Here is a 144,179-nt window from a genome sequence, read left to right on the forward strand (position 1 = left end):
CCCGGCAGGCTCCTCTGTCCATGGGGATTCTCCAGGCAAAAATACTGGAGTGGGTTGCCATGCCCTCTTCCAGGGGATCTTCTTGACCCAGGGATCAAACCTGCATCTTTTAAGTCTCCTGTACTGAGAGGCAAGTTCTTTACCACTAGTGCCACCTAGGAAGCCCCAAATGCCTCCTCATTTACACCAACACTACAGCAATCATTGAGCCCTGCAAGTTCCAGCACTGGAATATCTATGATGGTTGTTTCCTTCTTACCATTTGTTTTGCTTCCTCAATTAAGCTGTCTCATATACATAACAAAATGATTTACTAATTGTCAAATGGCTTTCCTCACTGTCAGATTCAGTTATTTCTTGAGCAGTCTTAACCCCAGTTTTGAGACTTTAGGTTAGAAAGAGCTGAAAGCTTCCTAATCTTTACTGAGAATGTAATAGATTTCTCAAACTGTAGCTTAAATTCCTCTAGGATCTCCTTTCTAGTTTTTCTGTGACTATCTCTAATTAGGTGTCAGTTATGCATGTGTTTAGTTTGGCGTATGTGTGTACTAAATCATCTCAGGAGTGTCTGACTCTGTGCAACCCCACGGACGACAGCCTGCCAGTCTCCTCTGTCCATGGGATTCTCCAGGAATGAATATTGGAGTGGGTTGTCATTTCCTTCTCCCTTAAGTTTGGAGAAAGCACCAGTCTGCACATCTATGTAAAGTGCATTCCTTATATGTACACTACACTTCATTAAATGGTTAAAGAGTGACCATGGAAAGGATGAAAGGGGATATGTTAATTAAGGCATTTCTACCTTCCTGTATTACTCAGAAAGACACTAAAACTATGGTTTATATTTAGCTCTAATTAAGACACTCATGCTTTTTATATATTGATATTTTATATTTACTCCTTAAAGAAAAAGAAGAAAATTATAAGTTCCAAGTTAGTAAAAATTAAAAGAATCAAACAATATTCAAAGAAATAAAAGCCTAGTGAGGAAAACTAAATAGAAAATGTCATATATAAATCAAAGCTACTAATGACAACAGCAATAAAAAACTATTATAAGATGTGTGAGTTCTTTTAAAAGAAATATTGATCAATACTCAAAGGGTATAAACAATGCAGTAATTCTTAAAGTATATGGAAGACCTGAGTAAACATGAAAAGATTTAAATTCATAGAGAGGAAGTTTAGATTTTATAAAAATATAAATTTTAACCCATTCATCAGTAAATTCAGTTTATTGGAACTAGATAAACTACCTTGGGAAATCGTCAGTATCTATTTAAGCTGGACATATGTATAATGTATGGCTTAGTGATTCCATTCTGAAGTGTGTATGTGTTTGTATGTGTGTGTGTGTAGACTCATGTACATACAGACATATATTTATTAGAGGAAGTCATCAAGAGGATATGATGGCTAGTTGACTGGCAAGCTGGATCTGGTCACCTGGAGTCTCCATACCCTCCCCTGTCCTTGGGATATACATTCTGCCCACTCTGTCCCACAGTGGAAGCCATTTCAAGAATGAAGCCTCAAGAAAGGATGTATTGTTGAGATCATCTGGATGGTATATGACTGAACCTCACTAACACCTCTTTGTAAACTTTTAAATGATTCCTGCTGGCCGATGCAGAGATATACTCCTCTTGCAGTTGCCCAAGACAAGACTCTTCTATTACCCTGCTTATCAAACCTGCCACCTACCAGTATGGAGCGGTCTGACTCTTTCTTCAGTCCCTCCTTGCTCTCTGAGTTTGGGAGCCAGTTTGCAAACAGACGCATGCATACTGATATATGTATGTACACATATGTATACTTTTGCCTCTACATGTAAATCCCACTCCTAAGTATATACTTATATACATGTGAAACAGAAATGTGTGCATATGCAAGCTAACAATACAAGTATACACTTAACAGTATTATACATAACTATATTATTAATAATAGAAATATAAATGTCTATACAAAATTAAATGAATAAAGAATATATCAATATAAATAAAAGTATATCAGTTGAAATAAAAAAATTTATGACTACATGGAAATGTATGGAAAGATTTGCAAATTACAATATTGACCAAATGTGATAGCTACAAATAGTAAATACCAAATCATTTTATATATTGTCATGAAATAGAAAAAAAAGTAATCTCTTGTGTTAAATGTCAAGATGGTGGTTAATTTTGAGAGCAAGTAGATAGTGGAAGGAGTCATGGAGGGATACTTCCATGGTGTTTATGTTTTACTTTTTCATTTGAATGGTTGCCACATGTTGTGATTATTTTGTATAAGTCATTGAGGAGCACACTAATTCTCTCTTAAAAGTTTCAGTTAAAACATTATGAAAAGAAAAGATGATCAATCCCAGCAGAAATGTGAAAAATATGAATCAAAATAATTGGCAAAAATTAAGAACTTTGATGACATGTTTCTGGTCAGGATACTAGGGAATGTATGCATGCTCAGCCATGTCCAACTCTTTGTGACCCTATGGGCTGTAGCCCGCCAGCCTCCTCTGTCCATGGGATTCTCCAGGCAAGAATACTGGAGTGGGTTGCCGTGGAGTGGGTTGCCACTAAGTGCTGAGTCCTCCAGGAGATCTCCTTACCCAGGGTTCGAACCCACATCTCCTGCATTTCAGGCAGATTCTTCACCACTTGAGCCATCAGGGGAGCCCATTCTAAGGAATAAATAATCACAAAACACTCTTATGTGGTATAACCACTCTGAAGAGCAAAGAGGGAGGAAAAGGCATTTGCAGTTTTCATATATGTCCAGACAATTGTACAGGAATATTAATGGCAGCAATGTTTAGAATAAGAAAAAAACAGAAACTCATTCAAGTATCTTTCAGTGAGAAGACAAATAAATTTGGAATATTTTCTTTTTCCATATAAAGAAATTGTATACAGAATTTAAACCTAATGAAATTAATATATATACACCAACACAAAAAAATCTCAAGTAGGAGAAGGCAGTGGCACCCCACTCCAGTACTCTTGCCTGGGGAATGCCATGGACGGAGGAGCCTAGTCGGCTCCAGTTCATGGGGTTGCTAAGAGTCAGACACGACTGAGTGACTTCACTCTCACACATTGGAGAAGGAAGTGGCAACCCACTCCAGTGTTCTTGCCTGGAGAATCCCAGGGACATGGGAGCCTGGTGGGCTGCCGTCTATGGTGTCACACAGAGTTGGACATGACTGAAGTGACTTAGTAGCAGCAGCAGGTCATGTTGATTAAAAAATAGCTTGCATCATATTTATAGTAAGTTAATATTTAACAACATATTAAAGACCCAGATATCTTAGGATCCAAATCTCTTTCAATCTGTGGGCACAGAAAATGCTTACACATTAGAAAATAAGGGAATGACTAAGTGCTGAGTCCCAAGGCTGATCTAACTCTAAAAGAAAATTATGTGTGAGATAACTTAGTTAAGAAATATTTCATTAAAGAAGAAGGAACTAGACTTCTTTGGAATTAGATTTAGCCATGAAAAGGGAGAAATAAGGAATAGGGATGAACAAAGGTAAAGGAAAAATATCTCTTAACTTGATCATCTTTAATTCACAGCTATTTCTCCTTCCTTCTTCCCATTTGTGACTTTCTCCTCCCCAGATTCACCTCCTTCCTGTCCTAGCTCTTCCACTGAATGACTGGTATGTACATTTTAAACTTCTTTATGTCTCAGTGCAAAATGGAGTCTGCTTCATAAAGCTCATGCAAAGGGTAGATGATGTGATAAATGTCAAGTACTTAGAACAATGGAAAGAGCTCAATAAACTTGTAGTTACTTTATTAGTAGTAAATGAGACCATAAGAATTGCCCCTCTGTGATAACACTTCTTTCTTAAACTTTGGAGCTTACCTTCATTTTTGCTGTAGTGAGTGAATTCAAGGAAATTTCCTCGAAGTTGTTCATGGAGCCCGTAAACTTCGGCCATAAAGCTGGAAATAATTGCTGTGCCTGCTTCAGATCGGCAAAAACTACTGTTTGATGAAGTATCTGCTCATGTCTTTCTGTCATGTTTACAAGATATTTTCACCCTTTTTAGTTGTATACCTCCTAAGAATGTTGTATTTGCACTTTAAACACATTAAATAAATCAAAATATTTAATGAAAACATTTAAACTTTCCAGCATACTTATCAGCACCTCTCTATATCTGTAATTTTAACCTCTAAATAAAAAAATTAAAAATGACTTTAGTTTACTCAAGTTATTTAATTGTTTGTTGGGTAGTACCTTGTGAATTATAGTTTGCCTTAGCTAATAGGACAGTAAAAACATCATTAGTGTAGAAATCTTGATTACCCAGAGGTTACCTAGGCTATCTGTATTTACTGAATTTTTCTGGTCAGTTCACTTCAGTCGCTCAGTCTTGTCTGACTACTTGCGACCCCAGGAACTTCAGCATGCCAGGCTTTTCTATCCATTACCACCTCCCAGAACTTGCTCAAACTCATGTCCATCGAGTTGGTGATGCCATCCAACCATCTCATCCTCTGTTGTCCCATTTTTCTCCTGCCTTCTATCTTTCCCAGCGTCGAGGTCTTTTCCAATGAGTCACTTCTTTGCGGCAGGTAACCAAAGTATTGAAGCTTCAGCTTCCAGTGAATATTCAGGACTAATTTCCTTTAGGATTGACTGGTTTAATATCCTTGCAGTCCAAGGGACTCAAGCGTCTTCTTCAACACCACAGTTCAAAGGCATCAATTCTTCGGTGCTCAGCTTTCTTTATTATACTTTAAAAATTTAGAAAACGTTTGACTCTCATACCAACTTTGCCAGAAAAGTTCACATTTCACATTGACTGAATCATTTATAGATAATGAACTTAAAACACAGTGAAGTGAGACAACTTACACAGACTCATAAGACCTGAGAGGTGTGAAATTCTAGCTCTTTCTGCCTCAGTCACTACCTAACAGGATAGTGTGAAACAGCACAGTTATAACTGCATACATAAGTGAACACATGAATTGTAAATGAACAGCAATAACAATTTGGTTAGTTCTAACTAAATCTGGAAGGACCTAACAGATCTGCTAAAAACAGCGCCACCATGTTAAATGACTCTCCAGTGTTCATACAATTATTTTAATAATAGAGATAAAGTAAGTTTAAAGTCGTCCAATCCCCATTGCCCACCATTGCGCCATAGCCAGTGGCTGGTTTGCACAGTCATTGTGGGGAATGTGTGCAGTCACTTAAAGAGTTGAAGGTAAAATTAGTTCTGCTCTATATTGATTTCCATTTTGTAGAAACTTAGGAGTTAGGGTCATGGATGACTTATTCCCACACAAATGGTATTTTTTAGCCATAACTTAAAAAATAAACAAGCTGTTGTCTCTCCCAGAGGAAAATCCTCCATTCTAAGATTTCTCTTTTGGCTATCACATTGGTTCTTGAACTACTGTTCACATTAGACATGTCTGCAGCACAAGAAAATTTAATATGTGAATTTAAAATTTGTTTATACTATTTATGATAGTTTATACTATTTATGATAGCTTATAAGATACACATGTTCTACAGCACACATTACAGCTTTATTCTAGCTTGAATACAAATTTGCTTATATAATTTAAAATATAGAACAACATGAAAACTCTTCTTAACATCTGATTTAAAACAATCTTGTTTCAGACAATGTTTTTCTCTGGATATATGCCCAAGAGTGGAATTGAAGGATTATATGGTAGCTCTATTTTTATCTTATTAATGAACATCCATACTGTCTTCATAGTAGCTGTACCAATTTACTTTCACACCAACAGTGTGGGAAGGTTCCCTTCTCCCCACACCCTCTTCAGCATTTGTTGTTCATGAATTTTTTGATGATAGTCATTTTGACTGGTGTGAGGTGATATCATTGTAGTTTTGATTTTCATTTCTCTATTAATTAGTGATTTTGGATACCTTTTCATGAAAGGATGCATGCACCCCAATGTTCATTGCAAAGCTGTTTGCAATAGCCAAGATATAAATGTCCATCAAGAAAGGAATGGATAAAGAAGATGTGGTACTTAAATACAATAGAATATTACATAGCCATTAAAAGACCTTCTAGAACTAACACCAAAAAAGATGTCCTTTTCATTCTAGGGGGCTGGAATGCAAAAGTAGGAAGTCAAGAGATACTTGGAGTAACAGGCAAATTTGGCCTTGGAGTACAAAGTGAAGCAGAGCAAAGGCTAACAGAGTTTTGCCAAGAGAACGCACTGGTAATAGCATACACCCTCTTCCAACAACACGAGAAGACTCTACACACGGACAGCACCAGATGGTCAATACTGAAATCAGTTTGATTACATTCTTTGCAGCCAAAGATGGAGAAGCTCTATACAGTCAGCAAAAACAAGACTGGGAGCAGACGGTAGCTCAGATCATGAACTCCTTATTGCCAAATTCAGACTTAAATTGAAGAAAGTAGGGAAAAACACTAGATCATTCAAGTATGACCTAAATCAAATCCCTTATGATTATACAGTGCAAGTGACAAATAGGTTCAAGGGATTAGATCTGATAGAGTCCCTGAAGTCTATGGACAGAGGTTCATGACATTGTACAGGAGGCAGTGATCAAGACCATCCCAAAGAAAAAGAAATGCAAAAAGGCAAAATGGTTTATCTGATGAGGCCTTACAAATAGCTGAGAAAAGAAGAGAAGCTAAAGGCAAAGGAGAAAGGGAAAATTTCCAGAGAATAGCAAGGAGAGATAAGAAAGCCTTCCTCAGTGATCAGTGCAAAGAAATAGAGGAAAACAATAGAATGAGAAAAACTAGAGATCTCTTCAAGAAAATTAGAGATACCAAGGGAATATTCCATGCAGAAATGGGCACAATAAAGGACAGAAATGGACCAAACAGAAGCAGAAGATATTAAGAAGAGGTGGCAAGAATACACAGAAGAATTATACAGAAAAAATCTTCATGACCCAGATGAAGTCTGGGTCACAATGGTGATCACCCACCTAGAGCCAGACATCATGGAATGTGAAGTCAAGTGGGCCTTAGGAAGCATCAGTACGAACAAAGCTAGCGGAGGTGATAGAATTCCAGTTGAGCTATTTCAAATCCTAAAAGATGATGCTGTGAAAGTGCTGAGCTCAATATGCCAGCAAATTTGGAAAACTGAGCAGTGGCCACAGGACTGGAAAAGGTCAGTTTTCATTCCAATCCCAAAGAAAGGCAATGCCAAAGAATGTTCAAACTGCCGCACTATTGCACTAATCTCACACGCTAGCAAAGTAAAGCTCAAAATTCTCAAAGTGAGGTTTCAAAAGTACACAAACAGAGAACTTCCAGATCTTCAAGCTGGATTCAGAGGACAGAGGAACCAGAGGTCAAATTGCCAACATCCATTGGATCATTGAAAAAGCAAGAGAGTTCCAGAAAAAATCTACTGCTTTATTGCCGGGGTCCAGCCCCGGTGGATCCAGGGTAATTTGAAGCAGGGACGGAGTTAGCATCCTAGGAATTAATTGCTTAATTAAAGATATGGAGGGAGATTAGAAATAAATAGTGTAGTAGGAAAATACTAGTGGAGAAAAAGATGCTGAATAACTTGGTTTACGTGGAATACCAATAAAACCTCAAGACGAGATTTGCACCACCTACGTAGGCCACTGGTGCCCGCTTGAATAGCGGAGGGTGCCCCGCCTTGGGCTCCCTCTCGCGTGGGTCTTAGAAGCCAGGGCAAAGTTAGCAGGCTTGGCAAGCATCCACGCTCCAGATGGGAATTCGGCCAGAAGGGGAAAGAAAGAATGACACGGGGGAATCAGTCTTTCCAGAAACTGATCCGATTTCTTTATTTTCAGGTTTGCTTATATACCTTTGTTACACATAGAGACAAATGGAAATTTTAAAGTCAAATGGGGGTCAGCAGTCCTGACCTTTATCCAAATCAAGTGCTTCATATAAATGTATACAAAAAGGTCTTAGGGGTTTTACATCATCTTCTGGCCAGGGGGCCTGCTAACATTCTATGATCCTTTCTTTCTGATAACAGTCAGTCAACCGGAAACTTATTTTCCAGAGGTGATTTTTCTTAAACCAGGGACCACCCTCCAAAGGTACCAGATAAAGTTGCATTCCTTATAGGGTGAGGGTGTAGTGGGTTACAATTAAGAAAGGAATTTACTTAGCCTAATGTTAACATGCTTAATCTTAAAGGTTAATACTTATTTCTCCTATATGCTAGTTATATATTCATTAACATATATAAGGGCAGGGGATTTAGCAGCAAACATTGGCCCAATAAATGAAAAACGCTTCACCAATATAATTCCTAGTCAACCCACTATACTAATAATTTCTAACTTCCTAAAAAAATCTGTCTTTAGAAAGTTTAAAACATCTCGTGCCTCTCACAGGTGGGAGGCTGTAAACAATCACATGTGGCTGGACGAACCTGTTCAGGCAGGCTAGATAACCTTCAAAGGAGTTTGTAAGTTGAAGCACTCTTGTCACGCCCAGGAATTTTTATTAACTGGAGCTGTAGGTTAACTCCTTCTCCGAGAGAGGTGGTGGGGGACAGCCCCCTGTAAAGTCAGAGGTGTAGGTGAGAGTATGAAGCAGCAAAGTAGGCAGACTCTGGTTTTGGGGGTAGATGCTCAGGAACAGGGGGTTTCCTGAGGCTCGATCCTGCCTTTGTGTATGCCAGAGCCTCCTTCCTTATGACCTTTGCCATGGGCGGAGTTCCTCATGCTGGCTCCCGGCACTTTATTGACTATGCTAAAGCCTTTGACTGTGTGGATACAGTAAACTGTGGAAAATTCTTTAAGAGATGGGAACAACAGATCACCTGACCTGCTTCCTGAGAAATCTGTATGCAAGTCAGGAAACAACAGTTGGAACTGGACATGGAACAATGCCTGGTTCCAAATTGGGAAAGGAGCGTATCCAAGCTGTATATTGTCACCCTGCTTATTTAACTTATAGGCAGAGTACATCATGCAAAATGCCAGGCTGGATGAAGCACAAGCTGGAATCAAGATTGCTAGGAGAAATATCAATAACCTCAGATATGCGGATAATACCACCCTTAAGGCAGAACATGAAGAAAAACTAAAGATCCTCATGATGAAAGTGAAAGAAGAGAGTGAAAAATCTGGCTTAAAACTCAACATTCAGAAAACTAAGATCATGGCATCTTGTCCCATCGCTTCATGGCAAATAGATGGGGAAATAATGGAAACAGAGGCTGACTTTCTTGGGCTCCAAAATCACTGCAGATGGTGACTGCAGCCATGAAATTCAAAGATGCCTGCTCCTTGGAAAAAAGCTATAACTAACCTAGAGAGCATATTAAAAAGCAGAGACATTACTTTGCCAACAAAGGTCCACCTAGTCAAAGCTATAGTTTATCCAGTACTCATGTATGGATGTGAGAGTTGTACTGTAAGGAACTATAAAGAAAGCTAAGTGCTGAAGAATTGATGCTTTTGAACTGTGGTGTTGGAGAAGACTCTTGAGAGTCCCTTGGACTGCAAGGAGATCAAATCAGTCAATCCTAAAGGAAAATAGTCCTGAATATTCATTGGAAGGACTGATACTGAAGCTGAGAATCCAATACTTTGGCCACTGATGTGAAGAACTAACTCTTTTGAAAAGACCCTGATGCTGGGAAAGGTTGATGGCAAGAATAGAAGGGGACAACAGAGGATGAGATGGCTGGATGGCATCACTGGCTCTATGGACATGAGTAGTTTGAGCAAGTTTCTGGAGTTGGTGAAGGACAGGGAATCCTGGTGTCCTGCAGTCCATGGGGTCACACAGAGTCGTATATGACTGAGCAACTAAAGTGAACTGAACTGACTGAACTAGCCATTAAAAACTGAAAATTCCATTTCTATCAACATGAATGGACCTAGAGATTATCATACTCAGTGAAGTCAGAGAAAAAGAAATATCATATGATATTGTTTATAAGCAGAATCTATAAAGCAATGACACAAATGAACTTATTTACAAAACAGAAACAGACTCATGGATTTAGAGAAAGAATTTATGGTTATGGTATGTCGGGGAGGGATAGTTAGGATGTTTGTGATTGATATGTACACATTGCTATATTCAATATGGATAATCAACAAGGATATACTTTATAGCACATGGAACTGTGCTCAATATTACGCATGCATGAGTGCTCACTCTTGTCTGACTGTTTGCAACCCCATGACTGTAGCCAGCCAGGCTCCTCTGTCCTTGGGATTTTCCCAGCAAGAATATTGGAATGGGTTGCCATTTCCTTCTCAAGGGGATGTTCCAGACACAAGGATTGAACCCATGTCTCCTGTGTCTTCTGTATTGGGTGAGTAGATTCTTTATCACTGAGCCACCTGGGAAGCCTGCTCAACATTGTGTAACAGCCTGAATGGGAACAGAATTTGAAAAAGAATAGATACACACGTTTGTATAACTGAATCACTGTATGTACACCTGAAATTATCACAACATTGTTACTCAATTACACTTCAATATAAAATAAAAAGTTAAAAAATAGATATTTAAATAAAACAATCTCAGTACATTTCTCTTTGATTTACTGGCTGCCTTCTATTTGCCAATCACTGCTGAAGGAAATAGAGGAAGTCTGCCCAAATAAGTATCTGTATGCATGCTAAGTCACTTCAGTCATGTCCAACACTTTGTGACCCTATGGACTGCAGCCTGCCATGCTCCCCTGTCCATGAGATTCTCCAGACAGGAATACTGGGGTGGGATGCCATACTCTTCTTCAGGGGATCTTACTGACCCAGGGATCAAACCCACATATCCTTTGGCTCCTGAACTGCAGGCAGATTCTTTGCCAGTGGGCCACCAGGGAACCCCAACAAAGTACCTTCCCCCTCATATAAATTATATCCTATGGGACAAAATTGCACAGTAAATACACAAATATTTTTGATAAAGCAGAGTGATAAGGAGTTCTATAAAAGACCTCAACTGAAAAAAAGGTAAGTCTCATAAACTGTAAAGTAGTAAGCAAGGGTGAGACAGCTATGTGAATTATAGCAGCAAGAGTATTGCAGGCAGGAGAAAAAGAGGCTCTGAGTTGGGAGTGAAATTATTGTGTTTGGTGAACAGGGAAAAAAGGGATAATATGGTCAAGGACAGAGTGAGTAAAAGATAACATTAGAAAAATGGTTGGGATCTGATTATACAGGCTTTTTTGATAATTGCATCTGATTTTAATATTATTTATTTAATTCCTAATTTTTATTTAAATTATTTTATTCCATTTAATATTAACTGCTAAGCAGATTGGAAGGATTTATTGTTTTGGTGTGGGATATGGAGGTCATTCAAAAGACGAGACTGCCCAAGGAAGGGGAGCAGGTTGCAAATCCAGGGTAAATTAGATTGTATGAAGTTTACAGCACATATCATCAGATGGCGTTTGATACTGGTGAATTTCAAGGTAAACAGTGACCTATAGATTCAAACACTTTTACTTAACAGTATGAAATGGGCATTTTATTCTGTTATGTTGTATAATAGATGTTCAAATCCTGCCATAGGGACTGGGGTATGGCCCAGTGGTACAGAATCCATGTGCAATGCAGGAGATGCAGGTTTGGTCCCTGGGTCAGGAAGATCCCCTGGAAGAGGAAATGGCAACCCACTCTAGTGTTCTTACCTGGAGAATTCCATGGACAGAGGAGCCTGAAGGGCTACAGTCCATAGGGTTGTACAGTCAGAAGGACTGAAGCGGCTTAGCACACACGTACACATAGAGATGTGGTAAGCCAAGCCTAAGTAGTGCATGTTGTTTGTTTTCAATATCTAAGTACAATGATATCTTATTTCTTTAATCTATGCTTAAGATAGATCAATTAAAGCACAGAGGTTAAAGCGTCTGCCTGCAATGCAGGAGACCTGGGTTCGATTCCTGGGTCGGGAAGATCCCCTGGAGACGGAAATGGCAACCCACTCCAGTATTCTTGCCTGGAGTATCCCAAAGATGGAGAAACCTGGTGGGCTACAGTCCAGGGGGTTTGCAAAGAGTCAGATACAACTGAGCAACTTCACTTCCTATCCTATACCTTAGGATGGGCTTCCAAGGTGGTGCTAGTGGTAAAGAACCTGCCTGGCCAACACTGGAGACATAAGAGACCCAGGTTCAATCCTTGGGTTTGGGGGATCCCTTGGAGGAGGGCATGGCAACCTACTCTATTATTCTTGCCTGGAGAATTCCATGGACTGAAGAGCCTGATGGGCTATAACCCATAGGGTTGCAAAGAGTCGGACATGACTGAAGCGACTTAACATGCACACAGGCACATATTTTAGGACTGTTATAGGCACAACTTTTTGATATGGGATGTGATAAGAGCCAAGGTTTACATATATAAAAAAAAATGTGGTCTTTGGACAAAAATAATCATCATTGTTCTCTGACCTGGCCATTTCATGTCTGCTTTTCAAAACACGTCTTTGGATCCTGTCCAGGACATGCTTGACTCTGTCACAGTAACTCTACCCCCTAATATACCACAGCAATATACAAAAAGGAGAACATGTATAAATTACTCAGTGCCAGCTGACTGAGATCACTCCTGACATAGCAATCTGTGACTTTCTGGCCGGCTGTGAAGGAGAAGGGAGGTTTCAAAGTGATACCCACAGAAACAGTAATCTGATCTATGTAATGTTTCTTTGCCTATGAAATAACATACAACTTTCTTTCACTGCCATAAAGACAAAAGAAAAAAATGCAGATCAATAGTGTATGTTAAATCATTCATTGAGAAAATCCTTTGAGTCCTTCTTTGTTTCAGAAACTGAGGTAGATACTGATTTTACAGTGTTGAAACAGAGACGAGTTGTTTGTATTTATATCTATTAACAGAAAATACATTAATGATTATAGATGTAAAAAGGTACAAATGTTATTTGAAAATCAATCAGTTCCTATGTGTTCTTCATTCCCTTTAGCATTCTCCCCAGCATGTTTCACCATGCTTCTATCCCATCATTTTTAGACTCTTACACTGTTTTAGACAACTTGACAAGGCAAAGTCAGTGAGAAGTAAAAGCACGTCTGTTCAATGTCTAATGAATGTCTAGTGACAATAGCAGCTGCTTCTATTACTACAGCTGTTCTTAAGGATTTTTTAAATTACATGCCAAACCTGATTAGAAACCTAATACTAGGGACTGGGATTGATTTCTGTCATGACTTCAACCCTGAAGAAGTTGGCTGTTTAAATGGAGAATTTGTTGTTGTTGTTCAGTCACCCAGTTGTGTGACCCCATGGACTGCAGCACTCCAGGCTTCTCTGTCCTTCACTGTTTCCCACAGTTTGCTCAAACTCTGTCCGTTGAGTCGGTGATGCCATCCAACCATCTTATCCTCTGTCACCCCCTTCTCCTCCTGCCTTCAATCTTTCCCAGCTTCAGGGTCTTCTCCAATGAGTGGGCTTTTCATAAGAGGTGGCCAGGGTATTGGAGCTTCAGCTTCGGCATCAGTCCTTCCAATGAATATGCAGGATTTATTTCCTTTAGGATTGACTGGTTTGATCTCCTTGCAGTCTAAGGGACTCTCAAAAGTCTTCTCCAGCACCACAGCTAAAAAGCATAAATTCTTTGGTGCTCAGCTTTCTTTATGGTCCAACTCTCACATCCATATGTGACTACTGGAAAAACCAGAGCTTTGATTAGATGGACTTCTGTCGGCAAAGTGATGTCTCTGCTTTTTTTTTAAATTAATTAATTTATTTTAATTGGAGGCTAATTACTTTACAATATTGTAGTGGTTTTTGCCATACATTGACATGAATCAGCCATGGGTGTACATGTGTTTCCCATCCTGAACCCCCCTCCCACCTCCCTCCCCATCCCATCCCTCAGGGTCATCCCAGTGCACCATCCCTGAGTACCCTGTCTCATGCATCGAACCTGGACTGGTGATCTATTTCACATATGGTAATACACATGTTTCAATGCTATTCTCTCAAATCATCCCACCCTTGCCTTCTCCCACAGAGTCTAAAAGTCTATTCTTTACATCTGTGTCTCTTGCTGTCTCGCATATAGGGTCATTGTTACCATCTTTCTAAATTCCATATATATTCGTTAATGTACTATATTGGTGGTTGTCTCTCTGACTTACTTCACTCTGCATAATAGGCTCCAGTTTCACCCACCTCATTAGAACTGATTCAAATGCATTCTTTTTAATAGCTGAGTAATATTCCATTGTGTATATGTACCACAGCTTTCTTATCCATTCGTCTGCTGATGGACATCTAGTTTACTTCCATGTCTTGGCTATTGTAAACAGTGCTGTGATGAACACTGGGGTACATGTGTCTCTTTCAATTCTGGTTTCCTTAGGGTGTATGCCCAGCAATGGGATTGCTTGGTCATATGGCAGTTCTATTTCCAGTTTTTCAAGGAAGCTCCACACTGTTCTCCATAGTGGTTATACTAGTTTGCATTCCTACTAACAGTTTTAATATGCTGTCTAGATTCATCATAGATTTTCTTCCAAGGAGCAAGCATCTTTGAATTTCATAGCTGTAGTCACCATCCATCCACAGTAGTTTTGGAGCCCAAGGAAAGAAAGTCCATCACTGTTCCATTGTTTCTCCATCTATTTGCCATGAAGTGATGGGACCTGATGTCATGATCTTTGTTTTTTGAATGTGGAGTTTTAAGCCAACTTTTTCACTCTCCTCTTTCAGCTTCATCAAGAGGGTCTTTAGTTCCTCTTCACTTCCTGCCATTAGGGTGGTGTCCTCTGGATATCTAAGATTATTGATATTTTCCCCGGCAACATTGATTCCAGCTTGAGCTTCATCCAGGCTGGCATTCACATTATGATATTCTGCATATAAATTAAATAAGTCTTACCATACTCTTTTCCCAATTTTGAACCAGTCCATTGTTCCATGTCTGGTTTTAACTGTTGCTTCTTCACCTGCATACAGATTTATCAGGAGGCAGGTAAGGTGGTCTGGTACTCCCATGTCTTTAAAATTTTTCCACAGTTTGTTGTGATCCACACAGTGATAAGATTTATTAAAAGATGTTAACAGATGGTGCTTTAGAAATCTACCCCTGGTACATTTTAAGCAGGGCTACAATTTGGTGCATTATTTTATCAAGCAGAGAAACTGGTCCTATGGTTTCAGTAATGCAGTGTGTACAATAATAGGGTCATTTCTTTGTCCCACATTGTGCTGGGGAGCCTCTGCCATCTTTTCCTTATCCCAAGCCCCCAACTTCCATGCCTGAATGAGTGCTAATGAGCCATTCAAGTTGCTCCCAAACTGCTGAGTTTTCCGCTGTTCCTTTATGTGCCTCTTTATTTTGGCACTTAGGATTTCACTTTCTTTCACTTGAGCTTAGATTTATATTTGGTTATATTCTATCAACATTTTGAAATATTTTTAATAGTGGGAGCTGGGAAGTAGAGAAGATCTTAAAGGACTGTCTGCCCTAGTTTATCCTGCCTTACTCAAAACTTATCCATGTGAAATTCTGAGTTATGGACTTTCACATGTAAAACTAACCATCATGTCAGATTTACAGCTGTTTGAAAGGAGCAAATAATTGCTCAGTGTGAAGATTCTTAGCATATTATTAATTTTTCATGTAAAAATGAGTGAATGCTAATAATTGCTATAATTTACTACCATCACATCAGATTAATTCCTGTCTTCCAGTAAGACTCTGAGGAAGTTGGAGTTGATAAGTATCAGAGTTTCATCAGAGACAACAAAATTCTACTACATAGGAAAACTGAGTGGGGTTTAGGATAATCCAAATAAAATGTATACATTCCTGAGGGAAGCATACTTAATAAGGTAGGTTGTTTTAGACAGAAAGTTGGCAGGATTTTGTTTATCTGAATCTTTATCTCAAAATGATATAGTTATCACCTAATTAGTATGTTTCTCCTTAGCAAGTGATGAATTTCTCCACACTGATCATTCACTCAAAAAAGGCTTTCCTAATGACAACTATTGTTTAGAAACTAGGTATTCACACAATTAATAGTGAGGCTATTGTGGTACAAAACTAGACAAGGCAACTATTCTCTTCATTGTTGTTGTTCAGTCACCCACTCATGTCTGACTCTTCACTAGGGATTTAAAAACAAGTAGAGAAAACTTATAAATTCTTGTACAATTTGAAAGAAAGAATAATAACTTTAGAGTAGAGAATATCAGAGGAAACTTGCATAAATGATGGTCACATAGGCAACACTGAGGAGGTAAAATTTTACCTGAGACCTGAAGCCCAAGAAGGAGGGGGGGAAGAGTTGATGTCAAGTAGGCAGTTGGATACAAGCCTCCTGGACTCAGTGGAAGTTGGGTAGGATGTATACGTTTGTGTCTGTGTAAATATGGGTAGTGGAGATTTTAGGTATGGATGAGATGGCTCAGAAAGCAGGAGTATAGACCAAGAAGGTACAATGGTCCAGGGCAGAGTTTTCAAAGTCTGCTGCATTTAAAAGCCAAGAAGATGAGCCAGAGAACTGCTGCTGCTTCTGCTGCTGCTGCTGCTGCTGCGTCGCTTCAGTCGTGTCCGACTCTGTGCGACCCCACAGAAGGCAGCCCACCAGGCTCCGCCATCCCTGGGATTTTCCAGGCAGGAATACTGGAGTGGGTTGCCATTTCCTTCTCCAATGAGCCAGAGAACTAAGAGGACCAGAAGAGTGAGTCCTAGGAACCTTAGATTTAGGATTTGAAATTTTTCTTTCAAAAGTAACATATTGGAAGCTGAGTGTAGATTAACCTGAGAGTTAAAATCCCTTGGGGGCACAATCTAAGGGGAGCCTCACACTTTCAAGGTTTTGCTTCCAGGAACTGTCCCTGCATCTTCCCAAGTCCTACAAGTTATAAGACTTCTTAGAAGAATTAGAACCTCTTAGATGTCTTGGAAGAATTAGGACTTCTTTGCAGAGAGTATATATTTGCTTATCCATGACCTTTGTTCGTTTCTCTTAAATTCATGTTTTCATTTTCATTCCACTTGCTGCAGTATGAGATCTGGTCTTGATTATCAATTGTTTAGTGTAGTGCCACAGTGCCTGACTTCTCTTTCTCCTGATCTCTTCCCTCTTTTCAGTCACCTTCACAGCTCTGCTGGCTTCTGCTGTCTAAGTCACAAAACTGTGTTATATAATTTCTCAATCAGAAACTACCAGCCGTTCCTCAGCAACTACAAGATCGTCTAAATATGACTCATTACAACCTGCCTCTAATCCACCCTCCTAGTTCATAATTCCTTACCTTTAGTCCCCTTAACAGTTTTCCCCATTCACACCTAAGTATAAGTTACTAACATTCAAGCTTAAGGACCTCAATTATTTTATTCTCTCAACTTGACCATCCAGAACAGAGTAAATTAATTTCTAGAAGACAGTCACTTGCAGAGCAAGTTTATTATAAATCCATTTTCATATAAAGTGCTCCTCCTCAATCACCAAATTTAATTGTCCAGGAACTGCTACTGTGCCATCTTAATAGCCTGAGGGAGATTCTCCATGAGTTTTAATTTATGCAGTCTACATTTATTTTAACGTTTATGAACTAAACTTTATAGGTTTAAAATCGAATTTCTATTGCATGAGCGTTCCTTAGTACTTATGTTCATTTGTTCACTGACTCTCTCAAAAAATGTCTAACTCCCTTTGTATTTTACATATTATATCACAGAAAATAGGTTTTATCCCTTTAAAAGCCTAATAATTTTAATAGTTAAATATGAATTAAAATAATTATTTGCTGGAAACTTATGGTGTGGAAAGTACTACTCTAATTACTTTTCATGAGTAAACTCATCTAATAGTTATTAAATTATATGTTTTATTATTATCCTCATTTTACAAATGAGAGCACTAAAGGACAGAGAAAAAGTATCTTGAGAAACATTATTAAGAGCAACTAAATATTGAATCTTGGATTCCAATTCAGGTTATCTGCTTCCAAATTCTGTGAATGATGTACTAATCCTCAAACATGATTTACTCATCTGTATTAGGAAAGATAGAAATAATTTTTTTAAAGAGAGAAATATTCTTCCTTTATTATATTTTTTAAAAGGACTCAGATTAATTTTGTATTAAATTATATACAGTGTAGGGGGCTTTCAAATTATGATACAGAAATACTGCTGCTTTTCAGTCACTCAGTTGTGTCTGACTCTTTGCGACCCCATGGACTGCAGCACACCAGGCTTGACTGTCTTTCACTATCTCCTGGAGTTGTCTCAAACTCATATCCATTGAGTCAGTGGTGCCTATCCACCATCTTATCCTCTGTCACCCTCTTCTCCTCTTGCCCTCAATCTTTCCCAGCATCACGGTCTTTTCCAATGAGTCACCTGTTCATATCAGGTGGCCAAACTATTGGAACTTCAGCTTCAGCATCAGGCCTTCCAATGAATATTCAGGGTTGATTTCCTTTAGGATTGGTTGGTTTAATCTTGTCCAAGAGACTCTCAGAAGTCTTCTCTGGCACCACAGTTCAAAAGCATCAATTATTTGGTGCTCAGCCTTCTTTATGGTCCAACTCTCACATCCATACATGACTACTGGAAAAACCATAGCTTTGATTATACAGATCTTTGTCAACAGGGTGATAATTCTGTGTTTTAATACACTGTCTAGGTTTGTCATTGCTATTCTTCCAAGGAGCAAGCATCTTTTAAAAATATGTGGCTGCAATCACTGTCTGCAGTGATTTTGGAGCCCCCCAAAAATGAAATCTGACACTGTTTCCACATTTTCCATATCTATTTGTCATGAAGTGATAGGGCCGGATGCCATGATCTTAGTTTTTTGAATGTTGAGTTTTAAGCCAGCTGTTTCACTCTCCTCTTTCACCTTCATCAAAAGGCTTTTTAGTTACTCTTCACTTTCTGGCAATAAAGTGGTATCATCTGTATATCTGAAGTTATTGATATTTCTCCTAGCAATCTTGATTCCAGCTTGTGGAATTCCAGCTTGTGGAATCTTTATCCAGCACGGCATTTCGCATGATGTACTCTGCATATAAGTTAAATAAGCAGGGTGACAATATACAACCTTGAAGTTCTCCTTTTTCAATTTGGAACCAGTCCATTGTTCCATGTCTGGTTCTAGCTGTTGCTTCTTGTCTTGTACACAAGTTTCTTAGAAAGGAGGTATTGTGGGCTAGTATCCTCAATCATTAACAATATTCCACAGTTATATTGTGATCCACCTAGTCAAAGAAATATTACATTAAGAAATATGTCTTAAATTGGTATAGCAATTATTAACTAGCAATTACTATAGTTAATACATAATAAATTCTCCTTTCCTTAAAATTTAAAGTAATGAAGTTTTAACTGGAAATATATATCCCTTTTAGTACCTAGCAGAGTGCTCACTAACAGCTTTCAATAAATGCTTATTGAAATGTAACTTTTAAAAATTCATAAATCTATAAAGTTTTGCCTTCACATAATCTCCAGAATCAATAAAAAGTTGTTACCTAATAATGCTTCATTATAAGTACCATTTTAATTTAAATTAGTTATTTATTTGTAGGGAGTGTATATACCCAAACAATCAGTATTTCTCTTCCTTACCTTCTTGGTCTTATTCCAGTGTAAGTCAAATAGACTCCTGAGACAGTCACATCAAATGGCATATTTTTTGGAGTTCAGCAAAAAAGACATTTTTTTATTTTTGTAATTTTTTCATAAATTCCATTATTAATTAAACTCAGAATCAGTGTGACCAGTTTTACTTGAACTGTCTCTTTGTGACTGATCATAGCCAGCTCTTCTGATGTGTGGTATTACACAGTCTCAAATCTTAAATCTTTAGAAAAGCATATTAAAATTTGTATTTTTAGGATTACAATTATAATACTTTATACTCTGCTAGTATCTTTCATCTAAGGACTTCAAAAAGGCATAGAAGTGTTAATTAAACTTTTGTGGTATTTTATTTCCTTTTGGATGTATATGAAATGAGATCACAATATCATTGGATATTACTAGACATTAAAGTCACTCACATGATTTTAAAGAAAATGTTACTTTTTGGCTATTTTTTCCTTTTCTTAAGTTTGTGTATATAGAAAAGACCTATGATTAACCACTGCAGTACCTTTTACAAAAATACACCTTATCTTCTTAGATTAAAACTTATCGAAAGAAAGAATTATATCATCAGAGAGTACGAAAAAAAAAGAGTATTTCAATCATAAATACTTTAGTCAGAGTTAATGCAATGTTTTTTCAGTCATTCCTGATATGAACCTCCTTTTTTATACCTCTGTCTTCACTCACACTATGAACCTTTTAAGGACAATTCAATCTCTCTTAAGTTTAATATTTCACTCATATGTGCTTAATAATATTTATTACAAGAAACATTTTTTATTTTCTAGATCATTAGTAATTTAGTATTCAATATGGACAATACACACAAATTCCCATTCCAAACAATGCCTAACCTGAGCAGCTGGATCTCTTTCAATGGCCCTTCCCATAGAGGAGTGTTTACAAAGATAAAAGAGACACTATTTTTGCCCTGAAAAAGCTGACAGTTTTTTCAGTGAGAACTCCTGAGATGAGTCAATTAACATATCACAGTTTCAGTAATTGCGTTCATCTTTGTGTTCCTCATCACAAGAGGAGTCAGCTTGGTCTGCCCATAGTTTGGTTGACTTTCTGGAAATTCCATTTCATATATTGATCTTGGAAGATTTAAATAAAAGTGCCTTGTGGAGCAAATAATTTCATGGTACTAACCCTGTGATTTGCTTACCCTAGTTAGTGGTCTTTGTCAAACCTGGAGACAGTGTTCCTTGCCAGAAGACCTACTAACCTTGTAGGTTGATATAGTAAGCAAGATCATGAAGGAATATTTCAAGGTCCGTGCTGGACGATGGCCTTCACCAATACTGTTTTATTTGGTGAAAACTCTGCTGCTGCTGCTAAGTCACTTTAGTCATGTCCAACACTGTGTGATCCCACAGATGGCAGCCCACCAGGCTCCCCCGTCCCTGAAATTCTCCAGGCAAGAACACTGGAGTGGGTTGCCATTTCCTTCTCCAATGCATGAAAGTAAAAAGTGAAAGTGAAGTAGCTCAGTCGTGTCCAACCCTCAGCGACCCCATGGACTGCAGCCTTCCAGGCTCTTCCGTCTTTGGGATTTTCCAGGCAGGAGTACTGGAGTGGGGTGCCATTGCCTTCTCCGGTGAAAACTCTACTGATACCACAATTGTTTTCTAATCCTTGAATTCCTGGTTGACAATATGCATTGCACCCAATTTGAGATTTTGATAAAGGTTGGCAGCTGTGTAATCTGTTGCATCCACAGATTCAACCAATCATGAGTCCCGTCATACCATAGCATTTATTATTGAGAAAATCCACATATAAGTGGATTCATGCCTTTCAAACTCCCAGTGTTCAAGGATCAACTGTATATCTTATCTCTTTAGGTCCTGCATCTAGCAAGGAAACTGGAACTTACAAGATCACAAACAGATGATTTAAGTGACTAAACAAATGTAGCAAAGTGGAAAAGCAGCAGAATGAGTGATTAAGAACGTAGACAAATAAACAATTTGAATCTCGATCTCTGTTACAGAGTTTTGAGTTAATTAAGTGAAAGTTCGCATTAAAGTGCTTATAAGCCTATTTGGAACATGAGAAATATTTAATGTATATTATTCATATGATGAAATTAGGAGCTCTGAGTCAGAACTAATTTTTCAGCTTTAACGTTTCACTTAATTTGTAGAAAAATGTGTATAAAGTACACATTTATAGGTAAAATTAGAGTAAAAATAGGTAAAATTAGAGTAAAATAACTTGTGTAAGTTGCATACTTTGCAGTCTACTGGAGAACATGGAAAATAGCAAAGGTATCATTTTTTTTCCCCAGAAATTTGGATTTGACAAGCACTTCACTATGGATTCTAGTTTGATCAGTTTATAAAACATTTAAGGTAAACTTTTACAACATTTAACGTGGATTCCAAGGTAGATTTAAATACCTGGCTTTGGATTTTTCAGCAAAAATGCAAGTAAAACCCTGGGACACATTACTAAAGGAACATTTAAATGTATAGCTTAGATTTGGGTCCTAGGATATATTCAAAGTTCAGGGACTGAGTGTCTAAAACGTTTCTAAATTACTGGAAGAGATAGTTCAAATCCTCTGGCCTACATCTTCCCAGAGGAAGGTACAAATTTCTATTCAGACAAACTTATTTGAAGAAGTAAGTCTTCAAATAATAGTTGCTGCTATGTATTATTTAATAGCTGCTGGGCATTTAATGTTCATTTTCTCCATTTGTAACAAAAGCCCTACGTTGAGGTTATTATTGCCCCCCATTTGGGAGATGAGGAAAACAAGTCTCTGAGAAGTCATATAGTTTGAGTCGGGTACCATTGCTTTTAACTGCTAAGTGAAGATCAGAATTTTTTTTTTTTTTTCTGACATCCAAACTTGTTCTACTTCCCCAGGGTCATTGATATCTCATTCTAGTAATAAACTATCAAAAGCAGTATAAGTTCTTTTCAGAATTAGCCATACCGTTTGCAAAAAAAAAAAACTGTTTTGAAGATCATGCTCATTTTTTTCACTCTTTAAAGTCATTCTTTAAACAAAATACTTTAAAATTTAAGAAAATTAACTTTTCTCTTTTTTTTGTCATGCTGTGGAGAAAGTGTGAGAATAGAGAAGTGGTATACAATTATTTTAATCTCGTTTGAATTTGTTTGTGGCTTTTATCCCAATTTATTGAGGTGTAACTGACAAATAAAATCATAAGATATTTTAAGTGTACAGTATGATGAGTTGCTGTATGTAGATGTTGTGACAGAATTCCCACCATCTAGTGAATTAACACATCCATCACTCACATATATTTATCTTTTTTTCCCTCTGATGAAACAGTTAAGTTCTACTCTTTTGGAAAAATTCAGTTGTATAATAAAAAGTATTATGAACTGTGTAGTCACCATATTTTACATATTTTTTTAAGTTAAATGGATGTGATAATTCTAGTGCTCTTGAAAAGTCAGCCATACCAGTTGCTTAATGGGCAGCTTTAATTGGAAAGTTACGGTATCACTCCTTCACAGTCACCCCATTCTGTGCAGCAGCATTAAGACAGCCCTCTTAATCCTCAATATGGTTAACAAGGGCCTTCATCTCAGCATGAAAAATAAATTAAAATTTTAAATAAAACTGACAAAGTCACTTTTTGTGTTTTGCAGATTTCCTTTCTCAAAGTTCTCATTACAACCTTTCAGGTCTGTTTTTCTCAGAGATAGCATAGGCTGTGTACTTTGCTTCTCATGTTCCCAGAAACACTGCACTTAACTGCAGGTATTGTGGGACGACATTTGAGAAATTTAGAGAAAGACCCTAGGGATAATGATTCACTTGGTAGAGATGAATTGTGTATCTGGAATGATCCATGTTACTAGCTTGGAGTACAAACACAATTAACTCATTTTTATTTACTCCGTTTATTGCTTGAGCACCCACCTGCCCCCAGTGATAGGAAGTTCCTTTATTTCCCAGAGTCTCCCCCAACCATCCTCCTTGGGCAGGAACACTACAGACTTAGTTCAAAGATCGATCCTGCTGTAAGGAGACAAGAAGAGTGAGAAAACTGGAAAGCGTGACCACTCTACTCATGCCGTCATTTGGTTCTCTGCCATCTGAGGTTACAGGTGATTCTGCACATTCTGAGAGCAGGAAATTTTTTCATGTTTGGTACAGTACTCCTATTGATTCAGCTCATTTCTTCCCATCATCCCAGCAACATCCCTCTGAGCTCTGAGGGTGCTTCTTTTTTAGATCACACTCACATCCTGCTCAACCTATTAATGAATAAAGAGTTAAAGGCTATGCCAGTGGCCAGCAAAATTCAGTTTACTGGTGAGTAACAGAGGAATTCTTTGCCATAAGAGCCATCAAGGAAGCTTCCCTGGTAGCTCAGCTGGTAAACAATAAACCTGCAATGCAGGGGACCTAGTTCAATTCTTGGGTTGGGAAGATCCCCTGGAGAAGGGATAAGCTACCTACTCCAGTATTCTTCAGCTTCCCTGGTGGTTCAGAGAGTAAAGAATCATCCTGCAATATGGAAGACCTGAGTTCGATCCCTGTTGGGAAGATCCCCTGGAGGAGAGCATGGCAACCCACTCCAGTTGGACAGAGGAGCCTGGTGGGCCACAGTCCATGGGTCACAAAGTGCTGGACATGACTGAGTGACTAAACACAGTACATGCTCAGCCTTTTCCCACTAATGCTTAGCACAGTGCCAGGTGAGCTGTTCTGGAGAAGCACCCAGCCCCAAGCCTCCTGAGGTGCAGGAGTAAGTCTTCCCTACCCAGGGATCCTGGTTCATTTCTCCTACATGGGACCACCTCAGCACATCCCAACAAGGGATCTCCTCAGCTCAAATAAAGGAGAAAGGCCACTGTTGCTAGGCAACAAACACATTTGACATACCTACACCTACACACAACTTTCACTGGCAAGGACTACCTGTTTGCCTTAAATTATCATAATTTAGAGGTGTTTAAAGAAAAGTTATGACCAACCTAGATAGCATATTGAAAAACAGAGACATTACTTTGCCAACAAAGGTCTGTCTAGTCAAGGCTATGGTTTTTCCAGTAGTCATGTATGGATGTGAGAGTTGGACTGTAAAGAAAGCTGAGCGCTGAAGAATTGATGCTTTTGAACTGTGGTGTTGGAGAAGACTCCTGAGAGTCCCTTGGACTGCAAGGAGATCCAACCAGTCCATTCTGAAGGAGATCAGCCCTGGGATTTCTTTGGAAGGAATGACGCTAAAGCTGAAACTCCAGCACTTTGGCCACCTCGTGAGAAGAGTTGACTCATTGGAAAAGACTCTGATGGTGGGAGGGATTGGGGGCAGGAGGAAAAGGGGACGACAGAGGATGAGATGGCTGGATGGCATCATTGACTCGATGGACGTGAGTCTGAGTGAACTCTGGGAGATGGTCATGGACAGGGAGGCCTGGCGTGCTGCAGTTCACGGGGTTGCAAAGAGTCGGACACGACTGAGCAACTGAACTGAACTGAACTGAGAGGTGTTTAAAATGCTTCTCTACAATGAAGCAATATCCTCCAAGGGACTGTCCTCGCTTATACAGTAGAAGTAGAACCTTATTCCATTACTAATTTTTCATAAAGTCTCCTCCAAGGCTATCGCTATTGAGTGAGCCCAAGTAATCACCGTTTAGGGCTTGAATACTCTTAGGGGGAAGAGTTAAATAGCCATTTACATCTCTCCCAGCATCTGGTAGTTTTACACAGCATTAGAATTTTTTTTTTTTTTTTTTGTAGCACATGTAGCTGCAAAGGATTAGTATCCAAAATATATGAAGGATGACAATGGTCCAAAAAGAAATAGTGTAGAAGAAAAATGGGCATTTCACGCAAAGGAAACCTAAATGACTAATAAGTTTTATTAGTAATCCTGGAAATGCACATGAAAACACTGAGATTCATTTCACATCCACCAAAGGGGTTAAAAAATAGAAACTGGACAAAACCAGGTGCTGACAGGATGTAGGGGGATGGAGATGCTGGTGGGAGAGTAAGGGGTTTCAACTCCTTGTGAAGGAAGTGGCACTCACCCACCAGCCCACACACACCCCTCTTCAAATAGCCCCGATTGTCAGTGGGTCTGTGAGTTGTAGTGCATTCTTTCAACGGCCATCTGCAGGGGACAAGCTAGGCTTTTCCAGGACTGGCCAGTGCAAGCAGTCTGTTGCCCTGATGAAGGCCCTGTGCCACCAACACCAATGAATCTCAAAAACCTTCCCAGCCCCCAGGCACTGGTGGTGGGAGCGCTGGGAGAAGTTAGTGCTTCCTCAACCATAACGGGTATGTAATGGTCAGCAGATTGATGTTGGTCCGACAAGCCTGCCCAGTGGCAGTCACGGCCCTGGTCCTCCTGCCCAGCCTGAATGAGGCCAACCTGTGAAACAGCTCCAGTGACTTTAGAGGTGCTAGGACTTCCTGCTGGCTCTCACGGACCACTCGCTGTGGGGCCCCAGCTGCCACGTTGTAAGGGCACTAGAGTTGTCCCATGGGGAGGAGAGGCCCCACAGTGAGGAACTGTCCACCTTGGGCCATACCACCATTAAGTGTTCAGGCAAGCCTTGCCCAGATCTTACTACAGCCTTAGGAAGGACTAAGGTGGAGCCATTCAGCAAAGCTGTTCCCTGACCCTCAGAAACAGTGTGAGATCATAAATGTTTACTCTTTTTAGTTAGTATCTATGATTTCGAGTGATTTGTTATGTAGCTATTTGTTGTTCAGTCTCTCAGTCGTGCCCTTAGTACCATAGTACCATAATTCTACATTTAAAAAAATGTTGAATTACACCTACCAATTTGAAAAGATATTGGAAATATAATTTAAGAAAGTAGCAACGTAAAATGTATATCAGCTCCGTTCAGTCACTCAGTCGTGTCCAGCTCTTTGCGACCCCTTGGACTGAAGCACGCCAGGCTTCCCTGTCCATCATCAACTCCCAGAGCTTGCTCAAACTCATGTCTATTGAGTCAGTGATGCCATTCAACCCCGTGCCCTTTTCCTCCTGTCTTCAATCTTTCCCATCATCACAGTCTTTTCTAACAAGTCAGCTCTTTGGTAGCTAAAGTATTGGAGCTTCAGCATCAGTCCTTCCAGTGAATGCTCAGGATTGATTTCCTGAATATGTATAGCTACAGATAATTGAAAAACTTTGTTAAATGCAGAGTCACTAACAATCCACCCCCAAAGGCCTAAAATGCTGCACTTTAACAAGACCCAGGTGATACTAGTGGGCAGACCTGTGGGTGGTCCTGGAGGAGGGGTTGGCTCCACCCTCGCTACCAGGACAGGCAGCACACAAAACAGTTTGGCGTCTGTGACCTCCACGTTGCAGGAGGGGTCAGAGCAGCCAGGCTGTGAGGGCAGCCCAGTATAGGAGTGGTGACCACTCATGAGGACCAAACCTAACAGAGGAAAGGTGGACTTCCGAAGGTGCTGTCAGTCCTGAGCCGCCCGGTGAGTTCTGTTTCCATTTAATTCAGAGTTTCCTCAGGGGTCTCTGGAAGGGTCTGTGAATTTTGGTTCCATTTAATTCAGAGTTGCTCAGTAGGCTCTGGAAGCTTCTGTGACTTCTGGTTCCATTTAATTCTCCATGTCATTTTATATTCTGGACATATTTATTCTTCTCCCACTCTGTTACAAGCTAGGTCGATCTCCTGACATGCACAATGTTTTCAGAAGAAAATACAATGAATAAACATGCTAGTGAAAACAATTATATGTATTTCATGTATATATTAAATTAGCAAAAATTTTGAAATGGACCATCCAGCTTGGTGAGGTTATGACTCCTCTCTGAGCTGGGTTAGGTATCCCTCTTGTGGTTTCCTGTGTAAACTTGTACCACTGAGCGGCTTTTTTCTTTGAGGTCAATAGACCTCTTTGGTTCCCAGCAAACCAAATTATCCTGAACAAGTTAAACCAAGGGAGTTTACTGACCAAACATCAGGATTTTACAGTGTCAAGGAAAGGACAGGAGAGACAAGCTTGGGAATGGACTGGAACAAAGGCTGTTCCAGAAACCTGGAAGGCAAGGCAAGGAAAAGAAACAAAAAAGTCTTGTAGCTGGAGAATCAGAGCAGTGCCTCTTACTGGAATGAATGTACTCAACCCTTTGTAGATGCTCTATACTTTGTTCAATATTCAAATCTCAGATAGGGAATGTCCAATTAACTTGTCTTGATTTACCTGCCCCCAAATTAAGTAGGTCATATATTATGCCATATATTCACGGGATGCCCGTGTATTTACTTACTTCCAGCCTGTTTATCTCATGAGAATGCAGTAAATCTCTTGAAAGGTATCAGTGACTGTTAGGAAGGATGAAGGGAAATAAAAAGAAATATTAATTGGTTTGTATGTTCTTCGAGGACCACTTTTTAAATCTCAAGTTCCTACCATGATGTTGTCACACAGTTACTGGCAATTAAATGTTTTTGGACTCATACCTGTGTAATAAATTGCCACATTTTAGTAAATTGCCACATTTTGACCTTATTCTGCTACCCATTCCATGCTTCTGTCTCCTCTTCTCCCTATGCTAATAAATGATGAAAAGGAAAAAGCACATTATACAAACATGTACTTGGGGGGTTTAATAGATACAAGTTTCAACAGATGCAGTGGGAAATAATGCAAGATGTCTTCTCAGCAGGAGTTAACAGCCTAGCCTGAAAGATAGGAAGATGCCTGGGATCAGTTGACATGATTTAGAACAGAGGCTCATGGCACACAGACTGACGCTATCAACTCTGATCATCAGAATCTAAAAAGAGCCTAATACTTCAACCACTGAATAATTTTACATTCTTTGACAAATTTAATCAATAAAGTATTGCACAGAAACATAAAATATAAATGTATAACCCACAATGCAACATGAAAACCATGTATAATTTATATGCATGAAAAATAGAATATAAAAACTACAGGCACTGTAATTTTAACTAAAATATGCCCACATAAAGATATGAGCAAGGAATTTGAGAACCTGGAGAAATAAAAAATAATGCTAACATAATAAATTTTATTTTTTATTCTTTTGATTCAGTAATTATACTAGTATAAAATAAACACAACTTTAAGTTGGGCTACTTAATCAATTTGCAATTATTTCAACAAAAATAAAGCATGCTAAAATTGCTCTGTTTCCTGTTGATATGATTGACTTCCGTTCCCTAACTTAGCCTATTTGTAACTGAGGTTTTGCCGTGAAGGTCAGGAGAGATTTGTTTTTCTGTTATTGTTTGCTTCTGCCTCTTCAGTTCTCAATAGCTTTATATCCTACAGAGAGGTTTTCAGCCATGGGTGGGGAGGGGTGTATTGAATGTGAAATAAATACTAGTTAGAATAAATGCTTCTTCGAGGCTTTTTCATGCTCTGGCTTTTTACTGCTTCAGTCTTTTGTGAGAGTTGTAAATGCTTTAAACTCTTTGTATTTAAATTAAATATTCTTTCCTTTCATCTCTATTTCTGCTGAATTTTCCAAACTATGAAGGTTCCAAACTCTTTTTTTGAAGTATCCTTTTGTCACATGACCACTTTTAATACCTTAGTTCAGACCTTTGATATCTCCTCAGGATCTTAAGGAGCCCTTTAACTGGATTTGCCCCGCCGACATCTTTTCCATTCGCCTACTTCTCATTAACTGCAGCTGCATCATCTTGGCAGGAAAGTAATGGTGGTGTGCGTGTGTGCGTCTGCGCAGGTGCGCATGGTCAAGTCGCTTCAGTGTTTACGGGATTCCCATGAAATATTTAATAGTAAACACACTCTTGGCCAAATACTGGAATCTCCTTCCTCTCAAGTATTATCTTCCCTCTATTATCTACTCCTCTGCTAAGTCACTTCAGTCGTGTCCGACTCTGTGCGACCCCATAGACAGCAGCCCACCAGGCTCCCCTGTTCCTGGGATTCTCCAAGCAAGAACACTGGAGTGGGTCGCCATTTCTTTCTCCTATGCATGAAGGTGAAAAGTGAAAGTGAAGTCGCTCAGTTGTGTCCAGACTCTTAGCGACCCCATGGACTGCAGCCTTCCAGGCTCCTCCGCCCATGGGATTTTCCAGGCAAGAGTCCTGGAGTGGGGCTGCCACTGCGTTCTGCAACTACTCCTCTGTTAGTAGCCAAATTGTTTGACCTACTGTTTCTTGATTGTGATTATAAACCCCGACCTCCCTGTCTTCACTTACATTATTTTATTTATGCTGTCTCATTGCTGCCATAATCTGTCAAATTTCTTCCTGTCGTTCAAAGTCTGTCTCAAATAATATCCTTCCAAGATACCTTTTCTTATAATCCCAAAGAGATTTGCTCTCAACCTTTTTGTTCAACACACAACTCTGCGTGTTCCTCTCTTATAGTATTTAATTTGCTTGGTGTTGGAATCATTTATGTAAGTGAAATCAGATATCATCTCTCTGAAGACGAGGACTACCCATTTCTCCTCAAGGATCCACCATTTGCATCTATTTCAGTCTGCTGACCTTTGTGTTCACTTAAAGAACAACTGCAAAGTTTGATTTGAAGCTTGATTGGTTTAATCGTCTTCCTAGTTTAGAGGTAGAGCAGGTAAAGAACATAAACATACAGAAGGAGGACAAAAAACAGAGGAGGGAAAAGGGAACAGCAGTGTATCTATTAGTATTCCATAACTAAGTGAATAAGTATAAAGTAAGTATACTTACCGGGTAAGTATAAAGAAAAAGGGATGCCTAATTTATTTAGTGCTCAGAGCCAAAGAGGTAAGGTTAGCATATTAATGACTACTTTAGTGAAATGGGTGTCTTATTTTTGGGGGGTGTCATAGGACACCCTGCCTGCCACATTTCCCCTCAATCCTGAAGTCTCTAACAATTTGTCTTCCTTTTCCCACATGTCAGAGCTCTCCTTTCATGGCATCTTACATTGTATTCAAAGAGAACAGTTGAATTTATGAAAATAGGTCTTCATCCTATTTTCATAAATACAACTTTAACTGTAATTTAATTACCTCTAAATAGTCTCTTTACTTTAGGTTGAAATAAACTGGAGAACAAGACAATATATATAGATCATTGCACTCCCTTCTACTACCTATCAAAATACTTTTCACAGCAAATGTTTAATATTTATCAAATAAAATTACATATATTTAAAGCTAGAGGGAATGTATATCTCAAGTATAATAAATTGCATACAAACTTGAGAAAATAGATAGTGTAGATTGTCCAGAGTCACTTGATTAGTCAATAGAGGATTGGTATTAAGACGCCATGTACTCCTTCCCAGTTTGTTATTGTTGCCATCAACTGGCCTCATATTTATTGCTTTGATTCAGAATCTTATTTCCCTTCTGTAATTTCTTAGTTTTTTTTTTTCTCTTCTATTACAGTGTCTGAGGATTTCTCAATAGCTAACCAGTACAAAAGTGTCCCTTGTAATAAGTGCAACAAATGATGGTAACATCACAGATAAATTCTTCCAATATACAAGTTTCCAAATATCTTAGAACATAATTGCAATTTTTTCTCCTTTGTACTATCTTAGAAAAATAAATGCTTAATTTCAGTGTCTATCCTCATCTATCTCTTAATAGGCAGGGGATTTGGATTTTGGTCTGTCATAGTTTCATTTGCTATAGTTTTTGTTTGCCAATTGTGCATTTGCTTTTGATTTGCTATGTTCTCTAAGGGTTTTACAGGAACAAAGTCTTCAGAGACTCAATTTAATGAGCCTGTCTTGCAATACAGAACAACAGGAAGCATAGGTTCAAATTCAACCAAGACTTGTCAGTCAATCATTGCAGAGGCTAAATCCCTCTATTGGCTTTATTTACATTTACTTCTTTTTAATTCCAGAAAATAAATCACTGTAAGAAAAATAAGAAATGCCATGCCCTGTTTAAGCCATTTCAAACAAATAAGCTGCTAGCCTCAGTTATAGGGATCCTTGGCACATATCCTTTTTAATACATATTTGATTCAACAAAAATAAATTTCCAGATGGGATATTTGCATTGAAACCAAAGATGTGCATATAAAATACTTTTTAAATTTCCAAATGGTAGATCAGAGGTCTAGTCTGATGATCTGAGAGCTACTTTTACCCAATTTGATGACACTAAAAATAGCAAAATTAATATAAATATTGCTCCTTGCACCCTCATGGGACCCATGCACTTATTGTTAATACATAGACATTTTGGTTGAAAGAAAGGAAGGCTGAGAAAAGAACAGGAAGGGAACAAGCTAAACTTAAGCTTACCTACTTTGGGCAATGTATGTTATGAGAAACCTTCATATATTGTATTCACTCTAATCTTTCAGCAACCCTTTAAAATAAACATTATTTTATCTACAGAAAAAGACTCAGAAGAGCTGTCAGATAAAGATAACTACCCAAGTTCAGACAGCCAATAAGTCGTAAAGAAATTTGAATCTGGGATATGCACACTCTTTTTCAACTATATTGTTACTTTCAGAAATAGGCCAAGAATTAACTCACATTTGCTTTGTACCTCTATGCATTCCCCAAATATGTGCTACACCTAGTATCTTTAATCCATTGTCAACATTTTAAGTATCACTATACTCATTTTTACAAAGAGGAAAGAAACCAGTAGAGATTGTATTTCCCTAATACCTCAATCCATAAACAAGGAATAGTTTGTGATAATGTTTTCTACAGTCCAAAAACATAAAAAGAACCTGAAGGAATGAGAAAATAAGGAGAAAAAACGTTGACTTTTCCATGAATCATTTTATTGTTTCTTTCTTAATCTAAAGCTTGTTAAGTTATTTTGATATTGAATATTTCTTGTGTTTTCAGTATTCAAGTGTAAAAGATGGTAGCTGGATTTTGTTTGTTTGTTTGTTTTAATGTCAAATTTTGTAGTTAGTAATCTCAATGTTTGTTATTGGTGCTTAATTTCACTATCCTAGACAACACAATGCTGAAGGTGAAACCCCAATACTTGGTCACCTGATGTGAAGAACTGACTCATTTGAAAAGACCCTGATGCTGAGAAAGATTGAAGGCAGGAGGAAAAGGGGATGGCAGAGGATGAGACGGTTGGATGGCATCACTGACTCAATAGACATGATTTTGAGTAAACTCTCAGTGTTGGTGACAGACAGGGAAGCCTGGCATGCTGTGGTCCATGGTGTCACAAAGAATAGGACATGACTGAGCAACTCAACTGAGACAATGCAAACTTTTAGGAATCCATAAGTATTGCTAGATTAGTATGTTTAATATGGTATTTAACTTACTCATTACAACTATTACAACATTACAACTAGTACTAGACACAGTTGGGACACCTCAGATCAAAACCTGTTCTCTCCTTGTGGGTTAATCACTCAGTCATGTCCTACTCTTTGTGACGCCATGGACTTTAGCCTGCCAGGCTCCTCTATCCATGTAATTGTCTAGTCAAGAATATTGGAGTGGGTTTCCACACCCTCCTCCAAGGGATCTTCCTAACCCAGGGGTTGAACCCATGTCTCCTGCTTTGCAGGTAGATTTTTCACTAGTGGCTCAGAGGTTAAAGTCTCTACCTGCAATGTGGGAGACCCAGGTTCGATCTCTGAGCTGGGAAGATCTCCTGGAGAAGAAAATGGCAACCCACTCCAGTATTCTTTCCTGGAGAATCCCATGGAGGGAATAGCCTGGTAGGCTACAGTCCACGGGGTCGCAAAGAGTCGGGCATGACTGAGCTACTTCACTTTCACCAGTATAACATTCCTCCCATCATGAATTGTGTGCTATTTTTCATGCAAAGAGGTAAGAAATTAGAGGGATTGCCTTACCTACATATCTGGTGTTATCTTGCATGACTCTGCTGCTAGATTATCACATTTTGGCAGATGGCAGATTATTGTCGAATAGCATAGAAATAAAGAGATTATTGGGTAGTATTGGTGGAAATTTGTATGTAAGTGAGATGATGCTTAATCATTTTAATAAAGATGAATTTGCGGTTCATCCCATTTCATAATTTACAGACCCAGCTGTGTTCCTCCCTTGGTCTTCTGTGTAATTAAATGGGCAAACTGCATATTGAAGCAGCTGAATTTGTGCATAATTTTCTGATGAAACAGCATATTTTATTACCTAATTTCTAAAGGCAGATACTCTTTCTAATCAGGCTGAATTTTTAACTAATGAAGATAAGTATTTTGAAGATCTGTGCCTATTTTTTCACTGTATTCTCATTTAATTCTTAAGCTCACCACTTTCATTTCTTATTTCCTTTAATTAGAAAGTAGTTCCTCCATAAATTTAATCAATTGCCCACTGTATCTAGATACATATATAACTATTGCATTCCTTGGTATTATACACACAAGAATGTTTAAGGAGGGGACAAATTTAGACTTAGTTACTTTGAAGTCATGTGATTATGTTCCATGGTGGAGAAGCAGAGGAAATAGCAGGATAGAAAGGATGCTTATAACCTTTTAACTCCAAAGAATTTATTAGCCTTGGGGATTTGTCCTTTAAACTGCTCATTAAAAGATAGTCATTAGCCATGGGACCACATTAGAGAGAGCTGAGCAAAGTTTTGAAAAATGTGAACCTTCAAGGTATCATAAGAGAAGAACAAACTGAGTTTATTGCATTTAGTGCACCTTACTTATGGGGACTGAGCAATGGTGTTCTTGGGTAAAACGTTCTAAATGTAGACAAACTGAATTATGAAATCATGTTATCCTACAGTGAAATGGGAGGTCATAATTTTGGTCAAAAAGTTAGTACTTTTTGACTTGTTTTGATTTAATTTTGTGTATTACATAATCTGATAAAATCTCTGGTTTAGAAAAATGTCTTTTCAGGCTGACTATGGATAGATTAAAGAAATATGCAGCTCAAAACAGAGGATTTAATGTAACAGTTTGGGAGCGAGATGCTGGACCTAAACCTAAGACTTTCAAAAGTGAGAGGAGAAGCAGAATCTAAAATAAACACTGGCTGACAGCACATTAATATCTAATCTTCCCCAGTCTCAACCCATCCTCAAATCATTAGAACTCTCTAGAAGATTTAAGCTACATTTGTGAAGCTGCCCTCGAAACCTGTAGAATGATTGAAGGTCTTCCAATTTGGAGGCAGCTAAAGAGAATTCCAGGCTTCCCTGGTGGTGGCGCAGTGGTAAAGAACCACCTGCCAGTGCAGGAGACTAGGATTTGATCCCTGGGTCAGGGATATCCCCTGGAGGAGGGCCTGGCAACCCACTCCAGTATTCTTGCCTGGGAATCCCATGGACAGAGGAGCCTGGTGGGCTATAGCTATGGAGTCACAAAGCCAGATATGACTGAGTGACTAAACAACAATAACAGCAAGAGAGAACTCCAGAGAACAGAGCACAATGCTTATAGGGTGGAGCTCGCTAACACTCCCACAGGACCTGAGAGATGAGTGACATCATAATTAAAATGACTTTATACCAATGAACGTGGTCTCATCTACCCAGAGCCAGAGAATAGATGCAGTAGCTCAGGGCATTTAAATTAGTTTCATAAAATTGTTTGCAGCTTTGCCCACTGAAGGACAGCCTTCTGTAATTGCCAACAACATTCATATTCTACCTTTAAGAGAAAGCTTTCATTTTAGAGTAATGTGATAACAAATCTGTAGGCACAAATTAAACTGAATAAATTGTTTTTCTGGTTATTTTTCTTTCTCCCTCTTTTTTGTTCACAGGGTTTAATGGAAAAACTTTTTTCTGTTTTTTTTTTTTTTAATTTTATTTTACTTTACTGTATTGGTTTTGCCATACATCAACATGAATCCGCCGTGGGTGTACATGAGTTCCCAATCCTGAACCCCCCTCCCACCTCCCTCCCCATACCATCTCTCTGGGTCATCCCAGTGCACCAGCCCCAAGCATCCTGTATCCTGCATTGAACCTAGACTGGCGATTCATTTCTTAAATGATAGTATACATGTTTCGATGCCATTCTCCCAAATCATCCCACCCTCTCCCTCTCACACAGAGTCCAAAAGACTGTTCTATATATCTGTGTCTCTTTTGCTGTCTCGCATACAGGGTTATCATTACCATCTTTCTAAATTCCATATATATGTGTTAGTATACTGTATTGGTGTGTTTCTTTCTGGCTTACTTCACTCTGTATAATCGGCTCCAGTTTCCTCCACCTCATTAGAACTGATTCAAATGTATTCTTTTTAATGGCTGAGTAATACTCCATTGTGTATATGTACCACCACTTTCTTATCCATTCATCTGCTGATGGACATCTAGGTTGCTTCCATGTCCTGGCTATTATAAACAGTGCTGTGATGAACATTGGGGTACACGTGTCTCTTTCAATTCTGGTTTCCTTGGGGTGTATGCCCAGCAGTGGGATTGCTGGGTCATAAGGCAGTTCTATTTCCAGTTTTTTTAAGGAATCTCTACACTGTTCTCCATAGTGGCTGTACTAGTTTGCATTTCCACCAACAGTGTAAGAGGGTTCCCTTTTCTCCACACCCTCTCCAGCATTTATTGCTGGTAGACTTTTGGATCGCAGCCATTCTGACTGGCGTGAAATGGTACCTCATTGTGGTCTTGATTTGCATTTCTCTGATAATGAGTGATGTTGAGCATCTTTTCATGTGTTTGTTAGCCATCTGTATGTCTTCTTTGGAGAAATGCCTATTTAGTTCTTTGGCCCATTTTTTGATTGGGTCATGTATTTTTCTGGAATTGAGCTGCAGGAGTTGCTTGTATATTTTTAAGGTTAGTTCTGTGTCAGTTGCTTCATTTGCTATTATTTTCTCCCATTCTGAAGGCTGTCTTTTCACCTTGCTTATAGTTTCCTTTGTTGTGCAGAAGCTTTTAATTTTAATTAGATCCCATTTGTTTCTTTTTGCTTTTATTTCCAGAATTCTGGGAGGTGGGTCATAGAGGATCCTGCTGTGATTTATGTCGGAGAGTGTTTTGCCTATGTTCTCCTCTAGGAGTTTTATAGTTTCTGGTCTTAATGCTTAGATCTTTAATCCATTTTGAGTTTATTTTTGTGTATGGTGTTAGAAAGTGTTCTAGTTTCATTCTTTTACAAGTGGTTGACCAGTTTTCCCAGCACCACTTGTTAAAGAGATTGTCTTTAATCCATTGTGAAAACTTATAAAATAGACTGTTTCCTGTCTTGTGATAAATGGACATTAAAATGATAAGAGTATATGATACATTCCTTTTCCTAGTCCTTTGTAGTGTACAAAACTTGGTGGGAGAGGAAATTGGGGGAAAACATAGGTTGGAGGATAAATCAAGCTTCATGTATACATATTTGGGCTTCCCTGGTAGCTCAGTGCTGAAGAATCCACTTGCCAATGTAGGAGACCCAGATCTGACCCCTGGGTTGGGAAGATCCCCTGGAGAAGGAATTGGCAACCCACTCCGGTTTTCTTGGCTATGAAGTCCCATGGACAGAGGAGTCTGGTGGGCTACAGACCATGGGTTTGCAAGAGAGTCAGACGTGACTTAGTGACTAAACAACAACACATGAAAAGAAAGAGGTTTTACTTGGAAAAGGAATTTTGTATTTTTATTCATTCACTTATAAAACAGAACTCAAAATGAGTTCAGTAACTGAACCCTGAAACTATAACTCAAATAATTTGAGTATTCAGTGAACTCAAACTCTGACAAATTTAGTCAAGTTTTGTCTTGTTAATGGGGAAAGGAGAGCTGTCCATGCCATTTCCAGAATGAATCTGCTCATGATAGAGGAAGGGGGAAAAAAGTCTAAAAATGTGAAGAGTGTCAGAAATCCTTCAGTGAGCCTGAATAATTTCCAGTGACTGAGTTTTTGAGCAATAAATTATGTAATTATCTCTATAGAGTCCTGTTTGGGGCTATACGTAATCCCAACATACATAAAGAACTGTGGAAATTCATGTGCATTTGGGCACATTTCTGAAGTGATATTTACAATGCAATGCAATGAAATAGCTATTAATTACAGTAAAAAAGCTGCTTGTTAGCCTGTAAATATATGTATAGATTGTCCTGCTTTAGCCATCTCTTTATTCCCCATTTCAACCAATCCCATCGCTATTGCTTATGCTCTCTCCTCTCCCAAAAACAAGTCTGTAGTTTTCGTTTTCTGTGTTGTCTTTGTCTGGTTTTGGTATTAGAGTGATAGTGGCCTCATAGAGTGAGTTTGGAAGTTTTCCTTCCTCTGTAATTTTTTGAAAGAATTTTAAAAGGATAGGCATTAGCTCTTCTCTAAATATTCAATAGAATTCTCCTGTGAAGCCATCTGGTCCTGGGCTTTTGTTTTTTAGGAGATTTTTTTTTTTTAATCACAGCTTCAATTTCAGTGCTTGTAATTAGGTTGTTCATAATTTATATTTCTTCCTGGTTCAGTCTTGGAAGATTGAACTTTTCTAAGAATCTGTCCATTTCTTCCAGGTCATCTATTTTATTGCCATACAGGTGTTCATAATAGTCTTTTATAATCCTTTTGTGTTTCTGCATTGTCCATTGTAAACTCTCCTTTTTCATTTCTAATTTTGTAGATTTGATCCTTCTCTTTTTTTTTCTTGATGAGTCTGGCTAAAGGTTTGTCAACTTTGCTTATCTTCCCAAAGAACCAGCTTTTACTTTTATTAATCTTTAGTAATGCTTTTTTCATTTCTTTTGCACTTATTTCTGCTTGGATCATTATGATTTCTTTCCTTCTACTAATTTTGGGGTTTTTTGGTCTTCTTCCGGTTGTTTTAGGTGTAAAGTTAGGTTGTATGTTCTATGTCTTTCTTGTTTCTTTAGGTAGGATTGTATTGCTATAAAATTCCCTCTTAGAACTGCTTTTGCTGCATCCCTTAAGTTTTGAGTTGTCGTGTTTTCATTATCATTTGTTTCTAGAAATTTTTTAATTTCCCTTTTGATTTCTTCAGTAACCTGTTGGTTATTTAGAAACACATTGTTTAATCTGCATGTGTTTGTGTTTCTTACAGTTTTTTTCTTGTAATTGATATCTAGTCTCATAGTGTTGTGGTTGGAGAAGATGTTTGATACAATTTCAGTTTTCTTAAATTTACTGAGGTTTTATTTGTGACCCAAGATGTGGTCTATCCTGGAGAATGTCCCATGTGCACTTAAGAAGAGGGTGTATTCTGCTGCATTTGGGTAGAATGTCCTGAAGATATCAATGAAATCCATCTCATCTAATGTATCATTTAAGACTTGTGTTTCCTTATTAATATTCTGTTTTGGTGATCTGTCCATTGGTGTGAGCGAGGTATTAAAAGTCTCCTATTATTGTGTTGCTGTCAATTTCTCCTTTTATGTCTGTTAGTGTTTGTCTTATGTATTGAGGTGCTCCTGTGCTGGATGTATAGATATTTACAATTGTTATGTCTTCCTCTTGGATTGATCCCTTGATCATTATGTACTGTCCTTCCTTATCTCTTGTAATCTTCTTTATTTTAAAGTCTATTTTTTTCTGATATGAGGATTGCTACTCCAGCTTTCTTTTGCTTCCCATTTGCATGGAATATATTTTTCCATCCTCTCACATTCAGTCTATATGTGTCTTGAGGTCTGAAGTGGGTTTCTTGTAGACAGCATATATATGGGTCTTGTTTCTGTATTCATTCAGCCAGTCTGTGTCTTTTGGCTGGAGCATTTAATCCATTTACATTTAAAGTAATTATTGATATATATTTATTATTTTCTTAATTGTTTGGGGTTGATTTTATAGCTCTTTTTTCTTCTGTTGTATTTCTTGACTGTATAAGTCCCTTTAGCATTTGTTGTAAAGCTGGTCTGGAGGTACTGAATTCTCTTAACTTTTGCTTGTCTGAAAAGCTTTTTATTTCTCCATCAATTTTGAATGAGATCCTTACCGGGTACAGTAATCGTGGTTGTAGATTTTTCCCTTTCAGTACTTTAAATATATCCTGCCATTCCCTTCTGGCCTGCAGAGTTTCTACTGAAAGATCAACTGTTAAGCATATGGGGTTTCCCTTGTATGTTACTTGTTGCTTCTCCCTTGCAGCTTTTAATATTCTTTCTTTGTGTTTAGTCTTTGTTAGTTTGATTAGTATATGTCTTGGTGTGTTTCTCCTTGGGTTTCTCCTGTATGGGACTCTTTGTGCCTCTTGGATTTGATTGACTATTTCCTTTTCCATGTTGGGGACTTGCAGGGACTCTGGCGGCATCAAGTGTGCAGGGACACAGACTGCCTGTGCCACAGGAGTTATGGCCCTATCAGTGTCTTTTTTGAGCCTTTTGTAGCTGGCGATCAGAAGGCCTCTTTGGTCAGTCTTTCTGTGTAGCTCTGCCCATTCAGGCACTCAGAGGGCTCCCTTGCCTGGGGTTCCTCTCTGTCTCTCAGTGCTTCAGGCACATAGAGGGGCCCCCATGGATGGGGTTCTACTCTGTAGCTCAGCACATCACTCACTTAAAGGAGCACCCTGGGTGGGGTCCTGCTCTGTAGTTCAGTGTGTCAGGCATTTGATGGGCTAGCCCCTCTGTGGTTCAGCTGCCAATGCTGGCGTGTGGGGGAGAGAGGCTACGGTGAAGGCTCCACCCCCTACATGTGACTCAGAAGTATCTCCTTGCTCTCATGGCTGCCCTGCTTTCCTCCACAGGCATTTCCCATCACAGTCTCCTCCCTCACACCCCTTCAATCCATCTCTCCACAGTCAACAGCAGTCCTCGCCCTGGGATTGCTCCACAATCCCTAAACTCCAGCTCCCAGCTGCTTTGCCTTCCAGGGGACCTGCATCCCTGTCTGGGGTATGTATGGCTGCAGCAAGGACTTTCTGATTCTCATTCCATTTAGCCTGCCACAGATCAGCTGCTTCACTCTCAGCCTTCAGTGTTTCTCCTCTGGCTCAGACGACTGCCCTGATGTGGGGATTGGACCCCTGCTTCAATTCCCCCACCCACCGAGGGCAGGTCCAGTCCTCCTAACACTCCTGTTTTTCCCCCTTCTTCCTTGTCCTGCTGAGATTTGCGTGGTTCTATATATTCTTTTCCACTGGTCAGGCACTCCTGTCTGTTCTCAGCTTGTGTTCTGCAACCACTTCTGTGTCTGAAGGTGTATTCCCGATGTATCCACAGAGACAGATGTACTCCATGTCTACCTGCTCCTCCACCATCGTGTTCTCTCCATATATGCAGTTTTCACCATACAAGTCCGATAAATCTGTTGTTGGACTGACAGCTAGTTACTTCATTTGGGACTATATAAATGGTATTATATTTTTTCATGTTAGTGGCCACACATTTAGTGCTACTCTGAAGTCTAAATACAATTTATATGAGATATATGTACATTTTATCCTCCAGACAAACTCACTTGATTCATTTTTAAATGTTTTAAGTTTGAGTTTTCTACATAGAAACTCATGCTGACTGCAATTAGGGACAGTACTGTTTCAAACTGTAACAGTTTTATTTCATTGTCTTGACTCACTGTGCTGGCTAGAACTTGCAACATTCTGTTAACAGCAGTGGTGAATTTGCTCTTGCATATCCCTAATCTTGGGCTTCCCTGGTGGCTCAGAGGGTAAAGTATGTGCCTGCAGTGTAGGAGACCTGGGTTCAGTCTCTGGCTCAGGACGATCTCCTGGAGAAGGGAATGGCAACCCACCCTTATGAACATCCCCCACCAAACTGATACGTTCACTCTCGGCATTGTACATTCTATTGGTCTGGCCAGTGTATTAGGCTTTAGGGCCACTGCCAGTTCAGTATTCTTGCCTGAAAAGTCCCATGGACAGAGGAGCTTGGAGAGCTACAGTCCATGGAGTCACAAAGAGTCAGATACGACCAAATGACTAACACACACACACCCCTAATCTTAGGGAGAAAGCATTCACTTTTAAGTCTAGTGTTACCTGTAAGAGTTCTGTGTGTGTGTGTGTTCTTTATAAAGTTGAGAAGGTTTCCTTCTATTACTAATTTTACGATGGCTATTTTTTATTAAAAATTTTTAGAGCAGTTTAGTGTTCACAGCAAAATTGAAAGTAAGATGTGGCGATTTCCCCATGTACCTCCTGGCCTCACATGCATAGCCTGCACCCTTATCAACATCCCCCACCAAAGTGGTATGTTCACTCTTGGCATTGTACATTCTATGGGTCTGGCCTATGTGTTGGGCTGTAGGGCCACTGACAGTTCAGTTTTCTGCTATTTTGACCTACTAGTGCAGCTGAGGTTTCCATTCCAACCCTGTTGACACTATTTGCAGATAAAATTGTTTCCATAGATGAAATGCTGTTCCTAGGGTAACTTCTCAAGCCAAGTTCTATTCATACTATGACAAGACTGTTGTTGTTTTTTTAAACTGTAATATAGGAAAAGGGGCAATTCTGTTTGATTTCAGCATTTGCAGTCATCTGGTTTATTTTCCGTGGTGGTTCTTCTGCCAAGGTAGGGTGAATGCTATTTTAATGTGAGCAAGGTGCAGAGAACTCCATCAGGGATTCACTTCCACTTTGTATTCCTGTAAAGTGAAAGTCCATTTCTACAATAACTACAAGGCTGATAAGATAGTTAAAGCATGATACTTGCAAGTTATAATTATTTGGGGCTTATCTCTTCCTTTCTCCCTGAGAAACATTGAACATTTCATGAACACTATCTCACTAAGTTTTCATTAAGTCTGAGCAGCTCACACACTCAGAAACAGACAAAGATGTTTTTATCAATAAGATCAAGGTATTAGATAAGGTTTTTATTGATATCCAGTCATCAGTCATTTTCTTTAATCTTCAGATTTAATGAACAGTGTTTGATTGATCAAAGAACTTTATCATTGTAATTATCTATGCTTAAATTAATGAAGGAACCACTCTGCAGCATACTCTAACGTGTCTTTTTCATAACTGGGGTTTCAAGAGATGTGTTACCTGTGAATTCCTTATAGCATCCTGGGAAGTCAATACTATATTATTCCTTATAGAGAAGGAAATAATTACAAAGATGTTGTAGAAGTTGTCCATCATTACACTTGCAGTAAGAGGATGAACTGGGACTCTGACCTGGTAATACATTGCTGGACTTCATGTGTTTAATCAATATCTCCTACTGTCTGCAAAAAAAAAGTTAGAACCCTGTCTTTACACAGTGTACATTCTAGTGGAAGAGATAGCCATTAAACAACATAGCATGTAATTAAACATCTAATTAGAAACAGTGGTAACTACTACCAAGAAAAGCATTAAGATTTTAGCACTAAGAACTTGTCTGAGTTGCCTCATTTCACTGAGGAAAAGGGATTTGAGTTAAAGCTTAACTAACATTCTATGTAGATTTTCAAAATCTCCAAAATGAAATTTTATAATTTTTCAGATACTACTTTACAATATTTGAAAGTAATATTCTGGAATTCAAATGAAAATAATTTTGGAAATGTGGTGGGTAGAGAATGAAAGCATCATTTGAGACACATTTCTTTGCTTCTTTGTGCAAGCTAAGGCTTCTAAGTTTGTTTGGATTAGTTGCTTTTTAAAATTGATTTATTCCATTAACCATATAACAGTCTGTCTCTGTCTTTCTCTCACTCTCTCCACCATATCTCTAGAGTATGTGTGCACATCAGAAGACCAATTTTCTGTGGCTGGCGTGGTTTCTATGTACCATGACAGCATCAAAACAAATGAAAATTCTTGTGGGCATGTGTTTTCCCCTTCATCTCTCATAGATCAAACCTAACTGCTTAATTCCTTTGGCTACATCATCCTGCTCTATGCCACTTAGACACAGTAGTGTCTTGAGAAGAACAGGTAATGCAGTGCACATATCCCAAGCAAGGCCCACTCTCCACCACACAGGAACTGTTAAGTGTGCTCCTGGTTACACAATGAGACCACTAGATTCCATGTGTAGTGTCTCTACCAAGACAGAGAAGAAAGAGCTAGAACATGTGTTCATTTTTTTCCCTCATTCTAATTGGTCTTTAATACTATTATCATATAAAATATGACTATTAGAATGTTTCATCTGCATTATCCTAGTAACATGTTTAGCAGCTTGGTCCTGTCCAAGTTTAAAGGATAGAACAAAACTGAGTCCAGGAGTTCTACCTCTGGCCGGGCTTTACTCTTACCCCTCCTTAAGAGTGCACCACACCTAAGATGATAAACATCCATCCTGTGAATTTCAGCTCATCTCCCCTTAGGCTATTTCAATAATGATCCCAAGCACTACAAGGATGTTTGAGCAGAAACTCCCCAGAGCTCCTACCTGTGTCCTTTATTGAAATAGTTACCTGAATCTGTAAACTAGTACATCCATGTTGCCTAGTTTCCATGTTGTCAAGTGGTTCTATTCCCAGATAAGTCAAACAATGTAGACTCTTCATTCAGGAGCCATAGGGCATGCTATTCTGAGAGTGACAGAAGTGTAGGGGAGATGTTGGTAAATGATGGGGTGATTAATACATCAGCACACTTGTAAGATATACTCTTAATTCCCAAAATTTATGTGGATAAGGATACTTGCTTTTATGAGTTTAAATAAAATTTACTTACTGGATTTGGGTCCATTCATTGAACTATGAACATGGTTATGTTAAAGTCAGGGAGTGTTTGAAAAATTGAGTTTGAAAGAAATTTTTATTTTAAATTTCTGCTCTGGTAGTACAGACTGCACTTTTATTCCTTTCCCTTACTTAAGTGAGAATAACTATGCGTGTCTAGGAAAGCAAATTAGGTGATCATGAATATGATGAACTCTAGACTCCTTGAAAAATGAATTTTCTCAAAATTTAACCTCCTGCTAGTAAATTGAGAGGCTCATTTGTGTTTTCAGATTAATTTGAATACACAGAGTAAGGGATTGAAGAATTGATTGCAGTTTAGGGAAATCAGAACTCTTGCTTCCTCTTGAGAGGCACAACAGCTTTTTGATGGGCACTTAGCACATGTCTTCTGACCTCACAGTATTATGTCCACAGCCTGTCATTTCTTCTTTCATTATCACTTCATCAGGAGAGTAAACATTCCAAGGGTTTTTGGTGTTTGAGTTCCTTAATAAATTTCATGCCCTTCGAGAATGCATCAGTTTAATTCTTTGAGATCTCGTCTATTACCTGAAAATCATCAATCCCACTTGTGTTTGTATTTACATAAATATATGATGCCTCCTTCCATGAGCATGTATTACTCTGTATAGTCCCATTGTGGGCATTTTCATAGCTATGTGTTTCTATATTTGTTTGTGGTTTCTTGCATTTGGGTACATTCATGTTTGTTAGCATATACATTGAGCACACGTATGTGCCTATACATGTTGATCCCTGTTGTGTGAGGTAACTCATATCCATGCATGTGTCTATGTCTGATGATATCCAGCAAAATGTTAGGAGTATGTGTTGAGTACGTTTTGGGTTGCTTGCTGTGATTTTATTTCTTAACTGTTCATAGGATTATATACACAAGAGCTCTAAAACCACAACATATTAAGATACTAAAAGCATTAGATTCTATTCTTGTGTGAAGTCAGGGACCCAAGATAGTAATGCTGGCTTTTCACAGCTACCAAAGCTACAGTTTGACATTGACATCAATACCTGCCTCATCCACAGGCTTGGTTTATGTCCACCTTCATGTCTGTTCATTTAGCTACAGTTGGACCCAGACTAAGGAGTTACATTGGAGCCATTCATGGGATGCCCAAAGAGTGGATTAATTCCAATAGGGCTTCATATACATAGAACCCTAAAGGAATTGTATATATTATCCTGTTATATCCAAGGTATCTTTAAATTGGATGTAAATGAAGGAAGTAAATATGTCACATGATACACAATATGCCTATTCTAGAGAAAGAATGTGCATTATTAGAGAAATCATAACTTAGCTAATATGGGGACAAATATCTCATTTGTCCCCGATAACAATAGGTGGGATGTTCTTATTATTGGTACTAGTATTGGATATTTCTAAGCATGGACTATTTTTTTAAAAACTTTAAAAATTTCAATGTATTTTTGAAAACAGTGTGTTTATGAGTAAATACAGTGTTTACTTTTTGTTTAAAACAAACAATACATTAAAACTTTGCCTGTTCTCTGCGTATTGTATTTGAAATTTCAGTCAGTGCTGGCCAAATGTATACCAATAACTTGAAGAACAAAATGCTAATTCTTCCCTGGTGTCACCCACCAAAAGTTTCTTTGCTTTTATCCAAGACCTAGTGTATATTGTTTAATTGTCACAGAGAATCTCCAGATTACAAGTAGGAAACCAAGTCATTTATTTCTCTCCCTCCGATTATCTGACACCTCCAGTTCTTCCTAAGATGTGCATAAATAGTGGAACCTTACAGTACTCGCCTCAGAAGGTTGATCTATTTTGTCTTTGTCCTGGGTTTGAGGTATGTGGTGGTAGCTTTTATTAGAGGGCTGCAGAGACCTTCCTAAGCGTGGTTTTCTATTTGCTGTCTTGTAATAAACTGCTCAGAATTTATCCAATCTCCTTATCTATAGCTGAAAGTATTGGTCGCTCAGTCGAGTCCGACTCTTGGTGATCCCATGGACTGTAGCCTCTGTTCATGGAATTCTCCAGGCAAGAATACAGGAGTGGGTTGCCATTCACTTCTCCAGGGAGATCTTCCCAACTCAGGGATCAAACCCAGGTCTCCTGCATTGCAGGCAGTTCTTTACCATCTAAGGCACCAACAGTCTCAGTCATCTAATTGCTACTTCTCTACATAGAAATATTCAAACATGTAGAGGGCATATGGATATATTAGAAGTGGTGCTATATAATTGTTAAAGGCTTCGGATTTGAACTTCTTGGGGATTCCCAGTTCAACTATTCAAAAACTGAATAATCATAGGAATATTTTTTATCCATTATATGCCTTGTTTTTATCATTTTAAAATTGAAAGTAATAAGAATGCCTATACGATAATTATAGTAGGCATCCATTTTAATATCATATATTAAAAACAAAATACCTGGATTGTAATAAGCCTTCTTTAAATGTTAGTTGTTAGCATATACACAATGTATTTAACAGTTTTCATGTGTTCATGCACATGCTCATATATTAAAAATGATCATATGTACATATGTATAAAATCTTCTGAATATACACAAACTTTCATACACTGAATATGTTCAGCAAATACTGGTGTGAATGTAGAAGGCAGCCATTGTAATTTTCTCACATCTAAAAGAATATTGCTGCTTTTAATTACTTAATTAAATTAATTAATTAAATATACACAGAATTACTCAAGATAGCTCTGTATTATGCTTACAATTGGTAAGATTCCTGAGTCATAAATATTGTGATTATCCTTGTTAAAACCCTAGAAGCGTGATATCAACTATTTATTTGCTTTGTCACATAATATTTATTTACATAATTTTTTCTGTCCTTGTTGTAAATCACTAAGTCCTATATAGTCTATGTAATTTTGTTTATTTATATTGCAAAATGGAATTTTGTTCTTTTTGAAATTACTTTTTAGATATTTTCCTTATGTTAATAAGTAATATTGATAACCTTAAATAAATATGTCATATATTTATTTTCCATAACTAAGAGAGATATTTTAATGAAAAATCTTAGTCTGTAATTGCAATGAGAAAGTTTTCCTTTTTTTAAATTAAGTGCCTATGTAGTATGTTGAAATTGTAATTTCAATTTGATGTTTCTTATACAAAGTGTACAAACGTATGCATTTCAGATCATCTCTTTGCTTCCCTAGTTTTAAAATTCTTCCAAAGGTCTCAAAGCAGTAATACCTGAGATATTTAAAACATTGATATAGCATTAATCAAAACAACCACAATTCATATTTTATGGTAGAAAGAACTCAGCTCACACTTATGCATTTTGAATTGTGATTTTCTTATGCAGGAAACTGAAACATTACTTTTTCCTTTCAATATTTTAATACTACTTCAAGCTCTAAAGCTTCTGCATGAACCTTTAATCCTCTCACTCCTTTTTCTTTTTTTTAAAAGAGCACATGTAAATAGATTTATGTGAATGGAATTTTTCTTTTACTGAATTCTCCGTGGAATGGTTGGACTTAATAAAACTTAAAAACCTCTTAAAATAAAACAACAAAATTCTGTAAAGCAATTATCCTTCAATAAAAAAATAAATTAATTAAAAAACTTTCTACTTCTCAAACTACTCTAGTAGTTTCCTATTTCTACTTCTCTAACTACTCTAGTAGTTTCCTATATTATCTCCTCTGCTTCCACCCCACCCTTATAAATTATTCTCTGCACAGTTCCCATAACAATTCTTTAAAACCTAAATCAGGTCATGACATTCCTCTCCTTAAGTGTTCCAGTAGGGTCCATTCTCACTGGAATGGAAATTTGATTAAAAACATATTTTAACATAAAAGATTTTTACCCTGACCTAGGAGGCTCTCCGTTCTGTCAACATTTCTTGGCCTCATTTCATTCCATTCTACTCATGGCTTATCCTGCTCAAATCACACTGGTCTTCTTTCTGTTCCTTTGATTTACTAGCAAACATCTGCCCCAGGACCCTTGCTTTTACTTTTCTCCCTTTCTCAATTATTTTTACTCTCAGTGTTTTCTTTAAAAAAAATTTTTTAAGTATAATTGATTTCCAATGTTGTGTTAGTTTCTTCTATACAGCAAAGTGAATCAGTTATACATATTCATATATTCACTCTTTTTAGATTCTTTTCCCATATAGGTTATAATATTGAGTAGAATTCCCTGTGCTATATAGGAGGTCTTTATTTGTTATGTATTTTATATATAGTAGTATATATTTGTCAATCCCGATCTCCCAATTTACCCCTCACCCCCTCCCCATGTCCTCCCCACCCCCTTGAAACCTTAAGTTTGTTTTCTACATCTATGACTCTCAGTGTTTATTCTTACTCTTGTTCATTCCAGTTTCTACTCAAATAACTCTTTATAAGAGATTTTTTTACAGATCTTTTCTTATCCAAAAGAGTACCACTAACACCAGCATTTGCTTTTAGCATATGTTATACTATTTTCTTATTTTTTGTCTTTAGTGTAATAATGTACTGACTATATACATATATATAGGAGAAGGAAATGACCACCCACTGTGGTATTCTTGTCTGGAAAATCCCATGGATGGAGGAGCCTGGTCAGCTGCAGTCCATGGGATCGCAAACAGTCAGACATGACTGAGCAACTTCTCTTTCTTTCTGTCTATACGCGCACACACACACACACACACACACACATATATCTAAATAAATAAATATATATCTAAATACATGTTATATATGCTATGCATATACATGAACACGTGTGCAACTCTTACATAGTAATCACCTTGCCTGACTGATTAAATTTTCAGATTGACAAAAACATATAAAAAGAGTTGTGTCAGTTGTGAGATAACTGTTCTTGGAAAGACCTGTTTAAAAGATTGGCCACTGGCCTGCATCTGGGCACCTGTTTTTCAAGAGGGTTCTCACAATTTCTTAATTAGGTTAGAGTGGCTCTATGCTGAAAGAGTTTGTGCAAACAATAAGGTTTATGCTGAACACAAACTTTCCTTCTGGGAGTCTGGAATTTTGTTACATGGTAAGCAGAAGTTTTTTATGTGAGTACCCCTTAATGTACGTACTCCTGGCACTGAGTCTCTAATGAATTTCCCTGGTAGATACCATTAGGTGTGTTTTCTTAGTCCATCAATGAATGAATTAAGTACATTCTATGTGATTCCATGCGAGAGAACTCAGGATTCTAGGATTCTTGTACACTTGTGCTTGGTTTCCTCAGGACTTCTCCCTGCATGCACTTTTCTTTTTGGGGTTTTGTTTTGTGTTCTTTGACAGTAATAAATCATAGTCATAAACACAACTACATGCTATGTCCCATGATCCCTCTAGTGAATCACCAAACCTGTGGGTAGTCTTGGGGATCTATGACATAGCAGCTTAATGGCATTTCCTCTTCCATTCTGAATATAAAAGCTACCAATGGCATTATCAATGGGATAATACTGATAATCATTCTAATAATAATAATCTAATATCACTGACTTGATGGACGCAAGTCTGAGTGAACTCCGGGAGTTGGTGATGGACAGGGAGGCCTGGCATGCTGCGATTCATGGGGTCGCAAAGAGTTGGACATGACTGAGCGACTGAACTGAACTGAACTGAATATCTGTCTTACAGATAGTTAAAATGATAGCTCTTAGGAAATAGCATCTTTTAAAATATTCCATTATTTTTTTCACTGTTTTAAGTTTGGAACTTTGAATTTTTTATGTACAGTATAAAGAGTTTTGATGTGATACTGGGCTTTGAGCATTATAGTAGTTTCTGCATGTTTTCTTGAAAGAGAATAGTAGGTACTATATGTAGGTTTGACTGTGAAAAAAAGTATCAGAAAAGGAAGCATACTGCAAGAGCTAAAAGTTTACTTACAACAAGTTTGGAGAGGAAACCTCACTGATTATAATGGTATTAATAAAATGACGAATGGCAGTGTACCAGATGATTATTAAGCCGTTTCAGAACCTGCACTTGAGCCATTTCTTGTATATGTTAGTGTAGGCCTCCTTCTGTGTCTAAAAGGGAGATAAAGTGCAACTAGGCAGGAACTTGCTAGAAAAGCTGCTACTTTGTATGTCTTAAGCATTCTAAAAGTGACTATCATTCCAACATCAGAAAGTACTCTTCTGAAGAAACATATCTGTGATCTCTGAGTTGAGATATGGGACTAAATCTTTAGTAAAGGGATAAATACTAAAGGAAAAAATGCAAACCATAGCATTTGATTCTCTTGTTCTTAAGCGTCCTATCCCTTAAATCCAAGCTCATCATCTAGTTTCCTATCCCTCTTCTCTGCTCCACGGGGCTTCAGTCACACTAGCATTGATGTTTCTTGATTACTTCACATCACTTCTGCTTGGGGCCAAGGACTTGCAAATCCTCCTGCCAGATAGGGTCCTCCTCCATTCATTCATGTCTCTTCTCACCTCTCCAGTGAGACTTTCACTCTCTCCTGTGCTTCTCAGTCTCCTTTCCCTGTATCATTTTGTTCACAAGCCCCCCATTCTCTACCCACTGGACTCATGAATAGGTGGCTGCAGTGTTGGGAAGGGAAAATAATGGGTTTTACAGAAAACGTGGAGAATTGTATTTCCAATATATGAATCTTTGTAAACTTATTCTCTAATTCAGACTTGTACTGGGGCTTTTTACTGCAGTGTGCATTGGATCACAGAATCCTATAAAAGCTCTAAGTAATATTTTTGAGTCAAATTGTCTCTTTTTTATTGTAAGTTCACCAGGAATCCAAAGGATTACAATAAACATGTATGAGACTAGGGAGTTCTAACAAGAAAAACATCAAAACCACCATTACAAAAAAAAAAAAAAAAAAAAACACTGTGACCAGAATTCTATAATCACTGACAGCTGCAATTCGTTGCCTCTTTATTTTATGTCTTAAAAACTGTGTTATGTCTTTTAATATATTACCTTACAGAATTCTTATAATAATTTTATTTCCCTTTAGGGAGCCTATGACTCAGTACCTCATCCAACCCAGTGTCCCACAGTTAGTGACACAAATAGGACACAATCCCAGGTCTCTAAGTCCAGTCTTAATGTTCTGCCTCTCCACTCATTACTATATGGCAGTCTAAATACCCTTTATGTGATTTACAATTAGCATAACTACAGATGAGACATGTCTGGATGTTTTCTCACTGATAAAGACCTGTTTATTGTAGCAGAATGCTATTTCTAGAAACTATACCAACTCAGAAGAGACGATACTCATCTGCATAAAATTTCTGCAAGTCACAGTGTGTGGCTAAAGTTAATGCAAGCTATATTTTGTTCGTCGGATATAAAAACCTTAATTTCATTCAACTTGGTTTGATGGGGCAAATGATGCTCAATCCACGATTATCATTCCCTGTTGATCTGAGATCTGACAATGTCTTAATAATCTCCCTGTCTCTCTCTAAAGAGATTATAAGTCATGCAAATGCAAAGATCATTTAGACTGACATTGTATCACGATGAGCTTCATAGCAGGGGAGAACCAGAGATTTATTTTGTTAATGTTTGAGACTAGTTGTTTCACTTTTCAACACTAATCTAGCAGAAGAAGTATTTTCTATCTTTTTTATTTTATTTCTGTCTTGAGATGACTTCATGAGCAGTATTGGAAATATGATTTGTCTTCCAAGATAACAGTATATTTCTCAAATGTGATTCCAGTTTAGGGAGGACAATTGAGACACTATCTAATTGATATTCTGTCTTTGCATATGTTCAACACTCCCCTCTGAGAGTAGAGAGACTGCTAGTTCTAGTAACAAGGGGGTTGGTATCATCTGATTTAGTTGTTAATGAAAAAACATTAAACATAGCATATTTTTTACATATAACTTTCCTTGGATGTTTTTCATATTATTATCCTTGGTTGTTACTCCTGAATGAATAGGAATATTGCAAGCTTAATATGTCATCTTTCTCCATGAGTTTATAATTGGCACTTTGCCTAAGTATTCCTTGATCGTATACCTGTATTGGAAAGCAGATATTTAAAATAAATCATTGAGTAATAGTCTCAAGTGTTACAAAAGAGACAAACTGAATAATCATCCTCCACCTCTAGAGTGCCAAAATTGCATTCAATCTTGAGTTGTTTTCTATTTCATAAACTGGTCAAGGATTATTTTTTTTATTCATCTTTGATACTTTTTCTTTCCCCTGTATTTTTACACCATTAAACTTCATCAAATTAATCTTAACAAAATTTCACAATTCTGTCCTCAAATGCATTCCTACATGTTACTACCCTCTGTCATTGCTTTTTCTGAACTACTGCACCAACTTAAAACTAGCCCCTCTGTATTGCAAAATCTTTGATTCCTGACCTACATTCTGTATTCCACAATCCTGATAGAGATGTATTTCTTAAATAAGCTCATCAAATCTCATGAAAATGGTCATCAAACTTTTGCATCATAATATATAATACAACTAATTTTAGATGAGATTTTGTTTACTTAAAGTATAAACAGAAGCAGTTCTGTGTTTAGAAAACTCCTTTTATCTCTCCTACTTAATTTTAACCTACTCTACTATTGCCTGGAAAATCCCATGGACAGTGGAGCCTGGCAGGTTACAGTTCATGCAGTCACAAAGAGTCAAACACAACTGAGTAACTGAGCACAAGAGGTATTTTTATTATCTTTCTAAATAGGATCAGTATTTGTTTTAATACAAAGGATATATTTTAAGTTATACAGTATGGGATAATTCTGATACATCATAAAATGGAAGAATTCAAAACAACTAAGCTGTATGGCTTCCTGGAGCACATTTTAAGCATCCCTGTAACTTCAATCATCCTATTTACTGCATCAATTAGCTATTGCAAAACAACCAAGCAGAAAAATCTCAGTGGCATATGATAAGTGGCATATGATTCTCTGTGTGTTTTGTGGATAAGTGGATGAGTTCTATGCTTCAAGTAGTAGGTTTCATTGAGTTTACATTCTTACTTTGCTTAAGCAGTGATCCACATCACATGGATTCATTTTGAGGCCCAGGCTCAAAGTTAGTTCAGTCACTCAGTCATGTCTGACTCTTTACAACCCCATGAACTGCAACATGCCAGGCCTCCCTGTCCATCACCAACTCCTGGAGTCCATCCAAACCCATGTCCATTGAGTTGGTGATGCCATCCAACCATGTCATCCTCTGTTGTCCCCTTCTCCACCTGCCCTCAATCTTTCCCAGCATCGGGGTCTTTTCAAATGAGTCAGCTCTTCACATCAGGTGGCCAGAGTATTGTAGTTTTAGCTCCAGCATCAGTCCTTCCAATGAACACCCAGGACTGATCTGCTTTAGGATGGACTGGTTGGATATCTTTGAAATCCAAGAGAAGCTGTAATACCTTGGAAGCACTTCTCTTGCCAGTAACACAGTACCAGACAAGTCCCAGTGCACAGGAATATTTCAAGCCCTTGTGCACAATCAAAAATGGATGTCTCATTGTCAAATAGTCACACAGCTAAGCAATTATTAGAAGTCCAAATGCTGAACTGTTACCAAATTTGATTGAACTTATCATTTGAGGCAATATAGGTATGTTCATATTCATGCCCTTTTTTAGATTAAAAGTGAAAGAATAAAGATCTATAACACTAATCACTTATTTTAAACTTACAGGAATTCTTATCTACACATGTATATTTAAAATTCTATGTTATATGTGAAAATTTATTTAGTTTGCCTTCAGTCTGTTTTCTGCACATATATGTTTGTGTGTGTGCGTGTGTATGCATGTGTGTGTTTATATGGGGTTTTCCTGGTGGCTCAGTGGTAATGTATCCACCTGCCATTGTAGAAGAGGCAAGAGATGTGGGTTTGATCCCTGGGTCAGGAAGATCCCCTGGATTAGGAAATGGCAACCCACTGCAGTATTCTTGCCTGGGAAATCCCATGGAGAGAGGGTCCTGATGGGCTATACTCCATGGGGTTGCAGAGTCAGGCACAACTTAGCAACTGAGCACACAAGCATATGTGTTTATATGTATAATTTTTTTCTCCCAAGACTTTACAGCCATCTACCCTATCAAGGTCACGGCTATATCGTATTACCCTTGAATCATTTACTGCAGTTTCCTAAAGCACCTCATCTTTTTGTTCATTAATGTTTGAGGCACAGTATTTAAATCATTTAAAAAGTTGTTAGAAATTTTAATTCTAACCACAGGTATCCTTTCATTTGACTGAAGGGCATCTATCCTATGCATGCCTGTTCATGATTTCCACATTGTAATCATGTATTACACCTTAAATTTCATTAAAACTTGTCTCAGTTTAGTCACTCAGTCATGTCCAACTCTTTGTGAACCCATGAACTGCAGCATGTCAGGCTTCCCTGTCCATCACCAACTCCCTGAGCTTACTCAAATTCATGTCCATCGAGTCAGTGATGCCATCCAGCTATCTCATCCTCTGTCATCCCCTTTTCGCTCAGTCATGTCCAACTCTTTGCGACCCCATGAATCACAGCACGCCAGGCCTCCCTGTCCATCACCAATTCCTGGAGTTCACTCAGACTCGTGTCCATTGAGTCAGTGATGCCATCCAGCCATCTCATCCTCTGTCATCCCCTTTTCCTCCTACCCCCAATCCCTCCCAGCATCAGAGTCTTTTCCAATGAATCAGCTCTTCGCATGAGGTGGCCAAAGTACTGGAGTTTCAGCTTCAGCATCAGATGTAAGTAACTGTGAGGTCATATTACTTAGAATACTTATTAAATCTGTATAAAATTTGTTTGGCTACATCTTTATTATAACATATATCAGAAACACAGTAGTATATTATATACTAACACACACAGAGCAGTAAATATAACACTTATACAGACTTCAAATATAATCAACATATTAATATGAGGTGTTTTAAAATGATCAATGCATAGAAAGTATGTATAAGGTACAAGGCGACAGTCATGACCCTGCAGTGATGTGGAAAAAGTTCAAAGATGAATTAAAGTACACTTTATAGTGTAAATGGGTATCTGTGCTGTTTCTCTTTGATTTGCACTGTGATCCTTGGAGCTGATTCAACTAATGCAAGCAGCCAAACTGGAAATGGAGTTGTCTTGTACCTCCTAGGTTAAAGTGCTGCATAGAGTGGAAAATGGAGAACTGATATCAGTTTTGGACAGGCAGGGTAAATAAATGTGCACTTTTTATATCCGTCTACTTGCTGCAATTCATGGGGTTGCAAAGATTGGACACAGCTGAATGACTGAACTGAACTTCATAATTCATTTTTAAAATGTTTATACAAAAACTATTTTTAAAATGTAATTATATCTTTGTTTACCTTTTTAATATACTACTTGGTAGTGTACAGATGTTATATTGCTTGATACTATACAGCTAGAATATTTGATAAAGTAACTTAGTAGAGATAAATATTTTTAAAGTCCTACTTTGGAAACTCATATTTATTTGAGGATATCTCCCTCCAATATATTTTCCTCTTCAGTAAATGGTTTTTAAAATCCTGTGAAGTGATAGTATCCACTGAAGAAAACACAACTGAAAGAAGCACACAAGCAGGAAAATCTGTTGCACCTAGTAATACACAGATGACAAGCTCAGTTGTTCTCATGTCCTAAAAGATTTTCCAAAAGAATGTTTTCTCCAGGTGCAATACATCTAGAATGACTGCTTCTCTGTCTTGAGGTATATTTTTTTGCTTCAAAAGTCTTAAGTCAGTTCACAGAAAGGTGAGAATTATTTCACATTAGAAAGTCATGAAGTGATTGAATTTTACAACCAAAGGTAACCTCCTTTATATCTATTAGCCAACTTCATTGTATAAGCAGTAATACAACTTAGACAATAATAGACAATAATATATATTGTCTATATTTATAATAATATTGTCTATATATATAATATATAGATAACTGGTCTATTATTTCAAATATGATTGTGATAGCATGGGTGGAAGGTGGGAAAGAGAACTCTATGGAAGATAAATTGTTTTCATTTACCCCCTCGATTAATTTATACACTGTTGAGTGATAACACTGTCAATGAAGCGCTTCCAAAGTCCTCGGGAATTTTCTGGAGCTTTACAGAAAGATCCCACCATGATTGACAGTGTTTTGATATCAATAGGTGGTACATGTGATATTAGCCTCCATTCCTTGGATTTGTTTTTTGAATAACCTTCCTGGGCTCTTCCTAGGTTGTGATGCTGAGTTCCAAAAACCCTTAGAGCACCCACAGTACAAGCAAGAGTTCAAGTCTGCTGTCAGACTTTAGAGCTAACATTACTTCACTTTTATCTGTAGAAAAATTGATAGTATGAATCTGAAGCTCTTTTTAAAAAGAAACATAATTGCTTGATAAAGCAAAGTTTAGGCTGTAAAGACACATTTTGCATGTTTTTGTTTTTTAATAGATTCCCTCATCAAAATGAGTCTGTAGCTAATGCAAGCCTCGTGCAGGTAACTTTCCTTTGATCTCTTCCATTTCCAACGAGCTATCTATCTATTTTCACTGAGTGTATCCCCCTGGGCTGTCTGCTGGAATCTACTCACGTGGTCTGGTCAAAGCTATTATTATTATCTGAAGACACCTCTCAGGTTAGACAAGGCAGGATTTCTGGGAATTCACTAAGACACTAGAATTCAGTTCTGGTCAGAGAGGTAATGAATGTAGTTGACTTCAGGCCATTCACAGCACAGTTGTTTGATTCTTTCACATTGAACCCAATCCAAAGGCTATAAAAATGAGAGAACCTTGTGACCTTGCCAGAAGTAAGGTTATTTACAGTTTCTCTGATCTGGAAAAGATTATAGTTAATACAATGATTGGGGGAAGCCATTACTCCTTCTCATATAGTTTATCTTTTCTGACTAGCTGACTACTTGATCTTTGTGTCTATCTATGTCGCTTTTATATATGTATATATATATATATACACACACACACATATATATACACACACACATACACATACACACATATTTTATATATATATATAATTTTCTATCTCTATCATGCCGCTTGTAAGTGAGTTTGCTTTTTCTTTTTAATTTAAAGGCACGTTAGTGCCAAATTTTTCATCCAAGAAGTAATATCACTTTTATAGATGTAATATGAATTGTCATTGGGTCACTGAGTCATTGTCAATTTAAAGAGTATGATTTCAATGTCTGATTAAAATGTCATGTAATTGAAAATGATTCTATAAATAAAAATTTCATCTATAGCAAAGATTAAAATCACTTCTTTTTGGTAAATTTTAATGTAGGTGTAAACTAAACAGAGGCTAAGGAGAAAAAAATTGGAAGAAAGGAAGAGAATGTTCAGGGAAATGTTACGGGTATATGTAGCAGTCACATTCCTGGTGGAAAACAGATGGCACACTCAAAGGTTTTTAACTGAAGAGGATTTAATGAAAAGTTATTTACTGTAACTAAGGTATCTAACAGGCAATATGTAGTCCCCAGAGCCTGGGAACATCAAGAAGTTGTTACCATGTGTATACAGAGAGAAACAAGAGGAAAGAAGAGGTAATGGGGGGGTTAATGAATCCTGGAGAGAGCTTACAGGCATGAAAAAGGTTACCCCATAGGAGCTTGTCTTTTAGATTTTAGTAAAATCATGCCTGTGCTCTTACTAAAAACGTAAGAGTAAGAACTTGGTGGTTAAACCTCCACATCCACTGACTGCAGAGTAATAGGTATAGGAAGCACATTTTTTCCTAAAAGTGAGCTCTCAGGTAAAATACTGAAATAGGCCACATTCCCCTCTACCTTTTGGTTTCTTGACACTTTTATGGGGAAAAGAACACCAAACAGAGGCTGCTAGTTTAAGATTTAGACCACATCCTATGGGACATCACCTAAAATTCTAGGATTTTTCCCATCCCCTTACTAAAAGTAATGATATATGCTGTTTTGCCATTTGATAAAGCCAGCTTCTCTAAGTGATGTGGCATGTGGCAAGATCAGTCTTTTCTGTGTCTGAACCTAGTATCATATTTCACGGTACAATGAATTCCTAAATCATATCCATATTTTATGGAACATACAGGTGTGTGATGTATCATGTGACTGCAGCCATGAAATTAAAAGATGCTTGCTTCTTGGAAGAAAAGCTATGACCAACCTAAACAGCATATTAAAAAGCAGAGACATTAGTTTACCAACAAATGTCCGTTTAGTCAAAGCTATGGTTTTTCCAGTGGTCATGTATGAATGTGAGAGTTGGACTATAAAGAAAGCTAAGCACTGAAGAATTGATGCTTTTGAACTGTGGTGTTGGAGAAGACTCTTGAGAGTCTCTTGGAGGTCAAGGAGATCCAACCAATCCATCCTAAAGGAAATCAGTCCTAACTATTCATTGGAAGGTTTGATGCTGAAGCTGAAACTCCAATATTTGGGCAGCTGAACTGACTCATTTGAAAAGACCCTGATTCTGGGAAAGACTGAAACCAGGAGAAGGGGATGACAGAGGATGAGATGGTTGGGTGGCATCACTGACATAATGGACATGAGTTTGAGTAAACTCTGGGAGTTGGTGATGGACAGGGAGGCCTGGTGTGCTGCAGTCCACGGGGTCACAAAGAGTCACACACGCCTAAGTGACTGAACTGAACTGATGTGTATGAATATGCATTTTATAAGTCCAAAAATTGTATTGCTGGTGAACATGCTTTTGTGTAGGCAAGAAGAAAATTTTATCTAGAATAAACATCTATTTTTTTGAGGCAACTTTGCTGTCATTTTCCTTCTCATGTCTAATGTAATCAACCTACATCTTGGTCATGGGTTGGTTTCCTGGGGGATAGAACCATAGCAGTAGCTCAGTGCTACTCAGCACTGACATTAGCATTTGGGGCACTCAGAAGTGGTAACATCAGGGCAGTCTTGGTGAAATTACAAAGTTGCTTTGTGTGTTAATATACACCATTCCTGCCACCACAATTATTTTGTACCTGGAATCATTGAGCAAACCCAGGATTCTGGGAAAGAGACAAAACAACTTCAAAAGAATGGGTTATCTTTTTCCTTTGATTATGAAGAAATCGAAGGATGACAGTAAATATTTGTGTTAGATACAGGTATCTTCATGTTTCTGATTGCGACAAGAGATATAACCTTACACTCTGTTCCAAGACTTTTTAATTCTCTTTCCAATCTCTTTAACCAATGAGCCAACCTATGAGACACTGTATCATAATAAGTATTAATCTGTGCTTTTGGCCATCTCTAACATTGGAGGAAACAACAGATGTATTGCCTGTAGTTTCGCTAACTGGGAGAATTTTTCTTTACCAGTGTCTTTCAGAAGATCCCTAAGGGAGGCTAAAATGGAGGGCCATCTTTTACCAGTTGGGTGTCAACACATGACATATACCCATCTGCAAATCAGGCCAGAGTTTTTCTTCTTTAATCAGTTGATCATAGGGTATTTCCTGCGAAGCCACTGGATTGTATCGAGGGAGACATAATTGTGCATGAGAGTCTCAGTCAGTTTTCATTCAATTTCCTTACATCTTCAACACAATTTTTGTTGTTGCTCAGTCGCTAAGTGGTGTCCAATTCTTGTGACCCCATGCACTGCAGCATGCCAGGCTTCCCTGTCCTTCACTATCTCCCAGGCTTTGCTCAAACTCATGTCCATTGAGTTGGTGATGCCATACAGCCATCTCATTTTCTGTTTCTCCCTTCTTCTCCTTCCCTCAAACTTTCCCAGCATCAGGGTCTTTTCCAATGAGTGGGCTCTTCACATCAAGTCTCCAAAGTACTGGAGTTTCAGCTTCAGCATCAGTCCTTCCAGTGAATATTCAGGGTTGATTTAGGATTGATTGGATTGATCTTCTGTCCAAGGAACTCTCAAGAGTCTTCTCCAACACCACCATTTGAAAGCATCAATTCTTCAGTGCTTAGCCTTCTTTATGGTCTAACTTTCACATCCATATGTGACTACTGGAAAAATCCTAGCTTTGACTATACAGACCTTTGTTGACAAAGTGATGTCTCTGGTTTTTAATACACTGTCTAGGTTGGTCATAGCTTATCTTCCAAGGAGCAAGTGTCTTTTAATTTCATGGCTGCAGTCACCATCTGCAGTGATTTTGGAGCCCAAGAAAATAAAGTCTCTCACTGTTTCCATTTCTTACCCATCTATTTGCCATTAAGTTATGGGACCAGATGCCATGATCTTAGTTTTTTGAATGTTGAGTTTTAAGCCGGGTTTTTTCACTCTCCTTTTCACCTTCATCAAGAGTTCCTCTTCACTTTCTACCATTAGAGTGCCATTAATCCTTGTTTTATTTTTATATTTTTTCTGTCATAACAGACTGCAACTATACACATCCCATTTTATCATTTGCTAAATCAGGCAACTCAGTTTGTGAAACCCGTCTCAGTTTCCACAGTCACTTAGTGTCCCGTGAGTCACTAATAAGTCTTTATAAGGACTGAGAAGAATCTGACACAGAAAGACAATGTTGCCTTACTTCAAAATCCTAGGCAAGTCCACTCTGATTCTCTTACTCAGATATTCCAAAGGCTTCATATTACCTTTCCTAACTGCCAGGGATGCCTCAGCTATCACTGTATCCTAATGTCTAGGTGGCTTGCCAGGTAGCATTATATAACTTTCTCTTGTTTTGAGCCCCATGCAAGACTGTCAGCCTTATGATTTCTCTGGTCAATGAACTGGGACATAGTTTCAGAACATGATATCCAGATCAGAGTGTAAGTGAGCAGAGCTGGCTGTGGAAAATAAAAATACAGTTCCCCAGTATCTCTCTCCTCTCTTCCTATGATCAATGAACTGTTACTACAAATAACTTGATTTAACTAAAATCAGTGTGAGCATACAAACTAGAGGTGAAATTCTTTCAAAATAAGGAGACTACTAAATTAGCTTCCCTGGTAGCTCAGGTGGTAAAGAATCCCCCTGCAGGAGGTCTGGGTTCAATTCCCTGGGCTGGGAAGATCCCCTGGAGAAGGGAATGGTAACCTACTCCAGTATTTTTGCCTGGAGAATTGCATGGACAGAGGAGCCTTGTGGGCTATAGTCTATGTTGCAAAGAGCCAGACTCAACTGAGCGACTCACCCACACAGTGTTCAAGTTGCCTTTTCATCTTCATATGTGCAACATACAGCAAGTGAATAGAATATACCTTTTCAGTGTTGCTGAAAAAATAATTGAAAAATTCTAGTGGAATATTGACTCTGTGTTTATATTTTAGCATGATCTAGTTAGTCGCTGAGATGCAAACCTAGCTTTTCAGCACAAGTAATAGTTGGAAAACAAGAGTTCTCAATATAAGAATTGGGGTCGGAGAAAATAATTATTGTAAATAAAGCTATTGAAGAATTAGAGAATTCGAATATTCTTATTTCCTGTTTTGTGATAAAAGTTACTTGCTGATATTCTAATCAATACAGAGAAATCTTTTCACTCTGTGAAGTACAAACTAATTTTGGAGTTAAAGTGCATTAACCTGGCTTATACCATTACAACTATACTAGTTACTTACTAACAAAATCCATTTTCATTTGTTGTACCCATTTAATTTGGTACCAGTTCATTTCTACTTGTTAAATATTTTAATACCATCCCTGTCCATAAGTATCGGAGAAGGCAATGGCACCCCACTCCAGTACTCCTGCCTGGAAAATCCCATGGATGGAGGAGTCTGGTAGGCTGCAGTCCATGGGGTTGCAAAGAGTTGGACATGACTGAGCAACTTCACTTTCACTTTTCACTTTCATGCATTGGAGAAGAAAATGGCAACCCATTCCAGTGTTCTTGCCTGGAGAATCCCAGGGATGAGGGAGCCTTGTGGGCTGCCGTCTATAGGGTTGCACAGAGTCGGACATGACTGAAGTGACTTAGCAGCAGTAGCAGTGCATAAGTATAATAATACCTGACATTCTCAATTCCCTTTCATGGATAACCTTGCACAAGTTTCTCTATGCAATTGTATGATAAATTCTCACACTATCTCCACCTCTTTATACAATTATTTATTATTATTATTATTTTTACTTTACAATATTGTATTGGTTTTGCCACACATCAACATGAATCCGCCACAGGTGTACACATGTTCCCAATCCTGAACCCCCCCTCCCACCTCCCCCCCTACAACATCCCTCCAGATCATCCCAGTGTGCCAGCCCCAAGCATCCCTGCACCCTGCATCGAACCTAGACTGGCGATTCGTTTCTTATATGATATTATACATATTTCAATGCCATTCTCCCCAATCATCCCACCCTCTCCCTCTCCCACAGAGTCCAAAAGACTGTTCTATACATCTGTGTCTCTTTTGCTGTCTCACATACAGGGTTATCATTACCATCTTTCTAAATTCCATATATATGTGTTAGTATACTGTATTGGTGATTTTCTTTCTGGCTTACTTCACTCTGTATAATTGGCTCCAGTTTCATCCACCTCATTAGAACTGATTCAAATGTATTCTTTTTAATGGCTGAGTAATACTCCATTGTGTATATGTACCACCACTTTCTTATCCATTCATCTGCTGATGGACATCCAGGTTGCTTCCATGTCCTGGCTATTATAAAGAGTGCTGTGATGAACATTGGGGTACACGTGTCTCTTTCAATTCTGGTTTGAGAAGGATGGGTTAGTTAACAATCTCCTCTCTCTTTCTCACATGATACCAAAGCCTGTTGTCACATAGTTTAGGTTTTTGTTAAAGCAACATTCCCTTTTTGTTACTGATAGCTGTATTAGGTATGATACTGTACAACAGTCCACAGAAACTCCTTGACTTTAAACAACAATTTATCCTAGTTATCACAATTGTATGCCTGCCAAGATGTTCGCTAGCACAGGTGGGGCTTGCCCAAGAGGCTCTGTCTCTGGCTGCATTTTTAGCTGTAAGTTTCATTCAGATATGCTCAGGATGAATTTATTCTGGATCCAGATTGAAGGGGGCATGGCTAACCAGAGAAAAATTTATTTTCATGGATACGGGAAAGTTGCAAAAGATAAGTTCCACCCCAAAAGTATATATTAAGCCTCTGCTGGTCTCACATCTGCTAACATCTCATTGCTGACACAAGATATATGACCAACCCAAATGGTAAAATAATTTTTTCACAGAGTAGGAGAGGGAGAGTGAATATGCTGAAGAATAATCTACCAAAACGCCCAAGTCTAGATAGATGGATTTTTCTGTCTATAAAAGCAGGTAGAAATTTCATTACTTTCTATAACATACTGGAAAATTTAGCTTTCACCCTCTCCACAGTAATTTCATACTAGAGTTCATCAGTAGATATCAGTAGATTTCATTGTTTTCTGAGCTGCCAACGTTAGTTCTGTCTTACACAGATGTTAGCTTTGTTCCCCACTAGATCAGAATTCAATTCAGAGATTTAGGATTTCTTTGTTTCAATTTTATTTGCTAAGGCTTTCAAAAGAAAATGTCTACTGCTATACTGCTGTGCCTTTCATCTATATTTCCTGGATTTTGTTAAACTCCAGCTTTCTCTATTGTTTTTCCAAACAGAAACTTAAGCATCTCTCTTATAATCTGAGTATATGGTGAAGTGCATTATATTTCCTATTTATAATTATCATTTATTAGCCAACACTGTAGCTAATTTACCAGTGTCTAACCATAGAAATGGCTTCCCTGATGGCTCAGATGGTAAAGAATCAGCCTGTGATATGGAAGACCTGAGCTCAATCCCTGGGTTGAAAAGATCCCCTGGAGGAGGGCATGGTAACCCACTCCAGTATTCTTGCCCTGGAGAATCCCATGGACAGAGGAGCCTGGCTGGCTACAGTCAATGGGGCACAGAGTTGGACGTGACTGAGCGACTAAGCACAGCACAGCCACCTTTGTCTAAGTCAACTCCATAGTGACAGAGACTGTGACTCATCATTTGCCATTATATGCTGTGTCTGGCACAGTGTTTGTCAGGTAGTAGATAATCACTGGGCTTCCCAGGTGGCACTAGTGGTAAAGAGTTTGCCTGTGAATACAGAAAACATCCCTGCTAATACAGGAAACAGGTTCCATAATTCATAATGCAAGAGACTCAGGTTCCATCCCTGGGTCGGGAAGATCCCCTGGAATAGGAAATGGCAAGCTGCTCCAGTATTCTTGCCTGGAGATTCCATGGCTAGAGAAGACTGGCGGGCTAACAGTCCAAGTGGTTGTGAAGAGTCAGACGCATTTCAGCACACAGCACACACAGCAAATAATCATTAAATACATATTTAGTGAATGAGTTACCTCATACTTAAAACATTCCAACCAGCAATGGAAATTATATTTACTAAGTACTTCTGTGCCAGGTATTTTTCATTTTATTTACTTTATGTTTTTATTATTTTACTTTGTATAATTTATAGTGCTGATCCATGTATATATTTATATTATGTATTTTTTGAACAAATAAACTAAAAATTTGATAAACTAATAAAAAACTGATAAAAATGACTTTGTCAAAGTCACAGCCCTTGCAAGCAGCGGAACTATGTAGGCATGATTATTTCAAGTTTTATAACCCTTATAATATAACCTAAGACTTCTTATCCGCTTAGGTTGACTTTTGTTCCAGCATACTCTGTATGTAGTATAACTTCAGTTTGAGGAGGAAAATTTGTTTAAAATATTCTTTCATTGCACTAGAAACATGAAGTTTCAAAAAGGGACCTTGGAGCTAATGGCCTATGTTATTTAGTGAATTGAGATCATGTCAGAATGATGGCCTCTTATACTGTAATTCTACACAGAGTAGCCTGAAATTATCAGTGTGAAGTCTTAAAAAGTGGGAGATGTTCTATTAGGGCATGTAAGACTATAAACTTCAGTATAGATTTGGACTGATGCAAAGGCATGTAATGATTTAATACTGTACTGAATGTTAAAAACTATAAGCAGACTAATTTAATATAGAATAGCAATCACTGTTTAGGATTGCTATTTTGTAGCCACTTGTATTTAAAATCCAGCTTGAACTGGAATTTGGAGAAAAAAGATATTCTGTGAAAACTCCTGAAGTTTAGCCAGTGATTAGCACAGTTAAAGAGCAGGCTTCCTGTCTGAATTACTCTTCATGCTGAATGGACCAACATAACTCCAATCTTACCAAACACAGTGCTCCAAAAAAGAGTGATAATGATGATTTGCTCTTTGGATATTTATATGTTTGTTTTGGTTTGCAGTAGTGCAGTATTAGAACTGTCTTATATCACATAAACTCCTCAATTCACTAACAGAAACTTCCAAGGAGATTACTGTGAATTCATAAAGAGGGAACAGATACTATGTGAAAGAAAGCATTTTGGAGGTACTGAGGATTACCTGTATTTGACTGTCCAGAGAGCTAAAGATTAGAAGAATCTGGTTGGAGTTTCAAGACTGAATTAAGTTTCAGCCAGGCAACAGCATATCTCAGAAGCCCTGTGAGTGAGTCCATCAAAAGGGCATAACTTTACCCAGATAACTTTAGTGGACAAAAATTTTATTTCATACCGTATATGTGAGCAAAATGAGGAGAAGATACTGCCCCCAGGAGTGAATGTCCTTAACTGTTTAAGACCTAAAGTAATGTTTTAATAATTAAAGCAATAACAGTAGATAGTATTACTTAATTTTTATGCCCATGAACTGTGCTGAGATTTACAGATCTCATTTAATTCCTAAAATAACCCTAATTTTTTTTTTACCAATTGTATTTTATATGTAAGGCTATGTTAAATGAGATTGAATACTTTCATGAGGTTATAGGTACCAAATAGGTATTTCCTTTCCATTAGAATTGCAATTTTCTGTTTCATTCTACAGAAATTATCAAATGAGACAATCATACAGAATTGAGTTTTAATTATCTCAAAACTATCCATTTGAAAGTTCAGAAACTATGACTCAAAGACAGAGATCCTAATGTGATAATGTTACATTTTTAAGATGTTTGTGAAAAAGCAATTGTTAAAGTTGTTAAATACAGATATTATTAAAAATTAAATTATATGAACTTAGACTTAAATATGTTAAGAACAAAGCTAATACATAACTGAAATTCATAATTTCCCAATTATATTCTTCTAGGTTTAGTATAACCTATACTCTTGAGAAGCTTTTTGGTTCCTCTTCACTTTCTGCCATAAGTGTGGTGTCATCTGCATATCTGAGGTTATTGATATTTCTCCCTGCAATCTTGATTCCAGCTCGTGCTTCTTCCAGCCCAGCGTTTCTCATGATGTACTCTGCATATAAGTTAAATAAGCAGGGTGACAATATACAACCTTGACGTACTCCTTTTCCTATTTGGAACCAGTCTGTTGTTCCATGTCCAGTTCTAACTGTTGCTTCCTGACCTGCATATAGGTTTCTCAAGAGGCAGGTCAAGTGGTCTGGTATTCCCATCTCTTGAAAGCCTCTTGATGAGAGTGAAAGAGGAGAGTGAAAAAAGTTGGCTTAAAGCTCAGCATTCAGAAAACTAAAATCATGGCATCTGGTCCCATCACTTCATGGGAAATAGATGGGGAAACAGTGGAAACAGTGTCAGACTTTATTTTGGGGGGCTCCAAAATCACTGCAGATGGTGACTGCAGCCATGAAATTAAAAGACGCTTACTCCTTGGAAGAAAAGTTATGACCAATCTAGATAGCATATTCAAAAGCAGAGACATTACTTTGCCAACAAAGGTCCATCTAGTCAAGGCTATGGTTTTTCCAGTAGTCATGTATGGATGTAAGAGTTGGACTATAAAGAAAGTCGAGTGCCGAAGAATTGATGCTTTTGAACTGTGGTGTTGGGGAAGACTCTTGAGAGTCCCTTGGACTGGAAGAAGATCCAACCAGTTCATCCTAAAGGAGATCAGTCCTGGGTGTTCACTGGAAGGACTGATGCTAAAGCTGAATCTCCAATACTTTGGCCACCTTATGTGAAGAGTTGACTCATTGGAAAAGACCCTGATGCTGGGAGGGATTAGGGGCAGGAGGAGAAGGGGATGACAGAGGATGAGATGGCTGGATGGCATCATTGACTCAATGGATGTGAGTCTGAGTGAACTCCGAGAGTTGTTGATGGACAGAGAAGCCTGGCGTGCTGCAACTCATGGGGTCGCAAAGAGTCAGACATGACTGAGCAACTTAACTGAACTGAACAGACATTGAAAATAGAAAACAAAAACAATTTGGGGACATAGTCTTCTGGCATTCGAAAATTACATGTGATTCAGTGGAGAAGTCATTTACAACTGTGGTGAATGAACAACGTCTGACATAAGTTTTTCCTGTCTTACTTTGGATTAATACATGATTATAACAGAAAACAGTAAATATTCAAGTAAAAACTGCATTTTATTTTGTATTTTAATTGCAACTATAGGTTGACTGGAGAAGGCTATGGCAACCCACTCCAGTACTCTTGCCTGGCAAATCCCATGGACAGAGGAGCCTGGTAGGCTGCATTCCATGGGGTCGCTAGGAGTCAGACACTACTGAGTGACTTCACTTTCACTTTTCACTTTCATGCATTGGAGAAAGAAATGGCAACCCACTCTAGTGTTTTTGCCTGGAGAACCCCAAGGATGGGGGAGCCTGGTGGGCTGCCGTCTCTGGGGTCGCACAGAGTTGGACACGACTGAAGCGACTTGGCAGCAGCAGCAGCAGCAGCAGTAGCATAGGTTGACTACAATAGAGAAGATAGGAAAAAGCAACAGATATATTATAGGAAATTTAGCTAAATACATTTATAATAAAATATATTATAAAATTTATAATTATTTGTAAATTGTGTCTGTTAGGGCAGTTTGTAATTTCCTTGGTTCTGTCTCATCGCAGCAAAAATTGGAAGGAATGGACGGAGCAGTGTTTCAGCCCTGTGTAATTTCCCTGGATGGACCAGTGTTACAACTCCATGTTACAGCTCAGTTTTATTTAGAAAGTAAAGGAAAATACATCCTTGAGGTGTGAGGGCAGGCGAACCCAAAAGACACGACGAGAAGAGAAGACCCCAGCCCAATTTTGGTTCCCCCTTTTGTTTTTTCACCTTCCCCTGAACCTGCCCTATGTAAATTGGGCTAGCCAGGAGGGCTGTGTGTTTTACCTGAAGTCCTCACTCCTGTCCTCAGACCTTCCTTTGTTCTATTTTCTCAGGCTTTTCCCTTTTTTGTCTTTTAGCCATCGCCATTTGGACTCCTTTTTCCCATTCTAACTACCTAACATTTCCATCTTGTTTTCCTCTATGTTGGCTTTATTCTCAGCTAGCCTCTGCTAGATTATGACAAATATGTCCACCAGACCTAAACTAAAATTCTACCCCCTCCAAAATCTCAGTGGGAGGAGGATGTGTCTTCAATTTGTGAGCAAAAGTCTTAGGGTTGAATCTGTTGGCTCATCTGGGTCATAATCAATCACTGAAAATGTGATTGTTGCGATGGAGCTCAGATTAGGCATATCTGGGCTATCTTTAGCATGCTCTAGACTGCAGGATGGGGTTCAGTATCATCATAGCCATAGTAACTGAGTATTGGGATGTGTTAGTTTCCTCAGAAGAATGCCACATAGGATACAAGTGTTTGTCCACCATACATGCATTCATTTGGAAACTCAAGGTGTAGAATATGAAAGTAATTTACCTCATGTCACAAAGTAAATTACTAGAAGAATAGGCATAACTCCTTATACCCCGGATCATCAGTCTTTCTATTGCCCCAAACTGTCTTGAGTACAGAGTTTTAAATTTAAGCCTGATATCATAACAAATATTTACTCTTTGCAAAGTGTATTGCTACATGTTCAATGTTAAAAGTTTCTACAATTTAATGAAAATACTCTCCATAAATCTTAGAAAGTAATTTTGAAGACAGTTTCAAAACTACTGACTAAGCTGAATTTATATACGTGCTCTGTACTCAGTTGTGTCTGACTTGTTGCAACCCCATGGGCTGTAGCCTGCCAGGCTCCTCAATCCATGGAATTTTCCAGGCAGGAATACTGAAGTGGGTTGCTATTTCCTACTCCAGGGATCTTCCTGACACAGGGATCAAACCCACATCTCTTGCATCTCCTATGTTGGCAGGTGGATTCTTTACCAGCTCATCACCTGGGAAGTCCTTCAAATTTATGTATATGAGAGTCCCTTGGGCAGCAAAGAAGTCAAACCAATCAATCCTAAAGTAAATCAATCCTGAATATTCGTTGGAAAGACTGGTGCTGAAGCTCCAATACTTTGGCCACCTTATTCACAGAGCTAGCTCATTGGTAAAGTCTCTGATGCTGACAAAAATTGAGGTCAGGAGGAGAAGGGGGCGCCAGAGAATTAGATGGTTGGATAACATCACCAACTCAGTGGGCATTAATTTGAGCAAACTCTGAGAGATAGGGAAGGACAGGGAAGCCTGGTGTGCTGCAGTCCATGGGGTCGCAAAGAGTCAGACATGACTTTGCAACTGAACAAGAACAAAAATATCTATGTATTTGTAGTTTTGCGTAAAATATGAAATACATCTCTATAACCATAGTCATTCATTGTATAAAATCATCCTGTCCAGAGAAAACATCTCTATTTTATATATATAACTTATTTGGTCATAAAAGATAAACTAAGACAGTTCAATTGCATATGATTTCTATTTGCAGAATGTTTTCCAGATATGAATGATTAAGTCTGTTCCTCAATCGCTATAGTATTAAAACAGAAACAGACACATAAATGAACAAAAGCTTTGAAGTGACCTCGCCTATGTATTTATTATTGCTGCTGCTGCTGCTAAGTCCCTTCAGTCGTGTCCGACTCTGTGCGACCCCATAGACGGCAGCCCACCAGGCTTCCCCGTCCCTGGGATTCTCTAGGCAAGAACACTGGAGTGGGTTGCCATTTCCTTCTCCAATGCATGAAAGTGAAAAGTGAAAGTGAAGTCACTCAGTCGTGTCCGACCGTCAGCGACCCTATGGACTGCAGCCTTCCTGGCTCCTCTATATATAATTGCAGAAACTTTAAAAATCAATATAAAGAAAAAGTGCCCATTACCAAAATAATAAATTACCAACATTTCCAAAAGTTATTAAAATAGGAGGTCCTAGCAAGAATTTAAAATTTGTATAATGGAAAGGCATATAATTATCTTGAAGGAAAAAGTTAAATATTCTCCCTTTGTGAATTTTCCCTAATTTAATCAATAAATTCAGTACAGTAGAAATGTAATACCAATAAGATAATTTTATAGGTTGAAAAGTTATATATTAAAATGTTTTGAAAAATTGGAAAAAATTCAGAAAAACATTATTTTTAAAAAAAGAAGCAATGTAAAAAGAGCAAGCTGATAAAACTATTAAAATATTTTAGTGTCTGTAAAGCTGTCTATCAAAAGAGAAATTCCAGAGATCTAATGTTATGTATATGCTGGTAATCCTAACAAAACAGAGAAAAGTAGATTTAATTATATTAAAATTGATACAGATTTTGGGAAAATAATTTATATCTATAATTTATATTACTTATCAAAAGATGCTCTAGATAGAAAAAGAACTGAATCCTTTTTTTCAATATCAAAAATTCTATGCTATAGTAAGTCTTCTCAAGCTACTGAATACGTTCTACCGAATATACACCCTAATTAATGATCCAGAGAAGAGATTTCTTGGTAAAAATTAAGACTGGGAACCATGAGTGACCATTTCACTTCTCAGAGCTCCACATTATTTAGTAACATGTTCCAGACATGAAAAATTCAGAGGAAGAATCACGTTTAACTTTGTTTAGTCCAAATATATTAGATTATACAACATATTTCCAATAATACTGACAAAATCATCTTATTTTGAAGCAAGTGTTTAAGGAGACAACACTCTGAGAAATATAAATTACAGTTGTTGGAGTATTTCCTAAAAATATAAATCTTTAGAAATTTAGAAAGGAAATATTTGTATGTTTGACCATAAGCATTGATTTTATTTCTAAGTACTGTAAGTGCACTTTGCAATAAAATTAAGTACATGAAACTTGTGACTAGAATTTCTTGTTCACTAGATACTTTCAGCACATAGTTCAGTGAGTAGTTACTTCATATCTGATAATTTCTGAAAAATTAAAAGAGTCGTAGAATAAGGAAGTTTATTCATTTTCACAGTATAAGATCAACAGCATATGAAATAGATAAATGGACAAGAGGCATAAAGAAACAATTCATTTGAGAAATAATATGTATAAAACTATGTTTGACCACACTAGGAATTACTCTGTTAGGAATTTTAAAAATTACATTATTAAAAATGAGTCATAGTTTATATATATTAATTTAGGGAAAACACAAAATAATTACTGTTTAACAATGGTGAAATTAATGTAGAAGTGATTCATTCAGATATTCCATGTTTTGCAAATTATATCATTCTTTAAGAAAACAATATGGCAATAAACATTGTTAATAAAGCCAGTGAAATATGTGTACATATATATTGATTCCATAAAGATACTCTTGAGTGTTTCTTAAGTAAATATCCATAGAAAGAAAAAGGTATGTTCCTAAAAGATGCTTATAATGAAGCACATTTTATGTTTTACTTTATCTCTTCTTTTATTCCATCATGTAGTTGGAATAAGCATTCTTTTGATTTTCTACTGCAAACTAATTCTAGGGATGAAATGGCAACCCACTCCAGTATTCTTGTCTGGAGAATTCCAAGGACAGAGGAGCCTGGCAGGCTACAGTCCATGGGCTGCAAAGAGTCTGCCATGACTGAGCAACTAAAACTGGAATCTACATGGTTAGAATAAGTCTCTCCATCACGGAGAATCTTCTTCTCTCTCTCCACACACACACACACACACACACACACACACAAAGCTAGGGTGGCGGGGGTGGAGGGGGCGGGGGGTAGCAGGACTTAAAGCAGCCTTGTTTATAATAGTATTCTATCCTTGTGCTCCCAGTTACTGGTTTGAGGATTGGAGTGTGACCTTACCTAAGCCAATGAGATGCATACCTAACATTTGGTATTTAAGTGCTGGGAAAGAAATGATCTTTCTCACTGTTAGAATTATAAGCTATCAGAGTATTCAAAGCTGGACTTGCTTGCATCCATCTTTTATGGTCACTTGGAATAAACTGACCACAGAATGAAAACAGTACTAAGAGGAGAGCAGAAGCAAGAAAGTTCTCAATATCAGTTGAGATCCTGGACCTAGTGATAAGTGAAATTTGGGGTTCTCACTGCCCTCTTTGCACTTCTTGTTTCTTCAAAGGCTGACCTGCCAGTAGTGTGCATGGCATAATAAACCACTTGATAATTTTAATCAACTGATCCTCTGTTTGACAGAATTGTTTTAAACAATAATTGCACAATACTCAGTAAGTATTATTTCCTTAACTCATTATTAGAACATAATTCTCCATAATTAAGAAAAATAATCTTCAGTTTTAAAGGCAGTGTTTACTTTTAGTTAAATTGTTTTCATATCAACTGAAATTAATACTTTTTCCATATTTTCAACTTTTTACATAGCTTATTAACAATGTTGTGTTTCAGATGAACTGTGAAGGGACTCAGTCATACATATACATGTATCCATGTTCCCCCAAACACCCCTCCTGTCCAGGCTGGCACATAACATGGAGCAGAGTGCCATGTGCTATGCAGTAGGTCCTTGTGGGTTGTCCATTTTAAATATAGCAGTGTGTACATGTCCATCCCAAACAAAATAGCAATTTAAACTGTTTTCCTTGTTTTAAATTCTGAACAAAAATTTTAAACCCAAAAACTCCTATAGAATTTCAGAATTTCAGTAACTGAAGATTTTCCTTTATAATCTTTCTGATACCAATGTTTGACTTTCTGCTTACATGCAACAATATGTAATGCCACAGAGTGTGGATGCATCTTTGCATCTGAAACAAGGCTAGATGAATTTAAAGCATTGCATACTCTCCACAGGAATCAGAAAATCTGAGTCTGTATGTGTCTGTCAACAGGAAGTTATCCTAATTAATTTGTGTATAGGCTAAGAAGTTTATTACAAGATAAATGAAGAAAATAAGTCCTAGTTCAAACTTACATATATGAAAATCAATGGTAATCATAGAAGATACTTAGAATTTACAACAATTTTTTTCAAGGAGGAATAATCTTTTTATCACAGACATTATTTAGGTTTCCTTTGCATGGTTTAGAAGTAGACTGATTTAGATATCTCTGTGAGGTTTAAAACTTTTTATTAAAATTTTTTAATATATATTTATTTATTTTAATTGACAGCTAATTACAATATTGTATTGGTTTTGCCATACATTGACATGAATTCGCCATGGGTGTACATGTGTTCCCCATCCCATCCCTGTGGGTCATCCAGTGCACTAGCCCCGAGCACCCTGTATCATGCATCGAACCTGGATTAGCGATTTGTTTCACATGTGATAATATACATGTTTCAATGCCATTCTCCCAAACCATCACACCCTCACCCTCTCCCACAGAGTCCAAAAGACTGTTCTATACATCTGTGTCTCTTTTGCTGTCTTGCATACAGGGTTATCATTGCCATCTTTCTAAATTCCATATATATGCATTAGCATACATATATTGGTGTTAGTTATATTGATGTTTTTAGTATATTAGTATATTGGTGTTTTTCTTTCTGGCTTACTTCACTCTGTATAATCGGCTCCAGTTTCGACCACCTCTTTAGAACTGACTCAAATGTATTATTTTTAATGGTTGAGTAATATTCTATTTGTATATGTATCACAGCTTTCTTATCCATTCATCTGTTGATGGACATCTAGCTTGCTTCCATGTCCTGGCTATTATTAACAGTGCTGTGATGAACATTGGGGTACATATGTCTCTTTCAGTTCTGGTTTCCTCAGTGTGTATGCTCAGCAGTGGGACTGCTGGGTCATATGGCAGTTCTATTTCCTGTTTTTTAAGGAATCTCCACATTGTTCTCCATAGTGGCTGTACTAGTTTGCATTCCCAACAACAGTATAAAAGGGTTTTATACTTTTCTCCACACACTCTCCAGCATTTATTGCTTGTAGACTGTTGATCACAGCCATTCTGACTGGTGTGAAATGGTCCCTCATTGTGGTTTTGATTTGTATTACTCTAATAATGAGTAATGTTGAGGATGTTTTCATGTGTTTGTTAGCCATCTGTATGTCTTCTTTGGAGAAATGTCTAATTAGTTCTTTGGCCCATTTTTTGATTGGGTCGTTTATTTTTCTGGAATTGAGCTGCAAGAGTTGCTTGTATATTTTTGAGATTAATTCTTTGTCAGTTGCTTTGTTTGCTATTATTTTCTCCCACTCTTAAGGCTCTCTTTTCATCTTGCTTATAGTTTCCTTTGTTTTGCAAAAGCTTTTAATTTTATTTAGGTCCCATTTGTTTATTTTTGCTTTTATTTCCAGTATTCTGGGAGGTGGGTCATAGAAGATCCTACTGTAATTTATGTCGGAGAGTGTTTTGCCTATGTTTTCCTCTAGGAGTTTTATACTTTCTGGTCTTATGTTTAGATATTTAATCTATTTTGAGTTTACTTTTGTGTATGGTGTTAGAAAGTGTTCTAGTTTCATTCTTTTACAAGTGGTTAACCAGTTTTCCCAGTACCACTTGTTAAAGAGATTGTTTTTAATCCATTGTATATTCTTGCCTCATTTGTCGAAGATAAAGTGTCCATAGGTGTGTGGATTTATCTCTGGGCTTTCTATTTTGTTCCATTGATCTATATTTCTGTCTTTGTGCCTGTACCATACTGTCTTGATGGTACACACTACTGACTGTGGGTTTGTAGTAGGGCCTGAAGTCAGGCAGGTTGATTCCTCCAGTTCCATTCTTCTTTCTCAAGATTGCTTTGGCTATTTGAAAGTTTTTGTATTTCTATACAAATTGTGAAATTATTTGTTCTAGTTCTGTTAAAAATAGCATTGGTAGCTTGATAGGGATTGCACTGAATCTATAGATTGCTTTGGGTCGTACACTCATTTTCATTATATTGATTCTTCCAATCCATGAACATGGTATATTTCTCCATCTATTAGTATCCTCTTTGATTTCTTTTACCAGTGTTTTATACTTTTCTATATATAGGCCTTTTGTTTCTTTAGGTAGATATATTCCTAAGTATTTTATTCTTTTTGTTGCAATAGTGAATGGAATTGTTTCCTTAATTTCTCTTTCTGTTTTCTCATTGTTAGTGTATAGGAATGCAAGGGATTTCTGTGTGTTGATTGTGTATCCTGCAACTTTACTATATTCATTGATTCAGTTCAGTTCAGTCATTCAGTTGTGTCTGACTCTTTGCGACCCCATGAATTGCAGCACGCCAGGCCTCCCTGTCCATCAACAACTCCCGGAGTTCACTCAAACTCACGTCCATTGAGTCGATGATGCCACCCAGCCACCTCATCCTCTGTTGTCCCCTTCTCCTCCTGCCCCCAATCCCTCCCAGCATCAGAGTCTTTTCCAATAAGTCAACTCTTTGCATGAGGTGGCCAAAGTACAGGAGTTTCAGCTTTAGCATCATTCCTTCCAAAGAACACCCAGGACTGATCTCCTTTAGAATGGACTGGTTGGATCTCATTGATTAGCTCTAGTAATTTTCTGGAGTCTTTAGGGTTTTATATGTATAGGATCATGTCATCTGCAAACAGTGAGAGTTTTACTACTTCTTTTCCAATCTGGATCCCTTTTATTTCTTTTTCTGCTCTGATTGCTGTGGCCAAAATTTCCAAAACTATGTTGAACAGTAGTGGTGAGAGTGGGCACCCTTGTCTTGTTCCTGACTTTAGGGGAAATGCTTTCAATTTTTCACCATTGAGGATAATGCTTGCTGTGGGTTTGTCATATATAGCTTTATTATCTTGAGTTATATTCCTTCTGTTCCTGATTTCTGAAGGGTTTTTATCATAAATGGATGTTGAATTTTGTCAAAGGCTTTCTCTGCATCTATTGAGATAATCATATGGTTTTTATGTTTCAATTTGTTAATCTGGTGTATTACATTGATTGATTCACAGATATTGAAAAATCCTTGCATCCCTGGGGGGATAAAGCCCACTTGGTCATGATGTATGGTCTTTTAAATATGTTGTTGGATTCTGTTTGCTAGAATTTTGTGATATTGGCCTGTAGTTTCCTTTTTTTGTGGCATCTTTGTCAGGTTTTGGTATTAGGGTGATGGTGGCCTCATAGAATGAGTTTGGAAATTTACCTTCGTCTGCAATTTTCTGGAAGAGTTTGAGTAGGATAGGTGTTAGCTCTTCTTTAAATTTTTGGTAGAATTCAGCTGTGAAGCTGTCTGGTCCTGGGCTTTTGTTTGCTGGAAGATTTCTGATTACAGTTTCAATTTCTGTACTTGTGATGGGTCTGTTAAGATTTTCCATTTCTTCCTGGTTTAGTTTTGGAAAGTTGTACTTTTCTAAGAATTTTTCCATTTCTTCCACGTTGTCCATTTTATTAGTATATAGTTGCTGATAGTAGTCTCATGATCCTTTGCATTTCTGTGTAGTCTGTTGTGATCTCTCCATTTTCTTTTCTAATTTTGTTGATTTGAGTTTTCTCCTTTTGTTTCTTGATGAGTCTGGCTAATGGTTTATCAATTTTATTTATCTTCTAAAAGAACCAGCTTTTGGCTTTGTTGATTTTTGCTATGGTCTCTTTTGCATTTATTTCTGCCCTAATTTTTAAGGTTTTTTTCCTCCTACTAACCCTGGGGTTCTTCATTTCTTCCTTTTCAAGTTGCTTTAGGTGTAGAGTTAGGTTATTTATTTGACTTTTTTCTTGTTTCTTGAGGTAAGCCTGTATTGCTATGAACCTTCCCCTTAGCACTGCTTTTACAGTGTCCCATAGGTTTTGGGTTGTTTTGTTTTCATTTTCATTCATTTCTATGCATATTTTGATTTCCTTTTTGATTTCTTCTGTGATTTATTGGTTATTCAGCAGCGTGCAGTTCAGCCTCCATATGTTGGAATTTTTAATAGTTTTTCTCCTGTAATTGACATCTAATCTTACTGCATTGTGGTCAGAAAAGATGCTTGGAATGATTTCAATCTTTTTGAATTTACCAAGGCTAGATTTATGGCCCAGGATGTGATCTATCCTGGAGAAGTTTCCATGTGCACTTGAGAAAAAGGTGAAATTCATTGTTTTGGGGTGAAATGTCATATAGATATCAATTAGGTCTAACTAGTCTATTGCATCATTTAAAGTTTGTGTTTCCTTGTTAATTTTCTGTTTAGTTGATCTATCCATAGGTGTGAGTGGGGTATTAAAATCTCCCACTATTATTGTGTTATTGTTAATTTCCCCTTTCATACTTCTTAGCATTTGTCTTACATATTGTGGTGCTCCTATGTTGGGTGCATATATATTTATGATTGTTATATCTTCTTCTTGGATTGATCCTTTGATCATTATGTAGTGTCCTATTTGTCTCTTTTCACAGCCTTTGTTTTAAAGTCTATTTTATCGGATATGAGTATTGCTACTCCTGCTTTCTTTTGTTCTCTATTTGTGTGGAATATCTTTTTCCAGGCCTTCACTTTCAGTCTGTATGTGTCCCCTGTTTTGAGGTGGGTCTCTTGTAGACAACATATAGAGGGGTCTTGTTTTTGTATCCATTCAGCCAGTCTTTGTGTTTTGGTTGGGGCATTCAACCCATTTACATTTAAGGCAATTATTGATAAGTATGATTCCGTTGCCATTTACTTTATTGTTTTGGGTTCGAATTTATACACCCTTTCTGTGTTTCCTGTCTAGCGAAGATCCTGTCTAGCGGAAAGCTGGTTTGTCGGTACTGAATTCTCTCAGCTTTTGCTTGTCTGTAAGGCTTTTGATTTATCCTTCATATTTGAATGAGATCCTTGCTGGGTAGAGTAATCTGGGCTGTAGGTTATTTTCTTTCATTACTTTAAGTATGTCCTGCCATTCCCTTCTGGCCTGAAGAGTTTTTATTGAAAGATCAGCTCTTATGGGAATCCCCTTGTGTGTTATTTGTTGTTTTTCCCTTGCTGCTTTTAATATTTGTTCCTTGTGTTTGATTTTGTTAATTTGATTAATATGTCTTGAGGTGTTTCATCTTGGGTTTATCCTGTTTGGGACTCTCTGGATTTCTTGGACTTGGGTGATTGTTTCCTTCCCCATTTCAGGGAAGTTTTCAACTATTTCTCCTCAAGTGTTTTCTCATGGTCTTTTTGTTTGTTTGTTTTCTTCTGGGACTCCTATGATTCAAATGTTTGGGCGTTTAACATTGTCCCAGAGGTCTCTGAGGTTTTCCTCATTTCTTTTAATTCTTTTTTCCTCTCTGTTTCATTTATTTCTACCATTCAATCTTCTACCTCACTTATCCTATATTCTGCCTCTGTTATTCTACTGTTGGTTCCCTCCAGAGCGTTTCTGATCTCATTTATTGCATTATTCATTATATATTGACTCTTTTTTATTTCTTCTAGGTCCTTGTTAAACATTTCTTGCATCTTCTCGATCCTTGTCTCCTGGCTATTTATCTGTAACTCCATTTTGTTTTCAAGATTTAGATCATTTTCACTATCATTATTTGGAATTCTTTATCAGATAGATTCCCTATCTCTTCCTCTTTTGTTTAGTTTGATGGGCATTTATCCTGTTCCTTTACCCACTGGGTATTTCTCTGCCTTTTCATTTTGTTGACATTGCTGTGTTTGGGGTGGCCTTTCCATATTCTGGCAGTTTGTGGTTCCTCTTTATTGTGGAGGTTCCTTGCTGTGGGTAGGGTTGGATGGGTGGCGTGTCAAGGTTTCCTGGTTAGGGAAGCTTGTGTCCGTGTTCTGGTGGGTGGAGCTGGATTTCTTCACTCTCCTTTCAAAGACAATGGGCTGCCTTTTTGGGTGCCTGATGTCCTCTGCCAGCATTCAGAAGTTGTTTGTGGAATTTGCTCAGCGTTCAAATGTTCTTTTGATGAATTTGTTGGGGAGAAAGTGGTCTCCTTGTCCTATTCCTCCGCCATCTTAGGACTGCCCCTAAAACTTCTTTTTAGACAGTACATCCATTAATTACCTGAACCAGGCAGACAATTCCTTCTGTGTTTCCCTAGGTATACCATTGGTGCCTGGCACATGTTTGCATTCTAAATATCATTTGAATGTACAAATGAAATGGAACTCAGAGCAGCAATTTGAGGGAGGTTTATACACCTAGAGTTCTGATTTAACAATTTGAGAACTGCAATAAATATTTAAATGCAGAAGTCAAAGAGCCTGTTAGATACAATACCTCAGAGCTCAGGAAGAATTCCTGGATAGAAATGGGGGTTATAAATTCATCAACTTACACATCTTATTAAAAGTTTGACATTCAATGAGATTACAAATATAAAAGAGTACTGGATACTGAGCACTGGAGCAAGCAGACATTTGGAGGTCTTTGGAGAAGATAAAAATGAGATGAAGCAGAGAATGATAGAGGAATAATACTAGATGGATATAGTTTCAAGGGAAATCCAGAAGACAAAACCTTGCAAAAAAGAAGGCAGATGGAATAATATCAAATGCTGTTGGAAAATTGAGTGTGAAGAGAATAAAGATTATCCCCTGACTTTTATATAATTGGCAATATAATTGTCATCAGACCTTTTATAAGCTGGGTGGAATAAGTTGAAGAAAGAATGAATTGTGCAGTAGAGATAGCAAGGTTAAGCTAATATTTTGAGATGTGAGATAATTCAGGAAATAGGCAATGAATGTGAGGTTGAGGAATCAGTTTTTTAAATGTTTGTCGTGAAGACATACTTATGTCCAGTGAAAATAGTAGCTTTACAAAAGCCGGATAGCCAAGACGTGGAAGAAACTAAATTGTCCATCGCAGATGAATGGATAAAGAAGAAAACAACACTGGAATATTTCTCAGTCATAAAAAAGGAATGCAAAAATGACAATTGCAGCAACATGGATGGACCTAGAGATTATCCTACTAAGTGAGGTCAGACGGACAAAGACAAATATATCACTTATATGTAGAATCTAAAAAATGATACAAATGAACTTATTTGCAAAATGAAAATAGACTCATAAACATAAACAAATTTATAGTTACCAAAGGGGGAAAATGGGGAGGGATAAATTCAGAGCTTGGGATAAATTCAGAGTTTGAGATTAACAGATTCTACTGTATGTAAAGTAGATAAACAAGGACCTACTTATAGCACAGGGAACTATATTCATTATCTTGTAAGGAAAAAGAGAAAGAAAATGATAGAATAAACACAGAAAATTAATGATACAGATAAAGGAGACAATAGTTAGAAGCTAAAAAGGCAATGGCATCCCACTCCAGTACTCTTGGCTGGAAAATCCCATGGATGGAGAAGCCTGGTAGCTGCAGTCCATGGGGTCACCAAGAGTTGGACAAGACTGAGTGACTTCACTTTCACGCGTTGGAGAAGGAAATGGCAACCCACTTCAGTGTTCTTGCCTGGAGAATCCCAGGGATGGGGGAGCCTAGTGGGCTGCTGTCTCTGGGGTTGCACAGAGTTGGACACGATTGAATTGACTTGGTGGCAGCAGCAGCAGTAGCAGCAGCAACAGTCTATTGTAAGACAAAGGACAATTCAGTGCTTTCCTGAAGGACAAAAGGAGGGACAGAAAGGAAGTTTAGGATAAATTAAATTATCATGAATAAGCTAAACAGAATGATCAGTTCAATTCAGTCACTCAGTCTTGTCTGACTCTTTGCAACCAGCTGAACTGCAGCATGCCAGGCCTCCCTGTCCATCACCAACTCCCAGAGTTTACCCAAACTCATGTCCATTGAGTCAGTGATGCCATCCAACCATCTCATCCTCTGCCATCCCTTTCTTCTCCTGCCCTCAATCTTTCCCAGCATCAGGGTCTTTTCAAATTTCAGCTCTTTGCATCAGGTGGCCAAAGGATTGGAGTTTCAGCTTTAGCATCATTCTTTCCAAACAACACCCAGGGCTGATCTCCTTTAGAATGGACTGGTTGGATCTCCTTGCAGTCCAAGGGACTCTCAAGAGTCTTCTCCAACATCACAGTTCAGAAGCATCAATTTTTCGGTGCTCAGCTTTCTTTATAGTCCAACTCTCACATCCATACATGACCCCTGGAAAAACCATAGCCTTGACTAGATGGACTTTAGTCGGCAAAGTAATGTCTCTGCTTTTTAATATGCTGTCTAGGTTGGTCATAACTTTCCTTCCAAGGAGTAAGCGTATTTTAATTTCATGGCTGGAATCACCATCTGCAGTGATTTTGGAGCCCCAAAAAATAAAAGTCAGCCACTGTTTCCACTGTTTCCCATCGATTTGCCACGAAGTGATGGGACCAGATGCCATGATCTTCGTTTTCTGAATGTTGAGCTTTAAGCCAACTTTTCCACTCTCCTCTTTCACTTTCAGCAAGAGGCTCTTTAGTTCCTCTTCACTTTCTGCCATAAGGGTGATGTCATCTGCCTATCTGAGGTTATTGATTCCAGCTTGTGCTTCTTTCAGCCCAACGTTTCTCATGATGTACACTGCATATAAGTTAAATAAGCTGGGTGACAATATACAACCTTGATGTATTCCTTTTCCTAATTGGAACCCGTCTGTTTTTCTATGTCCAGTTCTAACTGTTGCTTCCTGACCTTCATACAGGTTTCTCATGAGGCAGGTCAGGTGGTCTGCTATTCCCGTCTCTTTCAGAATTATCCACAGTTTATTGTGATCCACATGGAATGATATGTTATTAAATCATGAGAGGAAATCTATACTATAAATAGAAACAGAACAGCACAACATGTATTTAAAACTATGCAAAACCTAAGTGAATAAAGAACTTAAGGGAATATAGAATATTTCATTCACTATGGAAATTAATTTATGTGATAATATTTTATGTAGCATTTTAATCATGTTACTCTTTGTCAATTTTTCTGCAGAGAACTTTTGACAAGCTATTCAAAGATAAATTCTTGTAGGCATAATAAAATTGATTAAATAGTTTGGTAAGATTAAAGTGAAATTTAATTTTTCTCAACGTGACAGACACATAAAACAGTGAATTTCATAGCAGGAAAGGACAGGTATCTCATCAGATATAACAAAAATGAAAGAATACTTCATATTCAATTTTCATTTAAACAATTTCCTTATATGCAATTTGTTTCTAAATCTAGAAAATAAATGTCCAATAACTATAATGCTAATTTCAAACTGCACTGTCGTGTTTTTTTTTTTCTCCATTATAGATGTTTTCCAATTTCTACTATCTCATTTGATTTATGGTAACATAAGTCACATTGTTAGCATACCTATTTTATTTTAATTATGCTACAACTTTTACAGGTTTAATTTGTCTTACACAGGTGGTTCAATTTCAAGAAAATAGCTCATTTCTTTTAATGCTTTGGTCTTACATAAAGTATATTTCACTTTTCAGCATAAGAGGAACTGTAATCCTGAGTAGGTAGCAGACTATCCCCTGACATATAGTAAAGAAAGGATGTTGCAGCTATCAAGCATTTAGCCGCCGCAGTCACCATGACTGTGCTCCCTGAGGGAATTGGGATGGAGAAAAACAAAATACTGGCCTCAGAGAGTTAAGGTTCATATCAAAGGAATGATTTCAAATGAGCCCAGGCTCTTGCTATCTTCCCATACATAGAAAAGAGCTAAATTCATTAACTTGAGGTGTTTCTTTGTCCTTTAATTAGCAGAAATCGTTTGATGTTCAATTACCTAGTTTGTGCAAAGCTCCTATATATCCTGGCTCTACCCTTACCTCTTCAGAACAGTCCCTCTGAGCTGTCTGAGAGCTTGTGTGCTGGGTTTGAGCCCTTGATACATCCTTTGAAGAAAACATAATTCTCAACTTTAAGGTTGTGCGTTTTTTTTTTCAGTCAGCAAGTGGCATCAATGTTATTTAAAATAAATGTACAACTTTATTTTTGTAAAAAATAAATATATATAATAATAATAACAATCTTACCTAGGTGGATTCTGGGCCTCCCAGGTGGCGCTAGTGGTAAAAATTCCACCTGCCAATATAAGTTATCAAGAGATGCAGGTTCAATTCCTGGGTCAGGAAGATTCCCCTGGAGCAGGAAATGGCAACCCACTCCAGCATTCTTGCCTGGAAAATCCCATGGACAGGCTATCCCGGCAGGCTATAGTCCACAGGGTTGCAGAGTCAGACACGACTGAGCACAGAAATGCTAGGTAGATTCTACCATTGATTTCCTAATTCAGAGAATCTGGAATAACCTTTGCCTTTCCTCAGAGACACACCCAGTGGAGCAGAAAATCTTATATATTCTATAATTTCTCATCTGTTTATGACTTCCCTTTCTTTCATTATCAGTGTTGTTTCTTATGGGTAATACTGAAGCATGGTTTGGGCTTATTTGCCTGTAATCTGCTACTGCTTCTATCTACCTCTTTCAAATCTAGATTAAAATATATATTTTTTTAAATTTAATATTCACAAGAGATTCCTGATGCAGATAATGTTTTCCTTCCCAACTCTATTGAGAAACAATTGACAAATATAATTGTATATATTCAAAATGTATGACATGATTTCTTATAGGCATATATATTGTGTAATGATTACCAATATCAAGATAATTAACACAGCCTTCATGTCACATAATTAACTTTGTGTGTCTGTGATAAAACCACTTAAGATCTACTCTCAGAAACATTCAAGTATACAATAATAACTATAGTCACCATGTTTTACATTAGAGCCTCAGAACTTAATCTTGTAACTGAAAGTTTGATCTGTATTCCCCATTTCTCCCTCATCTCAGCCTCTGACATCCACCATTTTATTTTGCTTCAATTGAATCAGCTTTTTTTATGATTTCACATAAATTCTATAGCCATATGAGAAGTGGAATATTTCCTGTCATATCAGTAAACAAGTATGTCATAGTCATCAGTGACTGCAGCCCTCCGGTGTGAGCTAGTAAGCCCTGAGGGAACACAGGAAATAAAAGTAAACCTGCCATGAAGCAGCCTTCAGACTGCAGTCATTCCCCTGTGGTGGGCCCCAACGAAGCTCGGGATGACGCAAGCCATTGGCCCAAGATAGCTGAGATGCATATCAAATAAATGATTCCAACAAGCCCAGAGTCTTGGATCTTCCCATACATAGGAAAGCACTAAATTCCTTAACTTGGGTAATATGGTTTTCTCTAATTAACAATAGTCTTTTGATGTTCAGTCTACCTGCACTTTGCTGCAAAGCTTCTATACAGTTTGGCTCCTCCCCTTTCTTTTCCGTAATAGTTCTTTCAGGGTCACTTGATATGCTGTCTCCCGGGCTTGAAGTCCTAAAAATTCCCACTGAATAAAACATAACTCTCAACTTTTAGGTTACAAATATTTAAGTCAACACATACAATAAACCTAGTTTTTATAACCTCATTGCTCTGTAGGGCTTGAAGGAGGCATGTTATATGCTTAATATGAGTTGAGATTTCAGAAGACCTGTCCTCATTTCTTTATGTGTTTTTTTGTTTTTGTATTTTGTCTTTTTGCATGCTGAAGGGAAAGTATTAGCAGCAAAACTGAAACCCAATTCCTACTTTTCCAGTGAAAGTTCAACCATGAAAGTATAAAAGAAAAAAATGAGAGGAAAGAAGGCAGGGAGGTGGGTGGAATGGAGGAAGGAGGGGAGAGAGGAATGGAGATGATTACTAAATATAATGACAGACCTATTAGCAGACACACTGATCTCAGTTACTAGTGGGAAAATATATAGGTATAGAAAGTTTTTAAAGGTTGAATCTGTTATATAGAGGATTGAGTATGAGAAATAAACATGGGTTATATAGAATTGCATGATATACATCCCTATAAAATGTCATATTATACTTATCAGAGTATAAAATGGAGATGTAGCATCTCCAGAGTTGCTTCATTCTTTGTAAGTAATGCTCTGTTTGCAACACTGAGAGAGATCCGTGACAAAAACAGGAGTTAGAGAATATTCTTATGTGGACAGAAAAGATCTAAGATAGATCTTACTGCTTTTCCTGGGGCCCTGAACTACTTATCTCATTAAATTTACTAGTGAAGTTTGACACTGGCTGACACTGGCTTCCCAGGTACCACATCTTTAGTGGTAAAGATGGTGGTGGTTTAGTCGTTCAGTCATATCCAGCTCTTTGCGACCCCGTGGACTATAGCCGACCAGGCTTCACTGTCCATGGGATTCTCCAGGCAAAAATACTGAAGTGGGTCGCCATTTCCTTCTCCAGGGGATCTTTCTGACCCAGGAATCGAACCTGTGTCTCTGCATTGCAGGCAGATTCTTTACTGACCAAGCTACAAGGAAAGCCATAGAGGGAACGAACCTGCCTGCCAAAACTGGAGACAAGAAATGTGGGTTGGGATGCGGGATGATCCTTGTAACAAAAATGTGGGATACAGAATATTCTTATGGTGACAGAAAAGATCTAAGATTGATCTTATTATTTTTCCTGGGGCTCAGAATTAATTATTAAATTTACTAGTGAAGTTTGACAATGGGTAACATATCTGAATTATATATATCTAATTGGACAATTTGAGTTATCTTTCAATCACAGCTAATAAAATATGAAGCATATTTTATTTCAGTTGGTGTGCTGTTTTCTTAACTCTTTTCCAAATTATCACCAGTAAGTAGCCATCTTGATAATTTTAAAAGATAATAAATAGGAAGTGGCTATATTGAATTACATTAAACTTCCTTTATTATTAGAATATGAATGAAAGTGATCAGAAATTGTAAATAATCTCAGGCCTCTAATACTACAGTTAGTATTAGGGAAATCAAGACTATTTTTCTTGAAAAAAAAAGTTGAATGTAACCAAGTTTTAGTTGCCATGTGTCAGTTTGATATAAAGACAAGTAGTAAAAACATCTTTGCTATTGAATCCCTGAAATGGTAGCATTTATATAATTTCCATGTAGGAAGGAAGGTTCAGAAACCACAGTCTCGTGCTAAATGTTTTGAATATATGATTAGAAAACAAGCACACCACATTTTCTTGGACTGAAAGTTAATTTAGGGTACCTTTCAGAGATGTGATTTTGATCCCTAGGTTGGGAAGATCCCCTGGAGGAGGAAATGGCAACCCACTCCAGTATTCTTGCCAAGAGAATCCCATGGATACAGTCCAAGTGTGACAGACAAGGAGATAAAGGCCACCCCACTCTAAGACAGACCTTGTTGCAAAGTCTGGCCTGTAGAAAAAATTAATTTACATATGTTAAATCTGAAATCCTTCCTTGTTTCACATATTCTGTTCAATGTATTTAAGGTGAAAATAAATGCATGCTTATGTGAAGGTGTAAGAACGTAGGGAATTTTGAAAAGTATGATCAACTGGAGATTGTCTACCCTTGACTAAAGGCATCTAGAGGTGTCATGTAATTTATTTATATTTTTCTTTTCTATTATAATTTATTATGGATATTGAATATAGTTCCCTGTGGTATGTAGTAAGACTGTGTTATTTACCTTTCTATATATAATAGTTTGCAAGTGCTGGTTCCAAACTCCCAACCATCCCTCTCTGTCTTGTTGGCCCAAATCTTGACTTTCTCTGCCCACTGAAGCTGAATAAAAGAGGTTGAGACTCATGCTTCAGGAACTGTGCCCCGCCTCCATGAGCAGTCTAGGGGCTTAAATAAGATGAGGGCTTATAGTCGGGAGTCAGTGATGAGGAGCAAAGGTGTTAGGATCTTGATTCCTTCCTCTCACATTGTTTCCAAGACAGTCATCAGTTCAGTCACTCAGTTGTGTCCAACTATTTACAGCCCCATGGACTACAGCACGCCAGGCTTCCCTGCCCATCACCAACTCCCGGAGCTTACTCAAACTCATGTCCATCGCATCAGTGATGCCATCCACCTCGTCCTCTGTCGTTCCCTTCTCCTCCCACTTTCAATCATTCCCAGCATCAGGGTTTTTTCAGTGAGTCAGTTCTTTGTATCAGGGGGGCCAAAGTATTGGAGTTTCAGCTTCAGCATCAGCCCTTCCAATGATTATTCAAGACTGATTTCCTTTAGAATTGACTGGTTTGATCTCTTTGCTGTCCAAGGGACTTTAAAGAGTCTTCTCCAACACAGTTCAAAAGCATCAATTCTTCAGCACTCAGCTTTCTTTATTGTCCAACTCTCAATCCATACATGACTACTGGAAAAACCATAGCTTTGACTAGATTGATCTTTGTTGGCAAGACAGTCATAGGCTGGTGTCAGTAACGCAGTAACTGAGTCTGGAGTTCAATGGCTCTGCAGCCTTCTTTCTGACCTGTAAAAAAAGAACTATAGGGGAAGAGTGTTATAAGGGTAAACACCAGACATAGCATGTATTTAGTATAGAGTCAAAGTAAAATATGTGTGAAGTGTAGCTCCTGCAGAGTTAGGGGGCAGAAAAGCAAACTTAGTTACAGATACACAGACATAGGCACAATTAAAGTAAAAACAGAAACAGAAAAAGAAACAATAAAACTAGGAATATTTGGGCCTGCTCACTGTTCTCTTTATCTTTTTTTGTTCTCAAGAAAGGGAAAGAAAAAAACTCATTCCTCTTCTTTTTTTTCTTCCTTGTCACTGCAACACCCTTCCCCTCTTTCCTCTTGGCTACCACAAGTTTATTCTCTATGACTGTGAATATGTTTCTATTTCATAGACAAGTTCATTTGTGTTATATTTTACATTTCAGATATGTGATATCATATGGTATTTGTCTTTTCTTTCTGGCTTACTTCACTTAGTATGGTAATTGCTAATTCTCTCCACATTGCTGCAAATGGTATTATTTCATTCTTGTTGATGGCTGAGTAGTATTCCACTCTGCCGGCGACGGAATGAAACACCAACACTGCAGAGTGGTTTAAATCTTTATATTTTAACACTTGCTTCTTAAAACTGCTTTATTTTATATCCCTTGCACAACGACCTACAGGGCAAGCTGCCAAGCACTATGATTCAGAGACTATACAGTGCGCAGGCGCAGGGCAAAATAAGCTTTACCTTGACTTATTTACTGCAGCTAAGACTTTGTTTTGGGGAACTTCCTTATCAACTTAGAATCCGTTTTGTCCCAGGGTCTGTTCCTTTTGAGGAATCAGAGAAACATCCTTGTGTGCAAGAAATGTTCTTTTCCCACGGGAACAAACAGGATTCTTAGCTGAACATCTTGTTTGCAAGAATGTTCAGCTCAGGTTGAGAGTCTCATTTGCAAGCACTTCTCAACCTTCCTTAAACCTAGTTCCCTACACTGGGCAGAACATCTCGTTTGCAAGAATGTTCAGCCCTGGTTGAGAGTCTTGTTTGCAAGCACTTCTCAACCTTCCTTATACCTTGTTCCCTACACACTGAGTGTGGGTGTATGTATGTATGAATGTATATATATATACCACATCTTCTTTATTCATTCATTTGTTGATGGGCATTTAGGTGTGTCCATATCTTGGTTACTGTGAATAGAGCTGCTGTGAACATAAGAGTGCATGTATCTTTTCTAATTAGAGTCTTGTCCAGATACATGCACAGGAGTGGAATTGCTGGACAAATGGCAACTCTACTTTCAGAATTTTGAGGAGCCTCTATGAATTCTGAGAGCCACTATGGAGAGGAACCTCTCCATAGTGGCTGTACCAATTTACATTTCCATCAATGACTTAGGAGGGTTCTCTTTTCTCCTCACCATCTCCAGGATTTGTGATTTGTAAACTTTTTCATTATGGTCATTCTGACTGGTGTAAGGTGATTCCTCATTGTAGTATTGATTTTAGAGTAGACATATAGGAGAGTCTGTGTTAGTGGTCTGCCTGGTTACAACCTCAGCTCTTCCAGTTGCTAAGTTTCTATGTACCATATTTGTGCCTATGTTACTGATTTTATTTTACCTACTTTATGATGTAATCTAAAGAATTGAATGTTATATACGCATTACTTAAATTTAGGCCTTGCTCACATTAAGTTCCCAATAAATGTTAAGTACTGTCTTTCTTCATACTCTTTTCCTCTTTCCTCTCACCTGGTGAGAAGAGCCAACTCATTGAAAAAGACCCTGATGATAGGAAAGATTTAAGGCAGGAGGAGAAGGGGATGACAGGATGCAATGACTGGATGGCATCACTGACTCAATGGACATGAGTTTGAGCAGACTCCAGGAAGTGGTGCAGGACAGGGAAGCCTGGCGGGCTGCAGTCCATGAGGTGACAAAGAGTTGGACACGACTGAGTGACCAAACAACAAACTTCCCTACACTCTCATTACTAAATCAAATATTAAGAGATTTTTTTTCACTTAATGTGTAGCTTTTAAGAAAACAACTTTAGTACTGTAACTGCACAAATTATTTCTATATATACAATATATTAAACACACAGCACACATTGCGAGAAAGAGACTGAAAATTCACCAATAGAATCACCTTTGGTTTTTTTTAATAGCACAAATGGGGAATTGATTAATGAATCTTTTTAACATATGTTATAGTTTTTAAATTACTAGAATTTTTAATCACTATAGCACTTTGTTTATTTTTTACTAGTAAATGGAATAAATACATGGAAATACATTTTTTTATCAGTGGAACATAATGGAGATATTCTCCTGGGGCAATAACTGTTTCTAATTTTTCACTTTTTCTTCCCTTAGGACTGAAAACAACAATATGTTTAATTTTATTAAAAGTAATTTTATATCAGTAAAGATCTGAGCCATTAAATTATGCATATATTAATTAAAATGATATCCAATTAGTGAAATAAGAATTAACCATGGCAATTTAAAAATTTTTAAAACTTTTTCTGTCCTGAATTTATGAAATTATGCATATTTTTTCAAAACTTTGTCTCATTTGAAACAGTCTAAAATGTTTTCATTGACTTTCTTTGATACATCAATTTTTAATTGTTGTTGTTCAGTCACTGTCCAACTCTGTGACATCATGGACTGTAGCACACCAGGATCCTCTGTCCTCCACTATCTCCTGAAATTGTTCAAATTCAGGTCCATTGCGCAGTGTGACTATGTAATCGTCCCAATCCTCAACCACCCCCTTTACCTTTGGCCTTCAATTTCTCCCAGCATCAGGGTCTTTTCCAATGAGTCAGTTCTTTGCATCAGGAGGCCAAAATATTGAAGCTTCACCTTCAACATTCAGTTCAGATCAGTTCAGTTCAGTTCAGTCGCTCAGTCACGTCCGACTCTTTGCGACCCCATGAATTGCAGCACACCAGACCTCCCTGTCCATCACCATCTCCCGGAGTTCACTAAGACTCATGTCCATCGAGTCGATGATGCCATCCAGCCATCTCATCCTGTGTTGTCCCCTTTTCCTCCTGTCCCCAGTCCCTCCCAGCATCAGAGTCTTTTCCAATGAGTCAGCTCTTCGCATGAGGTGGCCAAAGTACTGGAGTTTCAGCTTTAGCATCATTCCTTCCAAAGAACACCCAGGGCTGATCTCTTTTAGAATGGACTGGTTGGATTTCCTTGCAGTCCAAGGGACTCTCAAGAGTCTTCTCCAACACCACAGTTCAAAAGCATCATTTCTTTGGTGCTCAGCTTTCTTCACAGTCCAACTCTCACATCCATACCTGACCACAGGAAAAACCATAGCCTTGTCTAGACGGACATTTGTTGGCAAAGTAATGTCTCTGCTTTTCAATAGGCTATCTAGGTTGATCATAACTTTTCTTCCATTCCTTCGAATAAACATTCAGTACTGATTTCCTTTAGGAGTGACTGGTTTGATCTCCTTGCAGTCCAAGGACTCTCAAGAGTCTCCTCCAACACCACAATTCTAAAGCATCAATTCTTTGGTGTTCAGACTTCCTTATGGTCCAACCTTTACATCCCTACATGACTACTGGAAAAACCATAGCTTGGACTTCATGGATATTTGTTGGCAAAGTGACTTCTCTGCTTTTTAATATGCTGTCTACATTTGTCATAGTTTTCCTTCCAAGGAGCAAGTATCTTTTATTTCATGGCTACAGTCACTGTCTGCAGTGATTTTGGGGTCCAAGAAAATAAAATCTGTCACTCCTCCTATTCTTCCCCTATTTGCAGTGAAGTGATTGGACTGGATGCCATGACCTTAGTTTTTTGAATATTGTTTCAAGCCAGTTTTTCCACTCTTCTTTCACCTTCATCAAGAGGCTCTTTTGTTCCTCTTCACTTTCTGCCATTAGAATGGTATCATCCACATATCTGATGTTGTTGATATTTTCCCCAGCAACCTTGATTTCAGCTTGTGATTCACCCAGCCTGGCATTTTGCATGATGTACTCTGCATATAATTTAAATAAGCAGGGTGACAATATACAGCTTGCCATACTCCTGACTTTCTTTCATTACCCCAATTTGTAACTATCCCAGGCAATTTAAGTTCTCTATTTAAAATTATCTAAAAATCTAACCCAATCCCAATTGTAACAATTAAATGAAATATTTCTTAATTACTACATTCGTCAAGTAGAAATTATTTCTGTAGGCCACGATGGAACATTTAATTATAAAGGCCATTGCATCAAATTATATCTACTTTTGAGCTTCTAGTCAAAGCATCTAAATGACTTATTCTCATGTAATTTTGCTTCTTTTAATTGGAAATTCTTTTGTTAAAGAATGCTTTGTATTAGATTCTAAAATTCATTTTCTTCTGTTTTGATTAGCAAAAACCTAAGTCACAGTTTCCAGGTTTTGGTTAAATATATAATTGTGTATATTTTACTTAAATGCAAATTTTAATTTTAAAATCTTAAAAAAAGTCTAGCCCAAAGAAAATGTAAACTATCTGAAATTAATCTCAGTTTGCAGACTTATGTTTAGTCAATAGAAACATAAAATTTGCTGTATGGATAAGGCATTTCTAGGTAAGTATTTAGTATTTTGGGGCTTCCCAGATGTCTCGGTGGTGAAGACTCCATGTGCCAATACAGGAAACTTGGGTTTGACTCTCAGAAGGGAAGATACCCTGGAGAAGGAAATGACAACACACTCCAGTATTCTCGCCTGGGAAATCCCATGGATAGAGGAGCCTGGTGGGCTACAGTCCATGGGGTTTTAAGTGCTGGACATGGCTTAGTGACTAAACAACAACAAAACAGTTAGTTAGTGTTTTACTGTCTAGTGTTGGGGTCCTCTAATGGACCAGAACTGGTAGTCCAGAGGCAACGATAAGAAAGTGAAAGAGAGAAAGAGCCTGATACTCCCTGGTTTACACAGAAAACCAATAAAGTCCTTGACATAGGACTTGGGTCTCTCACAAAGGCACCGGGTGCCTTCTCAAGGGGGTGAAGCACAGTGTGCCTTCTCGAGAGAGTCTTATAAGCCCAGGCAGGAGAGTGAGCAAGATGGGTCTCTGTGCTCCAGGGAATCAGCTGGAGAGAGAGAGACAGAAAGAAAGAAGGACAGACAGAAAGACAGAAAGAAAGACAGACAGACACACAGAAAGAAAGACAGAAAGAAAGACAGACAGACAGACACGGGGACCCAAGCTCTGATGGAGCAAAGGTGCTTTAATGATTTTTCTGTGAGTACATATAGGCTGTAGTACAGGAAGTTTCTTTCGTCAATGATAAAGATCAGAAAACCAAACGTACAGTAACTGTTACCAAGGGAACAAGGGATGATGATGGTCCCAAGGTCAGGAGACAAACCATATCTCAAGAAAGGGGATCGAGACTAAGCAGTTTTGTTGTAAAGAGAATGTTTACTATAGGAGATTCAAGCCTTTCTCACACAATGACCCCAGTTCCTGGGAGCAACATGCTGTTCCGCTTAAAAAGAAACAAAGGACTTGTGAGAAACAGCAGGTAGGAATCCTCCTGTTAAACATTCCCTGACAGTCTAGAAGAGTAAAATTGTTAATATGTTCAAAAGAATGATCGTCAAAATATCACAGGAGTTTTACAGATTTTAATAAGCTACTATTAGAATTCCTTTGCAGAGTGAAAGAGCTAAGAATTGTCAAATGACTTTCAAAAATAAAATTAAAAGGGCAATATTTTTCAATGAAACAATTATGTCTATACAGTCAGCCCATTTACATTTGTATCTAATTCTAGTAGTTCAGTCAGTAAAGAATCTGTCTGCAGTGCCAGAGATCCGAGTTTGAAGGAAATGGTAACCCACTCCAATATCCTTGCCTGGAAAATCCCATGGACAGAAGAGCCTAGTGGGCTGCAGTCCATGGGACTGCAAAGAGGTGGGCACAACTGAACAACTAACACTTTCACTTTCTATAATAGTTCTATAATTATCTATTTCAAAGAAACAGATGCAAAATAAAAATGCTTCTAACTCTCAGGCCAAAAACCTTCCTGTCATTTTTACTTTTCATTCATTCATTTTATGATTCAAAATAAAATGCTTTCTCTCCCTTTAAAATATATATTATTTCAACCCACTCCAGTATTCTTGCTGGGAAAATCCCATGGACAGAGGAACCTGGCAGGCTAAAGTCCACAGAATAACAAAGAGTCAGAGATGACTAAGCAACTGAACACACACACACATACACACACACACACACACACACACACACACACACACACACAAATTGTAAATAACCAATATCAATACAAGTGATTTTTAAAAAAAATATATGGACCATTTCTTTAAAAAAAAAAACTCTTTATTGAATGTGTTGCAATATTTCTTCTTTTATGTTTTTTGTGAGTCATGTGAGATCTTAGCTTCTTGACCACTTGCATTGGAAGGCAAAGTCTTAACCGCTGGACAGCTAAAGTCCCCAGTGAAAATGATCTTAATCTTATATGTGGAAATTAATCCTCTATGATAGAAGGAACAATTGACTCCCCATTTTGATAGGCAGAATAATACTTTCCACAAAATGTCCATTTCTAATCCTTGTAAACTGGGAATATATGTTTACATGGCCAAAAGGGTTTTGCAGATGTGATAAGTTAATTACCTTGAGAAGAGGAGGATTTATTCAGATAGGATATTATTCAGAAGGATTCAATCTAATCACAAGAATCTTTTAACCTGTAAGGTCAGTGTTAGAGAAGTAGATGTTACAGTGGAAGCTGAGGTTGGAGTGATGCATAGTCATAAACCAAAGAATGAAGGCAATCTCTGGAAGCTGGAAAAAGCAGGAAAGCAGATTCAGCCTAGACCCTCCAGAAGGAAACAGAACTGTCCATCCATTTGAGACTCCTGACCTCTAGAATTGTAAGGTAATAAATTTGTTTTAAGCCAGTAAATTTGTGATTGCAACAATAAGAAACTAATCAATTTAGTCACTCAGTTGTATCCGACTGAGTGACTAAACTGAAATGCTTACTCATAACCATTTTATAAACCAAAAGGAAATTAATTAACCTTTATCAAATCTCATAACTCATATAACAATTTACTCAAATAGCAAGCTTTGTAGAATAGAAAATGATAAAATGTTTAGACAACTGCCTGGGGCCAGCGTGAGGAACTCCACCCATGGCAAAGGTCATGAGGAAGGAGGCTTGGCATACGCAAAGGCGTGATCAAGCCTCAGGAAACCCCCTGTTCCCGAGCATCTAACCCCAAAACCAGAGTCTGTTTTATGCTCTCACGTACACCTCTGACTTTACGGGGGCTCTCCCCCATAACCGTTTCTCTTGAAAAGGAGTAAACGCGCAGCTCCAAGGCAATAAAAATTCCTGGGCGTGACAAGAGTGTTTCAGTTTACGGACTCCTCTGAAGGTTATCTAGCCTGCCTGTATAGGTTCATCCAGCCACATGTGATTGTTTACAGCCTCCCAACCTGAGAGGCATGAGATGTTTTAGACTTACTAAAGGCAAATTCTTTTGGGGAGTTAGAAATTATTAGTATAATGGGTTGGTTAGGAATTATGTTGGTGAAGGTTCTTCATTTGTTGTGTCAATAACTGCTGCTAATTCCCTACTCTGGGTGGGACAAGGATGTCTCAGGTCAAACCTCTCTGCTGACAGACTGGCTTGTGTGACAGGATTATCCATACTCCTGCCACATGATTGTTTACTACCTCTCAACCATAAACAGCACAGAGAGTTTTGGAGTATTTTGAGAGTCTTAATTAGCATAGGGCTTTTTCTTCTCTTGGAGTCAATGATTGCCGCCAGGCCTCCATATCCTTAGGCACCTGGGAATATATTAATCAGTGTATTTGGAATATCGCAAAGGAAATATAGTAGTTTTTGATGTTAGCAATACTAGACTTTTTGAGTTAATGGATTTTCTCTTTTATAATAGATCACTGTGCTTTGTTATAAATCACTGTGTCCTTGCTATGTAAAAATGTAACTTTATCATATCTTAAGACTAAATAGTTCTTAAGGGGAACATTGGTGAAAGGATTTTCATTTGTTGGGCTGATGTTTGCTGCTAAATCTCCATGTTCCCTACCCTTATAATGAATATAACTAGCATATAGGAAGAAATAAGTATTAACCTTTAAGCATATAGGAGAAATAAGTATTAACCTTTAAGACTAATCATGTTAACCTTGGGTTAAATAAATTCCTTTCTTGATTGTAACTCACTACACCCTCACCCTATAGGAATGAAACTTTATTTGGAGGGTGGTGCCTGGTTTAAGAAAAAACACCCTTGGAAGAAATAAGTTTTTCGGTTATCAGAAAGAAAGGATCATAAAATGTCAGCAGGTCTCACTCATGGCCAGAAGATGATGTAATATCCCTAAGACCTTTTTTTATACATTTATGTGAAGCACCTGATTTTGATAAAGGTCAGGACTGGTAACCCCTCCATGACTCTGTATTCATCCCTATGTGTAACAAAAGGTATATAAGCAAACCCCCAAAATAAAGACATCGGATCAGTTTCCCGAAAGACTGATTCCCCCATGTCGCTTCTTTCTTGCTCCCTGTTTTTCTGGCTGAATTCCCATCTGGAGCATGGATGCTATTCCACGTAATCCAAGTTATTCAGCCTCTTTTTCCCCACTAATCTTCCTACTACACTATCCATTTCTAATCTCTTTATATCTGTGATTAAATATGTATTTTTCCAAAGACGCCAACTCCGTCCCCACCTTCGAATCACCCTGGATCCACCGGGGCTGGACCCTGGCAGACAACAACTTAGGAAAAGATCTTTGGGGTTGGAGCTTGGTGAAAATTTCTTAGACATAAATCCAAAAACGTAATCCTCAAGACAAAAAAATGATTAACTGGAATTAATAAAAACTAAAGCAAGATTTTGATCTACAAAAGGCAGTTCAAGAGGAAAGAAACAGGTTATAGACTTCAAGAAAATATTTGTAAACCATGCATCTATCAAAGATGTATCAAAAATAAAGAATTCTAAAACTTCTGTTGTAAAATGGTCAAAAAAATCCAAGTAGAAAGTGGAGAAAATTTAAAACGGGAAATTTCCACAAAGAAAATCAGTTCAGTTCAGTCTCTCAGTCAGACTCTGCAACACCTCGGACTGCAGCTTGCCAGGCTTCCCTGTCAATCACCAACTCCCAGAGCTTGCTCAAACTCATGTACATTGACCCAGTGCTGCCATCCAACCATCTCATCCTCTGTCATCTCCTCTTCCTGTCTTCAATCTTTCCTAGCATCAGGGTCTTTTCCAATGAGTCAGTTCTTCACATCAGACTAATATGCCACCCAAAACATCAATTTTATATCTATCTGTAGATTCATTTTTTACTCTATGTATGTCGCTATCCTTTGCATACTCCTTTAAACTGGTAGCAGCATCTTATTGATTTTATCTTTAATCAATGAATTAAGTAAAAATTTTAAATGTGTTAAAATATATATATGTATATTATTTGACAGTCATTTCACCACCTTCATATCTGGGTTGTTATAACAGATTCCAAAATTTTCTTCCCATTGCTTTTCCCATATCTCACCTCTCTACTGCTTGTGGCTAAAATATTCCTTTCAATACATAAGTGCAATTCTCATTCTTTTGCTCAAAAGTCTTGTGCTGACTCCTGATGATTCCTCTCAAAGTAAAAGTGAAAGTTGTTAAAATTTTCTACCAAATGGTGTCTCAGTCTGTTCCAGCTGTCCTGTCCATCTGGGTATTTCTAAAACACACAAGGCATGTTCCTGCTTCAGATCTTGTCTCCCTGATTTTCAATGTACTCGTTAGTCTTACCCTCAAATACAGACATGGCTCACTCCTCACCTCCATTACATCTTCCTTAAATATAATTCTCTCAATGATTAATATGCTGTTCATTCTTTAAAAAAGTTAATTCCTTTCATTCTCAATTCTTCCTTGATTAATTTATCTCTGAAGCTTAAATTGCTATGTTTTTTTTTTCTTTTTCTTTTTTTATTGAAGAATAATTGCTTTACAGAATTTTGTTGTTTTCTGTCAAACCTGTGGGGAGGGACATGGGAGGGAGGTTCAAAGGGGAGGGGATATATGTATACCTATGGCTGATTCATGTTGAGGTTTGACAGAAATTGTTATGTTTTAAATTATCTATTTTATTGCCTATCTTTCTCCACAATAATGTCAACCCCAGAAGAGTAAATGTTTTGCCTATTTTGTCATTGTGCTGTACTGTGCTTAGTCTCTCAGCCATGTCTGACTCCTTAGACTGTAGCCTGCCAGGCTCCTCTGTCCATGGGGATTCTCCAGGCAAGAATACTGGAGTGGGTTGCCATGCCATCCTCCAGGGGATCTTCCCAACCCAGAGATTGAACCCATGTCTCCTGCATTGCAGGTGGATTTTTTACCATCTGAGCCATCAGGGAAGCCCAAGAATACTGGAGTGGGTAGCCTATCCCTTCTCCAGGGGAATTGCTGACCCAGGAATTGAACTGGGGTCTCCTGCATTGCAGATGGATTCCATACAAGCTGAACTACCAGGGAAGCCCATTACTTCATACCAGTGGTCTGCAAATAAGCCAGGTATATAAAAGATAGAGTTGTATCATACAGAGATTAAATAAAGCAACTGAAAAATGCAAGGAGACCAGGAAAAAAAAATATATTAAAATATAGGATTGAAGGATTAGCTCTATAATATATGATAAAGAAATAGAGCACCTGTTAATAAAGAGTTCATAAAAACAACATATCATGTGAATAGAGAAAAAAAAAAATATCCAATACACACTATATATTCTGAACAAAGATAAACATCAATGCAAATGGTTTGCTATAAATTTTTTAGGAGAAATTGTTGGGTAGTGATCTTCATGATTTTGAGATATGAAGAAACTGCTTCAATGCCTCATTTAAAAAAAAGGTATAGAGGAAATGATGAATAAATTTGACCCCATTCTATGTCAATGATAAATTTGACTCCACTGTAACATTGATACATTTTTCAGTTTCAGTTCACTCAGTCGTGTCTGACTCTTTGCAACCCCATGAATCGCAGCACACCGGGCCTCCCTGTCCATCACCAACTCCCAGAGTTCACTCAAACACACGTCCATCTAGTCGGTGATGCCATCCAGCCATTTCATCCTCTGTCGTCCCCTTCTCCTCCTGCCCCCAATCCCTCCCAGCATCAGTCTTTCCCAGTGAGTCAACTCTTTGCATGAGGTAGCCAAAATACTGGAGTTTCAGCTTTAGCATCATTCCTTCCAAAGAACACCCAGCGCTGATCTCCTTTAGAGTGGACTGGTTGGATCTCCTTGCAGTCCAAGGGACTCTTAATAGTCTTATCCAACACCACAGTTCAAAAGCATCAATTCTTTGGCGCTCAGCTTTCTTCACTGTGTAAATTAAGCAAAATTCAAAGACTTCTCAGAGATTGAGAAAGCAATATATTTTTCTATGTAAAAACTGAAAAAGTGAAGGTTGCTCTTCGAGAGCCCATGGACTATACACTTCATGGAATTCTCCAGGCCAGAATACTGGAGTGGGTAGCTGTTCCCTTCTCCAGGGGATCTTCTCAACTGAGGGATTGAACCAAGCAAAATTGAAAAACTAATCAGAGGTTGGGCAAGATATTTTCAATACACTAACTGACCAAAGGACGGTTATCAAGATTATCTAAAAAATTCCTTCCAAGAAGCAAGAGACATACAACCTAATGGAAAATTCTGGATATGAAAAGGATTTGAAAAGTCAGTTCAGAAAGAGGAGAGTCTAATAGACACAAATATGACAAAATAAATAGGAATCAAGAAAATATATCTCAAAAAGAAATACCAACATAATTCTAAAAATTATATGACCAGATTAAAAAATGTTTGCAATAATTGTAGACAATTATAGCATTTATAAACTACTGATTGGACTATAAATTTTTTTAATATTTTCAGTATTTAGCAATATCTATCAAAGTTGAAGGTACACATACCCAGTGAATAGCAATTTCACTTAGATATCCAAATAACCAAGGAAGCCTTAACATTCCCTGAAGTTTGACTACACATTATTTCCCAAGTATAGGTAACTGACTTTTTAAAAACATTTTTTACTATATTTGAAAAAAACTTGCAGTTATAAATTCTTTTTTTGCCCTTTTGAGTAAATCTTCTCCCACTCTCCTGCCAGTTTTACAACTCTGGGATAACTTTCTTGAGAATCTGAGAGCCATTCATCTGAAATCATCAAGAACAGAGTATACCTTTCTCCCAGCTTCTGTAGAATGGTAGGAACCTAACTTTTGATAAGGCCAGTTAGCAATACAGATGAACTAATCATAGAAATAAGAACTGAAAACTCAGAAATGACTCATTGTGTTAGCCCACCCCATTGACCATGTACCCTTTAACTCCTCTGTTTCAGAAGAATTGATTTCGATTTTCCACATGGTATAGAGCTGAATAGCATTTTCTTTGGCTGTAACTCTGCCTAATACAATACTTCTTTCACAGTGTGCAGATGAATATTTGGTATAACTAAGTGCATATTAGCCAAAAATTAAAAACTGAAATGTCTCTGAAAAAAGGAATGGAATAATTTAGTTTAGTTAGTGATATAAAAAAAATTCTCTTCACTAGGTAAAATGAACTAGATTTAAATTACACAACACTGAGTGAAAAAATAGGAAGCAAAATATATATTGAATATTGTTATAAATATATAACAAATTATATATTTTAAAACATTTTAATAGCATAAATTATATATTTAAAACATATAAATGATATTATATTGATCCCATATTAGTCCTTTGTATTGGTCCCATATTCATCCTAAGGTTCTGTAATAGGTCCATGTAAAGGAAAATATAAAAATCTGAATTCGTATACAAGTTTCAATACACTGTCCATTCTAAACTCCATCCCTATGGCAAAGAAAAAGTTTAAAAGATGGATAGAAAGATAATTAACAATATCTACAATATAGCCAGCAGATTCTGCAATAAAAAAACCAACTCTAAATCTTATGAAGAAGATGACAGCTGATCTTTTAACCTCAGTTTTAATTGTATTTCCACATTTCTAAGATTTAAGATTTTAATATTTGCATAAATAAAAGCAACATAAATTTTTGAACTTTTAATTTCAGATCTCAAATCTTAGTTTATCACTGAGAAATATGTATTTCACAAGGAAGTGTGGTGGAGGACATAATGAAAATGTATGTAAAAAACATTACTAAAACTAGAATTATTCTGTCTAATAAAAGATGTGAATGTTGCAGGTGCTTTCTGAGAAAATTACTCAGTTGCTCTGGAGCTCAGTTTTCTTGATTATAAAATCAAGCATGGATGACAGGGCAGACAAGGTCCCTTAAAACTTTCACATGAATAAAAAGACAACCTAATTTATTCAGTGACAAGTAGTTTATCCTCTAGTCAAATGATTCTTGATTATTATAAAAAGATATGTTATTATTGTACTTCCATTAGTTTCTCTAAGCATTTTTCCTCATAAAGAACATATTAAATACTTTGATAGAGTAAAAATAATTTTCTAACCAGGTACCTCTTTGCTAATATCCTTCCATTCATTTTTTATTATTCCTCCAGAGAATACTGAGGAAATATATATAATGATATAGACAAATATATATATATATTAATATAGACAAAGTTACAGAATTATACTCTTCTTTAATATGTGCTAAATAATGTAACAATCTCTTCCTACAATGATCCTATGTATCTTTTAAACAACAGAGTATTAATAATTGATACCAAGAAGGAATGGTGAATGTCAGATCTGAAATTAAACAAATTACTTCTTTTTAAAATTTTTTTCTTTTTTAAATTTATTTATTGACTGCACTGGGTCTTAGTTATAGGATCTTTGATCCTCATTGTGCCATGCAGGATCTTTAGCTGTGTCTTGTGGGATCAGTTTCCCTGACCAGGGATTGAACCCAGGCCCTTTGTATTGGGAGCTCAAGGTCTTAGCCACTGGACCACCAGGGAGGTCACACAAATTACTTCTTAAAATATTTTTTCATGAAACTGCTTTGATATTGAAAACTCATATTTCAAAAAATGACATACAGATATCTAATGAATAATTGATAGTCTTCAGAGAAGCAAAGTACGTTTATATAAACTGCAAGGCCTTCAGTGGATTTGCCCTTATTTTGCTTGTGAAAAGAAATGGGAAAATTATTGCTGATAATCTCTTGAAATGAGGACACAGAGTGTGGAATGGGTTGCCAGACAACATTTAAATGAAACTGTCTAGTGTAGGTTATAGAAAATCATAATAGAAAAAAGTTGCAATTATTGCTATACTGACCTATGAATATTTAAAATGTACAAAAACTTACAAAATAACAGATTATATTATTTAACAAATGATAGCATTTTGCCAAATTTATTTTAAGCTTTAAGTACTCAGTCATGTCTGACTCTTTGTGACATCATAGACTGCAGCACGCCAGGCTTCCCTATCCATCACCAACAGCCGGAGCTTGCTCAAACTCATGTCCATCGAGTCAGTGATGCCATCCAACCATCTCATCCTCTGCCATCCCCTTCTCCTCCTGCCTTCAATCTTACCCAGAATCAGGGTCTTTTCTAGTGAGTCAGTTCTTCTCATGAGCTGGCCAAAGTATTGGAGTTTCAGCTTCAGCATCAGTCCTTCCAAGGAATATTCAGGGATGATTTTCTTTAGGACTGACTGGTTGGATCTCCTTGCAGCCCAAGGGACTCTCAAGAGTCTTTTCCAACACCACAGTTCAAAAGTGTCAATTCTTCAGTGCTCAGCTTTCTTTATAATCCAACTCTTCATACATGACTACTGGAAAAACCACAGCTTTGACTAGATGGACCTTTGTCATCAAACTGATGTCTCTGCTTTTTAATATGCTGTCTAGGTTAATCATAGTTTTCCTTCCAAGGAGCAAGTGTTTTTAATTTCATGACTGCAGTCACCATCTGCAGTGATTTTGGAGCCCCCCAAAATAAAGTCTGCCACTGTTTCCATTGTTTCTCCATCTATTTGCCATGAAGTCATGGGACAAGATGCCATGATCTTAGTTTTCTGAATGTTGAGTTTTAAGCCAACTTTTTTCACTCTCCCCTTTCACCTTCATACAAGAAGATCTTTAATTCTTCGCTTTCTGCCATAAGGATGGTGTCATCTGTAAATCTGAGCTTATTGATATTTCTCCCTGCAATCTTGATTCCAGCTTTCGCTTCATACAGCCCAGCATTTTGCATGATGTACTCTGCATGTAAGTTAAATAAGCAGGGTGACAAGTTGACTCCTTTCCCGATTCGGAACCAGCCTGTTGTTCCATGTCTAGTTCTAACTGTTGCTTCTTGACCTGCATACAGATTTCTCAGGAGGCAGGCCAGGTGGTCATGTATTCCCATCTTTTTAAGAATTTTCCACAGTTTGTTAGGAAAACTTTATTCTAAAAATTATATGTGTATACTTATCCAATAATTATACCTAAATTACAGCTGTGAAATATCATCAAAATTTCATCTGCAACCTCATACTCATTATCTATCAATCTATTAACACTCTATCTTGTAAGGTCTTTTTCTGGTATGTATGAGCAAACAGTGCTATACTTTGCAGAGATAAAACTTCCAGAGGACAATTTTATGAGAGTAATTAGGGTCTATTGGCATTGTGATTTTACTCCTAATTTTCTCTCTAAAAGGCATTGAAAGCATAGGAGGGCAATGCATTTAAACAATATTCCTAGCTTTTTAAATGGAAAGGGCCAGCCAACATGCTCATAGTATAAACAGGAACAAACTGATTCCCCTTGAAATTTCAAATTTCCCACTTGTCTACTGCCACCACTTTTGTTCAGTCTACAATGTTATTTCAGATAAACTTACAGGTAACTTCATCTCCCAGAGTGTAGTACCTAACTGTGTTGCTTTTTTTTAGCAATCATAGTTTAAAATTTTTTCTATTATTAATTTATTAACCAACTAGTTCTAAAATGTATACAAAGTACCCATTGAAATAATAGGCAGAAGACATATAGATATAAATTCATAGGAATTCAGAGAACAAACAGGCTTACAGCTGGTGTCTAACAACTGCTCAAATAAATAATTAAACAAGAAAAACAGAAAGAAATCAAATGACAAATTGTTAAGACAATATAAATTGATAAGCATAACTTTACCTGGTGACTGTGACTTAACATTTTCTAAGATGAGTGAGTTGCTTTGCTTATGACTACTCATAACCTGACAATTGACTTGAATTTAATTTACTAATCCTTGCTGACTTGTAACTACCATGCATTAATAAATTTCTTGTAACTGTACTTTATCATTTATGTTAAAATTTGATTTTACCATTTTTCACAAGCGTCCTATGCTTCTTTTCACTCCACATCATTTTTTTTAGTGTAAGATTGATATTTCCTAAAATACATTATTATCAATGTATTATGATCTTCTAAAGAGCTTATCCCTGTGGGCCTATGAGTAGAAGTTAAAGAGAATAGTTGATGATTGTCAGTGTTACTGTTTGAGACACTCACTGTACCAACTATAGTTCTAATGCTAAGTGTTCAGAAAATTTCTTACAAGGAAAGGATACTTCCTACAGGTCCAGTAAGAAGCTTAGAGTTCCGATATAACTTTAGCTTATTTCTTGTTTTTCTTTGAAGTGTGTAGCTTCTCACTTAATAATTAATTATTCAGGCTTATAATGATTGTTTCAGTTTGCCATATAGGCATTTATTGTTGTTCAGTCATTCAGTTGTGTCTGACTCTTTGTGACCCCATGGACTGCAGCATGCCAGGCTTCCCTGCCCATCACTATCTGCCAGAGCTTGCTCAAACTCATGTCTGTTGTGTCAAATGTGCCATCCAACCATCTTATCCTCTGTCACCCTCTTCTACTGCCCTCAGTCTTTCCCAGCATCAGGGTCTTTTTAATGAGTCAGCACTTTGCATCAGGTGACCAAAGTATTGGAGCTTCAGCTTCAGCATTAGTCCTTCCAATGAATATTTCAGGATTGATTTCCTTTAGGATTGACTGACTTGATCTCTTTGCTGTCCAAAGGACTCTCAAAAGTCTTCTTCAGCACTACAGTTCAAAAGGATAAATTCTTTGGTGCTTAACCTTCTTTATGGTCCAACTCTCTTATCTGTACAGCTCATTTTATTTCACTTGGCTGTATTGAGCTTCACAGATACTCCTTTTTTACCACAAATTGAAGGTTTGTGGGAACCCTACATCAAGCAAGGCTATTAGTGTCATTTTTCCAACAACATTTGCTCACTTTGTGTCTCTGTTACATTTCAGTAATTCTCGCAATGTTTAAAACTTTTTCATTATTGTTATATTTATTATAGTGATCTTTGATATTTGATGTCACTGTGATAAGTTTCTCCTCCTTCCCTCAATCTTTCCTCAGTTCAGTTCAGTTCAGTTCAGTTCAGTCGCTCAGTCGTGTCCGACTCTTTGTGACCCCATGAATCGCAGCACACCAGGCCTCCCTGTCCATCACCATCTCCCGGAGCTCACCCAGACTTACGTCCATCGAGTCCGTGATGCCATCCAGCCATCTCATCCTCTGTCGTCCCCTTCTCCTCCTGCCCTCAATCCCTCCCAGCATCAGAGTCTTTTCCAATTAGTCAACTCTTCGCATGAGGTGGCCAAAGTACTGGAGCTTCAGCTTTAGCATCATTCCTTCCAAAGAACACCCAGGGCTGCTCTCCTTCAGAATGGACTGGTTAGATCTCCTTGCAGTCCTAGGGACTCTCAAGAGTCTTCTCCAACACCACAGTTCAAAAGCATCAATTCTTCGGCGCTCAGCCTTCTTCACAGTCCAACTCTCACATCCATGCATGACCACAGGAAAAACCATAGCCTTGACTAGATGGACCTTAGTCAGCAAAGTAATGTCTCTGCTTTTGAATATACTATCTAGGTTGGTCATAACTTTTCTTCCAAGGAGTAAGCATCTTTTAATTTCATGGCTGCTATCACCATCTGCAGTGATTTTGGAGCCCCCCAAAATAAAGTCTGACACTGTTTCCACTGTTTCCCATTCTATTTCCCATGAAGTGATGGGACCAGATGCCATGATCTTCGTTTTCTGAATGTTGAGCTTTAAGCCAACTTTTTTGCTCTCCTCTTTCACTTTCATCAAGAGGCTTTTTAGCTCCTCTTCACTTTCTGCCATAAGGGTGGTGTCATCTGCATATCTGAGGTTATTGATATTTCTCCCAGCAATCTTGATTCCAGCTTGTGTTTCTTCCAGTCCAGCGTTTCTCATGATGTACTCTGCATAGAAGTTAAATAAGCAGGGTGACAATATACAGCCTTGACGTACTCCTTTTCCTATTAGGAACCAGTTTGTTGTTCCATGTCCAGTTCTAACTGTTCCTTCCTGACCTGCATACAGATTTTTCAAGAGGCAGATTAGGTGGTCTGGTATTCCCATCTCTCTCAGGATTTTCCACAGTTTATTGTGATCCACACAGTTAAAGGCTTGGCATAGTCAATAAAGCAGATCAGGGAATCTTTAATGAGTCAGCTCTTATCAGGTAGCCAAAGTATTGAACCTTGCCTATAAAGATAGTGAACTTAACTGCTAAATGTGTGTGTGATGTGACTACTCCACTGACTGACTGTCTCCACTTCTCTCTTCCTCTCCTTGGGCCTCCCTATTTCCTGAGTCAGAACAAAATTGAAATTGGGCCAATTAATAACAGTAATAATACTCTTCCTAAGTGTTCAAGTGAAGAGAAAATTTATATGTCTTTCACTTTAAATCAAAAGCTAGAAATGGTTAAGCTAAACGAGGAAGGCAGATCAAAAGCAGATAAGCCAAAACTGAGCCCTCTTGCACCAAACAAGTGCAAATATAAAAGAAATGCTCTTAAAGGAAATTTAAAGTGCTATACCAGTGAACACACTTATGATAAGAAAGTGAGATAGCTTTATTGCTGATATGGAGAAAGCTTGAGTGGTCTGGAGAGAAGATTCAGTCACACCATTCTCTTAAGCCTAATCTAGAGCAAGGCCCTATGTCTGTCCAGTTGTATGAAGGCTGAAAGATCTGAGGAACCTAAGGAACAATAGTTTGGAGCTAGCACAGGTTGGTTCATAAGGTTTAAGGAGAGAAACCGTTGGTGTAACTTCCGTACAAGATGAAGCAGCAAGTGCTGGTGTAGAAGTTTGCAGCAAGTTATCCAGAAGATTGAGCTAAGATAATTAATGAACGTGGCTATTACCAAACAATAGATTTTCAATGTAGATGAAACAGTCTTGTATAAGAAGAAGGGACTGTCTAGGGCTTCCATAACTAGAGAGAAGTCAGTGCCTGGCTTCACGTTTCAAAGGACAGGCTGTCTCTCTTGTAAGGGGCTAATGCAGCTGGTTATTTGAAGTTGAAGCCAATACTTATTTACCATTCTGAAAATCCTAAGGTCCTTAAGAATTACGCTGCCTGTGCTCTGTAAATGTTTTGGAACAAGAATTTGGATAACTGCACATCTGTTTACAGTATAGTTTACTGACTGTCTTAAGCCCACCATTGTGAATTAGCACACAGAAAAAACATTGCTTTCAAAATATGACTGCTCATTGACAACAAAACTGATCACCCAACAGCTCTGATGGAGATGTGAAGTGGGATTAATGTCGTTTTCATGCCTGTCAACACAGTGTCTATTCTGCAACCCATGGATCAAAGAGTAATTTCAATTTTCAAGCCTCATTATTTAAGAAATACTTTTTGTAAGGCTATAGCTTTTTTCGCAGATAAATCTGGCAAATTAAAAACTTTCTGGAAAGGAATGACCATTCTACATGCCATTAAGAACATTTGAGATTCCTGTTAGAGGTCAAAAGATCAACATTAATAGGAGTCTGGAAGAAGCTGGTTCTAACCCTTATTGGTGAAACTTTCAAAGCTTCAGCAAAGAAGGTACCTGCAGATGTCACAGAACTAACAAGAAGTAGAATTAGGAGAGGAGCCAGAAGTTATGACTGAATTGCTATGATCTCAGGATAAAACTTGAATAGATGAGGAATTACTTCTTAAGGATGAGCAAAGAAAGTGTTCTTGAGATGGAATCTACTCCTAGTGAATATACTGTAAAGACTATTGAAACAACAAAAGATTGAGAATATTATTAATACATAAATTTAGTTGGCAGGGTTTGAGAGAATTGAGTACAATTTTGAAAGACATTCATGAGTCAAATGTTATTAAATGGCATAAAAGGAAGAGTCAATCAGTGTGGCAAACTTCATTGTTCTCTCATTTTAAGAAATGGCCACAGCCACTCCAGCCTTCAGCAACCAATACCCTGATCAGTCAGCAACCATTAACATTAATGCAAGACCCTTAACTAGCAAAAGGATTATAATTCACTGAAGGTTGAGATGATGGTTAGCATTTATTCTCTTTTTTAATGGTAATTTTTAATTAAGGCATGTGCATGTTTTTTAGATATAGTGCTATTTCCACTTAATAGTCTAGACTATAGTATAAACATAACTTTTACATGCACTGGGAAACCAAAAAAACTGTGTGACTCACATTATTGCAATATTTGCTGTATTGTATTTGGAACATTGGAATATTTGGAACCAAACCTTCAATATCTCTGAGGTATGTCTGTATTGATTTTATTTCCGAGAAGTACAAAATTAACAGAGAATATAAACTCCTATTCTCAGCAAGATGGCAGGCATCTTTTTCCAATTATCCACTAATAACACTATAAAACCTGGAAATAAAACAACAGACAAACAAAGAATGATGCTGTCACAAATGTTTAGAAGAGGAGGATGAACTAGGGATCACAGGACTGGAAGAACAGCATCTCAGGACCTCCATTCTGCTTTAGAATACAGTGCAGACCCACTGTCTTCTGAACTTTAACAAAGCAGGAGAAGAAACCCCTTTCACTATGGGTTGTAAGGAAGTCCCACTGCAAACATGAAGAAAACTATGCTCTGGCAGGTGCTCTAACAAAAACAAGTGTCTTGACTTTGGGAGCACTCTGTCTACAGGATCGATAGACTTCAAGATTGAACTAACGTGAAGAAGCCATGGCTGGGGGCCTTCTCTGTCCCTTTGTGGTACAAAGAGTCAAGGGAAAATGATCCTCCATCTCCCACCTAAAGACAGTTGTGTGGCCTGACAAAGGGCTTCAGTGAAGTGAACCAAGGAAGTGCTCTATTCAGATGGGTCATTGTCTCCCATCCCCCACTTAGAGGCACTGGGCAACCAAAGTGGAAGAAGTACCTTTTGCCCCTGAAGGCAGAAAATCAGCAGTGGGTAGCAGGCAGCATAAACAAGGATTAGCATTAACCCCAAGAACACACACACAAATTGAGACCAAAGGTATCATAAAGGCTCTAAAAGCTAAATTGGTACTAGAACCACAGCCCACAAAAATAGAACAAATTGCATGCATATCTCAACAGGCTGACTATCTGCTAAGGTAACAGATTTAAATATAACACAGTCTTCTAGCATAATAGCCAATGTGTGCAGAATTAAATTTAGAAGAATTAATTGTGCCGAGGATCAGGAAATTCACAATTTGAATGAGTCAAAAGCAATCAGTGCTTGCTAATATAGAGATGAATCAGAGATTGGAATTATCTAGCAATGATTTTAAAGTTGGCCAGCACAAACTGTTTTAAAATCAATTACAAATAACCTTGAAGCAAATATATAGAGAGAATCTACAAAAGCAATAAAGGTATGAAAAAGAATCGAATGGACCTTATAATACTGAAAAATGCAATACAGAAAATTAAAGTGAAGAGGTTCAATAGCAGAATAAATATGACAGAGGAAAGACTCAGTCAGGGTACTTGAAGATGGAATAGTAGAAATTACCCAGATGAACAAGAGAAGGAAAATACACACAAAAGACAAGGGAACAAAGCTTTCAAGATCTGTAGAAAGATAATCAATAATCCACATATCTGTGTTATCCAAATCCTAGAAAGAGAAAGAAAGTGAAAAAGGGCTAAAAATTTCTAAAGTTCAATAAAGGACATAAACTTATAAATTAAGAAAGCTGAGTCTATTGAAAAAAGGATAGGTGCACAAGTATTCATGCTAATACACATCATAATTCTTGAAATTTAAAAACAAAGAATTGTAAACAATGAGAGATAATGTCCATTGTGTGTAGGGGAACAGTGATTTGAATAACTGTTTTCATGTGAAACCAAGGAAGCCTAGAGGAGGTGCTATAACATTTTTCAAGTCATTAAAACAAACAAAAAACTGACAACCTGAATTCTGTGGCTAATGAATATATCCTTTAGGAGTGAAGAGGGAATAAATAATTCTCAGAGGGAACAAACCAAGAGAAGGTATTACTAGCAGACTTCTCTTTAAAAAGTGATGAAAGAAAGTTCTCCAAAAAGAAATATAATAATTCTAGAAGTCTTAGATTTCCAGAAAAAGAATAAACAATAGAATTTATAAAATAATGGTAAATACTGTCCTCTTCACAGATTTTTTAAATTCAAACTTTATGTTTGAAACAAAAATGAGAACATTGTCAAGGGGTTCTAAATAAAATGGAGAGGAGATAGTATATTTGCGTTTCCAAACTTAGAATAAAGAAACCTAAAAAGAAGCAAGAATCTACCTTTCATTTGCAGTGATACAGTGCTGTTTCAGAACTGTGCTATACTTAGTCGCTCAGTCGTGTCTGACTCTCTGCGCCTGCATGGGAGCCCGCCAGGCTCCTCTGTCCATGGGAGTTCTCCAGGCAAGAATACTGGAGTGGGTTACCATTACCTCCTCCAGGGGATCTTCTCAACCTAGGGATCGAACTTGAGTGTCCCACATTGTAGGTAGATTTTACCATTTGAGCCACCAGGGAAGCCCAAGAATACTGGAGTAGGCAGCCTATCCCTTCTCCAGGGGAACTTACTGACCCAGGAATCGAACTAGGGTCTCCTGCATTGCAGACAGATGCTTTACCAGCTGAGCTACCACTGAAGCCCAAGATTAAAGTTCCAACCCGTCAATAATTTCATTAAACATAAATGACCTACATATACAAATTACAGACTAACAGACTAAATAGAAAATAAAAGAGGAAGTGGTATGACTATACGATTTCTACAAGAAGCTTACCTCAAGTATGTAGTAAAATTGAAAAAATATATGACATATATATCACTAAAGAAATAGCTACCATTACCCCAGATGAAATGGGGGATACAAGTACTGAGCCTGAATCATTTAGAAGATAAGGGAATGTTATAAGCCACTTCATGTACATAAATTTGCAAAATTAGAAAAAATGGACTAGAAAAGTCCTCAAAACCAGAAGCTACCAAATATCTGTCAAGATGAGATAGACAATCTAAATAAACCTAGAACTGATAGCTTATGGTGAATGATGTTGGATTCGTGATCTCCAAAGAAGAAGGTTTATCTTCAGGACCAGAGACGAGCCTTGACAGCTCAGGGCTCTTATGTGGCACAAGTTTTATTATAGTGCAAAGGGAGAGAAAGCTTCTGACCCAGACACCAAAAGGGGATGGAGAGTGCCCGCTTGCTAGCCTTTAGCAAGGGAACTAAATACTTTTTATTTTATTTTATTTTATTTTAGTTTTTTATTTTTTTAATTTAAAATTTTTAATTAAATACTTTTTAATTAGTTATTACAATAAATCAAGAGAAGGTCTCAAGGTTGTAAAAATTTTACCAGACCCACTCTCACAATTTACATTTTAGGATAACAGGATTAGAACTTAACAATAGAAAGATCCTATCAGACCCACTCCCATAATATACATTCTGAAATATCAGGATTAGTCAGGTTTTCAGGAAGGAGAAACTGTCCTCAAGCAGGATACATTGGTATTATATAATCCCTAGAAGGTAATGGCAACCCACTCCAGTACTCTTGCCTGGAAAATCCCATGCAGCCTGGTAGGCTGCAGCCCATGGGGTCGCGAACAGTCAGACACAACTGAGCAACTTCACTTTCACTTTTCACTTTCATGCATTAGAGAAGGAAATAGCAACTCACTCCAGTGTTCTTGCCTGGAGAATCCCAGGGACAGGGGAGCCTGGTGGGCTGCCGTCTATGGGGTTGCACAGAGTTGGACACGACTGAAGTGAGTTAGCAGTAGCAGCAGCAGCAGTACAGAGTTTAAACTGAGTAGTTTGTTGTGTAATCATCAGTTCCAGGCTTACAGAAAACAACAACAACAAAAACTGTTTCTTGTGACTAAGACTAAGGAATGTAAAAGAAAAAAAAGTTTGTCCTTTCCTCATCCTTGAGAATTCCAGATCCCTCTTTCCTAGGGGTCCCCCAGACTTATCAACCTGCCTAGGAATTGACTCTCTCAGAACCTTTAAAAACACTTAATCCATACTTTAAAAGCTCCTGAAATATAAACTTCTAGTCTCAAATGGTTTCACTAGAGAATTCTACCAAACATTTAAAGGAGAATCAATGCTCATTTTATATAAGCCCTGTCAGAATGTAGAAGAAAGAGAAAACACACTCCAATTCAAGCTATGAGGCAGATATTACACTAAGACTAAAACCAGATACTGTACCAAAGGAAAACACACACACACACACACACACACACACACACACAACTATACGCTTCATGAATATGTTGTTGGTGAGGAAGAAATCAGTACATTTATATGAGCAGGCAGATGAAGAGTTGTAAGCTGTGGTTGTTTTTCAGTTTCTAAGTTGTGTCTGACTCTGTGACCCCATGGAATGCAGCACGCCAGGCCTCCTTGTCCTTCACTATCTCCTGGAGTTTGCCCAAGTTCATGTTCATTGAATTGGTGATGCCATCCCACCATCTCATCCTCTGTTGCCCTCTTCTCCTGTTGCCCTCAATCTTTCCCAGCATCAGGGTCTTTTCCAATAAGATAGCTCTTCACATCAGGTGGCCAAAATATTGGGCTTTCAGCTTCAGCATCAGTCCTTCCAAAGAATATTCAGGGTTGATTTCCTTTAGGATTTACTGGTTTGACCTACTTGCTGTCCAAGGGACTCTCAAGAGTCTTCTCCAGTGCCACAGTTCAAAAGCATCAGTTCTTCAGCACTCTGCCTATGTTATGGTCTAACTCTCATATCTGTATATGACTACTGGAAAGACCATAGCTTTAACAAACTTTGTCAGCAGAAGCAATGTCTTTTTAATACACTCTCTAGGTTTGTCATAGTTTTCCTTCAAAGAAGCAAGTGTCTTCTAAATTCATGGCTGCAGTCACCATCCACAGTGTTTTTAGAGCCCAAGAAGATAAAATCTGTCACTGCTTCCACTTTTCCCCCTTCTATTTGCCATGAAGTGATGGGACTGGATGCCATGATCTTAGTTTTTGGGGGTGTGTGTGTGTTTATATTGAGTTTTAAGTGGCTTTCTCACTCCCTTCTTTCACTCTCATCAAGAGGTTTTTTAGTTCCTCTTTGATTTCTCCTACTAGAATAGTATCATCTGCATATCTGAGGTTGTTGATGTTTCTCCCAGCAATCTTGATTCCAGCTTGTAACTCATCCAGCTTGGCATTTCACATGATGTACTCTGCATATAAGTTAAATATATATTGTATATAAGGGACAATATATACCTTGACCTACTCCTGTCCCAGTTTTGAACCAGTCCATTGTTCCATGTCTGATTCTAACTATTAATTCTTAATATGTATACAGTTTTCTCAGGCAGGTAAGGTGGTCTGATATTCCCATCTCTTTAAGAATTTTCCACGGTTCATTGTGATGCACACAGTGAAAGGCTTTAGCAAAGTCATTGAAACAGAAGTCGATGTTTTTCTGGAATTCCCATGCTTTCTCTATATTCCAATGAATGCTGGCAATTTGATCTTTGGTTCCTCTGCCTTTTGTAAACCCAGGTTTTACACCTGGAAGTTCTGAAGCCAAGCGTGAAGGATTTTGAACATAATCTTACTCGCATGGGAAGTGAACACAATTGTCTGGTAGTCTGAACATACTTTAGCACTGCCCTTCCTTGGAATTGGGATGAAGACTGACCTTTTCCAGTCCTGTGGCCACTACTGGGTTCTCCAAATTTGCTGACATATTGGGTGCAGCACTTTATGGGACGAAAGAAGGTGGTTTTCTTTATTCTGCAAAGAAGATGTTTATTCTCAGGCAACTTCTTTTGCTTAAATCTCAATGGAGCCATCATGACAAAGAATTGGGGGAGTGTTGGGTGGTCTTAAGTCATATGTGAGTGTTTTCCAGGAGCAGTGGGATAGGCTGGCTATGTACATTTAGATCTTTGAGGCAAATCTTCAGCTCAGTTCAGTCACTCAGTCATGTCCGACTCTTTGCGACCCCATGGACTGCAGCGTGCCAGGCCTCCCTGTCCATCACCAACTCACGGAGTTGACTCCAACTCATGTCCCTTGAGTTAGTGATGCCATCCAACCACCTCACCCTCTGTTGTCCCCTTCTCCTCCTGCCCTTGATCTTTCCCAGTATCAGGGTCTTTTCCAATGAGGCAAATTTTAATAATCAAAATCTTTGTTTAAAGGAGAAAGTTATGTGCATCCATAATTCTCTTTTATTTCAAATAAATGGCCTAGTTAAAAGGGTTGTACTATCTTGTACATAGATATTATTATTATTTGTAAAAAAGAATTTCAAATAATATAGAGAAATGTGAGAGGTGTTTTGGCTGAATATTTTAATTAAACTATTTTCAAACACATTATTATGCAATCCTTAAATGTCTCAAATTTAAGATGAACACTTTTTAATATTTTTACAAAATTTTCCAATAACTCAATATGTTCTCAATTCACAAATGCCATCATATAACTTTGAAAATAGCTATAATAGAGCCTTTCAGCACACAAATAAATGACAGGTTCTTGATTGTTGAAAATGACAGATTAAAAATTCACCAAAGAATCTTCCTTTTATTCATATATATGCAAATCATATGGTAAAAATTATAGAAACCTAAGTTTGCTTTATTTTATTCTTTAAATTTATGAATTATCAAGCAGTAGGGAGGCAGTGTGATCTAAAGAAGAAGAAAAAAACATACATTTTGATCATAACTGAATTTGAGAACCATTTCCATTTACTTGGGTACATTATTTAACTTGAATATCAGGTTTTCACCTTTAATACTGGCAACATCATCCATTGCACAGGATTGTATGTAATAATAGTGCACATGTAAAATGGTCTAGGGTATGTTATAGAAACTGTTCATTTTTTCCAGTGTATTTTTGGTGGTTGTTTAGTCACTAAGTCGTGTCTGACTCTTGTGACTCCATGGACTGTAGCCTGTGAGGCTCCTCTGTCCATGGGATTTCCCAGGCAAGAATACTAAAGTGAGTTGCCATTTCCTTCTCCAGGGGATTTTCCTGATGCAGGGATAAAACCTAGGTCCCCTGCATTGCAGGCAGATTCTTTACTGATTGAACCACCAGGGAAGCCCATATACTTCTTTCAGTTCAGTTCACTCACTCAGTCGTGTCCAACTCTTTGCGGCCCCATAGACTGCAGCACGGCAGACTTCCCTGTCCATCACCAACTCCTGGAGCTTACTCAAACTCGTGTCCATCGAGTTGGTGATGCCATCCAACCATCTCATCCTGTCATCCCCTTCTCTTCCTGCCTTTAATCTTTCCCAGCATCACAGTCTTTTCCAGTGAGTCAGTTCTTTGCATCAGGTAGCCAAAGTACTGGAGTTGCAGCTTTAGCATCAGTCCTTCCAATGGATATTCAGGACTGATTTCCTTTAGGATGGACTGGTTGGATCTCCCTGCAGGTACGAGGATAACATGCCTGCTATTAAAAGAATATGAAGTGTTTGAGAAGGCTGTGCATTTAAAGCATCTGGGATATACTTTATGTGTTCCCTTACTCTTCCTAACACTAACCCTTGCATACTCTAGTTTCATTTCTCCCCCCAGTACTGACTTCCAGTGATCTTGGCTTCATCTCTGTGCCCAAACTATTTTACTTTGGATTATGTCCAATCTTTGCAAACAGACCCAAGCCCCTATTTATTTTGACTTACAGTCTAGGAATGGAGTTCTTATGTTTAGATTTCATCTCCAAATCCTAATAACTTCACCAAGATGTATCCTGAGGAAATGAATAAAGTCTTTTCTCTCAAGGCTGATAATACTGGCCTCATATATAATATAAATGGAGAAAAAAGACCTCAGAGAAATTGGGATATGAAATTATGGTGTCAGATGGGAGAGAGAGGTAAATCAGGAATGAGTTAATTCTCAGCAGAGCCATTTATTTCAGGGTGTGGAGGACAAAGGCATAATCTGATGGGGTAAAGAGAATTTCATTTATGAGACAGTGTACATTTCTTACTGTATTTTGTAGACACTAGCTTGAAGAAAATTTGAGATGTTTACACAGTTACAGAACAAATACCTAACATTTTATGCTTTATGATTTTATGATTGACATGATTTAATGCCATTTTATGTTTTTTTAGTATTCTTGTTTTATACTCTATTACTTATGGAAATTTATTGTGTATGTGCATTTTATCCTAGAATATGAGGCTGTTATCCAAACTGCTGTTATGTAACATAGACACTGGAAATATATATGTGGCTAGATGGGATTCCCCTGATGCCTCAGATAGTAAATAAAGAATCTACCTGCAATGCAGGAAACTTAGGTTCATCCCTGGGTTAAGAAGATATCCTGGAGAAGGGAATGCCCCCCACACAACTGTTCTTGCCTGAAGGATTCCATGGACAGAGGAGCCTGGGGGGCTGCAGTCCATGGCGTCGCAGAGTCGGACAGGACTGTTCGACTAACAATTTCAATTGCTATAGGAGGAAAAAATATGTTTTATTGTTAGTGGTTGGCTAAGTTAATGTGATTTTTTTTTTTTTTGGTTTTTTTTTTTTTTTTAAGGGCAAGCTCTACTTTGGACAGGGAACATGACATTGAGTAGCGATTAAAAAAAAAAAAGTCCAATGCCTGTTCTCTTATTATGTCTACTCATATGTTTACTATTGAAAGGTTGTTCTGAGCCATGAAAGATGCCAGAATTCCTGGCCTCCAGAGGAGAGGAATTCAATCTGGGGTCAGAGATGAGGCTTGATCACTCAAAGCTTTTGTGTAATAAAGTTTTGTTCAAGTATAAAAGAGATAGACAAAGCTTCTGACATAGACATCAGAAAGAGTGCCCTCCTGCTTCTGCCCCTCTGCTAGTCTTTAGCCAGATGTTATATAGCTAATAGCAGTCCACTAATTGAAGAAAGGAAATGTCTCAAAACTCAGAAGACTGGCACCAGGCCCCTTACCCCCAACATGCATTTTGAGATAACATTGGCACAAGGTGAGTTGTTCTGGGCAGTGAAATGATTGATGTGAATCTTGACGAAAGGCAGGTTTCCAAGCAAAGACAGGGTCTCATTTGCATAGCTTAGAACATTTGCATGAGTAAAACATACTGGCTTGTCAAGTCAGTTCTGAGTCTTAGGCCAAACAGACTTGAAGACAGAGTCTAGTGTAAATACATAGTTCATTAACATAGCTTAAAACAAATATTTCCATAAGAAAAATGCATTGGCTAGCTCAAGATTTGAGAAAACTTAAGTTCAGGTAGAACCAGGTGTCCTTAAGGCAACACAGAATTTTAAAAGAAAACTCTTTCTAAATTCATACAGAGAAGGGAAAAAAAAAAAATCTAACACTTGTAGTTTGTTTCTTTCTGCTGCTTAAGAGAAAGATAAAAAATGTCTAACATGTGCAGCCTATTTCCTCAGTTTGGAGACCCCTAGCCTTCCTTCCTGTTACCCTCTCACTATGATTTGTGTGACAAATCAGTCCAACATTTAGTGGTGGAAAAAAAATCTTACTTCACACATGGATTCTGTAGGTTAAAAATTCAGGAGCATTACAGAGATGACTCTTTTCAGCAGTGTGCTGAAATTGGCACTCACTGAGTAGAGAAAACCTGTTGTGTGTATTAACATCTTTTTCCAACTTCATGTTCATAGATGACACCTTCATAGCTTGAAATTATCAAACCAGCTATGGTGAGGATTTTCACATGGAAATGGGAAAATTCTACAAACCAGGACTCCTCCTCCTCTCATCCCAGAGAACCAGTTGTTGTATTTACCTGCATATTAACAGTGCTTCATCTCCTACATGAAGTCTGGGGACCCAGCTTTTATGATTCCAAATTTTGGTGGTTACTCGACTAGTTAGGAACATTGTAATGACTTATGTGCATAAAAACTCCACTAAAGAGGTCTTAAAGTCTTCTGTGTCAGTTCTTAAAGCCTTGTGTCGTAGATAATATAGAAGATATAATGAGTCCTACATAATATGTCTGCCCTCTGATGCCCTCTTGCAACACCTACCATTTTACTTGGGTTTCTCTTACCTTGGGCATGGGTTATCTCTTCACGGCTGCTCCAGCAAAGCACAGCCGCTGCTCCTTACCTTGGACGTGGGATATCTCCTTACCGCCACCCTTCCTGACCTTCAACGTGGGATAGCTCCTCTAGGCCCTCCTATACCCGCCCAGCCAGCGCTCCTCGGGTTGCTCCTCTCAGCCGCCCCTGGCCTCGGGCACGAGGTGGCTTCTCCCGGCCGCCCCTGACCTCAGATGCGGGCTAGCTCCTCTCGGCCCCCGCCCCTGGCCTCGGACACAGGGTGTCTCCTCCCGGCTACCACTGACTTCGGACATGGGGTAGCTCCTCTCAGCCGCCTCCCCTGGCCTCGGACTCGGGGTAGCTCCTCTCGGCTGCCGCCCCTGACCTCGGACGGGAGGTGTCTCCTCCCGGCCGCCACTGACCTCGGACGTGGGGTAGCTCCTCTCGGCTGCCGCCCCTGGCCTTAGACGCAGGGTGTCTCCTCCCGGCTGCCACTGACCTCAACGTGGGGTAGCTTCTCCCAGCTGCCGCGCCTGAACTCGGACTATTCTAACATTCTGATCTTCTTAAGCTATTGGGTACTGTTCTCCGTAGTATTCCACAGGAGTCATGACACCTTGACTTAATTTGAGGTGATCAATCTATGGATCTATAATTTGATTAGCCAACCAAGTAAACTCTTAAGGCTACCGCCAGGCACTCAAGTTAGTATATTGATTTACGAACTTGTGCTGAGAGATTGCAGTGGGACAAAGATTGGTTGAGTCAGCCTTGTTGCACACAAATTTAGGAGCTGTGAAGTGCCTAGTTTCTACCTAGGGGGTCACACAAATCTGTGGGCTGAATGTGAAACAGACAGAACTGATACTGATTTTCAGAAAAATGCAGAGACTGAAGCAGCAGGAACCCATGAGGAAAATGTTAGTGTTGTCTTTATTCCATGTTCTTCCTGAGTTCCTTTGCTACACTTGCTTCAATGGAAAGATGCATATCATTATCAAGAGATTCTCTGAGTTTATTTTAGCAATGTTACATTGGTTTCTACTAAAATTTTCCTGGTTTATACATTTCCTACATTTGAAATTCCCAGTTCAGCAATATAAACCTGGCCAAAGCCAGAACCTTCCATCAAGTTCTTGATATCTCTATTTTAGACTGGAAAGGTAGTAGCAGTGCCACATTCTCAAGACTGTGTGTCTTCTACAGCTTCCTGAAGATGAGCCAGAATGCTCTTAACTGTCCAAAGGAAAGCAGGATTAAATTTATTATTTTATGAAATGATGCAATATAAAGATGAAAGAAGGAACTCTGGAGCCAGACTCCTTTGGTCAAATTCTGGTCCCATCAGTATAAATTATCTGACCTTGCATGTTTTTTTCCTGTATCTTTGAACCTCGATTTTCTTATCTTTCAGGTAAGGATGATGATAAAACCTATCTCAGAGTTGTGAGAAGTAAGCAAGGAAAGAAATGTAGCCAACTTCAGTTCAGTTCAGTCGCTCAGTCATGTCTGATTCTTTGCAGCCCCATGAATTGCAGCATGCCAGGCCTCCCTGTCCATCACCAACTCTCGGAGTTCACTCAGACTCATGTCCATCGAGTCGGTGATGCCATCCAGCCATCTTATCCTCTGTCGCCCCCTTTTTCCTCCTGCCCCCAATTCCTCCCAGCATCAGAGTCTTTTCCAATGAGTCAACTCTTCACATGAGGTGGCCAAAGTACTGGAGTTTCAGCTTTAGCATCATTCCTTCCAAAGAACACCCAGGGCTGATCTCCTTCAGAATGGACTGGTTGGATCTCCTTGCAGTCCAAGGGACTCTGAAGAGTCTTCTCCAACACCACAGTTCAAAAGCATCAATTCTTCGGTGCTCAGCTTTCTTTACAGTCCAACTCTCACATCCATACATGACCACTGGAAAAACCATAGCCTTGACTAGATGGACCTTTGTTGGCAAAGTAATGTCTCTGCTTTTCAATATGCTATCATCTAGGTAGCCAACTTAGAGTGCCTCAAATAGAGTAATCAGTGATAAATTTACTTTTTTTCACACTGATCATATAGGCATATCTGTGCTATTTGGCAGTATAAATGTAACCAATTTGACAGGTTAAGAAATCACATACACATATACACACACCTCCACACCAACCCGGCCTCCCCCTCCCCCTCCCCATACACTTACCTCTCATTCTTTCTCTTCCCCTCATTAACATGGTGGTTGTTGTTCAGTTACACCCAAGTTTTTGCAATCCCGTGTACTGCAGCACACTGGGCTTCCCTGTCCTTTAAATCTCCCAGAGTTTGCTCAAACTCATGTCCATTGAGATGATGATGCCATCCAAACATCTCATTTTTTTTTTGCCCTGTTCTCCTCCTGCCTTCAACCTTTCCCATCATCAGGGTCTTTTCCAAAGAACTGACTCTTCCCATCAGGTAGTCATAGTATTGGAGCTTCAGCATCGGTTCTTCCAATGAATATTCATGGTTAATTTCCTTTACAAATGACTGCTTTGATGTCCTTGCTCTCCAAGGGACTCTCAAGAGTCTTCTACAGCACCACAGTTCAAAAGCATCATTTCTTCAGTGCTCAGCCTTCTTGATTGTCCAACTCTCACATCCATACATGACTACTGGAAAAACCACAGCTAGACAATGCAGACATTTGTTGGCAAAGTGATATCTCTGGATTTTAAGAAAATCAAGTCTGTCACTATTCCCACTTTTCCCCTTTTATTTGCCATGAAGTGAAGGGACTGGATGCCATGATCTTAGATTTTTGAATGTTAAATTTTAAGCCAGCTTTTTCACTCTCCTCTTTCACTTTCATCAAGAGGCTCTTTAGTTCCTCTTTGCTTTCTGCCGTTAGAGTGGTATCATCTGCAAATCTGAGGTTACTGATATTTCTCCTGGCAATCTTGATTCCAGCTTGTGATTTTCCCAGCCCAGCATGATGTACCCTGCATAGAAGTTACATAAACAGGGTGACAATATATAACCTTGACATACTCCTTTCCCAATTTGAACCAGTCCATTAGTCCATGTACAGTTGCTTCTTGACCTGCATACAGGTTTCTCAGGAGACACATCAGGTGGCCTAGTATTCTCATTTCATTAAGAATTTTCCACAGTTTGTTGTGATCCACACAGTCAAAGCCTTTAGCATAGTCAATGAAGCAGAAGTAGATGCTTTTCTAAAACTCCCTTGATTTCTTCATGATCCAAGGAATGTTGGCAATTTGATCTCTGGTTATTCTGCCTTTTCTAAATCAAGCTTGTATATCTGAAAGTTCTGGGTTCATTTGCTGTTGAAGCCTAGCTTGAAGGATTTTGAGCATTACCTTGCTAGGACGTGAAATGAGTGCATTTGTGTGGTAGTTTGAACATTCTTTGGCATTGCCTTTCTTTGGGATTGGAAAGAAAACTGACCTTTTCCAGTCCTGTGGTTATGCATTTTAAATAGATAAATAGGAATTTCTTGTTTCTTTCATAAATAAGAATTTCTTAGGCTATGCATGTGTATGTGTGTATATTGTCATTGTTTAGTTGCTCAGTCATGTCAGACTCTTTGCAACCCCATGGACTATAGCCCACAGGGTCCTTTGCCCATGGGATTCTCCATGAAGTGGATTGCCATTTCCTTCTTCAGGGGCGTGTAAATATGCTTTTTGCAAAATAACTCTATTACAAGAGAATTGTGTGAATAAGCATATCCCTTCTTTTTGCAGAGATGATGACATTTTACAAGTTGAACAAATAATGTTTTCATACTCTGTGATGCCTGTCATTTCTTTTTCAATAGTTCCAACTATGATTATGTATCTAAATTATGTTGGTACATAAGTCTTTGAGAAAAAATATTAATGGTATCCTAATGCCTATGAGGTATTGGTTCAGCAAGGTGATTTATTTTTCCTTGTTTTCTTATCACATACTAATATGCCATTAGGTTTTGGTGTATTAACAAGGAAAATAAAGAAGCTTCAGAAGAATTAGCATCAATATTAATAATGCTGCTACAACTCCTGAAGACTATAAGCATTGTATTTCCAAGAATATATTTCTTTGGCTGACAAAAAGTCCTACAAAAATATAAACTAGGGCATAATTCTAGAAATTACACTCTAAGGAACACGTAATTCATGGACACAAGATATAAACAATTAAAACTTATCATCAATGATAATGTTGTTAGTATTTAACTGTTTCCCAAGTAATATTCATATTATGTCTAAGGCAATGTAAAAATTCTTTGTTTTCATTGACTCTGGAAATCATTGATTCTTCTATATGTATATAAAAATTAGAATATATATATATATATTCTAGTTATATAATACATTCTAGTTCCCCATATAATTTGTCCAAAGCATGTCTATAAGGAATACCAAGTTGTGTTGACTACTCATCTATCATCATCTGTTATCTATTTATCTATTTTGAATGTATGCCAGTCAACCCTAAACTTTGGAATTTTTCCAACACCACTGTATTAGAAACATCAAATCTTTGACCTTCTTATCTATCTATGGAAGACTGATTTCTTCTTATTTCTTGTGGAAGATCACACAACAAAAAGCCATTGCAGGAGAAAACTATGCATTTCATCCTGCTTTCAGAGGCTCATTGAGGGATCAGTTGATTTCCACCAACTCAGTGAATTTCACAAGATTTCTTCCAGTTAGAGTATGAGGATCTTAGATTCCAAAGCTGTAAGAGAACTTAAAGATCACTTGGTAAATAAGAAACCTGAACTTTAACACTAATCATGTTCTTAACTCTAATGCATACATGGGTATTTATATATTATACATTATATAAGTTGTAAAAATATGTAGCAAATATATGTGTAACATATATACAAATGTCACATTTACATAACACATATATGGATAGTTTTATGTATTTCCCTATGACCTAAAGTATCAAAAGTATATTTTCTCCATTGAGTTTTGAAGAACTCTATTTTCCCATCTTTCATAAAACTAAAATTCTGCAGAGCTGATTTTTGACAGATAATCGTGCACTTCTGAGACCTGTAACTCTACCAAGATTGCTCTTCCAGAATGTTTTTGTGACAGTCTCATCGTAAAGCAGACAGGAAGATAGATGAAATAACAAGATACCATTTATTTATAAGAATTGTTTTTTCATTGATTGACATCTGAACTCAAAGGATATGTGGTTTCATTTTCCCCTAATAGGGTGAATCAAGTCTTTCATACTAAATTCTTCTGAGTCAAATATCCTTTTTTTGACCTGATAAAGTAGACTAGTTTCTACTTCAGGGCACAAAGCTTGTAATATATCTCCTTACTCCAGATTAAAATGAGAATGATTTGCCATGCAGTCTGGAACAAACCAAATAATCTGTCTTCTACTGTAGCTTTTCCTTAATTAATAGATATCCTAGAGACTGGTAAAAAAATTAGAATACTTCTAATTTTTCTTATTCTTTCTCTGTCGTCTTTTTGGAACTTACTGGTACAAAGCAGTTTGTTAAAAATGACAAGATTTCTTGGCATGGATGTTAACAACAGTGAAATATGAGTTGAAAATAGAACTAAAGAAATGAAATTTTTTTTACTATAATTTGAAGTTTCAGAATAAGATGGGACATTGCTGATTGTTTTGCCTGTTCTACTATAGGATTTGAAAATCATTATAAAATCTTTTATTTATGAACTAAGAATGACATCAAACATGTAGCCAAAAAGCACACACCGAGTTCCATGAATGAAACTTTCTTAAATAGCAAGTACTACATGTCATTTTCAAAGGAAAATTTAATTATGGACAAAACTAAATAATGTTTAGAATAGCCCGTGTATTAAAAAAAAAAAAAAGATAATGCTCAGGCATTCTCATTCAAAAGATTTAGACAATTCAGGCATCATCCTTCAGCTTTATAGCCAGCTATCTGAAGTTTTAATTGTCCTCCATTATAACTGGATGACAAAGGAATAAAATCACAAGAAAAGCCTTTGGATGTTGAGTAATGTTTCAAATTTTCACCAGCCACATGCAATTTGTTCAAATCCATATGCAGTTAAGTATGACCTTGATGCAAATAGTTTAGTGAAGAATTTCACTTCCAACAACATGAAGGAAAGCAAGGAGCAATAACACAAAATGCAAAGATTTATTAAAAGGCACTAGGAAATAATATATGCTCAGTCGTTCAGTTGTGTCCGACTCTTTGTGATCCCATAGACTGTAGCCCACCAGGGTCTTTGTTCATGGGGTTCTCCAGGTAAGAATACTGAAGTGGGTTACCATTTCCTCCTCCAGGAGAAAATAGTATATAAGCAGTGTTTTTCCCAGAAACTTCAATATAGAAGGTAAAAATTATGTATTATGTATGATAAGACATACCAGAATGCGGATTTCCTCCCATTTGGCAATGTAGTCTTACTTGTTTTTCTTGAATATTCTGCAAAATTTTACTTCTTTTCGCCAGAGTAGGATGAGGGAGAAAACTTCACCTGAGATGGTTGTGTGTTCACAGATACCTTCAGGATCTAGTAGTCTGAATGTTAAAAGAAACCTGCAAAGGATTCTATGCAGATCCCTCTTTATTATATTCTAAGTGTGGTCCATAAATAAGCAATATTAGTACCAAGTGGGATTCTTTAGAAATGCAAAACAATCCCTTTCCTCTTTCACTAATGGAATCGAGATCTATATTTTAACAGGATCCTCGAGTGATTTTTGGGCACACTAAATTTGAGGGACACTGTTCTGCAACATATTCTGCAGAACTGCTCATCCAGACCATAACCTAACATTTTCCAGCTATTAAGATCCATTGTTGAAGATAACCTACTGTACAGTCCATGGGGTCACAAAGAGCTGGACACAACTGAGTGACTAACACACACTCACACATTGCTGAATGATTCTAATCATTTTAAAATTCTTACATTAAGGCAAATTCGGCTTCTTTCTTATATCTATTAACTACTCAAAGTTCCTTTCTCTAGCTTAACTCCAATATCCTTTTTGGACAGATATGGTCAGATGACATCTTTTCTTTCCCTTTCTCCTAGTTCTTTCAGCCATTGCTCAGACTACATGCTATTCACATCATTTTGAGTATTCTGTTCTGAACTCTATTTTGGTGGTTATCACCAAGATAAGAGAATCAGAACCAAATCCAGGGTTCAAGGTTTGGTCTGAGTAAGGAAGAAGTGAGAGAAATTAACGTTTATGTTTTTTCTTAAAACTGTAAAGCTATTATACTTGCCTGTGTCTGAACTGGCCTTATTTTGGAGATAGAGGAAAATACATCATCTTGTTATCTCATATTGAGTTTATAGATATCAAGAACCCTGTGTCCTTTTCAGTTTCTGACCTAGTGCTAAGCCATGCCACCATTTTCTACCTCTGTTTTCATATTGGTTTTATATTTGGACCAAAATACAAACCATTCTTAAGATTGACCATGCAAAGTCATGTGCAAGTATCTGTCTCTTTCCCTGAAGTAGGTTCAATTGGCTGTAATTCTTTATCCCTTTAAAATTCAGTACAACAATCAGCCAACTTGTGTGATTGAAATCATCATTGTTTCATCTTAAGACATTTCTGTTCCTTCTACCTTTATCTCATTTAAAGTTGAAAATTTATCATTAACCGCAAATAAGAAATTAAGATTTTATCTGTTTTTCCAAAGAGCAGTTCTTCAATTTATAAATTGTATTGAATAACTCTGACTATACATAGAATAAATTTTTTTCCCCCTCTGATACCCAAGATGTACAATACCCTTTATCAATCTACTTAATCTTTTTTTTAAAAAATATGTATACTTTGGATTCAGAAACTAAATGACTTGAATTTAGGACTACAAAATGCCAGAATCTGGGCCTCGGGGCCCAGTGAGTCATCAATGTGTTGTCTCATTCCTATGCTTGTGACAGACATTGCTCACCTTTTAACCAAATCTGAGAAGTCGGTAATTGTTTATAAAAAATAGGCTGACTGTATATAAAGTATTATATAACATGCATGTCTGAATGCTTTTTAACATGATTTGGATGGAAGCACTAAAGCAACATTTTGAGATCCTTTGATATTTAGATGTTTGATGCATCTTTTTCCTGTTGTTAAAAATTTCTCTTTGAGATGATTCTTTTAACTGAGATCAAAAGCAGTTCCAAAAAGTTGACCAGTATCTGAGAGTAAAAAGCATCCTATTTCACACCAAGGATCTCAAATTATTGCATTGCCTTCATTAAATTCACATGGTTACCCAGTCAAATGTAGGTTCTTACATCATTAACATATGAACAATGACTATATATATATATCATTTTGAGTATATATATATATATATATATGTATATATATATATGGGAAGGGAGAGGGTGTGTATGGGAGATGTGTCCAGAATAGTACCCATTTAGTTTTTGTAAGTGATGGGATTAGGGACACAGTAGGCCCTCCAAAAGACATTTTAGAATATTGACTATTTTAAGCTGATATAATTTGAGAGAGCACAGGTGCAGAGAGGACTTCCTGACCTTCCCCTGAAGCAGGTTATGAGACTCTCATGTCTCTTGCAAGAGGTTGTCCTCCCTTCAGATCAGAAGAAAGGAACATCTCTCTGAAAACCCAGGGACACAGAGGAATCTGAACAAACAGCCCTTGCTCAGTTTCTCCCTATTGACTCCATTTAGTACATACTCATTTAGTTCTATCACATTTTTTCATATTTCATCAACATAGAAACAGAAGAAATTTTTCTTGTGAAGGCTTGCATAGCACTTAAAATTATATTAAATAAACATGGTTTTTTCTCTTGTTAATCTGTCTATAGGGGCCCTAGCCAAGATTTTAGAAACATAGAAGGAAAATATATTTGTCCTTCCCTACAGAGGTGTTTAAAGCATCTTTGTTTCAATACTTGCATTTTCCCCAGTCCCTGTACACAAAGTGAAAGCATGCAGGCTTTGTTAATTCACTGTTTGTGGCTATGAAAATAATCTGAGTGTGTGTGTGTTTTCATGATGATTGATTAAGCATGAATGTAATTTTATGTCTGCAGCTTTTTGTTGCCCTGCCAGAAACAGACTGTCACACAGCAAGAAATTTATGTTGGCCTCCAATTTTGAAGCCATTACAATTTCTAAAATGGTTTCTGAAGTTAACAAATGAGATCATTAACATTTTGTACAAAATGAATTGTTAGGAGATGGGTTTGTTCTTTGGTTTTCTTCTGTGTTAAGTTCCAACTAAATGCCATTAAAAGGTTATCATTTCTGACATTCTATATTTCAGAGTATATTATTTGGTTAATGTGTCTTAAAGTGTTCATAATGGTAGGTCTTCCTCCTATAATCTTCTAGAAATAATTCTGTAGATGTTAAATTCATGTTCAGTTTTCTAAACATATTGTATATGAATTTGTACATTAATGATCTCATAAAACTCAATAATGTATTTTCCTCAAAATATTTTACTATGTAATGTATAAACACAAAATTCCAAGCTTTCTATCTTGTTCTCTAAACTTTTCACTAAAATTCTTTAGCCCCTTTTAGTTTCTTCTGCCTTAGATAAAGAGGGTTAACAAATATGAAGCTAATAAGCATCTTAAAGTTCACATCTATAGCTCTGATCCACTAAAAGAATGCAAGATTAGAAAATTCTGCTTCTACCCCACATATTACCATAATACCAATAAAGTTCTGGTGTGATAACAATAGTAGTTCAACAAACTGTTATAACACACACACTATCTAAGGACAATTTCTTATGAAAACTGAAGATAACAGGTGAGAATAAACAAGGACACTAGAAGTATTTGAAGTGACACTTAAAATTACAGCAAACATTAAAACCAGCCCATATCCAATTCACAATAACATAAAATCTTACACTGCAGGACTGCTAACCTCACTTTTTCTGTTACACAATATATCATGCCTGGCTTTCAACAGAAAAGTACATGGCATACTAAAACAAAGGAAATCAGAGTATAACTAGTAAAGAAAGCATTAGAACCAAACTCAGAAAGACACAAATTTGGAATTATCTGATAGGGAATTTAAAATAACTATGATGAATATGTTATGAACATAACAATATATGTTATGATTTTTGATGGAAAACAGACAACATGCAAAAACAAATAGCATAAACAAAGAGTTGGAAACAATAAGAAAGGATCAAAAGGAAACATTAGAAATCAACAACAATGTTTTCGAGCCCATCAGTAGACTGAAAATAACTAAGGTAGAAATCCATGAGAGTGATTATGTATCAATAAAAACTTCCAAAATTTAATTTGCATGAGAAAAACATTTAAAACAATGGAACATCATCAAGAATTGTGGGGTAATTTTAGAAAGTGAAAAAATAGAACTAATTGGAATACCAGAAGGAGATGAAAGAGAAAACAGAAGAATATCTGATGTAATAATGACCAAGAATTTCCAAAATTGATGACAGACATTAAAGAACAGATGCTGTAAGTTCATAAGACATCCATCAGGGTTAATACCAAAAGTCTACACTGAGACATAAAATATTCTAACTGCACGAAATGAAAACAAATAGGAAATTTCAAAAACAACAGCAGAGGAAGGAAGAGAAAAATCTTACCTGAAGAAGGAAATGGCAATCCACTCCAGTACTCTTGCCTGGAAAATCTCATGGATAGAGGAGCCTGATAGACTACAGTCCATGGGGTCACAAAGAGTTGGACACAACTGAGCGACTTCACTTCACTAGAGAAGAACAGGATCAGACTTCACAATAGGAGTCATGTAAACAGGGAGAAAGAATAGGGAAATATTTAAAATACTTAAGGCAAAAAACTCACCTTTATAGAATTCCATATTAAATTAAGATATCCTTCAAAAATGATGGAGAAACACTCCATAACAAAAACTGAGGGTGTTCATTGCCAGCAGGACTGCCCTGTAAGAAATGTTAAAATATTTTCTTCAGTGAGAAGGAAGATTTTATAGGTTAGAAACTCTGATCTACATAAAGTGTCAGAGAAGGACACTTTTTGCTTCCGTATTCTAATTTTATAACTAAGAGATAACTTTTTTCAAATTAATAATAGAACTTGTGTTGGGTAGATTTAGCATATGGATCAGTAAAATGAATGACAGTAATGCCATAGGTATGGGAAAGAAGAATTGAGAAATAGAATGATGAGACCTATGTAGAAGGCACACAGGAGTGAAACAAAAGGGCTCACAATGGCCAAAGTTTAAACAAGTTGAATAACAAGAAAAAATAGTATTGGATTATGAGTTAAAGGTAAAATAAACATCCTTGAATCAATGCTGATACAAATCAATGATTAAGTGAATGCATAATTGGTAGAGAAGAGATGAACTTCCTATGCACACTTCCGAACAATGTATGGAAACTCTCTTGCCTCAAGGAGATGGAGTGCATCTCCTATTCTTTATGTTTGGACTGCACATAATGACTTCCTTCCAAAGTACAATATATTGAAAAAAGAAAAGGAGTAAAGTAACAGTATATAAATATGATAAACACTACGTAAGTCAACTCAACTTTGATCAAGATCGAAACAAATAGTGGTAAAACCAGTTGTATGTATGTATCCTTGATATGATGTGATAAAATGGCACTGCTCCTATGTGTTATATTCCTCTCAAAACTCAATCCCAACCTAATCTTTGGAAGAGCATTAGACTTATTCCAATCAGGAGAAGTATTCCAATCCTGACCATTGTACAGGAGACAGGGAGCAAGACCATCCCCAAGAAAAAGAAAGGCAAGAAAGAAAAATGGCTGTCTGAGGAGGCCTTAAAAATAGCTGTGAGAAGAGAAGCCAAAAGCAAAGGAGAAAAGGAAAGATATACCCATCTGAAGGCAGAGTTCCAAAGAATAACAAGGAGAGATAAGAAAGCCTTCTTCACAGATCAGTGCAAAGAAATAGAAGAAAATAATAGAATGGGAAAGACTAGAGATCTCTTCAAGAAAATTAGAGATACCAAAGGATCATTTCATGCAAAGATGAGCTCAATAAAGGACAGAAATGGTATGGACCTAAGAGAAGCAGAAGATATTAAGAAAAGGTGGCAAGAATACACAGAAAAACTGTACAAAAATCATCATGACCCAGATAATCACGATGGTGTGATCACTTACCTAGAGCTAGACATCCTGGAATGTGAAGTTAAGTGGGCCTTAGAAAGCATCACTACGAACAAAGCTAGTGGAGGTGATGGAATTCCAGTTGAGCTATTTCAAATCCTGAAAGATGATGCTGTGAAAGTGCTGCACTCAATATGCCAGCACATTTGGAAAACTCAGCAGTGGGCACAGGACTGGAAAAGGTCAGTTTTCATTCCAATCCCAAAGAAAGGCAATGCCAAAGAATGCTCAAACTACCATACGATTGCACTCATCTCACACGCTAGTAAAGTAATGCTTAAAATTCTCCAAGCCAGGCTTCAGCAATACGTGAACTGTGAACTTCCAGATGTTCAAGCTGGTTTTAGAAAAGGCAGAGAAACCAGAGATCAAATTGCCAACATCCGCTGGATCACAAAAAAAGAGAGTTCCAGAAAAACATCTAAAACATCTAAAAACAAGCTGGAATCAAGATTGCCGGGAGGAATATCAATAACCTCAAATATGCAGATGACACCACCTTTACGGCAGAAAGTGAAGAACTAAAGAACCTCTTGATGAAACTGAAAGAGGAGAGTGAAAAAGTTGGCTTAAAGCTCAACGTTCATAAAACTAAGATCATGGCATCTGGTCCCATGACTTCATGGCAAATAGATGGAGAAACAGTGGAAACAGTGACGGACTTTATTTTGAGGGGCTCCAAAATCACTGCAGATGGTGACTGCAGCCATGAAATAAAAAGAAGCTTACTCCTTGGAAGAAAAGTTATGATCAACCTAGGCAACATATTGAAAAGCAGGGACATTACTTTGCCAACAAAGGTCCATCTAGTCAAGGCTATGGTTTTTCCAGTAGTCATGTATGGATGTGAGAGCTGGAGTATAAAGAAAGCTGAGCACTGAAGAATTGATGCTTTTGAACTGTGGTGTTGGAGAAGACTCTTGAGAGTCCCTTGGACTACAAGAAGAGCCAACCAGTCCATTGCAAAGGAAATCAGTCCTGAATGTTCATTGGAAGGACTGATGTTAAAGCTGAAAATCCAATACTTTGGCCACCTCCTGTGAAGAGCTGACACATTTGAAAAGACCCTGATGCTGGGAAAGATTGAGGGCAGGAGAAGGGGACAACAGAGGATGAGATGGTTGGATGGCATCACCGACCCTATGGACATGAGTTTGACTAAACTCCGGGAGTTGGTGATGTACAGGGAGGCCTGGCGAGGTGTAGTCCATGGGGTCACAAAGAGTCAGATATGACTGACTGACTGAACTGAATCAGGGGAATTCTACAAAATACTTGACCAGTACTTGTCAAAACTGTCAAAGTCATTAAAGATAAGTCTGAGAAACTATGACAGCCAAGAGGATCCTGAGGAGACAAGACAACTAGGTGCTATATGTATCCTGAATAGAATTCTGGGACAGAAAAAAGATATTGCATCAAACCATGGATATCTGAATAAAATATGGACTTTAAGTAATAATAATATCTCAATATTGGTTCATTAGTTCTAACAAATGTACTGTACTAATGTAAGGTGTTAATAATAGGGGAAACTGGGTTGTAGGGTATATAGGAACTGTCTGCAATGTCTTTGTACTTTTCTGTAAATATATATTATTTTCAGTAGGGCTTTCCAGGTGGCGCTAGTGCTAAAGAGTCCGCCTGCCAAAGCAGGAGAGGCAGGAGACTTAGGTTTGATCCTTGGGTCAGGACAATCCCCTGAGGAGGACATGGCAATCCACTCCAGTATTCTTGCCTGGAGAATCACATGGACAGAGGAGCCTGGAGGGCTACAGTCCATAGAGTCACAGAGAGTTGGACACGACTGAAGCGATAGCACACATGCTATTTACAATAGTGTTTATGAAAAATTAAATGAATTATCAAGCCATGAAAAGACATGGAAGAACTTTAAATGGCTATTACTCACGTAAAGTCACCCATTACTTATTAAAGTGAAAGAAACCAGCTGGAAAATATTACATACTAAATGATTAGCTGAGCGCCAAAGAATTGATGCTTTTGAACTGTGGTGTTGGAGAAGACTCTTGAGAGTCCCTTGGACTGCAAGGAGATTAGTCCCGGGTGTTCATTGGAAGGACTGATGCTGAAGCTGAAACTCCAATACTTTCGCCACCTCATGCGAAGACTTGAGTCATTGGAAAAGACCCTGATGCTGGGAGGGATTGCGGCAGGAGAAGAAGGGGACGACAGAGGATGAGATGGCTGGATGGCATCACTGACTCAATGGACATGAGTTTGAGTGAACTCCGGGAGTTGGTGATGGACAGGGAGGCCTGGCGTGCTGTGATTCATGGAGTCGCAAGGAGTCTTAGTAACTGAACTGAAATGATTCCAACTATATGACATTCTGGGAAAGGCAAAATTATAGAGAGAGTAAAAAGAGTCAGTGGTTACCAGGGGAATTTATTGTGGTGGAGGGGTTTGAGATGAATAGGCGGAGCTCAGAGGATTTTTAGGGCAGAAAAATACTTTGTATGATACTGTAATGATGAATAGATTGTCACTTTACTTTTGTCCAAACTCATAGAATATACAGTACCAAGAGTGAATTTTAATGTACACTGTATGAGACTATTCAGATTTTTAATTTTAAAATTGTGAGAATTGTTTAAACTCTCTTTGTATCAAAGCATGAAATAGAATTTTATTTCCGTATCACTGCTTTCTGAAGGAAGGAATAGTTTATTATTCTACAATTATTCAAAAATTACCTTTTAAATTTTATGAAGAGAATGTCAGAAATTATTCCAGCAATACAGCATCACATTGGTATGCATACTACTAAAAAAGGTTAGTAAGGCAGTTCTCTTCTAATTACCTTTACAATTGTATATACTTTTAATTCTCCTGAAAATAAAAATTCCATCATTTAGAATGTGATGTATTTCCTTCAGATTTGATTATGAAAGTAACAAAATTGAAACTTTCTAGGTGCTTTGTCAAAATCATTCATATGTTTCTTAAATATAACCCAAATTTAATTGACATTGGAGTTGGAAAATCTAGACTTTCACAAAAGGGGGAAATTCCTGAATAAGAAGGATCCTGGCAGATGTTTAGCCTCCGCCTTTATCACAATGTCAATGAAAGAAAATTTGGTTATTCAATTTAAATGTGATAAAAATTATCCATGAGTAAGAAATTATTCCAACTATGAAGTGATGAGTTTTAAAAACAGGCTTCTCACAGTACAGCATGGGCCACCGTATATGAATGGGGCATATACAGCTCAACCTGGGAAGCAATGGCAAACAGCAAGAAAGAGAAAGCCCTAATCAAAGACAAGCACCTGCACGCAGGCCATTTTAGACTGGGAACAGCTGGTCATTTGCATATAGGCCCTCAGGTTAACTTAAGGACATCCTCAGTTTGAGGCAGCAAGAAGAGGAAAGCAGTAACAGGAAGTAGTCACGGAAATTAGTACATTACAGGGCACAGAGTCTGAAACTCCTTGGAGAGATGGGCTGACCCTCTGTGGCATTATGCTTATGATCAGCCAAGTCCGTGGCAAAGTCCAGAACACAGCTCCCAGGCTTCTCAGTCTTGATCTCTTTTCCAATTTATCAGTTACTAATCTATCCCTTAGATTTTCTGCCTTTTAAAAAAAATCTTAACCTATCACTTTTTACTAAGAAGTTCATGAGAGTGAATTGACTTTTGATGAACTGCTCCTCTAGATGAAGGCCAATACATCATGCTGACGGTTGGATGGGATCGCCGTCTCAATGGACATGAGTTTGAGCAAGCTCTGGAAGTTGGTGATAGACAGGGAAGCCTGGTGTGCTGCAGTCCATGGGGTTGTAAAGAGTCAGGCACAACTGAGCTACTGAACTGACTGACTGAACTATACTTACCTCTCATGACAACCCTTGTGAACTAATGAGACAGATATTACTGTCCTCATTTAACATGAAAAAATTGATTCATTGAGGCCAGGAAGGTGACAATTAAAGTGTTACAGGGTTGATTTCCAGATTTGATTAATTACCTCTCTGCTTATCAGATTCTTAATGGTGATTAGTAGTGATTACCTAAGCTTAAAATGAGCAGATATGGAAGATGTTTATTCTAGACACTAATAGAACTGTCTAAAAATCAGTGTGGTTCCCTCAAGAATTATCCTAACACCACAGCTTGGGATGTTACTTTTTCTTTTAGATCCACAGGATTTTTTGAGTATCCATTCATTAAGCATTCATTAAGTATCTCTGGCATTATAATAATTGTTATGAACTTATTAATATTTACTTAATTGCATTTTGTGTTTAATAGGGTCTTATCTAGATGCATAATGATTACCAGTAATTACTTAAGCTTAAATCTGAGTAAACATGGGTTTTGTTCTCCAGAGGTAAATATAGCTTTATTACAAGCCTAATTTGGTACTCAGAGACATAAAATTCTACCTGTAATAGCACATAAAGCCTTGGGCATACTTTCTGAATGTGTACATTTTAAGGTCTAGAAAGCTAGTCTTACAGCTTCGTATCACTGGGAGTTTCTCAGTTTTTAGTTTATTTTTATTTTTTTCACTTGCTAGAAAACTTTTTTAAAAAATTTCATTAAAGAATTGTTAATTCTGCACAAACTATGCAGTGATCACTGTTGGTATCTGGAACTCATTTGCAAACAAAACATGGATCCATTTCTCATGGTTTTTATGTTCTTCTAAAATTCTCTTGGTTTTTATGTTCTTGTAAAATTCACAGATCTCTAAAGGAAGCCACTTTAGAAATCGTCCAAATATTTGCAGCATTGTTTTCCTAATGAAAACCAGAGGACTCTATAATATTCATGCAGTATTAGCACACTCAGAATTCTCTGAGGAGCAATCATTATTGTCCTATGCCTATTTTGATTTCTAAGACCTGATTCTAAGAACCAAGCAAAGTGAAGTAGTCTGGACATTATTTTTACTTATGGCAATCTCAAGTTTTTTAACCTTAGATTGTGGAAGATATTCAAGAGATGTCTTAAAATGACAACACTCTAAGTGATTTGTCAGTATCACACAGAAATAAATAAGGAAACTGAGATCTGAGAAGACTCCAAAATTCATATTTTATTGTTTTCATACATATTTTCCTGTGAGAAGACAGAGGGACAAATCATTATGCTTAACTCAGGAGATCAAGGAAGTCTCCTAAGAGAGGAAATGGTGGTGTGCCATTTTAGAAGAGAATAATGGTAACATTTAGAATGTTATTCAGAAGGGTAAAACATTTACTGTAAGTCACATTTTGATCTTAATACTGTTGATGTGCAGTTGCTAATTTGTGTCCCACCCTTTGTGACCCCATGGACTGTAACACACCAGGCTTCTCTGTCCTTCTCTATCTCTGAAGTGAAGTGAAGTGAAGTCACTCAGTCATGTCTGACTCTTTGTGACCCCATGGACTGTAGCCTACCAGGCTCCTCCGTCCATGGGATTTTCCAGGCAAGAGTACTGGAGTGGGTTGTCATTTCTTTCATGTCCATTGAGTCAATGATGCTATCCAAACATCTCTTCTGCCAACCACTTCTCCTTTTGCCTTCAATCTATTCAAGCATCAGGGTCTTTTACAGTAAGTTGACTCTGCACATCAGGTGGCCAAAGTATTGGAACTTTAGCTTTAGCAACAGATTAGTTTGATATCCTTGTAGTCCAAGGGGCTTTCAAGAGTCTTCTTCAGTATCACAGTTTGAAAGTACCAGTTCCTCAGCACTCAGGCTTCTTTATGGTCCAATTCTCACATTCATATATGACTACTGGAAAAACCATAGCTTTGACTATATGGACCTTTTTTGGCAAAGTGATGTCTCTGCTTCTGAATATGCTTTCTAGGTTTATCATAGCTTTCCTTCTAAGGGGCCAAGTGCCTTACTTTCATGACTGCAGTCACCGTCCACAGTGATTTTGGAGCCCAAGAAAATAAAATCTGTCAGTGGTTCTACTTTTTCCCCTTCTACTTGCCATGAACTAATGGGACCAGATGCCATGATCTATTTTTTGAACACTGAGTTTCCAGTTAGCTTTTTCACTCTCCTCTTTCATCCTCATCAGAAGACATTCTAGTTCCTCTTCACTTTCTGCCATTACAGTGGTATCATCTGCATATCTCATACGTATACCTGCATTTCCCAGCAATCTTGATTCTAGCTTGTGATTCATTCAGCCTGATATTTCATATGATGTACACTGCATATAGTTAAATAAGCAGGGTGACAATATACAGCCTTGTTGTACTCCTTTCCCAATTTTGAATCAGTCCATTTTTCCATATACAGGTTTCTCAGGAGACATGTAAGGTGGTCTGGTACATAAATCTTTTTAAGAATTTTCCACAATCTATTGTGATCCACAGAGTCAAAGGCTTTAGCTTAGTCAGTGAAGCAGAAGTAGGTGGTTTTCTGGAACTCCCTTGCTTTCTCCATGATCCAGTGAATGTTGGCAATTTGACCTTTTGTTCCTCTTAATACTGTAGGACTGATAAAATAGACTTCCTTAAGATTTGAAAAGGAGTGTTAGAAATGCAAAAACGTATGTACATCTGCCTTTCTTAACCCAGTTTACCAAGATAAAGCTTGTTTGTTTAATAAGCAGTATATTCATATTCAGGCTTCTTTTGACATAAGATCTGAAGGGTTTACTCCTTTCTCTAAAGATAGGCAACTGTGAGGGAAAAATCTTTAACCAAGGTCTCAGGTACTAACATACTTCTCCAAGCAAACAATTTATAAATATTCTCCCTGAAAAAAAAAAAATATTGGTGTATTGCTGATCTTTGGTATTTGCTGATTATGCTTTATGTTGGTGATTTTTGCCTAGGTTGATATTATCTGACATTTGGCCTCAGATGAAGAAATACACGGTAAAATAAAGCCAAATACCACTTTTTAACAATTCAGAAATAAACTCTGACTGATCTCAGAGATCTTTCCCATCTTGAATGTGAGTGAATATGTGATTTTCTTTTCCCTTGAATTTAAACTAATTCTGCTAATGTTCATATTGAAAACCTTGTTTTGTTTGAACCAGTTTACCTGAGTTTTGGGGAAGTCTACCTCTTATTCCTTTAAGGGTTTTTTTTTTTTTTCCCATTAAAAATGTCTTCATTAAAAAAAAAAGGATATCTTCATATCACTCTTGTCTTTTAATAAAGAATATTTTATTGAATTTTATATGTGCATTTAATTTTTAAAAATATGTTCATTAAAAAGGGTCAAGTCTTGTTGCTTTTTTTGAATAATTGATGTTCAATTTTCATCTGTTTCATATAGTAAAAGATTTGGCACAGCATTTGTGTTACTACCTAGTTGTAGTTGCATTGATTTATTGAATATTTAAGCTTCCCAGGTGGCGCTAGTGGTAAAGAACCTGCCTGTCTATGCAGGAGACTTAAGAGACACAGGTTTAATCCTTAAGTTGGGATGATCCCCTAGAGAAGGGATGGCAACCCACTCCATTATTCTTGCCAGCAGAATCCCATGGTCAGACATAGATACCCTGGCAGTCTACAGTCCATAGGATCACAAAGAATTGGACATGACTGAAGTGAGCATGCACTCAATATTTACTATGTTGTAGGGCTAACGAAGATCATGGCATCCGGTCCCACCACTTCATGGGAAATAGATGGGGAAATAATGGAAACAGTGTCAGACTTTATTTTTTTGGGCTCCAAAATCACTGCAGATGGTGACTGCAGCCATGAAATTAAAAGACGCTTACTCCTTGGAAGAAAAGTTATGACCAACCTAGATAGCATATTCAAAAGCAGAGACATGACTTTGCTGACTAAGGTCCATCTAGTCAAGGCTATGGTTTTTCCAGTAGTCATATATGGATGTGAGAGTTGGACTGTGAAGAAGGCTGAGCACTGAAGAATTGATGCTTTTGAACTGTGGTGTTGGAGAAGACTCTTGAGAGTCCCTTGGACTACAAGGAGATCCAACCAGTCCATTCTGAAGGAGATCAGCCCTGGGATTTCATTGGAAGGAATGATGCTAAAGCTGAAACTCCTGTACTTTTGCCACCTCATGCGAAGAGCTGACTCATCGGAAAAGCCTCTGATGCTGGGAGGGATTGGGGGCAGGAGGAGAAGGGGACGACCGAGGATGAGATGGCTGGATGGCATCACTGACTTGATGGACGTGAGTCTGAGTGAACTCTGGGAGTTGGTGATGGACAGGGAGGCCTGGCGTGCTGTGATTCATGGGGTCACAAAGAGTCAGACACGACTGAGTGACTGAACTGAACTGAACTGAGGGCTTATCATTGTGGTGGCATCTCTTGGAGCACTTGTGCTAGGTGCATGGGCTCAGTAGTTGTGGTGCACAGGCTTAATTGCTCTGCAGCATTTGGGATCTTCCTAGACCAGGGATCAAACCACTGTCCCCTGCATTGGTAGGCAGATTCTTAGCCACTGGAACATAAGGGAAGTCCTTCAACCTGTTTTAATTTCTAAGCCTAATCAAATCCTTAAAGCAGACGTGAGGAATAAACATATCACCTATAGAGTACACCATGCAAAATGCCAGAATAGATGAATCACAAGCTAGAATCAAGATTGTCAGGAGAAATATCAACAACCTCAGATATGCAGATGATACCACTCTAATGGAAGAAAGTGAAGAGGAACTAAAGAGCCTCTGGATGAGGGTAAAGGAGAAGAGTGAAAAAGCTGGCTTAATTAAACCTCAGCATTCAAAAAACTAAGATCATGGCATCCAGCCCTATCACTTCAAGGCAAATAGAAGGGGGGAAAGTGGAAGCAGTGGCAGATTTTATTTTGCTGGGCTCCAGGATCACTGAGCATGCTGACTGCAGCCATGAAATTAAGACACTCGCTCCTTGGAAAAAAAAGCTATGACAATCCTAGACAGTGTATTAAAAAGCAGAGATATCACTTTACCAACAAGGATCTGTAAAGTCAAAAATATGGTTTTTCCAGTAGTCATGCATGGATGTGAGAATTGGACCATAAAGAAGACTTGTCACTGAAGAACTGATGCTTTCAGACTGTGATTCTGGAGAAGACTCTTGAGAGTCCCTTGAACAGCAGGGAGAGAAAACCAGTCAATGGTAAAGGAAATCAACCCTGAATATTCATTGGAAGGATTGGTGCTGAAGCTCCCATATTTGGGCCACCTGAGGTGAAGAGCTAACTCATTGGAAAAGACCTGACGCCTGGAAAGATTGAGGGCAGTAGTAGAAGGGGGCAACAGAGTATAAGATGGTTGGATGGCATCATCAACACAATGGACATGAGTTTGAGAGAACTCCAGGAGATAGTGAAGGACAGAGAAACCTGGTATGCTGCAGTCCATGGGGTCACAAAGAGTCAGACACAACTCAGCATGTGAACAATGACAACAAATCATATAGCTACATTTATCAGGCATGCTCTCTCTCTTACCAGATCCTGTACTGACACAAATAACTTCCTTGTATTTCTAGTGAACATGCTAAGAGAACCAATAAACATTTTATTACCAGGGAAGAAAACTTCTATTTCAAGGAAAAAATAAGTAGGATGATATGTTTAATTAGGGATTCAGTTTAGCTTTTACCTTATCCTAGCCATCAGATTTAATGGAATTGTGTGTGGATAAATAGCAGCATTAAAACAGTAGAAACTACAGTTTGTAGTACTGAAAGTTATGCATTAGGGGATGCCAACAGTCTACTCATAAATGTAACTTGAGTAGCTGAGTAAAATACAATGGGAGTTTCAAATCAGGAAGGTTAACTTTAGGAAAAAGAGCATTTTCTTACATTTGTGTGACTCTTAATGGCATAAATCCCTGTTCTGCTGTAACCTTCAGTAACCTGTCCAGCATCACCCAATATGCACCATATGCAGCATGATGATGTAAATATGAAAGAGGATAAAAAAATAAATAAATTTAAAAAGAAATTCCAAAGGAAACAAATTCATCCTGTCCCATCCTCATTTTATTATTCTCATTGGCCCAGCACAGATAAAATCAGGCTGTTTGGTGATTCACCAGGCAACGAGAAGACAAACTTTGTTGAGAAGGAAAATATCATGATCAGAGTTATCATTAGGGAGTACGTAGCACAGTCCCTGTATCATAAGAGGGGGTCAGTATTGTTAATACACTTATATCAATGGTGTAATGTTATCCTTAGTCTTTCTTTTAATATAATTTATTTATTTTAATTGGAGGCTAATTACTTTACAATACTGTATTGGTTTTGCCATACATCAACATGAATCTGCCACGGGTATACACGTACTTAGTTAAATATGTCTCATTTAGCATGATTAGTTACCATCTTGCATTTTTTTTCTCTGAATAATCAGATAATGGACCATGGATGATACATGTATTATTCTTAAAATTCCAAGAAGGTATAATCTTTAGCCGAAGTAAACAGTTTTAATTGTTAGATCTCTAAGCTACAGGTAAGTTAGGTAGAATTTACTAGGGCAGACACATTTCTTAGAGTTTAAATGTGCACTTTGTGCTTGCAGAAGCATTCTGGCATGTTGAGTTCTCAGTTGTTCAGGAGTCAGTTGCTTTTGTATGAAAATCGTCAGTTATGGATACAGGATATGAAATACAGAGGCATTCAAAAATGAACATTGGAAATTCTGGACTGGCAACAAAAAGTCATGTGACATTATTTTTTCCATCAGCTCAGTTTTGACTTAAGAAAATTAGACTTCTCAGCCACTTCACAGGCACAATGATAATTGTTTTCATTAGAAGCCTTACAGCAGTGCTTCAGATTTGAAGATTAGGGATAAATAGTTGTATTACGTAAATAAATGTACCATGTATTTTAATGCTGACTTTTACTGAGAATGAGATATCTTTAGAATAAATTATTATACATTATATGAAACAACCTGCCTTACTGTAGAGGTGCTTTACCACGTGTGGGAAAAATGCATTTCTGTGTTCAGTGGTGTCCGACTCTTTTGTGACCCCATGGACTTCAGCCCACCAGGCTCCTCTGTCCATGGGATTTCCCAGGCCAGAATATTGGAGTGGGTTGCCATTTCCTCCTCCAGGAGACCTTCTGGACCAAGGGATCAAATCTGTATCTCCTGCTTGGCACTTGGATTCTTTACCACTGTGCCGTCTGGGAAGCCAAATACCACTCAACAATGTTGCTGTCTTTCCTTCAACTCTCCAGGTTCCCAAATGCTTTAATATGCTCTCCTAGGCATAATCTTAAAAAATACAAAATTATTATTTCCACTAAATTATGAAAGGTCCTATATTTATCTTCCAAATATAAAATAAAAAAATGATCAAATGAAAAGGATGGGAAATCAGAGGGAAATGTAGAAGAAACAAGAGTGGCAGAGTAAAGAAGTCTATCAAAACTGGGTGATGGCTAAACTATATTCTTTCTACTTTGTACACAGTTGAAATTTTCACAGTAAAATACAAAATAGTTATATATATATATATATATACACCATATATAAGTAAATATGATACATATCAAGTGTTAGTCACTAAGTTGTGTCTGACTCTTTGTGACTGCATGGACTCAGCCTACCAGGCTCCTCTGTCCATGGAATTCTCCAGGAAAGATACTGGAGTAGATTGCTACTTCCTTCTCCAGGGGATCTTCCTGACCTAGAGATTGAACCCCGGTCTCCCACATTGCAGACAAATTCTTTACTGTCTGAGCCACCAGGGAAGCCCTATATGATGCATATATGTATATATAATCATATATATGAATAATTAGTAGATTAAGGTTCAAATCCTTGATTGGTTAAAGGTTCTGTGCCTTCTTTCTGAACCTCAGTTTCTTCAACTGTAAAATTTGGAAAACACTCCTTCAAAAATGTTGCTGTAATTATAAATAATGTAAATTCTAAATGGAGGTCTGAGTCAATACCTGCCTCTATGTTGTCTTTAATAGAATTATAAAATAATTTATCTGCTCAAAGGACCTGTCAACCATGTGCCAAAAAAATGTCAAAATACATAAACTTATGATGAACAAAAGGTGTAGGGGGCCCCTAGGATTGGTGATATATAGTAATCCATATAACTGTGTATAGTAACTCTAAGTACCTGCCATAAAATGATGGCTAAAACTATAGTTGTTACAACAATCCCCAGTCACCAAAGCTGTAGATCTAAGGTAAGAAGTTATGGTCGTGGAACTGCAGAACAACCAGGACTCTTGGAGAGGAGTTGGGAATGCTGAAGTTAGGTTCTATATTCCTAACCTGAACATAATTAAATGTCAACTTTTCTACTTACAAACCTATCCTTAGTAAACCATATATTTGCTAATCAGAAAATATATATATATAATGCCAACTTTACTTATTTTACTTCAGCTGCTGAGAAACTGTGATGTAGGTTCCTGCATGTGTATAAAGTTGCTTCAGTCATGTCTGACTCTTTGCAACCCCAATGAACTATAGCCACCAGACACCTCTGTCCACTGGATTCTCCAGGCAAAAGTACTGGAGTGAGTTGCCATGCCCTCTTCCAGGGGAATCTTCCCTACCCAGGGACCAAAACTGCGTCTTCTGTAGCTCCTGCATTGCAGATTCTTTGGGTCTCAAATACTCACTAGTCTCTCCCCTCAGGACTCTCAGCTGTCTCTGATGCGTCTCTTGTCTTTTCACTCTCCAGTTTTCCTTTTATCTCTAAGTGCTTGCCCCTGTTTGTGTTGTAAGCTGCTCCAAATCATTCAGTTTAGAAAAAATGAAATTTAAGTCTAAAATAAATACCTTTATAAATACACAGTATATTTAAAATGAAATATGGAGAGAAACAGCTAATGAATTGTGAACTGGCATTGCGGTGGAAATGTTAATAAGACAGTGAGATGCTGTATTAGTTTGCTGGAGTTGCCATAACAAAGTACCACAGACGGAATGCCTTAGAACAACAGAAATTTACTGTTTCTAAATTCTGGAGTCCATAAATCTAACAAAGCTTCAGTAGGGCCATGTTCCTTCTCAGAGAGCTAAGAAAATATCTGTTGCAGGTCTGTCTTATTTAGTTCAGTAGCTCAGTCATGTCCAACTCTTTGCGACCCCATGGACTGCAGCATGCCAGGCCTCCCTGTCCATCACCAACTCCTATGCGAAAGCATTTCTTCAAAAAATTGTTATGTTTCTCTGAGCAGCAGAATTCAAACTAAGAGTTGAATTTCATTAAAACATACCTCTTCAGTGGAGTTGTGAGGATAAGAGACCTACAAAAATTACCTAGCAATAATCTTAATAAGCCACTGAGTTTTACCATAACAAATAAGTGAACAATAATTGCCAAGTAAAGCTGGCTTATGTTATTTCACAATAGTAACAATAGTAACCTACCATGAAGGCTTATTATAAGCCAGGCACTAAGTTCCACAGCTATGATATAGTTAATACTTTATTTCCATTTTTCTAATTAAGCAAATACACAAACAGAAATATATATTGCAGTTGTAATCACTGAATAAACATAATTTTATTTTATGATTTAATGTAACCTTTCAAAATGGTTCCCATTGTCTTTGGTCACCCTTATGATTATATATTTAATGATAAGATAATGATTGTTTGCATCAGTGTTCCATTTCAACGTCACTGTGAAATTCAGTTATTTCCAGGCTTTTTCTCCATTCTTTTTAAATAATGGATAATGCATTAAGAAGTATCTTAGTGAATTAAAACTGTATCTTTTTTAATGTAAAGTTGGAAATAAGCACCCCAACAATCTCAAAATTGCATGTGACCAGGTGTAAGTACATAAATGTCCTTATAACTATCACTACTTATTACTTGAGTTTTAAAAATTTTACCAACAATTTCTAAAACCATCTCAGTGTTTTTATTTGCATCTTTTATCAATTAGCATTTTAATTGTAAGATTGTCTAACATTCACATGTTTACACGTGGTGCCTTAAGGTTGATTAAATATGCATTTTGTTGATTACTCAAAAGGGTGAACAATTTTTTCCATTTGTTTTTCATATTTGCTTTTTCTTTTATGTTAATTGAACCCATTTCGTTCATTTAGCTTAAAAAATTCAGCACAAAATATACAAAAGTACACACGGCATTTCCTTGTATTCATCATTTACTTGCAAGACTAAAAGGAAAAAAAGTTTTCATTTATATTCACAAAGATGTTAGTAATACATCTATTGAGATAACCAGAGAAGGCAGTGGCACCCCACTCCAGTACTCTTGCCTGGAGAATCCCTTGGATGGAGGAGCCTGGTAGGCTGCAATCTATGGGGTCGCTAAGAGTCGGACACGACTGAGCGACTTCACTTTTATGCACTGGAGCAGGAAATG

The sequence above is a fragment of the Capricornis sumatraensis genome, chromosome 8 (assembly GCF_032405125.1).
Source record: "Capricornis sumatraensis isolate serow.1 chromosome 8, serow.2, whole genome shotgun sequence".
NCBI lineage: Eukaryota > Metazoa > Chordata > Mammalia > Artiodactyla > Bovidae > Capricornis > Capricornis sumatraensis.